We start from the raw sequence: 121,896 nt of genomic DNA on the forward strand, positions 1-121,896 counted from the left end.
AAATCCACCTCTTCATGGATTTTAAAACCACAACTTGCATCCATTAGTTGCTGATAGAGCAGTAGTTGCTGGGCAGCTTTGAGAGCCAGAGGCAGACATCTGGAAGGACAGGGAGTTGTTTCTCCTGTCACCACCATGGATGGTGCCGAGGCCTTGCAGCAGAAGTCATTTTGTTCTCCAGTGGGATAACAGACAGTTATTGCCACCTACCACTACTCGCTGCCTTGTCAAAAGCCTTGCATGTTGTGTGTGGTCCAGAGTTGGGTCATGCAACCAGCCAAAGCCCTCTAACTCCATTTCCAGTTCACATCACTCTAATAGGCCCTCAGCTGGCCCGAGAAATTCCCAAACATCCCTTTCTACAAACAAGGAATTGGGTTTCTTTTGTCTTGCAATCAGGGGATACAAATTTCCCCCTTAACCACAGCTTAATTTATTCCTTTTGGTTGTTCCTGCCTCCACCTAGTGCAGCTGTCTAGACTGGGGTGGTGGCGGTGGGGTTTTTTCCCCCCTCTTTCTTTTTAGTTTGGGATTTTTGGAAGCTGCCTTTGCTTCTTTCCGAAACAAGTTTATTTTTAGTGTCACTTTTTCCATTGGCAAGATATTATGGAAGAGAGAGCTCTCAGAGGAGCTGCTTTCAGCATGAAAATGAGAAAAGGCTGCCTGGTTGGAGGGCAGGCACAAGAGGAGGCAGCCGAGGTAACACTGAGATGGTCCCACACAAGTCAATGGAGGTGGTTGCTGGCAGCACATGCTTCCATTGGGAAGAGCAGAAGCCCTTTTCAAACCCAAACTTGCTTAACCAAGGAGGGTTATGGCATCTTCTGACACACTCTTGAACTAACCACCTCCTTGGATGGAGCTCCATGTGGGAGGATGCTGACAGGTCTTGCATCTGCCCAAGCCACGGTGCCCTGAACTCTTCTGTTGGCTTTCAACAACAAGTAAATACTTGCCAATGGGTCACCTGAGAGCTTTAAATCACAGGTAACCTTCTCTCATGAGCCTTCACCAGCACTAAACAGTTCTCAGGTGCTTCTCATGAAAGGGGGTCACAGGCACAGCTTAATTTTCCCTGCTTTGCTGTTCACCACCCTACCGCATCCCAGCTGCTGCCTTATCATGACCTTGCTTTCTGCTGCTCCTTCAGATCAGCATTTACCCCCCTCTTCCTCCTAAACACGGAGCCCCACTGATCTTCCCATGAGTTTCCTGATGTGTGTTCTCAGAAAGCTTCAGCTGAGAAAGGGACAGCAGAGTTCAGCCCCGAGTCCCCTTCTCAACTGCATAGTTCAATCCCACTGCGATGGTCATTTGCTTCATTCCCACTGGTTTGCTACCTTGCAAAGAGGAAGGGCATGAAAACCCAATGTTACTTTCGTAACAGAAGAGGAGGACTTGAAATAATTGGATAAAAATAAGCCTGGTCTCATTTCTTCAGCACCAATTCTCAGCATCCACAGCCCCCAGAGCAAAGCCTTCCCAGCTCCCTGAATCAGCACAGCTCTGGGGCGTTATACAGCCCAAATGCAGCAACACCAAGAGGGAAGAAGAGAAGAAAGTGATATATTTTAAAGCAAATCCTGCAGGGTTTTAGATTGGGAGTGGAGAGGTGGGGGAAGGCATTAAAACACACACACAAAACCCGAGAATTAAGCAAGCGAGACCATTCCAGTTGAGCTGTTTCAGCCATTGTCTTAAAACAACTTTAAACCCAATTGCTTCTTTTTAATGAGGTATTTTCTTCCTCTTAGCCACCCAAATCTAATCCACAATGTGAGTCCAACTCAGAGAACTTAAAATCAGAACACTGGGGCCTTTTTTAATCCTCTTAACTTGCCAAAGGTTTTCTGATCACACACCTCTTCCTTCCTACTTAAGGCTGGGTTTTTTCCACCACCCTTTGTCTTCTGTTTACAGCTGTGAAAAATTAGGATCCAAGCAGTAAAATCTCTACATAACAAATGAGCATTTAGAGATGGCTTGCATGTTTCATTGAAGGAAACCAGGCATATTTTCTTAATTATTTCCTCAAATCATATGTATCTAACAGTTCCCTGGCTCAGATACTCGGCGTTTCTTGAAGAACATTCTTTAATCCACATTCTTTGGTCCTACTGAATAATTGCCTTCAAAAGATAAATCCTGTCTCGTGCTATGGTCACTCTGCACCTCTCACATGATGTGGAAGGTCAATAAAGCTATTGTGGTGGGACAGGATCTCACGTGAAACGCAGGCATCCTCATCCTGCAGCCCTTACAGGTCATCCCAAGGTGAATATCAGGACTAATGGGACTTCTCGTACGAAGAAGCTGGAAAAGCTTTGATCCAGCACTGATTGATTTCAGGACTTACAAACAGAGGCACACAAATGCATCTGAGATTTATCATCCCCCTAAACTTGGATCTTGATCAGATCATGGCTAGACTAGCACAGAAGATAGATGCTGTTGGCTATCTAAAGGAAGACAAGGGAGCCAGACTGGAGTGAAAACTGTTCGTCAGGTTCTAAGAGGAACATGCTGTCCTTCATGAAGTTTAATGACCAGAGAGGGCAGCAGGTAACCTCAGTGGTTTCCCAAGCCCAGCCACTTGCAGCCGCTGGCTGAGCACTGGCTCCCGGGGTCATTCCTTACTGTAAGACTGCACTGGAGAAACCAAGCATACATTAAAAATGTTTCCTATCCCATCAGCAATACATGCTGACAGCATTAGCTGCTTTGAAGATAAACTATGTGATAGAGAGCAGGAAGGGTGCTAAGCAATGCAGGAGCCATGAGTAAGCGACCATCCAAAGGACAAACCCCATCACATCCTGGTCCAAGTTATGTTTAAAAACAGTGACATCCCTCCTGCCCCTCTCTGCATCAGTCTTCTCAGATATGGGTTTTGCTGAGTGGGCCACTGAGTTGAGATGAACTAGAAGCCAAGCAAAGGGCCTGAACCAGAACACAACCTGGCACCTATCCCAAGTTCCTTTCGAGTTTGGTTAACATTCCCCACCCATCATTTCTCATGTGCATGTGCCACATCACTTCCTGGTTCTGATTTGCCTGCTATTTGCCCCACGGGTAGGGTGTTACCCATCAAAACTCAAAACCCAACCAAGCAAACCCTCCTCCCCCTCCTCATAAACCCCACACCCATCTCTGAGGGATCCAAGCATCCCTAGCAGGAAGGAGTCCAGGAATTCTTTATGCACATAAGAATGTCCCCTTGCCACATCATAATCGTGTTTGCTACCAGTGCCACACACTGATGGTCTAGGTCAAACTCCAGATGTTAATAAACCTCAGTAACAACTGCTCAGAGAAAATGCAGATAATTGGTCTCATACCTACTATTAGAAGAAAAAAAAAACAACCAACAAAATACGTGTCAAAAGAAAATGTGCAATAAAATATTGCATCGTGGTTGCTTTTAACATTCTTTTCTACCAGCTAATTTTAGCTCTACAGCTGGAGTTTAAAGGCAGATGCACATCTGGCATAATCTGCCAACTTCCATGGGTCCGGCCCATAGCATGTCCTTCCTCCTTTGCTGAAAGTAGCCACCTCAGATGGCTTGGGGTATGAAAACACACAGGGTTAATTAATGGGGGACTCAAGATGTTTCCCTGTGCTCTTTCAGCTTTGGACATCCTTAGATGATGATGGGCTCACTGTGGTCAGGTGCTGACTGTAAAACAGCTTCCTTCTGTCTCCCCAGTGTTCAGAAGGCTCTCGGGTTGCTCTGTTACAAAACCATCACTATTTGGCTCGCTGTCACGATTTGTTTCTCCTCTTTTGCTGCTACTCCAAGTTACATAAACATGCTATCCTCAGAAGAATCCATGAGCAAAAGGCAGAAGTGTGCTCGGATGCCAGCCCTGCTATCTGTAGGTGCATTTCTTCCATTGTCGAATCACCATCATTGCCATATATGCCCTTCCAAAACAGTTTCCAGGCAGATGTTTATATTTTGCCATTGGATTGGCTGAGGTTCTGAGAGGATCAGATATGGTCAGATTCTGCTGCTAGCACAGATAATGCAAATCCCCAAGAGATAAGCGCGGTCAATTATGTGCAATAAGCCACAGGAATTACATGCCAAGCGAAGAGTTTTGCATTAGATCAGGAATCAGAGTTGTATGGGCTAAGCTCTCCATTAACCCTAGCAACCAGCAGCGTTATTGATCACTGTTATTTCCCAGGGTGTTTCAGTCTGTGCTTACTTCCAGTCACAAGTGGTTCATGTTATTACTTTGTAGGAATGTGTTGATTATCAAACTTGCTGCTTCACTGCACGTACTATATTAACAGTGCCTGCTAGCTGTTCCAGCAATGGTATGGGCTGCAGAGCACAAGTTAATGATTTTGGATGCATGTTTCTAATATGGGAATCCCAGACTGGTTTGGGTTGGAAGGGACCCTAAAGCTCACCCAGCTCCAACCCCTGCCACGGGCAGGGACCCCTTCCACTGGAGGAGCTTGCTCCAAGCCCCTGTGTCCAACCTAGCCTTGAACACTGCCAGGGATGGGGCAGCCACAGCTTCTCTGGGCACCCTGTGCCAGCGCCTCAGCACCCTCACAGGGAAGAGCTTCTGCCTAAGAGCTCAGCTCAGTGTCCCATCTTCCAGTTTTTACCATCACATTGAATACCTGAAACACAGCATCCACTCCACTACTGGTCTTGATTTCCATGGCACACACAACAACTCTGCCCAGGGACCACTTTCCGTGCAGTGGGAGCTCCACAAGGCACCTGAAGGCAAAGTGAGAAGTTCACAGCATCACCAGCTTTGGTGAGCATTCACGGTGTAAAATCCACACATGGATCCAGAATTGCCATTGGCCTTTTTGGACATACTTTTAAAGCTCTTCAGGACAGGCACCTGGGCTCTGGAGAAGGGCTGCTGCAAGTTTGTTACCTGCGTCCCTCCATGGGAGACAGGTAAGACTGAATCTGTGAAGCCTCGTATACACCCTGATGCCTTGGCAACACATCACCCAGACTCACCTCTACCTGCCACCACCTCATTCAGCAAGGTGGCATCCCTATCTCCTCCCTCCAAAAGCTATGCATCACATGGATATATATGATGAACACCCATCAGGCCATACCATGACCAATGCTACCCTCCTCATCACTTTGCTTTTCACCTGATTTCCCCTACAACAAAAAAAACCCATTCATAGATGCCCACCTTGTGCTCAATCCATCCTGCTGAACTTTCTCATTACACGTTGGGTTTTAACAGCCAAAGCTGAGAGTGGCACTCACTTATGATGCTATTTACAGGGAGGAAATGCATAAAACATGTTAAAACTTTATAAGGAGAGCAAGCCTTTCCAAAAAACTCAGGAGTGCAAACGAAGCTTCGCCAGAATTGGGTTGCTTCATGCAAGGAGCTTCATCTCTGCAGGGCTTTGTACCAGTGAGAAAGGAACAACTTGAAGATGAGGAGTGGTACTTGTCCCTAGCACACATACTTTGGCAACTGGGACTTCCTCCAAGCTTTACTTTTGATGTGGTGTCTATACACGGCCTGCTTAGGTGAAACAAGCTTACCCTGCAGAGGACAGTCAGATGCTGGAGCATGAAATAGCTTCATTTATAAGGAAGAAAGAGGCAGCTGGAGAAGAGGGGGGGAGAGAGGATGTGTGAAACCCTGAATCAGGCAGTTGTTACCCCAGCATTCTTGGAGCGATTGCCGTGGTCTGTATAATGTGGGTAGTTTGGAGCAGTTGTGCAGTAAATATTTTTCCCCAAGCACTTTCCATGCTCGAGTTTTAGGTTTTCAGAGGGATTTTTTATTTAAAGGAAAGGGAAAAAAAAGAAGTTTTGTTGAAGGAAGATCAACGACTTTAATGAAAAAAGCCTGAGATGCAAGAGCAAGGCTATCGCTTGGAGAGTGCTTCCAGATTTACATAAATAACATTCCTGCTGCATAAACATCTTGGCAAAGGCAGAGCATCTAACCCCCTCCTACTCTATTGGCCTCCACTAAATCCTGGAGAATATTAAAAACCCCTTGATGGTAACGTGTTCTCGGCCAGAAACAAATCATTAGTTTGGATGAGGGCATCAAACTGCATCTGCTTGTTCCCTGAAGTTCCAAGCGCAAGAGATTTAGTAGGGAGGGGAGAGAATTTCTTTGATAGAGGGATTTAGAAAAACAGCAATTGATGTAATTTTAAAGCAGATACAGATACGAGGGGATGCATCTTTTACAGACAAAGACACATGGGAATGGTTTGGTATAATTAAAAGTGGAGATGGGCTCAAGCTGTGGAGTTGGGAGGTGGATCTGAATGCTCGAGGTTCTCAGGTCAGAGCTTTGTTCTGCCCGCTGCACACAGCTAGGATGGTCTGTACATCAGTGCTTATCAACAGTCAGAAAGGGGTAAATCCAGGCTCATGCCTAAGCAAAAAGAAGGAAAGAAATGGAAAGAGGGAAGCTCTGAAATGCTGCAGGGACCCTGCTTGGCTGGAAGGAAGCAGCGGGGCCAGTTAAGCCCCTGGCACTGAGCTTGCACAGCCCCAAGAGCACTCCAGCATGCAGCAACACGGGGCTCTTCTGGTCCTGGCCGTTCCTGATGCTGCCAGAACTCCCTGCCTGAGCTGGCAGCGAGGAGCAGCGATGTGGATGAAGCTGTTGCCAGGTTTTCTTGCACTGAAGGTATTACATTTTGGCATTGGTTCTACTCTTCCAAGTAAGCACCACATGGGCAAAGCCACCCCGAGCAACCACTCCATGGCAATAAGAGACTGACCCGTGAGAGAAGGAAATGTCTTTTACCAGGAACAGTGATGGATGTTAGGGGACAGTTGAGGGCATCTTTTCACTCCAGTCTTTGTTCCTGACTGGCTTTCTGCTTCCTCAGAGGTTCTTCTTCAAGCCCACAAGAACATCTTGCTTGGATCTGCAGGGATAAATGATTTCTCGAAACATCCTGGTCTTAATCAGAGCTAATCTTCCATGACAGGGCAGAGCAGCCTGGACAGCGATTGGATTTAGCACAGCTACCCTGAGCAGCACTCTTATGTCAGAATTATGCAACCTAGGCTTTGATAGACTTTGGGGATTTTCTCAGTGGCTCCTTATGAGCCCGTTGGTGCCCCTTGCATTTCAATGACCACGATATGAACATTAAATGCATTTCCTTTCCCACAGCTGGATACTCTCCCATTTGTTCTGAGACAGCCAAAGTGTCAAGTAAGCCAGACGAGGCAGACCATTTTTCATGTAAATCTGTTGACTTTAGGGTTTTTTAATATATGTCTTTTTAATAACCCGCAGATTAGCTCACAGAAAACCCAGGTCACTCGCAAGAGCTCCTCCAGCAGGCCCTGGCATCGTTAGCTAACATTGCATTGGACATGAGTATTCTCAGAAGAAAGCCTGGCAAAAGGACAGAAAGGAATGCCATGCAGAGGGAAACCAATGGCTGGTTGTATCTAACAGAGCTCGGACTGGATGCTTGAAAGGGATACACATAAACCCTGAATGCTGCACCCTTGAGCCACTCTTTGTGCAGCACAGGTGGAAGGGAGGAAACCAGATCCAAAGCATTGCAGCAGTCCCAGACAGGGGGATCATAGAATAACAGAATAGTTCGGGTTGGAAAGGACCTTAAGATCACCCAGTTCCAACCCCCTGCCATGGGCAGGGACACCTCACACTAAACCGTCTCACCCAAGGCCTCGTCCAAGCTGGCCTTGAACACTGCCAGGGATGGAGCATTCACAACCTCCCTGGGCACCCATTCCAGTGCCTCAGCACCCTGACAGGAAAGAATTTCCTCCTTATATCCAATCTAAACTTCCCCTGGTTAAGTTTTAACCCATTACCCCTTGTCCTGTCACTACAGTCCCTAATGAAGAGTCCCTCCCCAGCATCCCTATAGGCCCCTTCAGATACTGGAAGGCTGCTATGAGGTCTATATATTTGGGCTCATTCCCTGGCACCTTCAGCATCCCTGGGCCCTTCTGCACCAGGGTGGGCAACCCAAGACAGCTCTTCAGATAATGTGCCTTGGGAAGCAGTAGCACACACAGAATCAAGGCTCAGAATGATTTATCCAAAGCCAAGGAAGCAGCCTGTTAAAGCAACCAATATCACAGGTAGCCAGCTCAGTAGAAGCACAGAGCTCACAACTGATTTGATTCCAAAGAAGAGCCAACCTCACGGCCTAGGACCAGCCTCTGCTCAGCAAACACTGACTCATCCCATCAGACCTCTTGCAGCAAGGTAGGGATTTGAACAAACAAAATGCCTCGTGACTATGAAACGCTGCACCACAGTGGCACAGCAGAGCCTTTCTTGCCTCTGGGGTTTCAAACGACCATTTAAATCCCCTTGCTTTTTAATGAGGTGCTCAACAATAAAACAGACTGGAAGGAGACACTGGCAAAGCATCCTGGGGTGAAAGCCAAAGATGGCAAGTGCCCTCCTGCCATATTTTATGTGATAGATTTGCCATCAGTTAGGGACTCAAGACCCCACCTGGCAGGAGAGGATGCTGCTAGGAGGAGGTTGTCCACGGTAGAACCATAGAACACCAGGTTGAAGGGGACCTCAAGGATCCAGAGGCTGGAAACCCCTGGATTTTGTGCCTCTTTCCTGGGAAAGCCTGCTCTCAATTGGCACTCAGAGCACACTTTGCCTTACCTGGGGGTTGGTGAAGGACAAAAGAGGCACTCATAGGCTATGCATGGAGTCAGCAAGCATCACATAGACCCAAGGCACTAACAGAGCTGGCCATTCCCCTTTTCCTAATGCATTTTTCCTGGGAATGGAGGGACCGTAGGTCTCTGGATACCTTGGGAGCTTTGCCACTTCCTCCAATTCCTTAAGAAATAAATAAACAAATAAATTACAGCTCATTTGCTGGAACTCTGCTTTAAATAGCTGGGTTTGTAAACCCCAACTGCGTGATGCAGAGCAGCTGACTTTATGTAAGCCTTGTTATTAGAAACAGTTCGCTGCTGAACTGGGAGCTCAGGAGATGCACCTCGTTCAGAGGGCAGGCAGAACCACCACATACATGCACAACAGCCTGGCTCACAGGCGTGGAGTTCACTGCCTTTAAGTGCCTGGGGCAGATCCTGACTCAGAGATCCTTCCATGTTATTTTCCATGGGAGGAAGCAAGAGCTGTTTTGCAGAGGGTCTGAACAGAGCAGATGCCAGCTTCTTGCTGGTAAATACCACTTCCAACCTCACTTGCAGGCTCCAACAGATGTTTCTGCTTTTCAAAGTAATGGGAATATTATGGTCCATTTTCTCCTCCTTCTCCTGTTCCCTAGGAGGGAGCAGCAGACCCAAAATGCCCTTTGAAACACAGTGGTCTCCTCCTATAAATGCACTTCAGTGTCTCCAGCGTATCAGGGAGCCAGAGTCAAACCACTCTAGGTTCATCTGCAGAACCAGACCTCACCTGCAACCAGACAACTGTGTAAAGGCTTTGCTTGTCCAACAGCTTTCACTGGAGAGCCTCAAGACGCCTAATGAAGGGTGAGCTGGTGACTCCCATGCTGGGTAGGGAGCCCAGGGGTAGGTACAGAACCAGGTTAAAGAAGATTTGGGAACTGCAGCATCATTTTTATGCCTGTTTTTTGGTTGCCATTCATCACAGCTGGAGAAACTGAGGCAGGCGAAGGCATTTGCTGGAGGACACAGTGAATCAGAGCAGAGCTGGGACTGAATCCACACACACGAGGTACTGGTGTGCTCATCATAAGACACAGTTCCCTTAGCACAAGGGGCCGAGACACAGTGTGATGGGACAGAGAGGGAAATCCTTTGCCAGTGCAGACAAATAAGGAAGAAAAGGGCCTGGTGTGCATCCTGAGCATCCACATCTTCCCTCGCCAGCCTTCCGTGTCTCCGGGCTCTCAAACACCGGCATCTCCCCAGACTGCTCAGACAAAGCGTGCGTGTTGCAATGCCCCTTAAGCAAGCAGCAAACAGCAGCTGGGGAATCCCATTGACTCACACCTGCTTTAATTATTATTTTTCTAAGGGCCCAGGACTTAGTGAATGAGAATATTATCCCGTGGGGATTGAGGACACAATGGAAACAGGAAACTTGCAGAAAGCATTTCTGTGCAGATATTATCTCACTGCTGTAGGACACGAGATTTGCTTAATGGCAGCCAAGGAAGTTTTAGATTACGCTTCGCACTGTCTGCACGAAAGTCTCACCTATCACGGGCAAGGCTCCTTACCTGGCTATTTAAGATCCCTGCCTTTCCCTGGACGTGTTAACTGGAGGGGATTTGGTGATAATGCAAGCAGGTTCAGAATACTTCAAAGCCTTAAATTAGATGCAGGGCGTCACAAGCCATGATAAAGAACATAAAATTGCTTTTCTAGCAGATGACATCCTGCTTTCTCTCAGTGAAACACAAGCCCCTATTCAATGCCTTGGAGAAGTGCGAGAGGCTAACAATCCTGTTTCTGCTTCTTTTTGTGTGCATAAATACGACCAAGACAGAGGCAATGCCTCCAGGCACCTCCCCAGCAAAATCCCTCTTAATTTTCCATGCCAATAGTCCCTAGAAGGATTCAAATCCATAAGAAGCCAAATCTCTCTTCACTTAAATCAACTTATAACAGTAAGTCTCCAATCCTTTCATGTGACACACATCATGATTTTCAAAGATGGTCTAACTCCCCATTATCTCTGCTTGATTAAGTCCACTTACTGAAAATGGCCATCCTTCTGAGTACTTCATTTTCTGGAGGGTCCCTGGTACTTGAGCCTTCAACAGTACTTGAACCTAATCCCAATCCTCGTCCTTAAAAAAGCAGTAAAAAATAAAGAAGACAAAAAAGGGGAGGAAATTGAGCAGAACACTTGGCAGTTCTATACAGCCCCCCTTTCACCCTCATCAGCATCTAAGAATTCAAGTTCCTGGTACTACAGGAGTGATGGCAACTGATTCACTGCAGGTCTGTGTCCTGTGTCCCCAGTTTTTACTCCTTACTCTTTATGTTCCTACTCCCGTTGCCACCAGCATTCTCAAACCATGGGTCTAGGTCATTGTGGCTTGCTTAGAGCTGTGTGTGAACCATCTCCACCATCCCAAGCTGATCGGTGTTTGATGGTTGAGGTGACCATTTAGGAGCACTCAAGCTCCTCAGACCTTGTCTGTGATGGAAACAGTACAGGTGGGTCCCCATCATTCGCTCCTTTGGCAGTTCTGCTGCTATCTGCTAAGGATGTAGTTAGCATCTTTGGGACCTCCCTCCCTTTCTTACTTTGTTGAACTGGGTTAGTGGGTCCAACCACATTGGGAGAGCTGATGGATAGAAACAAGTGCACACAAACTTGATTTTAGGGGAAAACTCAAGTCACCTCCTCAGTTCTGCACTGGAACAGCAGTGTGCCATGTTCTGCTTCAGCCCAGCTTCTTACCACCACCGTGAGGGCCCAAGGAAATCAGATCAACAACACGGGCATCCTGCAAGCGTCCTGGGAAGTGACTGTGGCAAACGGGAAACAATGAACAACCAGGTCTCTGCATACCAGGGACCTCTCCAGTGGACCAGGGAGATACCAGCCCTACCTCCAGCAAAGCTGTGCTGAAAGGTGCTCAAAGTAATGATCAAACCCATACATTAACCTGCCACAGTAGAAGGACTGATTCTGACACTGAAAGATATGACCTCCAGCCACTGGATCCAAGACACATCATTAACTGAACAACCCCAAACCAAGCAACTCAGCTTCCTTGGATTTCTGTTCATTTAGGAAGGATGCAAGGTTATCAAAACAGCAACAAGATGACTGCTTGAACAGCACAAGTCCTAGGTGTCCATAGGCTGTGAATTACTACGTTCTGTATACAATGGGTCAACAGATCACTAGCATAAGCTCCCCCAATCTCCAAAGCCATCATTCCTACCTCCAGACACAACAATTTAGAATTCAGACCTCAAAACCAACCAACCAAAGGCAGACCACGTTATAAGAGAGAAAGCGAAGAGATGTTTGTGTCTACTTCATTTTGAAGACAAAAGCAAAGCTTAGCATCTGCATCCAGTGAGTGCTTCTGGATCTATTACATCTGTTCTACCAGATTTCCCTGCAACTGTTCCTCTTATTTCCCCAGAACAATAAAACCCATGAACTGCATGCCAAGTGGCAAGTGTCCCGTGACCTTCTCCAGCTACTAAGTTTGAAGCTACTGAGAGGTTTCGACAGCTACTATGAAATGATGCAACCAATTATTTCCATGTGCTAACTTCCAAGGTATCAAAAGAAGAACCATTGCTCAAGTACCAGGAGAAATGTAAATAAGGATTAATTTTGCAGCCTCATCACTTCTTTCCTGGTGCTGGAATAGGCAAAATAAAGCGTTTCTACAGCTTCTTCTGTAGACTTGTGTAAACTTCGATGCCTTTGAATGTACCCTCACACCACAGTAAGGCTTTGATGCTCCCACAGAGGTCAAAGACCTTAAAATGTTGCCAGCATTATCTACCCATGGTTATCTAGAGCACTGCGGTGGCTATCCACACATCCAGCTGTGTCCAAATAGGCACCTTCCAAAGAGCCAGAGCTCTGAGCTTCCTTTCTAAAGGTGGCATCACTAAGACCACTGGTGGTTCTGCTGCTGAACAGCCCTTAAATAAACCTCCAAGCAGCCAGAGAAACATCTCACTTTTTCCCTAGGACACAGTCCCATAGGTTGACTATTGCTGAAGCTGACTTCCATTGGCATACAACTGGAGGTCCATATTTGTTTTAAGCTCATCCAGGTTCTGCCTGCTGACAGCTCAGGCCAATCTATCACCTCCTGTCCTCATGTCCTCCCTCCCTCCTGCCAGCACCAGGGCTTGAACAGTCAATCCAGAAACATCTAGCCTACTGTCTACCAGCCTTGCAGTGCCCACATGGGTTTGAGTGCTGGCAATCCATGGAAATGCATGACTGGAGTGAAGAGGGGAGGTGAAATCTTACCTTTTGGCAGCATCTTGCCTGTTTGTCAACTTGAACTGCTCACAAACACCACCTGAGGGGCTGAACTCACCGGCTGCTTCCTGCAAACCCAACCCTCTGCAAAGCTATACACACAAGAAAGGGGTTTGAGTGGAGCTGCAAGAAGCAAATTCATTCTTCCAAGCCTCAAAATAAACAAGAATTCGTTCGTCTTCCTTCACATTCCAAACCAAGCTTCAAAAAGGATCCACTTTCATCCAGGCAATCCATTCTTGTTGCTAATATGAGGAGATACATCCCACAGGAAAGGCTGCCTTCAAGTGCCATTTGCAGCCATTTTAATAATACAGGGTTGGTTTGATTTTGGTTTGTTTTCCAACTAAATCAGAAATACCTGGACATTCCTATGGTGACCTGAGCAGCTCTGCTGCAAGGCTTCCATCAGAATTCCCAGGGGTTTTAGACCAGAAAGAAAACACAAAGCTATTCTCCACGACTGCTGACTGCTATTGAACAAAGGTTACCGTCTCATTGAGCAACAAGAAAGCCAATTCTCATCTTTGCAGTGGATAAAAATCCTTTCCAGTTTCTGCTTCAGCATCATATAAGTCTTCTCTTAAAAGCCAAGGACTTGCTAGAATACTGATGATCCAAACTGTGAGAGTGACAGAGCACTGGAACAGGTTGCCCAGGGGGGTTGTGGAGTCTCCTACGTTGGAGATATTCAAAGCCCACCTGGACAAGTTCTTGTGTGATATACTCTAGGTTATCCTGCTCTTGCAGGGGGGTTGGACCAGATGATCTTCTGAGGTCCCTTCCAACCCTTGGGATTCTGTGAAACATCTCAACACTTGGGCAGACACCATCACATCTATTATTACTTGAACCCTCATTTGGAGCTACAATCAGAAACGGCAATGAAAAATGTATCAGAGCAGCTGCTTGTCTGTAAATCACAAGTATTTTTCCACTATAAATGGAGCATATTCTGCTCTGTCCCTTTCACCTTCCCCTTCCACAACCTCCCCCCCAAAAGCTCAAGCAGGGAAGAGAACAAGCCATAACGCAGAACAAAACCAAACTAAGACTGAAACCCAACAAGGCCACATTCCCAGGGAGAAGCCATGTGTGAGGCAGTTTTGTTTCATTATTTCAAGCAACGCACGGCCCCTTGGCTGTCACCAAGGTTGGCTTTGTCAGGCTGGTATCATGAAAACCCCTCGCGCAGACAATCGCGAGATACCGCAGGTATTTGAGACCCAGCCGGTGGGCTCATGTTTCACATCCTTCCTTCCAACCTTGACACTGAAACAGAGCCCTTGTACCAAGCCCTTTTTCTGCTCTTAGAGGTGTCAGAGAGATGCCCAGTGCAGAGACTGGAGACTGCCAGTCTGTGGACACACACACACACTTCCATTGCTCCTGCCACTGGTCAAAAGCAACTTTTCCCAATGCTTTTCAGTCTCATCAGGTCTATAGAAAACCCAGTATGAAATCTGATTGCAGATAAACAGTGATTGCACATTATGGCTAAAGAAATAACTCAGCAGGAGGGCATTCCAGTGCCCGGGTTTCAGCCAGTCATGCCTCAGTGCCCTGTACATCTGGGATCAGAAGACAGATGCTTTCAGCCCTAAATTATACCGGATATTGAAAAAGCACCCACTGATATTAGGAAGGGAGCTGTTTGCTTTCCAAATAGGTCATCTTTGAGCTGAACAAGGTTTTAATATCTAGAGGGAATAATGACCTGATCTTTATCTCTGTTACATAGCGGAGTACATGCAGACATTAAGTAACCTGCTGTATGATTTAACTGCTTCCATGATAGCTTCATGCTCTTCCTGTGGAGAAAGCAAAGGGAAGTTTAGTTCCAGCATGCCAGAACACTTTACTGTATAGAAAGCTCCAGATAACTTCATAAGTGCACTAGCAATAACAAAACCCCCTCGTCCCAAGTCAGAGTTTATTAATGAGCTTTAATGTTTCTAAGCAAAGCAAGTTAAAATAGTAAGGGAAGGGGAAATTGTGGCATTATTGAATAAAACAGCAAAAGAGACTTTTAAGTGGGACCATGCCATTCATGCACCTGCATTAAGAGGAAAGAGCACTTATCATTTGGTGAGTCTGGCAAGTGGCGTTGCTGAGCTGACCCTGGAAATCTGATGCTTGGGATTCAAAAGTCAAGTTAAATCATGGCTTTAGAGTTTAAAAAACCCCATTCAGGAACACGCTTGCTCTGCAGAGGATCAAACCTCCTGCAGTCAGACAGGAAGAGGGTTGCTGGGAATGGCTGCTGAAAGTTAATCCAACAAAACTGAAAGTGCCTTAAACCAAACCCCTTTGGTTTCCAGCCAGTGACCCTCCATGCAGCTGCACAAAGAGCCAGAGGGAGTAGAACAGGGTAGCTGGGGCAGAGCTCCCTCTGTCCACACTGGCACACAGGAATCACAGCATAGATTAAGTTTAGATGAGCTCTTAGGCAGAAGCTCTTCCCTGTGGGGGTGCTGAGGCGCTGGCACAGGGTGCCCAGAGAAGCTGTGGCTGCCCCATCCCTGGCAGTGCTCAAGGCCAGGTTGGACAACAGGGGCTTGGAGCAAGCTGCTCCAGTGGAAGGTGTCCCTGCCTATAGCAGGGGTTGGAGCTGGGTGAGCTTTAAAGTCCCTTCCAATCCAAGCTATTTATGATTCATCTTCACAAGCAAGGGGATTTTATCACGTATGGCAGTATCAGCACACAGATGCCAGCACAATTCTTTCTTCAGCACAACCCTACCAGGGAGCTGGGTGTGTACAACCACTCACTCGCCCTAAATAAACAGCACCGGTGACAAGAGACTTGTCCATTAACATGCACCCAGATTTATTCTGGTAAGAGCCTTACGTGACACTCCCTGATGTTTATTTCCTCGGCTCTCACGGTTTCGCTGTCATGATAACTGGCCCCAATGGCTGGGTGGAGAGGCCAGGTAGGACCTGGCTTCTAGTACATACAGAAAGAGGATAAACAAAGGCATGCTCAGCTCTTCTCATGAATAAGCAAAACCCACCAGAATAAATACTTGTTTAAACCTCATCCCATTGCAAAACGTAATTACTGGGTGACAGCTTGAGTCAGTGAAAATATGCATAAAGACTGGAAATATGGCACCTACTAAGCTGGCAAACGAAGCCATTTTTGGGGTAGAAACCTGAGCTTAAAAGGAGAATAAAAGCAATAACTTGGGTATTTTCCCCGCTCTTACAATCACTATAGACTTTACCATCCCTTTATACCTTAGAGGTAACTCTGCAGTGACATCAAAGGTGGCCTAAGTTCATGAAACTGCCTTAAGGTGCTGAAGTTCAACAGAAAGACAATAACAGTATGTCTTTACTGCTGCAGCCTTTTTGCTTTTATAGTGGTAACTCTATAGGTGCATTTCTTAGAAGGGTATGACAAACCTATAGCACAAAAAATACTTCTATTACAAAAACAAAAAGACAGAAGCAATGCCCTAATTCCATGGTGTGTTGTTCCGCTAAGGTTGATGTTAGTCCTGAGCAGCACAATACAGGGACAAATCACTTCATAGCAAATCAGGGGAAGCAAATCAAGGCAACAGCAAAGGATGGAATCCTACAAGTGAAAATGATAAACTTGAGGTGAGCACAGCAATCTGAGAGCACTTTTAGGTGGAGAAGCAACAAAGCAGAATGAAGCTTTGGATGGCACAAAGATCCATCATCAGGGAAGAGAAACCCAGAGCAAAAGGCTTATTTCAGGCAGGTCATTCTGGGGAGGAAACGTGTTGGCCAAGGGAAGCGGGGAAGTCTGCAGAGTTTACAAACAGTATGTGAAGAGGTAGCTTGTAACCGGAGCAGTGCAGAATGTCCCCGAAGGAGCGGGAGCGAGGGGGAGAAATGAAGACATTTGGTAATTTAACTTCCTGGAATCAAGCTTTTCAAATCTCTCTTAACAAGGCACAGATTATGCCTTGTAAAAAGTGAACATAATGCCTCTGACAGTAAAAGGGATACGAGTACCAAACTTGTTCTTCCTCCGAAGCACTCACTATCGCAGCCCCGCAGCAGCTGCCTGTATAGCTGCACGCACTTGAAAATGAAGCCAAACACAGCTGCCCCGGGTAAAAACTGCATCCTGTGTTGTATTTTCAAACCAAACATTTCAAGAGGTTGCAGTTTTGTAGATGTATTTCATTTCCTTTGCACCACAGTAGCAACACCGGCATTCCCAACCCCTCCAAAGAGAAAATCAGCCCAGTATCTGTGTTTTGTGATAAAAGGTGCCCCTGGTTTTAGGTAGGGGTGGGCTGTATTGCTCGTCCTACAGGATTATAGACAGATAATAAATGGGGTTTGTAGTTAACCAAAGTGAAAACCCATCTATCAACTAGCAAGACCAAAGCTTAGCAACCCAGGTGACCAATTCAGAGTTTAAGCAGCTCATTCAGCTGTGCCTGTGGAAAAGCATCCATCCTGCAGGCACAAGGTAAGACCCCACAAGCTCATGTGCAAAAGGAACATTCCCCATTACAGACTGGAAAATTCAAGATGTCCAATATTCAGTCCGTTTCCTTTCCAACATAAAGCCTAAAGTCTTCTAAACTAAGCTATCAGCTACCGGTGTCACTCATCTACTAGGAGCTGGGACAGGGATGATGATCACCGCTTTTGGGTGGTTTTAAGACTTTCATCCCTTAAGCTGGGACTTTCAAACTTCTTAAACCACCCAAATATTCCCATTAAAATATTTATCCAAGATAAAGATAGATCTATTGTTTCTTCCCCTTCTTTTAAGGTTTGAAGCAACACACACACTCTTGCCTACCGCGATGCTTTCAGCTCAAGTGGCCGTCCAGAAAGCAGACTGGACATCCAGGCACTTACGTTCTAAGTTTCACTCCTTGTTATGTGTGCTTTTTCTTGTTTATATCTTAGAAGCCAAATTTCCACCCCAGGGTACCCTTAGCTTATGAGAAACTGCTTCCATCCACATGAATGTCCTCATGGAAGTTTAAAAGAGGTCCTGCCCTCCTATGGAGCCTGCTGAACTGCCGGGGGTTAGAGATGAAATTACCCTAACCCTTCCCATTAAACTTGGGCTGAAGCAAAACAACTCCCCCCCCACTGGAACAGAGGCAACAGTGCTTGAAGGAGCAGATGGAATTCCCTGATTCTGGATATCTTAACGTAGCAACTTCAGTGGGTGCCCACATGTGATGGAGTTAAACACAAAGAGCCAGGCATCCTCATCACCACAAGAACCTGTTACCAGTGGCTGCTCATGGAAGCAGGGAAAACACCTGTATTGTTTCTGTACTTTCCATCCAAGCACACTGTTCACTGCTCACCTGAATGGCAGCTCCCTCCTGCTTCTGCCCCTTCCCTGAGGGTTGTGCCACTTGTTTCAGGCTCAAAGCACCTCCTCTATCCCACTGCTTGTTGAGAGGCTGGAAGACCCTGCTCCTCTCTGGCTGCTATTAATTCAGCAGCCCATTCCTTTAGGACTGATGTGCTCTTACCAAACTGTGTGAAGATTCATGTCTTGGCCTCTCCCACCCTTAGTCATTGAGGACAAGACATTGTGAGCAGTCCACATTCACAACTGGCTCATAAGAGAGAACACAAAAGCAATTAATCTTATTGATAGTGCAAAATCCCTCAGGATATTCAAAACTACAACTCACAATGAAGCATTGCAAAACGATACAGTAAATCTCATCTGCCTTTGTACCACAATGGTAATGCACACGGAGAAAACCCCTGATGCCAAACAGACAGCAGCGGCGATGGAATTAGCTATTGCCACCAAGAAAAGAAATCACACCATTGTCACAGTAAGACTTTAAAAGCATCAGCACAATGTTCAACAGCTGTCACAAATGCAGGAGGAACAGAGAACCCAGCAAAGTAAGTGATGGGCATGGGTGAGCTCTGTAAACCCACAGCTCACCCATGCCCTGAGGGGGGATTCTGCTCTAGAATTGCCCTCCCTACTCAGGAGCTTGTAAGAAAACCAGAAGAGTAATAAACACAGGCTGTATGCAAAGAGAACAGCATGTGAATGACAACTGGAGGAAGAGATGAAGAAACAATTGACCTTTTTTTCCCTTGTAACATGAAAAAAATAGGGAGAAACCAATGAAATAATCATTCAGAAAATGAAAGCATGTTTTCCTGCACAACAGCAATCTGACTATGGAACTCACTGTTGTGAGATGTTGGAGATGCCAGATTACAAGTGGATTCAATGGAGGAAGTAATGGCAGATGACGCAGTGAGGGCTCTTAAGACACTGGGACTGAGATGCAACAAATGATCAAGAGCCATGAGAAGGGATCAGAGATGCTGATTCACTCTCTCCTCTTATTCTCTGTAACAACCACTGGTTACAGCCAAAGTGAGATGGGTCTGTTATGAGTTAAAAGCATAAATTGAAGCAGGGGCTTCTGGGAGGAGAGCAGGATGTCCATGTTCCCTGTGCTTGATCCCAGCCAACTGCAGGTGGTGTTTGGGACCAGAAAGCTCAATGGTACTAAGGGCCTCTTATTCCTACAGCCACCCCCCACCGCCTTGCCAATGGGAAAACAACAAAAACTGCTGCCAATTCTCCAAAGCTCTCACAAGATTCAGTCTCTGCGTTGAGCTGCCACTTACAGACCCACCTTTCTTTACTAACCAACCTGCCCAGGTTTTGCTTCATTAAGTTTCAAATCAACCAACGGGCAAGTAAAATCCCTCTTGGTCTTCTGAGTTGTCTGTAATATCCGAAATCATAGAATCATGGTTAGGGTTGGAAAGGACCTGAAGATCACTCAGTTCCAACCCCCCTGCCATGGGCAGGGACAGCTCACACCAAACCATGCCAAACAAGGCTCTGTCTCTCATGACCCTCCAGCATCGATGCTGAGCCTCTCATAAGGACTCTGCCTACATGATACGACTGAAGGTAGACATCAAACTCAGCAGAAGGTACTGAACTGAGTAACCAGAAATCATATTCCCTGCAATACAAAATGCAGGAGTCACCCTTCCCAGAAGCTCAGCACTGCAGTCTTCCTCCAAACCACCTGTCAGATGTGCAAGTGGTCTGCTATTTCCTCATCTTCCCCTCCCTTATGGAATTTCAATACTTCCACGAGACTTCCTATATATAGAAAACAATGTAAAGCTACCCATTCCTGTATCTGATGGTTAACACAGCTCAGACAATGCTCTCCACTCCCAAAGTGACAAAGGTTAAACCATTCCATGACACCAGGTTGTTTTTCCCTCCTACTTGACCACTGCTCTCAGTCCCCCACTATTTCCTTGCCTGTAGAAGTTACCAGGAATCATGATCTTGAGTCATATCTTGCTGTTACTCATCCTTAATCATGTTACACCTAGGCTACTGAACTAGCTGCCTAAAATACTCCAGGAACTCCGCAGCTCACTGGGGAGCACTCTGGGTCTGGAATGCTTTGGCCAGAAACATCTCATTTTCCAGGAAACGGATGATATCATCCCATTATCTGTCAGCTGCGCTGCACTGCACTGCCCATCATCCCGAGTTCCACAGCTCTCTGCTCATTTACTCTCATCCACCCACTCGACTCCAACATTCGCAGACGCAAGAAGCAGCAACAATTCGGGTTAAATTCTGCTGGTTTCAAGTATTTAGCTAAAGCCATCAAGATGTACCCCTACAGATTATGTTTGCTTTCCTTGCAGAAGAGGATGGGTGAGTCCTGAAGGTCAGGACTCTGGAAAGGCTGCGGTCCTACACATGTTTGATAGAGGAAATCTGTTCACATCAGAATTGCACCGCAACATGAGCTTATTGCATGAATAGCTGCCAGACAGAGCTCTGCTGAGCTAACTTCGAGCACAAGGTTTGGGGAGAAAAGCAGTAAACTGGGGACTGTTGCTTCCCCTCAAGATTTAAGACAAACTAATAGGAAGAATCTCCCTACAAATCTTGCCTTGCTTCAATGCTCAGACCATCATGACTGTGCTGCACCAAACACGGTTCTTCTATAGCCAGAGACCTGGAAGATGCAGTGAAAAGGACTCGGCAAACATCTCTTGGTGGCTGCATTTTGCAAAGGCACAACTCACTTGTGAAAATCCAGTTGTAAGAAAGGCAAGGACATGGGAGCAGATCAGCGAAAGCAGGAAATGGGTTTCTAATTTCTTATCTCACAGGGTTATGGGTTTTGGGGAATAACTACATGGAGTTTACGAGTTCAGGAAAACTAAAACACAATTATTACAAGAAAGCCAAATGTTCTGGGTTTTCCTTACCTCGTAACAGCAGCAGCATCTGGATTCTTGCAAATGCACAAAATGACAGGGAATGGTGAGGAAGCCTGTGATTTCTTTTGTGGGCTTTTGATCCTTTAATCTTTTTTCCCCCCCCCCCCCCCCACAGAAGTGTGTGCGTAGACAAAAACCTGCCCTTTAATCAGGACAAGAAAGACTGCATGCTCAGGCAACAGTAGAGAACCTGCTTTTTGTTCACAGGTTAAATTAAAATACAGCAAAGTATCACTGGGACAATGATAAACGGAGCATCATCAAGCAACCAAATAGGGTCAGCAGAGCCACTGCACCTACCCCACTGCCATCTTTCCAGAGGAGGAAAACCTTGGGAAAGCACCAGAATGGGATAATCCACTCAAACCCATATGCTGTGAGCACACAGTGATCCAGCATACCCAGTTTCATCAGTCAGCAGTGCAGCCACACAGCTCAGGAACATCCCCAGCCCACAGCTACACAGAGCAATGTGGTTGTAAGAGTGTTTCCTTACACGTCCTGTTGAAGATGCCTGCACAACCACCACCACCAAAGAGCAGACCATCACTGTATCTCGTACCACACCTAAGGCTCACATTAGGACAATGAACCCAGCAGCTGTTTTAAGGAGAGTCTGTTTAAGTTGTTATTTATGGGTGTATTGCATCCTTCAGTTTTTTGTTTCACCCTCCTGGAACAAACTCCTTATTCACGCTCCTACTGTCCACAGCTTATCTGGAGAGCTCCCCTGCCACTTGAAGCCAGCTGGTGTGACTGTGAGCAAAACACAATGACTCCTATTCTGGATCAGCTTTTACAGTCCCACCCTGGAGGTCTTCCTCCTTTATCTCCAACTCGTCCTTACTTCTTTTCAACATCTGGGTAGCTCTCCTGAGGCTCCACAAATAAGTGCACGTTATACATCCTGTTCCTCCCCCTCCCCCCCATGACATATTGTAGTGAATACAGAAAACACATGCCCTAGTACAATTTGTTATCTCATGCAGAGCCATTAGCATCAGCTTCCTTCCCTAGATGGAGTCAAGTCAAGCTCATAGGCAAGTCTTCCAGGTTGCATGCCACATGTCTCCTCGCTCCTTCTTCCCCTCTCTTCCCATTAGGGGACTATCCTTCCTGCTTACCAAGCTCAAGTTAAAAGAGCCCAACTTAGGAGATCTATTGAGATACTGATCTGCCTATCCTATAATGCAAAGCAGCTTATTAGTCATTTGAACAACTCAGAAGTCATACAAACCCAACAGATTCCACTGATTCCCCCCAGCACTACAGCACCTTAGGATTTCCAGTAACAAAGAGGTAATGGCACTGATGGACCATATTGTGGAAGTTCTCCAGCCTGTCTCAGCTGAGGAATGGAGGCATTGCCCAGGGCTCTCATAGCTTACACCCATCACTGCAGGCACAAGGGGTGAAAATCACCTACTCTGCAATCTCAAGGGCTAACTTTACTGTGAATCCAACAGATTCATTTACACAAGGAAACCAAGCTTGGACACACTGGTCAACATGCTTTCTGTCCTTTTTTTGTGTGTTAGAAGCTACAAAAGCTGCTAATCTCTTCCAGCTCCAGCTAGACTGGTTGGCCCTTTCATGCAGGCAGTACACGCTTGATGTTTCCAGCTCTTGAGGTCACTAGATCAAGCCAGTGGCTGATGCAGATCACAATGCAGGAGTCTCCTAACATAGGCAATTCTTCGGCTCTTGTGAGGTGGTTTTACACACAACATAGAAAAAGCCTTCCTAATAGAGGGAAGCTGCTGGTGAAATCAGAGTGGCTGGTACCATCTTGTTTCTCTGCTGTCTCAGACCCAAGCCAGAAGCCCATCAGTGTCAATGGGAAGGCTCACTGACTTTGCCTGCCGTTGGTATAAAGCCTTGGTAAAGAGAATTGATGGGGGTCAAGTTTGGGAAGCATGGAGGTAGCTGACAGATCCCAGAACATGACAAAGCACTTAGAACATTTGCATACAAATGCTATTTTCTTATTGCTTCATTCACTGCTCGTAAGTCTTTTTAACACGCCCTTCCATTCTGCTATTACAAAAAGCGTGAATGCAAATAAGTGCCTGAAGTGAACTCAAGCAGGGAACAATCCATAGGGATAATACAGGGAAATGTGCCTATGTCAAAAAAACCCCAAACCTCAGTAAGAAATAGTGGCTTGAGGGAAAAACCCTTGGGATTCAAACAATTGTAAATACGCAGCCCTGAGTTACAGGAGCCAGAAGCAGAATTCAGAATGCAAATGTGCAAATAAAATGGACTGCTAATTAAGAGCAGGCTCCATTGTAGAGATTATACATCTTTAAAGACTCGACCAGCCCTAAACGTCTTCATCCCTGCACACAAACTAGCGAGCTACAGTAAAACACGTGCGGACTGAACCCATTCGTTTCTCACCCCTCCTCACCCCAATGGCCATTACACATCTCTTGTGTTTAGTCTGGAAAACTCAGGGTCAACCTTTGTGGGGAGCCATGAGAAAGGAGTGGCCGCAGTGGGGCCGGATGACACCGAGCCCAGTCCCTCGTGGGTGAGGACCATGCGAGATCCAGCACCGATTCCCAGGCCTCCAGTGGGGCTCCTCATTCTACTTAGTGAGAGAGCTGCAAAACCAACTCAAACCCCATGCCCAAAGTGACCTTGCTGAAGGATTATCTGCAACATCGCCCCCATTCCTTGCATTTTTGATGAAAAAGGTACTTTCAGTAGTAGAAATTACAGGGTTTTGTCCAGATAAATGAGCTAGAGAGATTGAGCGCTGAGTTCCATGGATACAGACTGGTACATCATTAGGGACAAGAAGTGCCTTGCCAGATTTTAACCCTCGAGAAGCAAACTTCAATGTAAGAAAAAGAGTATTTCTCAAGTCACAGCTTTGTCTTAGTCCCATGATTTGCCATCCTATGGCCATCTTGAGAACAGTTTAAATACAAGAAGCACATAACCAAGTGTTATATAAACCAGATAACATTATTTCTCTACTACTAAAAATGCCTCTTAAAAGCATGCAGTTAGCCCAGTGTCCTGTACTGGACTGGTTTGATTTACTACAATAACCTGACAGGCTGAACCCAAAGATTTTTCTGAACTTTGGAGAATTACCTTCCCATTGAACACTGGGTCGCAGACCTCTACAAGTCATGTCCAAAACCAGGCAGGCCTCTCTTATTGTCACATTAGGTCACTCTTTAAGACTTCTCCCTCAAGACAAAACAATGAAAAGGGAAAAAAATAAGACTTGACACATAGTCCCAAGCTGTATTACCTGAAGAAAAGCTGCTGGTATCAGCTATAGCTCAGCACAATGAGTTATGGAGAACGAAGTTTGAGTAACTTGTGTAATCCATGAAGAGTTAAGAGCTTCGCTTTACAGCTTCTCTTTGCACAGTAAGAAAAAGTACTGGTAACTGAGTGTAGACCACACAGCCTCTTCAAAGCAAGACTGTATCCATGATTTACACTAAATTCAGTTTAATGCTTGCAAATCTGATGGTAACTTAAACATTACCAGAAACCATAGCTTCTTTTGACATAAGCAGCCCAGTGATGCAATCAACAACAGTTTTATTCATACAGATGAGCCTCGTCTATATCCCTAATGTAGCTATAAAGCCACTGCTCGTTTTCAGCACGATGCACCTTTCTCACACCACGTTGAGAACAGGGAACAACCATTTTGCTCCTGAAACACATGCAGTATGGGTCTAAGACCAGACATATTTTCATCTCTGTATCTGCTGGAGACTTTTGTTCTTCTGAGTTTTGCTGTCTCCAAGACAAAAAGCAAAAGAAGTCTTTCTTCTGAGTCCATATGCTCACCATTCAACACACCACCAAAAAAGAAGACTGAATGTACAAACTGTTACTTAGAAGAACATCAGAAATTTTGTGGAGACACAAGGAAATCAGTAACCACATTGAGCTGGTTCCTTCTTCTCTCACCCCAAAGAGAACAAAGCATTATTTTTTTTCAATTAGCTAACAGTTAAGTTTCCTTTGTATGGTAGATTGTTACTATTACAGCTATGAAGGACTCTGATCACACAGCATTACCCCCAAGAATGAGTAATGGTCTCATTTTCCATCTCCAATATGTTGTACGAGCCAAGGGCAAGCCACTGACACTACAGTACTTGGACTTTCAGTTTTGCCTTCTGCTCCTGTCAAAGGCCCACTGTTGAAAGCCTCCAAACAGGACTTTATAAAAGTGCCTTTACAAGGTTCAATAGAAATTCAAATGAACTTATTTCCTTTGTGATGGATTGCTGAGTCATGTCTTCTAAGGGAGGGGAGAGGAAATATAATCAGAAAAAGGGATTATTCCTATTCTAAAAGAGAGAGCAGATCTACACTAGTCATCCTTTATCTTGTCATCTTCCCGACCACAGTATTGTGAAAAGCCCACAAGCAGAAACAGCAAGAAACATCAGTGAAATACTGTGCTCTTTATATCATTAAATCCTGCAGTGAGGAGGAAGGGGAACTATAGTACCTTTCAACCCTGTCTTTGTTACACCACACCTTCTGGAAGGGATGGTACACAAAGCATTATGCAAAACCAAGTAATTCCTGGTAGCGCAGGAAGATGCATTCATCAAGTAGCAGAGAACTATCATTTCAGTGGGTCCTTCTTGACTGAGATGGCAAAACCTGAAAGAATCTGCAACGAGAGCACAGCTGTCCTATGGTGGGACATCAAACAGTCCTGCTACCCCCTCCCATAAATGTCTTCATTGTGCTACACCATAGCTCCCAAGGCAAGGAATTGGAATACATGAGGAGATGGGTGGTGGGGTTGAAGGAAGATTGTACCTCCAGGCTCCTACCAACATGCCAACAGGCATGCAGCTTGGGTGGTCACAACTTCCAAAACTCATTGGTACACCTCTGCAACAAGTGGTGATGCTGCTCTGCACCGAAACGGGGGTTATGATTTTATCTTCATGGCTTTTGAACTCTTTCCTTCAAAAAATGCTTTCTGGGAATGTGCTTATCTGGGAGCTGGCTGTCAGCACACCAGATACTGGAAAAGTACAGCTCTTCCTAGTAAAAGTTTAAAAAATCCCACCTACAACCAAATCCCTTTTTCTCAGTAACTGAAAGGAAGGCTGATCTGGACGTCTAATCTGCACATTTGCTTTCCATTGATAAGAAAGAGTATTTAGATGCAGGGGTGTCAAGCAGTATGAATCATCTTTAAAGCATTCAGTTTAATTAGACAAGGCCAAAAAGGTTTAAACAATGTCACTGAAACCTAATTCTCTGTATTAACCTCTGTCATAAAGCAGAGGAGTGAAATCAGTAAAAGTGAAAAAGTGATGGTTTAGTTAAGCTTATTTGGTACAGCCACTGCTCTTGAACAAAGTGATTTCTATGGCCATAAATCTCCGTACCAGAAGTCAAGGTCACAATAGCAATACATCATTCCAGGGGAAGAACTGTACTGTAACCTCCCCTCCGTGCACTGCAGGAATAAAAGGCAGCTGTGACTACCTACTTGGAGAATCAATGTTACTTAAAACATGATGTCTCTATGGTGCAGTACGTTCTGGTAAGGCAGATGAGTCAAGGGAACTTCGCCGAGCATCAGCTCATCTCTTGTCTTTAGGAGAAATCACTACACAGAGATCAAGAGCAAGTGGTGGAGCTGTACCCAGACTTCATTTATACTTTCTAGTGCACCCCAAGGTTTTATAATAGGACACAAAACAGATATTCAGGATTTCAGTTCGAAGTACATCTTTTTTCTTGCAGAATAATTGATTTTTGCTGATGTTATATTTAGGAAAAAAGAGATGGGAGAGGACATGGATGAAGACAGGAAACAAACGAGATGAGGCTTTAAAAACAACTTGTGTATTTACTTCCACGTGGACAAAAAAGAACAGCACTTAAATGCTGTTTCAATTCACCATCAGGACAACTTTATGCATCAGTGAGAGTGTTTCTTCCACCACCAGCTCTGAGTATGGCTCTTATGCAAGGAGAATTTTTAGGGGTGAGCAATCAGAGCAACCTCCACAGTTTCTGCCTTCGGGGCACTTTTGCTTGGAGTGCTTGATGTTCTCTTGACCTAGAAGATAGGTGGGAGGGAAAGAACCCCAAACAATCACCCAAACCCAAAGTCCATAGATTTTTAGTGTTCTTCTCTGGGCAACCAAGGGCATTGCTTCTTCAATACTTCATACACAAGAGAATCCTCCAAAGAAGGTTTGGTTTCATAGTGCCTTGTCAGAATCAAACAGCCTCAGTGAAGAACTGGTGGGTCTATACCATGCAAATGCCTGATAAAGACACGGCATAAGAGATGACAGCCATAAAAACAACGGGGGGAGTGAGAGACATGAACTCTGTAAACCTGATTTTAAAGAGGAAGTCTGAACAGTAATCGTTCACTACCCCCTGATTATACAAGAAAATGATATCATCAGCAAGATGAAAGACTGTACAGAGAGACAGCAACATTCATTACTTCCCAGCTGAAATCAGAAAGACTCAACCTGGAAACAAAAGCTCCTCTGCGGTAGGGTAATTAAACACAGAAGCGACTGAACAGAAAAGGCTTTTGATTTGCCATCATATGGACCTTAAAGGTGCATTCAAACTTCTCTCCTGAAGATAAACTTTCACCCAGTTACTGGAATAAAGCATTTGGTGCAAGTAGATGGAAGTGGGAATTTCCCTTCTGGTCTCCCACTACCCACTGAGGAAATGGGACCTGTCCACACTGAGGTCAATACTTATGGCTGTCTGTAAGAGGCAAGGTCATACCACCTTTGGAGCTTTAGAGCAGCATTCTTGTCTGTACAACACCTTTGCCCACAGCAAAGGCCATGGGATGTTAAACATGACACTTCTGCTAGAGGAAAGAGCTATTCCTACTTGCTGGCAAGGTACGTTTCTCACTCTTAGCCACAGGCAAAGAGTCTTTGTAGTGCAAAGCACAAAGTATTATACAGTCCAGATGGAGCTCATAACAATGACAACCAAATCCTCACTGGAGGGATACAGTTTTGCATGGCATAATTCACTACAAGTGAAAACTAGGCAAGCCAAGAGAAAGATATAATCTAATTAGTGCTTGTTTCTCAGGACTGAAGGTGAGGGGGGGGAATTTAAAGGCAAACAATGCTGTGTTGCTCAATACGGAATGCTGCAATGTAGAGGGGTGAAAATCACAGTGCTGCAAGAAACATGTCAATTTTCAATAGATATGGCACTGACATATATTAATACTCCTGACAAGCCAAGAATGTCAGATTTCTAAGCACAATATGAATCACATTTGAATTAAGAACAGCTGAGCCTGCACAACAGATATGTGTATTTATGAAGCACAGGAAATACTAAAAGCCAGCAAGTTCAGCTGTATATATGAATATAACTAAGAACTGTTATACCACATGTATCTGGTAAAAAGCCACTTTATTGACAAGATAACTATAAATTAACAGAGAGACAAGATACTGAACATCTGGGCAAGATGTAGGGGGCCATTAAAAATGCCCTATAAAACAAGGGGTCTGCACTCATGAAAAGCTGCTCTCTCACTAAGACAGAAGGAAGGCCAATGGATTGCAAAAGCAATTCAAGATCAGCAAAGCTTTTCCTTGCTCAAAAATGGTAATTTCAAGAGTTGTGGCAACACATCTTGAGGGCAAAACCAACCAGTGTTGTACTGCAGCTTGGGGAGAAGGAAACACAAAGCACAAGAACGGCTCAATTAGCAGCAGAGGTTATCTGAAGCTATTTAACAGGTAAGCCTGAAATGGCCCATACCTGGATCACCTTTCAAAGAAGTCTGATTTAGAAGTGTTTAAAGTGTTTTCTCATATTGGCTGATAACAACTGATGAGACTCTTCAAGAAAGCAATTCATACAATTCACTTGGACATCAACAAATTAAAAGCAGTTACAGGATGTAGTATTAATAATGCAGAGATGTCAGTGTAAGATTCTGTTGTGCCCTTGGTTGTTTCGATTCACTAAAATAGTGACTGAGAAAGATGTTTGCTAAGCATTTTTGAGTCTTAACACCACGAGATAAATCAGTGAAACACTGGAATGAAACATTGGAACTGAAGGAAATGACAATGCAGGGGAAGATATTTTGGATTTATAAAGAAGTATTGATTCCTTAAGCCGAGCAAGTGGATGAAAATAAAACAAAGAGGAGTGCTCAGCTGTATCACAAACACTAACACCACCTTAGATTTCTCACTTCTATTAACAACCGATCAAAAGCAAACTCAACTACACTGCTCAAAGGTGTCTTCTCTCCCCCAACCACCACTCAAGGCACACATTATAATTATCACTGCCACCTTGATTACTATATCCCCTCATCTCCTCCTCCTCCTCACTGTTTTGGTTTTCAAGCTACTCTGCCTTCCTATGGTAAGGAAATGGTACAGAAGAGGCTGACACTGTGCCAGCTACTAGAAGGAAAATTAACTTAATCCCAAACCAGGACAAAACTAATGCCCCTGTGCCAGGCAAAGGATAGAAGGCACAGCATGAAGACTGACACAGAACATCCACAATAACCCCAAATAACAGCGATGGCACATCCCTCTGATGAAAGAACAGGACATTTAAACTGCCAAACACTTCGAAATGACAGCAGTGAACGTATTTTGGACCATGTCCTACCTCAGTCCTGCTCTATACAACTCAATTAACATTTGCTTGGTAACTGCTTTCACAGCATCCCATTTTTTTAACTATGCACTCTTAGGTCCATGCTACTGGATGTCAGCTCAGCTGGCACCCACTCATATATTCAACATGTATTGCATTCTTTACATGTATTTCATTCTTTTCAGACTCTGCCTAAATATCTTTCCATACACTTCACCCAGGCTTCTTCCTTCTTTTAGATGCCTTACAGATAAGCAAGGACAAAAAAAACCCCACAAGCATCAGTTGTTTGCTAACACATGCAAGAAACAGAAGGGTGAGCTCCATCCAGCCAAGTACCTGCTTTGAAGGTCAACCTCAGAGATTGTGTAACAGTTCTGTTATGCTCACTCTCCCTGGCACAGCTTTACAAACCTGTAATCACAGCACTACATGAGTGCAAATCCCCATCTTTAATTGCTTTGCCTGGTTCAGAGTGGGAACTTTAATTCAAGTCTTCCTCTCCTCAGGAGGGTGCCTGAACCATCAGAAAACACAGTGATTTTTTTCTGGCTCACTAACCATTAAATAGCTCACACAAAGCAGAAAAGGAACTGACTCAAATAGTCATGCAGATTATTTTATATTAAATACATTCAAACTTCTGAGCCCAACAACCCACGTACCAAGCATTTCTCCAAGATCAAAAGCCCCGTTTTCTGCTCTCTCACACACAATCCCACATCTCAACTCCAGCCTCCTACCAAACATCCTGGGCACTTTATTTTCAGACTGAGTGCTCTCTAAAAACTACTTGGTTTTGCTTCCTACCAGCTACATTAAAACCCATTATGAGATAAGTAATAAACACATAGCTGGGGGATGGATCTCAAGTAGAGCTGCTCGAGACAGGCATAGCTTGGAAGTTTCAATGACCCATGTCCTGCAGCTGGGCACTCTCTTGAGGTCTGAAAAAAATCAAGCTTCTTGGGCTGAAGCTGAATCTAAATTTCTATTAATCCCATGCAAATCCTACAGTCAATTTGTAACAGATGAGAACCTAAAAATCACACAGAACGGGCTTATAGCTGAACAACACATACACAAGTAGCTATTCCCAGCCTCACTTTATGCTCAGACACATCAGTGACCAGGGCAGCTCTAACTGCTTCAGCCACCAAGATACTACTCAAATCCTGAACCTTGTACTTCCACATAGTGAATGCAGACTGCTGGCTGCAAGCAAGCATTCAGCAATAGACCATAAAGACCTGCTGTTACACTGCCTTACATAAAATTTAATCTGCAATGGCCTTATAATTCAGTCTTTAAAGCAAAATGACTTCACATTTCATTGCAGATCTACTTGAATCTGCCATATTAGAGAACAGGCAGATACCTTAAGGAAACCTAATGGATCTTATCTTCCTCAGGGTATAAAATGGACAATTAAACTGAATTGCCTCCCACCAACTCAGGAGGAGGTATCAAAGCATTTGAGCAATTCAGGACATGTTTTTAGGGGTGAAAAAAAAAAAAAGGTCTATTGGTTACTTATAAACTTGGCCCCAAGTACAGAATCCCTGTTAGTAACTCCCTCACAAAGTGTTTAGCAGATCTGTTCCAAAAATACTCTCCTCATTAGGCCATGAAGCAAGGAACAGGACTGCAAGCTGGCCATCCAAATCAATTATTTGCTCTTTCACACTAGATTAAATGTTGAGTAACCACCACCTTCAGTGGAGCTACAATTAAGTCGGAAATGAGGACTGAATTTAGCACAAGACTTCCATTAACTCTTGTTTACTTGTGAGAGAACAGGAGGAGATGATCTTCTGATACAGTTGGAGAATACTAAGACTGCGAACAAACTACTTTTGCAAGTCAGGAGAGAAGGATCATGGCCAATGTAGTGGTCTTTAACAAAGAATAGATGCTCTTTGCTGTGCCTCAGTTATTTAGACTTCAATTTTCTCTTAAAAGCATTCACCCTTGTATAATCTACTGCCCACAAGCTTGCTATTCATGCATCCTTCCTGCAAGCATGAAGGCAAGCCTCAACAACATTCAAAACTTACCTGAGACCTCACAAACAGCAGACTGCAGCACTAGAGATCCCAGATGTGGAGGAAACAGCTGGAGTTCTGACTTCTTCATGAGACAGCTGGAGATTTCCCAATAAAAGTCAATGCAGCTTTCCATCCCAACTTTTCCCTGTTCCAGCTGCATGTTGTAGGTCCCTGGGGAATGCACTGGCTGAGGTATTCCTAGTAGCATGGTTTCCTGAAGTAATGTATATATCTGGTTTGTTTCTTATTGTCATGGGACTAAATCACATGCTGAGCTTTACTTTGGCTAGTAACATAAGGAGTAAAATCATACAGAGGAGATTTAATATGCCAGTGATAGAGGAAAAGAACAAATTTTAGCCTTTCAATACTATTCTAGTTTGGAAGAACAATATAAAAGCTTCGACATGGTGGCAGCCCCAACCAAAGCTGAGGGGAAGAGACCAGAGCAAAGAGAATTTAAATGCTTCAGTTCAGGCTGTTTTGGGTGAGACATGGCAGAGCCTCTTCTTCGCTCATTTTCATCAGCTCCAAACAAAGGTTTTGTCATAGGCTATGATAAAACAAATTGTTTTTCCATATAAAATAACTATGCTTCCTTATTGCACACTTACACCAATATATGGAAAGACTGAACATTCTAAACAGGTCAGTTGTCAACAGCTTGTAAATCAGGGGGTTTTTAAAGCAGCATTAGTCATGAATTGTTTTAAACTTAACAAGTGAAGACTCAGGCAGGAAATATGATGCATAAACAGGAACAAAGTCTTTAACACAGCATTCAGTAAATACACCAGTCGAAGACTAGCCAATCTGTTAGTAACCATCATCAACAGTTCTAAACACAACTGCTGGTTGTACAGTGTATGCACTCCCAGTGATGTCTGTGTAGTTTGCTACTGAGAAATGAAAACCATTTTTTCTCTCTACTACTCTTCAGCAGTCATGCTTTTAAATATAGCTTCCTTCCTCTCCAAATTTTTATGGTCCAAAACCTTACTGCAACTTTTGATTGTACATTCCTTATGACTGAAAACAAATGCTACCAGTTCCCATTTATGTGCTGGGAATACGCATATACATCCCCCTCGTTCAACTTTTATTAGTAGTAAAATAGTCACTGAAGAGATTCAACTGCAAAATACGGCCTCCAAATTTGGTACATATTAGCACATGAACTTGAGGAGAGGTGAACCTTTCAGAACCCTGAAATGGCTGCACTGAAATCTCAGTGGGGAAACCCCAACTACTCATAGCAAAAGACCAGTTTGCTCCCCCTTAAGAAATCCAGCTCTAGAGTTACCTTTATGCTTATATTTACTGGTAAAAATCACATGAGCATCTCAACTCCTATTTGCAGGGGCAAATTTGAGTACCAAATGCATTCTCAGAATTGTGCACTGGAAAAGGGAGTAGATGGGACAAACACTGAGAGAAAAATGTGTAAAGTGGTATTATGTTATTAAAACCTTACATTAGAAACAAACAGAAAATAAAATAAAAAAGAAGTTTTAACCAGGTTTAACTTTGCTTTTTTCTTCTTTAAATTCAAACTGACCCAAAGCAAAAACTTCCATTGCAAAAGAAGAACAAAATGCAGTGTGACACTGGTAACACAGTGTTGCATGGAAGCTAAGACTTGTGGCCAGGTCACAAGCTGCTCTTGTCACAACGTCACTGCGGCATCTTGACAGATTTAACTGAGAAAGTTAGGATCCAATGTTTCCACCTAGCCCAGGTCCACCCTGGTTAAACACTACATATTCTCTTTTGCCTCGGGGTATTTATCCAATGAGTTTGTCCAGATGTGTTCTCCTATGATTGCCAACTAAGAGCCAGAAAACTGACTTTTCCACGCTATCCCAAAGAAGCCGGAGTTATTCCAAGCATGAGTGATAACGAATTTGAAAACCAAACAAACCCCAAAGAAAAGAACAAAAAGAAAACCACTCAAGAGTTGTTCAAACTAACAAGTATTGTCTATAATGTAAATAGTTTAGAAATATGGTAATTAAATAATCTAAAAAACACTCTTAACTCTGCTGTACATTTATAAACATCAATATTTACAAAAACTTTCTGCTTTGTTTCAAAGGATGAGGTTTGCAGTTTGTTAATGATCAGAGTCTTTTACTCAGATTGATTCTTTGGTGTCTTTGCCAATTTCTTAAGGTTTAATAAAAGTGTCCAAACTGTGAATTTTAAGGTAATGGAACCAGGCTACATAAGGAGTCTGTATTATGCACTTCTTCCACATTCTAGTTCGAATGAAAAGCAACGTTCAGCGTGTTCTTCGAAGTATTTGTGCACAATATTTAAAAGAATAAAAGACCAAATTCCCCATTATTGAACTTTGGAGAGGATTTTCAATGAATAATCACACTTCACTCGCACTCCAGCACGTGTAGAACCTCAGATAGTGAATGGGACCATCAGAAGGTTCAGGCATACACATGTGCTGCTGTGCTTTGTGGAATCAAGGTCAGAGAAACCAGCTACAAGAGATGGCTTAGCATTGTAAGTAAGGGCGAGGGCTCCCCTCCACCTTGGGGACGGAGGAGAGGATGAACATTAATTTAAAAGAAAGGCTTTTACTGGCCTGAAATATGGGTGTTCCCTTTAGATGTCAGTTACTTAAAAGAAATAACCAAAAAACAAACCTCAAACAATAAATAATGGAATTACACATTTCTTCATTAAATAGCATTCTTGTTACCAACAAAGTCTTCCATAATTTTCTTCAGTCACAGCAACAGACAAAACAAATAATTTGCCTTAATATAGATTGCAACTAAAATATACTCTAGATTACCTTAGAAAATATTACTGTAAAAATTCAGTGGGGAAGGACATTGGTTTAAACCAACTTACAAATGTAGCGAACAATGATACTTTCTTTTTTTAAGAACAAAGCAATTTTAAGGTCCTGATCTCACAAAACTGAAAATCCATGCTTAAAACCTGCCACTCAATTCTTGATTTCTGTGCTGTCTCAGTACTGGAGAGCTTAAAGACCATGATCTGATCCTTCTTCCTTCAATGGGAGCTGGTAAGACACCATCACGCACCCACTCTCATGCACACCCATCCTCTTGGGTTGCCCCTGCTACTGTGCCACCACCATTACATACAACGTGGAGGAAGCACTATGAAGCTCTACTGCCTGGAGGTGACCACCACACACACTGCGTGGTGTTAAGGTTGGACATCCTTCTTCAATCATGCTGCTGAGACATGGACTTTTGGTCACTGCTCAAGCAGGCTGGACTTGAACCGATATAAGCTGGTGACAAAAAGGTTCAACACCCCATTACCAATCCTCTGAGCCGTGAAACTCAGAAATCACTTATTGTTTGGAAACCTGATGCGATGTCAGGCACAATAGGGAGAGATAATCCTCCCTGCTTGCCATAGTTCCGGTGCATCCATTAGCAGTGGTACAGTTTGTGCTCAAGGAACTGCAGTCCAGGGTTATAAGATATTAAAAGGAATTAGCACAGTTAAATAATATGAGTATACCTGCTTCACCTGCTTTTCGTATTTTTAATATTAAATATTTTGAAAGTGACAGTGTTAAACTGAAAAGCCACCACCGTTCCTTTCATCTCCCCATTTCCATTGGTATCACTGATACAAAAGTACTCCTGATATTAGAGAGGCTCTTTTGGAGCAAAAAGCAAGTAGAGGACACTAGCAAGAACCTTACGATGACTCTATAATTCCTTGAAAATAAAGAGAGTGAAGCAACTGCACATTTTGGCCCCATCTTTTTTTGACAGCAAGAACTTTTCTTTTTATAATCAGAAAAACTGTTTGATAGATTATTGGTTTTATACCTAGCTTGTAAACCACATTCAGTAGCTGAATTTCAGTGTTCCTTTCATTTGCTGCTTTAAGACTAATTGCAAAGTTTGAACTTGCAATATGAATGGGGTTTTTCTTGTTTGTACACATTTAAAATGCATTGTCATAACTTATGTGCACTTCCCTCTCTCTAACCTGAAGCAAACTGAATTTCAGAGCAAGCGAGAAAAATCTATCACTGCTTTTGATACAAAAGGGTTTGGGCCAATTTCTTTCCTTTTGTTTTTCTGAGTGGACCCAATTCGGCTGAGAACCCGTAGCTAAAATTCCAACTGAAAGTGAAATAAAGCAGGTTATACATTCATGACATTTCGGGAGTAATAATGAACAGCAACTGCAGCATCACTTCTGTAATGTCACATCGACACTACAGCGAGGCAGCACTTCCTGTTCTCACAAATAATGCACTGAGACTAAATGAGGAATAGTGGGGAGGAGGAAATCACACATAAAGGGAAAATACGTCAGAAAGATTATTGCACAGGAGGCACTGTATGAGAAACAGAATACATTGGCGTCAAAAAAAAATAATCTAAATTTGTATACTTTTAAGTTAATGTAAAAAACCACAGAGGCTATGCCTCTTTGTAGTGTACTGTCACTGTTAGAAACAGACTTACAAACAGCCGCCCATTTAATAGGGAATGTCAGGAAAGAAGAGGGCCTGAATTTTATGGGCATCCCAACCAACTACAGTAATTAGAAAAAGAATAAGATAAGAAGAGCCAATGTATAGACCCTCAAATTAAATAGGGTAACCGCATTTTTTCCTTTAATTTCCAAATCATACTCGTACAGTACCCTAGGACACGTTGATTATCAACACTTCCCTCTGCCCTGCAAAACCACACACCCTGGCAGACACGAGACTCCAAAACACACAGCAGGGCTCTGAAGGTCTTTCTATTGGTATCTTTCTGCAGGACCGGTGCCTTGATTTCCAGACTTTGTTTGCTTGAATAGTTGCTCAGCATGCCAATTCAAACCAACCACTTCCCTTGAGAGGCTTCCTTCCATCTCCACTGCAAGTCTGCACGCTTAATGTGAAAACAAACAAACAAAAAAGAAACCCAACAGCAATCTTTAAAATGTAATATTGTATAGAAAGCTTGGACCTTGTAAACTTGGACCAAGAAACCAAAAATTAAGACCTTCTAGCGTGTGGTATAAAAACCCCAAGGAATTGTATACCTGCCTTCTGACTTCACAGAAAAATCAGAATTTGCATAGGATATACTTTGTGCAAGGCAACAAGCCTCTTCAGTATCTGGAATATAACTAATCTTGCTCAGAGTTCTTCTCTTCATGGATATCAGATATCATCAAATTTGTGTTTTAAGTAGTCTTTCATGACCTTGGCAATGGGTAGTTCATCAAGTAGTTTTAGGTTTTGAAGGCCTATACACTGACGGATTTTAATTCGGCATAGATCTTGCAAGTTCCTGGGCTGTCCTGAAAAGACAAAAGGAACACATAAAAGTAAAATGATCACATTTTAAACATACCTTAAGAGATCATTTTTACTCAGTAAAATCACAGATGTTTGCTGCATTCTAAGAGGCAAATGGAAGGGAAAAGTTACAAGAGAAAAAGGGTGGAAGTTAACACCTTTCTGATGAACAAGAATAATTCAGTGAAATCAAGGGATGAATCCTAAAACTATTTTTGCCTGTACATAATTCTACTGATGCCAATGCAAAGTGACATTACCCACATGAAGATTCCCGTGAGGTGGCAAAACACACTTAAGCACTGTAAGAAACACCGTTAACGCCTTCATTTAACTTTCTGGGGCCTTTTTCCTATCACTGTAACCTGGGGGTGGGGAAAAAGCCCTCAGTCTCAATCCTTTTCAAACATTAAGACAAAGACTCCTACATTCAACTATAACAGCACTAGGCAGCTTCCTTAGAGACTGAGGCTTTACAAAGTTATTCCAGGATCGCGTGGCAGAGTTAAAGATTGGTTTTAGCCCTTCTAATGGGAAGACAAAGCCTTTAGGCTTTGGATGCAGCCACAACTCCATCAAACAGAAAGAGATGAAAATCCGAGTTAACCACTGTCCAGAGAGGAAAAACTTTACTGACAGCACACAAACTGCAGAATTTCTGATGAGGATTTGCCAAAATAATCAGTTCTTTTTCAAACTTCTTCTTAACAGGAAACTCCTCAAACTCAAGCACCTTGAAAAACTGTTCCCCCCCATGCACAATAATGTAAGAAAGGATAATCTGCATCTGAACATAGCCAGCCATGAATCCCAATGAAGAAAGAAAAAAGAGCAAAGCAACAAGACATTGAGAAAGCCTGTCCCAATATACCCTTCTAGCTTTCAGCACTGGGGCCTTTGGGCTTTCCTAAACCAGAGACTGCACACAGATCCATGTCTTTAATAGCTGTGAATGGCCTATCCTCTGCAAATCTGTCTTATGCTTTTTGAACCCATTCATACTTTCAGTACCCAAAACATCCTGTGGCAACAAATTTCACAATATAATTAGGCGTTGGCTGGAAAACTACAAAGTGCTGTTATTTATTTTAGATCTGCTTCCTGATGGCCTCGTGCCTGCTGACCATTCTTGGAGTGACAAAAAACCCCCACGTAATTGTTCTCATGCCAGTCATGATTTTACATACCTTTATATTAATCTCCATCCTCCACTCACGCTTGGTACCTCTTTCCAAAGCTGAAGACTTTATTTAATAACCTCCCACCATGGAAACCACTCCAAAGCTCTGACCTAACCAGCTGCCTGCCTGGGTGCTTCTTCCTCATTCTGCTATATCCTTTTGGAAATGATCCCAAGAGCACATTGAAGCTGTGCTAATCAATATTTTGATCATTTCCTTAACTGTGTCATGGCTAAAGAAACAAAACCAGAGGTTTACACAGTTATGGCACCTGATGGCTGTCTGAGTCAAAACACTCCATGAACAACATAGGTGCTTATGCTGGTCCCAAGATAATCTGTTGCTATAATCTGTATAATTGATAATGGTAAGAGACAGTGCTTGCTGTTGCAGAGAAAGACATGGTGATTTTACTGAGCTGCCTGCTTGAGTCAATCATTTCTTTCAAAATCAACACAAAACAACAAAAGCAACTTGAAATAACTTAGATGGACATTTCCAATTAGCTTTCCTGAGCTGCCACCCATTAAGCAGGATGTTTTTGAAAGAGGAAATGCCTTCCGTACAGGGCTCAAAGGTGGCTTTACAGTGGTCAGTAGGATGCTGTCAGCTCAAGGGGCACCAGCCTGTGAGGAGGAGACCGGAGGGTTTTTCTCTCTGGAGCCAGCCCCAGCGCTGGCTTCAGAGCCAGTCCCTTCTTCCATCCCCCTCCTAGCTCAGCAATAAACCTTCTATCAGCTAAATAGACATTGACATTATGAGTTTATTAGGCTTCCATGGTAAGCACAAAGACATTACGAAACTATTTCCTGTTTTCTACTTTGGGCATTCTGTACATGGTTTCAGTTACCCTTTTAGTGAGTTCCTCCTCTCCCCCCCCCCCCTGCACATGGGTTTTTCTATAGAAATGGGCTGACAGACAGGTACACATTGGGATTTACCTTCAGCACCAAAATTATCTGAGGTAAGCTAGCAGAAGTAATGCATGAAAATAGTCCCAGCCTGTTTTTAAAGAAATTAGATTTGAAATTAAGAACATGAAAATTTGAGTTTCTTTGATATAAGTTTAAAATACTTTTATTATACTTATCACCACAATATCTAAATGTAAACTGAGTTTTAATTATATCCTTCAGCCGTGACTTAGAATACACATCATGTGTTACTTTGCCCACTGGTGGTTTCTTCGTAGCAATTTATTTTATCCCACCTGAAGGAACGAATGTATACAACTTGGACAGCAGCTGAATGCTCAAGCTTCGGGGAAAGAAAAGTTACTTTTGGAAAGAAACCAAACAGAAGAATCTTCATGGTGATAAAGAAATAGCTCTAATGCTTGAAATGCAAATGCAAACAAGGCTCAGAAAGGATGCACCATTTCTAAAGTTAATTGCAAAAAGCAGCCTTAGAGGATATAGAGGACTTCAGAGCTCTGTGTATTTTCTGTAGTAGAGTACAATAATACAGCAATGAGACACTGATTTCTGGTTTCAGAAATTAATGCATTTTAATTAACATCCTACGGGGTTTTTTGAGATAAAAATGGAACAGACAACTTAAAACACCCAGAAGAAATTGGTCATCAGCTAATTCAAAAAGACCCGATCGCCAAATGTATGACATTTTCCCCCCATAAGCCTAAAAATATTTCCTGGGAATGTGTTAACAATGGACATTTCCAGTGTTCAGCACCAGTTGCTACATCTAGTGGCTGTTAGTGTCTTAGGTCACGCCTTGCAAATTCCAGGGTTATTAATGCATTTGTGATTTATTAGAAACGGTGTCTGGAACACTTACTCATTCTTGGTTGCATCTGAATGAAAAAGGGAAAAAAAAATAAAGGATTACGGAGCAATGTCAGTGAACCTTGGTTTGGCAAATGAAAAATGTTATTAGTAATTTGGCAAAGTAAGACAAGTTAAATGATGAATAAAGTTCTGCTTAAAAACGATTAGGAATTAGCAGCTTTGCTTATACCCTGCATCACAAGTTCAGAAAGTTATTTAAGCAAATAAGCTAGAAAGGAAGAGAATTAAAGATAAAAGAAAGAGAACCCCCCCAATAAATATAAAGGTAAGATTGACACCATTACCACCATCATGCAAAACAGTCACATAAAACTACTCATCACCTTAAAAAAAGCCCCAACACATCCTTGATCCTGTCTCAAAAGGGACACCTCTGAAGTAGCCAGGTTATTGTTGGGCTGTTACATAGCCCCAGTTACCATTAGGGCAGCAAATACCTGCTGCTGTTGTATTTTGCAAGCTTTAGAGTGATAATCAGATAAATTAAAGGTATTAATTATAGGGGAAAAAAGAGAGCCGTACAGTTCATCTTTTGTCTTCCACAGCTCGTGCTATGTGCTGTAAAGTAGAAATTCCCACCAATGCACCTCTTGTGTGTGTTTTCCTGAACATGACAGAAAAGTTTCTTTCAAAGAGAAGAAATGTAAAACATCAGGATACAAAAGAAAGAAGAATTGCCTTCTGATTTTTTCTCTCTCGAGGCAGCAGACTTCAGTACATATAAAACTGAGGCATTTTCCTAGCTCAGCTCTCCAACTGCTAACAAAGTTCCTGAGCTGCTTTTTTTTTTTTCTCCTTAAATAACTAATAATTATTTTTAAAGCCTCAGTTCATTATTTAAGTAAATTATGATTAATATATTGGCCTTGTCTGATAAAGCAATGTTTTCACAACATTTAACATGCCTTTTAAAATGCATGTTTTAACAGCAAGAAATTATTACAATTAACCCTGATTTCCCACTCAATACTCCATTCCTTTCCTTTTTAGAGTTTCAAGTGTTTCTGTTATTCTATCTGGCAGTTTGCTCTTCTATCCCAGAGGCAGACAAAACTTACATCTAAGATTTACTACCTATACAAAGAAGCGTATGTCATCATTACAACTGCCCCGCAGCATAGGCACTTAGACTGTGACTGCCTGTTTTTCCTATGCAGACCATGCCCCCCAAGAAATAAAACACTAACTCACTTAATAGGTCTCTAAAGATCATACAGACAAAATGTTAGACTTCATACCTCTGACAACACTGATTTTTAGAAACTCTCGCCCAGTTTTAAGCAAAAGCATTGTAAAGGTGTAAAGAGAGAATCCCTACCAGTGCTCTCCACTGAAGATACAGAGCACCCGCACAAAGCAAAACCCATGAACTGATCTATTCTGTTACCCAAGATAAAACCTAGGAATAACTGAAATTAATCTACTTGTAGGCTGCAAAAAGATCCTCTCTGATGTACTGTTCCACCTACTAAACAAACCAAAAAGTACTTTAAAAGCAAACAATCAGTGCCATTTGAAGCAGACAGGCAGTTTCTAAAGAAGTCAAAAGATGAAACAAAACACTAGGGATGTATTTCAGAAGCTGCCCATAGTTTTCTCTAAAATATTAATGCACTGCTCTTCAAAAAAACCCTACACAACTTAGAGTGGTGTTTCTCAAACTGAGCTTCTGCTTCCCCTGGGAATTTTTAAAGGCTGAAAGCAGCAGCAAGAAACCATTTGGTATTTTCTCTTTTGCTACAAAGGAAACTTAAAATTAAAGGTTTTGTGAAACATTAAAAACAAAGTTTAAGCCAGGCTGATGTATGGCTGGTGGCAGCTCAGTTCCTCTTGAGTATCAGAATAAATACTTACATCCACAGCTAACTATCAAACCCATCCTTTATTTCACAACTGCGAAGGAACTCTGCTAGTGCCAGCATAAATTTAGTTATGGTTTTGTTGGCTTTTTTTGGGGGTGTATATTTCAAAAATATAATTGACCTTATCAATTGGAAACTCATGTCCACCAGCCGAGAAACACACTGAAGAGGATGCGCAAACAGGATCATATGGAAAGGATGCGATCACCTAGTACATCACTGTGCTGAGCTCAACAGGAATTTGTTGGAATAGGAGTAGGTCTAACAGTTTAGCAAATGCATTGTCTTGTACTCTGTAAAAAAACCAGCAGGAGGATAACCAGAGAGGATATCTGGTTTTCCAGCATTCAAAGTCTCAGAGAAAGCTAGTGTCAAGAATATACAGATCTGAAATATAAGATATGCAGGGCTGAATTTAGAGACAAAGAGAATTACAGAGTGTTCACTGAGAAAGTGAACAAACTCCTTGAACAGGTATCCAGCTCAAGAGGACAAAGAGCTTTCAATTCTTTTTTACTGGATATCATATATAAGTTGTTTTAAAAGTTCTAGTTTAATTTTGTGTTCACTACGCCTCTGTTAGAACACTTGAGCTTGAAGTATGTTTGCATTGCTCTTTGAGAAATAATTCTCCACAGCAAGTTTTAGATGTCTATTAGATTTCAAAATATCTGGCACAGAAAATATGTACCAAGGAGGGGTGTATTTTGGACTGAAAATTTATATATGGAAAGACAGGATGGCAGTAAAGCTCAATGTTAAATTTAACAGGTGCTTTAACATTTAGCAATGAAATTAAGATTTGAATACACTGGGGTAAGATTATTCTCTTAACATATTTTGTCATGTTTCTATAAATTCAAACTTACTGAGATTGCTGTGGAAACTCACCTAAGGATTTAAATACCAGAACATTCACCTATCTTTAGGAGACAGTAAGTAAAGTGCTCTGAAAGCCAGGCTTAAGATGCACTGCTAGGCTATTCTTTTAAGTGTACAGCGTGTGCATGCAATTAGGACTGGAGGGTGGTTACACCTTACATGCCACACATAAAAATACGTATTTGTTTCTTTTTTTCACTTGGGCCTCTTCAAAAAACTCTTCCCAAGAGTACAACTGTATAAAGCTATAGAGGAATTCAGCTGCTTAATATAAACAGCCGAGTTAGTAGCTACATTCTTCAGTATCACACTAGGTGATTCTCAGTTGAGTTAAACAATTATTCCCTCTTTTTAGAAAGACTGGGCTATGTCTTTATAAAGGTATCAAAAATTATACTGCCCTTCAGTAAATAGGTACCTGCAATCTGCAGAAAGCAATCATGATCCAGATAGTATTTATCACTGATCCAGCTAAAATGAACACTGTAAAACAAGCCTCTTACCCTCGTTCTCTGCGTAACTCTGGACGACAAAGCAGACTGCATTCATTAGTGCAAGGCTCTTAGGAGCAACAAGGAAGCAAAGAGCCCAAGCTTGCAATTCCAGCAAAGTTGTTCTGTGTTATAACAAGCATGAAGGTACTGTTTCCTTTGTGATTATCCACATAATATGATACATAGAAATCTACTTAGCTCACTATGACATTCTGTATTCATAAAAGTTTAAACTATATAGAGACACTTTCTTAAAATGTTCTTCCACTGAAAAAAAATCCTAGTGAAAAGTTACCTTTATTTAGCAAAGGGATAGCAACAAAAATATGTAAGGATTTCCCTAGCAGGAGCTTTGTCTAAGTTTCTCTGCACATTTACAGCGCTATATAAATCTAAATACAAGGTTACACTCTCTAGTCAAAGCCAAAGATTTGCCTTTTCAGAATTTATGAAGAAAAGGAACATAAATGAAGTATTTGTAATTTCATTTGATGACCTTTAGATCCTGTTCCAGATCTGAAATTACTCTCTGATACCTGTTAACACACACGCCACATTACACTGCTGCCGCCGTATCCATTTACTTCGCTATTAGCCTCGACACAGACAAGCAATTTGCATGGCCAGTCACAGGCTCTCTGGTCTGCTATCTTATCTGAACAGTGATTAAATTAAATAAGAGCTATGGGGAGGGGGAAGTGTTCAAACTTTTTTTATGCCCCTTTTGGAGACCATAATTGAATTTCTAGTACCTGAATGTTTATTTAAAGTACTTTTCCAATATAAGCATTTTTTCCTACCTCTAGCACCCTAAATTTTAATATTCTCAGATCCCATTCCACTTCAGCATAAATCCTTCCATCCAGGACTGTCATTGTAGACATATACACTATCAAAAACCAGAAAACGTCTATATGTATCTCTATCTTCCTATATACATGCATCTCTTAATTTTTAGTGTTTTCAAAGCTTAAACCACTGACAGTCCTGAGAGGCAGGTTCAGATCTCATAAACTGAAGCGCTCCAAAACAACTCTATCAGATAACCTCAGGCATGATGGTGGTTGCCAACAGACATTTTTTGAAACAGGAAAGCATAATACAGATAAGGGAAAGGAAGGTGATTAATAACTGAGCAATTCTCATCTTCAATATTGTTTTTTTCGCAGGTAGACTTTACTGATTTTTGCACTGTAAAAGAGAGGGGGGAAAATAATACATAAGTGACTGTCTAAACTCCAAGTTAGCAGCAGACTCATGATGAAAAGCTTTGCTGCTCCTAACTTGCAGCTTCATGCTTAAATACTGAGACATGACTACAGAGTAAATTGCTTCCTCGTGGGATTATTCTAGGAGCAAAGGAATCTCTACCTGTAACCAGGAAGAACATCAAACCCTTTGGGTCAAATCCCCAAATCCAGAATCTTCTTGCAGGCTTTCAGGGCCAATATTGAGTATTTCTGAGAGGTTGGTTTCCTGGCTGCTATTCATAACCAGGGACCTGGGCTAAAGGCCGTGATTATTACTGATTTCAATACCTACCGAAACCAAAAGAAACTCACATAGGTTTCTAAGGAACTGAAACTATGCAAATATGTTTTCCAAGTATAAAAACCAAATTGCTACTTACATCTTACATGCAGATTGCTAAATAGCATCCCATTTATATGAAGCATGTGACCGCTTTCACTTGAAGACACAGATCGGTTTGATAATTCCATGGTAATTCATATATTGATCTTTAAGCTTAACAATTCAAACCTACTGCAAAGTAAAAACTAATTCCCATTTTACTATCAAATATACTTTTCAAAACTCCTGGTGCACACAGAAAACTTACAGCTACAGATTTCTACGTTAAGCACTTAGTATGATGTTCAAATAAACAAAGCAGAAATTCCCGTTAAGTCCTACAACCAAGGAAGGCACTGTCACCAACCACAAGAGGTAATTTCAGGAATACTTCCACTAAAGGAATTCTCTAAGAAGCCTGTAAGTTTTCCTTCTAGTAAATACACATTGCAATAGGCTCGGAAACAAGATTCTTCCCCGAAGCGCCACAGCGCGAGATCCCAACAATTCCTGTACACAGTCTGATCTAATTGGGAACTCCAAAATCCCAGCTTGCACTTTATCCATTGAATCTCTCCTACACCATTTCATTAAAGCGATTATTCATAAATACCATGGAAGACAGTGTTTGGATATCTATAATAAGGGCAGCAGAGTCTGTTTATAGCTGTTTGTAAACATGTAATAACTTTGCTCAGATGCACAAAGCTGAAGTGTTTTTGTCAGCACTAGCCCTCCCTGCTAGCCCAGTTCTTCTTCCATCAGCGCAAAGCTGGGAGAGTTCCAACACTGTTACATTGCCTGCAAATTTAAGCTATTTTGGCTGTAGCAGGATTTACTTTTCACTTCACATTAAACCCTTAAAAGACATGGAATCTGCAAAGCAAGTTACAGTACCAGTTTCCAACTTTCTCAATGAGTCTTTAGACATTGAGGCAACACGGAAGCATCCTAAGCCTTCACACTCACTGATGTGTCCTGAGACTGAAATATTGCAAGTCTAGATATTATATTGTCTACTAATAGTGCTACCATATAGAGAGGCTCCCAAAAAGGAAACCAGAAAGAGATGTATTTGAATGAGAAAGGGGAGAGAAATAAAAATAACATCTCTTAGTTACTTGTATTTCTTAATATCAGCTTCGACCTTTCCAAAAACTCCCTTTAGATTTCAGACAACAGCAAAAATAGCAACACAAATCATGAAGACAAAAATGAAATTCCAAATGCTTGTGTCAGCTACTGCCAGCAGATCTCAGCTGATTCACCCCCAGCCCACACTAGATTTCAGTTTCTTTACAGAGTATGTAAATTGCTTAATTCTCATAAAAAAGCATCCAAATAAAAGGAACTGTAGGGCAAAAAAAGGATATATGAAATACCTCTGTAGGGCAAAGATCAGCCTAATCGGATAATTTATCTGGCCACCTTAACATGTTTGTATTAGCAAACTCCTAATCGGTAATTCCCAAATGCTTTACTCAGTTCTGTAATTATGAAACACTATTATAGCATTCTATGCTGAATGAGAGAAAGCTTCCAGTATATAGTACACCAAAACCCAATAATCAAAAGTGACCAGAATATTAGGAGCCTAATACTCTCTTTAAATACCGGAAGTCGCGATGAGTTAAAATCTCTTTCATATTTCAAAGGCATCCACAAAAATCAAATCAAAGCTACGCAGCACAGGAAACCCCTTCCAGTTGCACCAGTGAACTAAGCCATGTCCTTGTCTGGTTTAGGAGAGGGAAGGAGAGAAGAATATGGGAGAACACAAAGCAGCAAAAGCTCTTTTCTGCCCTAGTTGTAGTGCCAGATGAAAAAAAGCCAGCAACTGCAGAGTGCTTGCACAGCAATTAAAACAAGAAAAAAAGCAAAAGACACTAAAGACCCCTAAACAAACAACAAAACAGAGCCCCAGAGCCCAAACATCTTTCTTAAGTGCTAAGACCATTCACACAATGAGATTTCACAGTTCACTTTTTTAAAGGAATGCTTCCTGTAGCTATTTAAACAAAACTAATTTAAATGAAATATACTTAACATTAGCATCTTTGCCGAGCAAGAGATTCCCAGTATCACAATCCCTTCACCTTCCCAGAAATTTCCTACTGCATTTAAATAGCATCAAGGGGCAGAGAGGAAGCATTTTTTTCTGGGGCTAAATTCAAAGGCTTTTAGAGGACCTTGTGTCCTGTGATTAACTTCTCTTACATACATACTTGTCACTTCTTGTAAGAAATCCAGACAGGGTCGGCTACTTCCAGAAATACTTATTGAAACAGCCAGTGGGGTCTGTCCTTCATAGTTCCTTGTGTTAGTGTCTGCTCCGTAATTATACAACATTTGTGCACAAAGCACATCATCTCTAAGAGCAGACAAGTGTAAGGGTGTCTGTCCATCTTCCAAGCGACCCAAGTTTGTATCCGCCCCTCTCTGAAGGAACATTCGGCAGTAAGAGTGATTGCTTTTGATCACAGCGTATCGTAACAGGAAACCATTTTGAATGTCGATGTTGGCATTGTGATCCAGAAGGATTTTCACACAGCTTGACCTCTCTCGGATAATGGCCAGCTGAAGTGGTGTAGTACCTTTATCACTGAGCGGATCAACCTCGGCCTTGAACTCCAACAGGAGCCTCACAAATGAGTCTCTGCCATAGTGGGCTGCTACATGGAGGGGAGTCCAACCATCGTTGCTCTTTGCATTAATAATGTCACTTCTATATTCAGATTCCAACATCAAGCGTGCAATCCTCGCTCGGCCATGCATGGCTGCATAATGCAGAGCAGTGAAGCCTCCAATTAAGTCCTTAACTGTGGGATCAGCTGAAGTTAAAATAAAATTAAAAAATAATTAGAAGGCATTACAGTAATCCAGTGCTGCAAGAAAAGAAATAATCAAAGGGTTGAGTGTTAAGTCTTTTCAGGCATAGCATGACAGGATTATTTTGTACTTCAAACTAATGCTTGCTTTCAGGAACATGCTATTTTTAAGGAAAATTTAAATTATATTTAAGAAAGTTGCACCAAAAAAAAAATCCTTTTTCTTTTATATACATATGTTTCCATTTGACAGATACTTCTCTGCATCTTCCTAGCACTCTTAGGCTAATTACTCAAATCTCCGTCCATCCAGTTTTCCTCCAGCTCTACAATATTACATTTCTTTCTTAACATTCAACTTTGTTTTATTTTCCCTTGTGTTGCTTCTTGGTCTTAAAAAGAAGCATGTGTAGAAACATCTGCTGTCCCAAACTGCGGATGTTTTGTGGTCTGGCAGCATTGTATTGTTTTTAGGGTGTAATACTGCATTAGGTAAAATGTGGTCTGCAGGATTTCCAAAGCATGTAAGATATATGTTATTCTAGATTGTCTCGATAAAGTCTGTTTTTACAGATGATGAATCTGTTCTGAATTTATAGTTCTACAAAAATTTCAGATTTTACAAGAATGTAAGCAAATCACGGATGGAAAGAGTCAGGGAAAAAACATCACTGCAGAACACAAGTGATTACACAGAGACTGTTACCCCCCCAGCACAAAAACTCAGTCTCATTTATGAATTTTTAAATTAAAATAATCAAATCAATTTACTTCATTTCCTCAGGACACCAAACCTTGTAAAGCAAGTGCCTATTTCATGTACCAAATTAATTACCGAAGAAAAGATGCCTGCCTCATCACCTCACCTAGAGAACAGGCCAGGCTCTGAGGTTTCTCCTTCCACCATATGCTGCCTGTTGGATGCTAAAACGTACAAACTACTGCATGGAAGTTTGAGGCACTTTCCTAAGTTTCCCAGCTGGTAAAAAGAGAGATAGTGCATGCATAAGATACTAGTCTTAAGTTGACATGTTCTCAACGTTCCTGTGTATCAATTGAAACAGCTGCTGGGGTATGTCTGTCCTTCACAGTTACCTGCATACAAAGCACACCGTCTGTAAGAGCAGACAATTGTAAGGGTGTCTGCCCACCTTCCATAAGCTTGACAGCCCCATCATTGCATCCTGGCACACAGAACTCTCTCTCATTTCCTCACCTATACATACCATGTTTAGAAGGAAAGCAGCAGTCTTGGGAGGATGGAGAGAAGAGTACCACATTGTGAGCACACATTTAAAACAAACTCAGATGAAGGTTACAAACACCCAGTGCTCACAAACACTGCTTAAGAGGAGCTCTTGCTCTCCTGTACCACGTAAAAAAGGGCAGTATTCTTCTCAGCTGCCACCATACTCAAACAGGAGGGGGAAGAGGGTGGGAGACACCAGTCTTCACCTCAAAATTCAGACCTGCTATAAGTTAAGTTCAGAATACAATGCATATTGCAAACTAGTTTAGTCTGAACACATCTGAACCCACAAAGGTGCTAACATAAAACAACAGGAATAGGCTTCTCAGTATGGACCTACTGTGACCATATCCAGATAACACACCAAGACAGACATCATATCAAAATAAAAGGACTGGCAAGAGTACAGAATACAGCTGCAAAGATAATCCAGCAACTTTAAGGGTGTTTTTTTTTTAATGTAAAGACTGAGGTGAAGAAGACAAACAGAAATCCAACGTACAAGCTAATGCAGCTTGACTATGTGGAGAAATAAAACATGAGAACTGCCTCTAGTGTATAGAACAGGAACCTAGAAATAACAACAAAAATGCTAAGGGAACTTTAGAAGCGACAGCCTTCCTCATCTTCTATAAAAAGCAGAAGTTTCAGCACCCTGTAAAGTTACCTGAGTTAAAGTAATGGAGGAAGCATCCACAGGTCGGCAGGAAAATGAAGTCAGTGACTGAATAGGTGGTTCCTAACCTGCACTCTGATGATGTCCAAAATTTAGCAGAGAATCAGTACAACCCACCAAGTTACTAAAGACAGATAATCTTTCAAAGTGGCGTTTGCTGCTCCCAGGATCTCTTTCTTCGCATTGCTCAGACTATTCTACATTATCTCCCGACAGCTGATAAAGTAAGGAGCATAAGCACGCAAAGGTATGATACATTTGGAGAGGCAGAATTAAGGAGAAAGATGGACATACTGGAAAAGAGACATTGCTTTTTACCATTAAAGTGAACCAAAAAACCCCCAACCCTAAGTCATGCAAGAGTAGTGTCTCAACAGGAATAGGAAAATAAGTCTCTGGGCAAGGAACACAAAAAACTAACCATCCAAAGTGAACCCAACAGTAAAACCTCACGATAAATATACTGTAATTCCCGTTAAGATGACAGGTTTTTAGGGAGCTAATAATACCAGTCTCCCTCTTGATTAGGGAAACAACTTTAATCGAGCAAAAAGTCTTGCTGTTCAGTCAATGTTTTGCTGCCATCTCCCGGAGAACTTTTGAACTTCACAAGGGTTATTAGAACTTGGACCTGAATTAACGTTGCATACGTGTTAGTAAAATACATGCTACAGAGGTGATGTTGCCTTAAGAACTTTAGTTGTTGTCAGGGATTTTGTTTTCTAAAAGGCTTTGGCACTGGTATCGTGGTGTGAAGTACCTTTCTCCCCCTGGAACACACCGTAGAAATAAACTGGGAATGATTCTCAGCTTATATTTCAGAATCCGCAGGGGTATAAAAAAGTTCCTGGTACAAGCATATTTAACTAGAAAGGGATGAAGAGAGCACTTGCCAACATTTCTTTATCTTGCCTCCATCCCTATTTCTTTTCAAGTTTCCCATTAATTTGGGGAAAGCAGAATCTAGAAACATAAATAACTGCATTTGGTAATTTTTAATGTTCTTAAATATAAGGCATAATACAATGACATCGTATTAGGCCTTAAGCCCAGAAGGTACTCAGAAGCACGCAGCTGCTGGCTCACTTCCCTCCTTCTTCCCCCCACCCTGCTCCTGGAGGGATGGGGAGGGGAATCAGAAGAATGTAATTCCCACAGGTTGCGATAAGAGCAGTCCAGTAATTAAAGTATAACACAAATCACTACTGCTATCACCAATAATAATAATAATGATAAGGGAAAAAACAAGGGAAGAGAATACAACCGCTCACCACCCACCAACCGATACCCAGCCCGACCTGAGCAGTGATCTAGCCCTTCTGGGTAACTGCCCAGTTTATACAGTGGGCATGACGTGCTGTGGTATGGAATACCTCTTTGGCTAGTTCAGGTCAGGTGTCCTGTCTCTGCTTCCTCCCACTTCCCCTCCTCCCTGGCAGGGCATGAGACTCACAAAGTGCTTGGTCAGAGTAAACATTACTGAGCAACAACTAAAAACATCAGTGTTATCAGTGTTGTTCTCAGGCTGAGAGTCACTGCACCAGCTACTAAGGAGAAAAATGACTGCTGCTGCTTAACCCAGGACAGGCATAAACCTTGAACTGCTTATCAAGGGTACCAAGTAACTGCTCAAGCCCACCTGAGATTGAAAATTTGCAACACTGATATCCCAATTACATTATTTCATGTTAACGTCTAGCACCTAAGCTACTCATTTAAACTCTGCTGTTAATGAAACTCTTTTCTAATACCATAGCCTAAAGGATATATACATTCTTAAACAAGAGCCTAATATTTTGGAGTTTAAACTTACAGCTCAATGGGACAGTTTCCTTACTTACTTGATGCCTTCTTTAGATCACTATCACTGCATTATCTGGGAAGTCAAGAAAGCAATGCTTCTGGCTTCATAAAGTACTTCTATTATTTCAAGCTTACTTCTCCCAACTAGGGCTTAATTCTGATCACAAGACTTAGAAACATGACTACTTACAGCTTCTGGTTTGAATTTTCTAGGACAACATTGATACAAAGACCTCCAGGAAAGCACTGCTGTTCAGACACACACACTTTATGAGCTGATTTAGGGGGATGAACATTTGGCATTCTCTAGTTTCTCCTGGATTCTGCACGACCTTCCTAAGGTTTAGATATCTCGCAGCCAAGACTAAAAACAAACAAACATGTCTGTTTGGCTACTCCTGTTACTCTTCAATTTCTAGGAGCTTTAGTGAATCATTTCTTCACTTTAATATGAGTAAACAGAGTTAATACAAGTCAAGTAACCAGCTTAATATGAGTAATTGTCCTGCTTCATTAGTATTGAGAAGACACTGCCAAGGGACAGCTAACTACACACTTTCAAGACTTTAGCTCTTTGTAATGTTAACAGTGGTGATTGGTTAGTAATAAAATACAGTTTTTGTCCAGCATGAGATCATGTGTCTCTATGTCATTTTGAAAATAAAAAGTACACTAAAGAGAAAACAGGCTTGTTTTGCAAAAATCCAACATTACTGAAAACTACACTCCTTATCTTGTGTTGCTTTCCTGGGGAGCTTTATAACTTCAGATTGTTTCTATGGATGGAAAGAGCTGGGAAGAGCAGGCTTCACAGAATCTTCACTTTATTAAAATGAGTGAAATACACAAAGAAAGCCAAATACACTATTTTTCATGAAAACAAAGTTTCTCTGTGATTCTGATCAACTTCCTCCCTTCCATCACTTGCTAAAGAATATTTATTATCTGACCTATTACCTCTGTATCTAGTTGGTATTTCTGCTGGCTTCATCCTTTAGTCTGGACTGGCTTTTTAATGCATTTTCCCCATATATATGTGTCTCCTTGCTCAGCAGATAATAAAAAGCTTCCTTCTGTTCCACCACCTCCACTCAAATCATCCAATCTGCATGCACAACACTGTCCTCTGGCTCTTTCCTTTGCTGGTGAGCAATGATGGAAGAGAATTAAAAAAGCAAAAGCAGAAGGCAGCGAGGTCATAACTCCACAAGAAGCTACCTTTTATTTCCAGGTCAGTGACCAGATTTCTTCTCAGCTTTTATTAGCCAAACTTCATCTCTGTCCCACTACCACACAAGACTACATCAGCAGTCTTACAGCATCTCAAATCAGAGGCACAGCACTCTACCCTCAGCAACAGCCCATTGTGGTTTTCTCATTCCTGTATTATGAATATATTTCCAGCTCTGTTAAGCTTCATCATCCCTCTAGACAGCCACAGCTATCACCAGTTGGTCTTTCCTTCCCACCAACATTTCAGTTCCCTCTTCCCTCCAGAACTCCATCCACTGCCTCTCACTACCTTCTTTGTCACTAATATACACAGGTAGTTCAATACTCTGCTTACCATAAGATTCACACCAGAAAACTACTTTTCCCTTCACACCAATATCATTTTGGTCCACAGGGATTAAGCACCAACATCAAAATAATCCACTTCTTGAGAAAAACGTGAAGACTGTGTGAGGAAAGGTAGACACAAACCTTTCACTAATGAGGCAAGCATGATTAACCCTGCGTTTAAGAGTCAGCTCATTTGTGACATTAGTATGTTTCAAATACTCAGTATCTTCTATGCTTCTGTTTTGAGGTAAAACAAGGCAAGGCATAAAACGGTGCCAATTTTCTGAAGCAAGGCTCAGCTACAGGAAAGCTGCTGTAGATGACTAACCCTCACACTATTTGTTACTCAACTTTCTAGTCCTTGTGATTAAATGCTAGACTCCTTCCAGAACAAGAGCTTTTCATTAGAGGCAGTTTTCAAGAGGCATCAGATTCAGTTGGTAGCTCATATAGGAAAGAGTAACAACAAAAATGAAAACAGGACACTGCACCAGCAGCTATTCAATATCACAACCTATACAATGAAAACACGTAGGAACACATGAGGGTGGGTTTGTTTCAGATCATCAAGTTTACAGAGCTAAAACCAACATATTCCTAAGCCTTACAGGCTAAGGATCTTGACTTATTAAAGAGAAGGCTTGAGATTATCCAAATATATTATATATATATATTAAAAAGTAGAATTTTAAGTTAGCTATTAGTGCTGTTTAGTAGCTTTTTCCCTCTTCAATAAAGACATGAAGGTTTGGCAATATTATGTGGTTAGAATACGTAGCAGGGTGTATCAAGAGGGCCCAGTAGCTGTATTTTACTACTGCTCTTAAAGAATATACCACTGATTGTGATTGTGCAAATAACATAGCTCATTAACGCCATTCATTTTTAAGGGTGATCCATATATCTGACAAATACTGTGACACACATAAGGAGCCCATATGTCCTCAGATATGTAAAGCATCAAAATGGGAATTTCAGTTTCCTTGAGACCAAACCCATAAGAATTCATTTGATAAGACCAGCACTGCAACAAAGGATGCTGTCCTTTAAGAGGACTCAGCAGAATCTGGAGAACATCTACTGATTTTTACTTTTCCTCTCCAGTACCACATTAAATGGTTAAAACCATCAATTTCTACAGCTTTAGGTAGCCTTGAAAGAAGATACAGCAAAAAGAAATTCTCACTGGTAATAATCATCACCCAAGCAAGCGCATCACTTCAACCAACTAAATGCTAATCAGTTCACATGGATGCTGGAAAGGTGTATACTCAACTGGGCTAGCTGACACCGAAGTCCCTGCACAGAGTACTGTTTTCATAAAGCTTAGCAGACTTTTAGAGCTTATACAGAAATTTAGTCTTTAATGGTTTGCTTGAGAATTATGAAACAAACCTCCCTAAAATCCCAATCCAAGGACCTCCTGCCCTCTAACAGAGAAGAACAGCCTCTAGACAACTTACCTCCATGCTCGAGAAAAACCCGGACACATCTCTCTTTCCCTCTTGCTGCAGAGAAATGAAGCAAAGTCCAGCCATTGGCATCTCGACCATTAGGAGAATATCCTTGCTCCAGCATCTTGCGCACGGTGTGAACATCGCCAGCAGCAACTGCAGCCTGAATCTGCAACTCTTCCTGTAGTTCAGGGTTTCTCCGACAGTGATGGTGTAACATCCTAGCTGAATCTGGCTTTTACAGAGGCGTCATGAGGTCATACTAGTCACCTTGGATCAATATAAAGCAGGAATAAATTAGGAAAGAGACCAGGAAAGAGATATCTAGTAAAAAGTCAGTGCTAAGCAGAAAACAACGCTAAGATTTACATTCTATACACAAAGTCAACTTATATATAAAATAAAAACCAAACCACCTCACTGTTGCTAGCAAAATCATAATACATGGTTCACATCACTGGCTGCAAAGGAAAAGGGCACTTATGCATTATAAATAGTAAACGTTTTCTTCAAAAATGACAGCATTAAACAAGAGTCCACAATTAAAGCTCCTGAACAAGGAGTAAAATGAAATATCACCTGAAACCAACATTCAATTAAATATCACAACATGGTTAATAACACTAACTCCAGGGACAATGGATGATCTAAACTGTGGCATGAAACAGCACTGCATTGCCAGAGCAACTGAACTATGGTATTTATTTGTTTCAAGATACATATAATCTCTAAGGTTCAGTGAAAATATTTTCATCTTACTAATATAATCTTTTCCTGTAGCACGAGTATTAGTAACACTAATGTTCAAACTGAAAACTAATTATCCCCCCCCCCCCCCCTTCTCCCTCTTTTTTAATTAGAGTGCACTGTCTGTGTTTTGGCTTGTTGACTTTTTTTAATAGTACATAAAGACTGCAAAGAGCTCCTATATCCTAGAAATCAAACATAAATACGATAATATGAGAGCTGGAAACACGTATATGCAGTTAATATCAGCCTGTCAAACACCGTGAGAACATATACCAGAACAATTCAGTTTATAATTACGTTGATATCATATATGAAAGAGCTGGGCCAACGGGCTATCCAAAATAGCCACTGTAAAAGAGCTTAGATACAAGCATACATTGGGCAAGAAAAAAGTACTATACTCCATGCTCCATTTGAGAAGTCCCCATCTGCAGCTCTACCTGCTACCCAGCTGGGGACAAGTTAAAAAATACAGGTATTTAGGAATTCTTCCACAGTACACAAAGTCTGTTAAGTGTCTACATTTTCACATATCTTATGTATGCTATCCCATTAACAGGTATTCCTAGAATGGAAAGGAGTGTCAGGAAAGAAACAGAGAATAAAGGCAAGGTATGAGAAAAGTAATGCTGAGCAATAAGAACCTCAGAAAATATTCAAATGCTGTTGCAATGGATATTAACAAGGAACTAGAAGATGACAAAGAGAAAGAAAGATGTATTTAAACTCCTGTACAGTTAAACAAGATTAAAGTACAAGGTAAAGTTCCAAAGACAAGAGTGAATTTTGAATGATCTTGTTGTATTAGGATGTCAACCCATATCATCACTTAAACCTTCTTTTACGTAAATATCACAAGGGTTTCCAGAGCCTCCTGATTCATAGGTCATCCATAAGATACTGCAATCACCTCCCCATACCCCACTGGGCACTGGCTCTCCTGCGATGCAGATATACACAGACAAGTGAAAACTGAAAACATCAATCACTGCCATCTTTCCAGATGAAGGCACAGGTATCTATTCACTCTTCTACAGCCTAGTTGTGTCCACTGCAGAGAAGTTATTTATCTGCTTCTTGGAGAGGTATAAACTTGCAATTAACAGGTAGCTACAATGACCCTAAATAGATTGCAAATATGGAAATTACATGCAGCAAATGCTTGTCTTTGACATTTATAAATGCTTCAACTTACCATGTATGGCAACAATCACTAGTTCAGCACAGGGCTATGAAGGAAGAGTTTTTAGCTCGATAGGTTATATGTGGCTTAGGAACTGGCTTTGTTTTGTTTTATACTATAAACTCCATTATCTGACACTGGAACCAAAGGGGATTAACAATCTGGCAACCGCTAACCCAACAGTTCAGCTTTCGCAGCACAGTCCAAAAATCAAACTTGGTTAATCTGATGACAATGGAAGTATTTCTATTAACTCTAATAAGCTTTTGCTAAGCTCTTTTTCTAAACTCCAATTAGCACTTCAGAACATGCTCACCTGTAAGACAGCGAGCTTGACTTCATTCTGCATCACACCACTAACAGTACTGTTAATGGATTTCCAACTACAAGAACAAGGCCTTTCTTTGGACTTAGAGGTGAAAACTGATTGAATCTAACTGGTAATAAGTCAGGGGGAGATCTTTGAAATAACAAAGTAAAAATCAGCATGCCCTTTTACCCTTACTTTCTGAATGTGTACAAAAACAAGACAGGGAAACTGATCAAAAGTTGATATAAACAAACTTTCTACTGCCATTTTTACAGTCCCTTCTGTAAAGCACTAATACTTACAAGATCTCATGTGATCCTGAAAATTAAGGTCAAACCAATTGCTCAGAATGGTACAAGGAAGAGATAGGATGACTAAACAGATGAGGCAAAAAGGGATTTCTCATTGAAGGGGCCAGCAGCATTCCCCCCTGCAACTATCTATGAAGACAGTTGGTTAAGAAAAAGCAAAGCTCTTTATATCACACTTCTCAGCTGGTGGGTATATTTGTAATGCAGTATTATAAAAAGTTGGCACTGGCCCCATATGTTGCATGTGACTAGCAGAGCTTATTCAAATTAGGTAGTACTAAAGGATGTAAGTATTAAAACATACAAAGCAGAAGACAAAGTCAGGCATAAAAGGCAGCTCCTTTTATCACCTGCACAGCTCCTGTAAATATCTACTCTTCTGTCTCACCTCTATGGCAGGCAAAGAAATTTAAATCACAGGCCTACTTAACTGTACCATTCAAGGTTTCAGGATAGCTCTAGGTACACACCAGCTTTGAAAACATTTCCACTTCTGCTCCGTGGATCATTTAAAATTCCTGTTTGCAAATCCTCATTTACAGCATCAGTCTTTGAAGGAAGACTACTGGAAGTCATTAGCCATTTAATATTTAATGTTTTGCAACTGTAATCAATCTCATTCAGAACAAGGTATGCATTTGGATTGCTACATAGTGGTTTTCTCCATGAAAGTAAAAGAATTAAGTCAAGTAGAAGGGGGTAAAAATGTACCTATACATTCCTGGTTATAATGATCGTACAGTGCCAGGAAAATGGAGGACAACAGCAACTACTTCATTGATTTTGCAAGTACAACAGGACAAATTCAACGTGCTCCTGAATTACCTTATATGAGGCTGTTACTCTTTGATGGCTGTCCCGCTCGTCATTGTCTTCACTATTCATAATCTCGTGTGCTCATGTGTGTCAAACAACCTGCTGCCCCTTAAAAGAAATGGTATTTCTTATTAGTCACAAAGAGTAAAAGTGAGAGGTTTTTACTTACTTCTACTTTGTGCCTGTGCTAGAATGTCACATTTTAATGCAGTTATGCCAAAAAAAGCCCTGAAGTGTGTTTCTTTCATCACCAAACAGTCCTTCGGAGGTTGGAGTGGGGAGAGTTTGCTTCTGCCAGATGAGAAAAAAGCTAGAGACCATTTTATGCAAGACAAGAGAAAGGAGAGGTGTGCTTCCTCTCTAGAGTAAACCTTGAGGAAAAGGTCTAAGCTCTTCTACAAGGACTATGTATATCTGCTGCTGCCATGGAACAAAAATGGATGCAAAGGTCACTGTAGGTATTTCTGCCCAACTGCTCAATGCCTCCCTGTGGGAGTCAGATGCCAGGAAAAACCTTCAGAATGCATTTAGTTCCTTCCCAACCCATTTTCGTGGGCTTTTTTCTGTTTGTTTGTGGGAGTTTTGTGGTTTGTTGGCTTTTGTTTTCTTTTTTAAACCTCCATCCATCTGTGCTTCCCTATCTAATGAATGAAATCTGATAGCATAGAGCATTGACTTCCCCATCCTTCAACTGGACTTGTAGTGCCACCGGTTCTGCCTCCCTCACGTAACAGACCAGGCTAACAGACATTCCACAAACAGGTAAAGATACCTTCACAATACAAGCAATACCACCTCAGAGATCATCGCCCTTTTCATATATAAGAACTAGAATCAAACTTTACTCAACACCAGTTACAATCCCTTACCAGTTTCCTCCTCCAGACTAGCCCTCCTTATCCCCCTTCTTCATCATCTGCAGTTAACAGGATCAGCCCCAATGCTTGACCATGTCCCACAGCATTGTCAAGAGCCCATACTCATCAATGTTACTTCAGTAATTCTTTGTACACCTCTGTCTGACCTTTTGGTCACTTTGGCTGCAAGCTTCTCTCAACAGGACCCCTTATCACATGCAAGCACTGCAACAGTATTATAAATAATAAAAGCATTAATTACTTCATTGTATAGCAGGGCACACAAGACCAGCTGTGACTTGTTTTTCCTGCAAATGAACTGCACCAGAACAATTACATGGACTGTGCAGCTTTTAGCTTAACTTCAAATTTCTGTCGCTTAATGCGACATAAAATCTTGCTTCTCCAATGACAGCTCAAAAGAGAAGGATGAAAAAAACAAGCTCTCTTCATCCCTCTTATGCACATTTTCCAAGAGCTTTGCTTCCCAAGATAAAACATACAAGGTCTGCAGATACGCTCACAGCCCTGCACAAAACTGCACTGCCATGACCTAATTTGATCACATTTCTAGCCTTGTTTTTTTGCATAGATGATCAGTCGTTAGTTCACCTTTCCCCCCCCCCCATTTTTGCATGATTTTCACTTTAAAACCCACACATTTTTTATTAGCTAATGCAAATTAGAATTGCACTGACTTCACAGACTACAGACAAGGTAACAGATTGCTCCACTAAAAAAGTAACAAGCTTTTTTCCCCCCCAAAGGAAAATTAGCTGCATATGGCAAGAGTAAGATCTGCAACTTTAATAAAACGAAGTCATATTTAGTTAAAGCTTGCTTACTCGATGACTTAAAGTTTGCTTAAAATACTAATAATTATAGTAGAAGTAGCACACTAAATAAAGAAAATAAGATAAACATCTTCATTACCTATTGATAATGTCTCATGTTGTCAAAGAGACCTTAGACTTTCCTACATCAGTGTGTCACTTCATTAAAGTCATTGCAAACATCATGTGGAAAATTAAGTCTCACAAATGTATATAGTTACTTTAAAGAAAATTCAAGGGTGGTACTAAAAGCAAGACCTTCTAATGCAGTATTTTGTGCACTCTTATGGCCTAACAGATAGATCTGATTCCTAAACCCTAGAATTACACATCTAAGAGCAGAAACAGGACCATAATTAGTACTGATGTTGGCATAACTCTGTACCACAAGGAAAGTGTACCATTACACATGACATTTAATATCCAGCATAGATCTAATCAGTGTAGGTCCTAGCTGTCTGTGGTTAAAGTATTCCAAGACATTTAAATCAAATAAAATTAAAAAAAGGATAATAACATTAGCATTCGTTATTCTCACAACCCACTTCTCCTATCCATTTCAAAACTCAATGTGTTCATACTTAAATGGCATTTTTAAAATGGTCAATATGTGTTTGACAAAACCTAAATGCAACTATCATCTTCATCTGTCACTCAACTTCCTATTTCAGGAGCTCTTCAAAGAAGAAAGTAAGGCAACAACCATTATTTGTGTTCTCATATCACAATCAAAGTTTGCAAATAACATGTGAAATATTAAACTTTCACAGAGCCTTATAATCCTGAATACATTTTCTTCTAGATGTTCTATGCTACATTCCAGACAGATATCAAGTGAGGTAACCCAAGTGGCCAGGATGAAAATCACCAACCAACGCATGCGAACTGCTGGGTCTGAAAAGCAATGAGTTAACAGTGCATGAATCCCCAACCTCACAAAGGAACTGCTACTTCTAAGAAAAGAAGCCTTCACTCTTCATAAGTGGCCATTAAAAGTTACACACTTCTCATCAGAGCTTCTGTAATTCCACCTCGTAGCTTGGACATACTACATTTAAAATAGCTAGTTAATCTACAAATCCTCCATCAACTTCAGGTGTTGGTAGCACTGTATGGTGCTACTTAGTGGTGCTATATACTCACAAGCAGCTGCTGTGTTGTTACTTTCTGCAGGGGCTCAAACTGAAGTACAGAGGTATCATTTTACCAACTATTACCTGTTTCACAGAGGGGTTCTGGGCTCTGACTTTTGGGCCTGATGGAGAAGTAGTGAAATCACCCAGCTCAAATAACTTCAGGTCTGCAAATAGGCATGCACAAGAGACCTCACCTTCAGAAAGCACCAGTACCACATCAACTATTAACTATCCTCAAGATTCCCACTGATACACTAGCAACCTTAACCACAAGCAGAGGCCAGTGAAGAAATACTGCAAATCACCCCAAATCAAGGACCTCATCAATTCTAGTGCTACAGCAAGGCCTTACAAATGTTTTTTCAGTACAGATTGCTGCATCAGTGTCACACAATCACAAGCCTCCCTCAAGACATGCACTGACAAACTGCAGGGAGCTTGTGCTCTGCAGTATGCTTGGAGATCCTCTGGTACCAAGCATCAAATACAATCTCTCTTCTAACTTACAGTGGTGCTAAGTTTTAAACAAGTAAAAGTCAGATGAAAGCTTGGCATTAAAAGTAAATAGTAATGCATAATAAGTGTTAATATATAAGATCTATGTATTTTAACATGACTTGCTAATACTAAAGAATCCACACACCAATATTTCATAGAATGACTGCAGCAGAGAACAATGGCTAGCTCAAACCACATTAAAGCAGTCACTTCAGCCCTAACACTCACAGCATAGCTGAAGAATAAAATGAGTGCCGCTTACAAAGATTGTTTCGCTCAACCACCTCTAGAGAACTTTTATTTTCCCTGTATTTCTTTTTAATACAGCCGAAAAGAATCCAAGTAGACAAAATTCATTGGATGGCTTCAGTGGATAAAGCAAGTTTTTCATTGTGATAGTATCATTCTGTAAGCAAACGCTGGAATAACAGAAAACAGCCTCTCAGACAGCACCCTTCCTTTAAGGATTTAGAATGCACAATAAGGCAAAACAAGCCTAAAATGAACATATAGCCTGAAGAGAGGGAAAAAAAAAGGATGTGCAACTTTATCTAGCAGGGTTAGCTATGCTTGCAATAAGCTGCATTTCTTACAGAACAGGTCTTCAATGTATGGTTTAACTCTATTCCTTGTTCTGACCATGTGCAACTTTCTGACAGAAGCCAATCCCCTGATTCCCATAAACTCAAGTCCAGTCCCTGCATCTGAACCAAACTTTGCTGCACTGCTATTTCATATTAAGAATGAGCTTCACAAATCCAATGAAAACTTACATTTCCCTCCGTGAATAAATCCCAAAGATCTTACGACTTAACAGTATCAAGAGTGTCCTGTTGGAGTAGCTACATTGATGCAAGGCCCAGTATTAGATGGGTTGTAAAGAGGGTGTTAGAATAAACCAACTTTGGATGAACTAATACACGTTTATCTCACCTACTAGCAAAAAATCCCCTCCTGCAATCACACTGGGCATTCCCACATGTTCCACTATGAAGTGTGGTTTCGCAGTATGCTATCAAAATAACATGGAATGTTTCTTTTCTGTACTTTCAAATATCTCAGAATTTGTTACACTTGTATTACACAGGTATTTGCTATTTAAACTTTGACATGTAGCAGCTGCTTTTTATCATATGCTAAAGACACCTGCACAAGAAAACTGATCCACCCTTGACCACGATTGCTGGCAACAGGTACTGCTTTTCCCCCACAACTAATGCTAAAAACTAATTGATTGCTGACAATGAAAAACACTCTGGTACAGTTAATGACATCTCTGAAAACACAACAGAGACCAAAGGGACCTATATAGAGCATATATTTACCAAAATAACAAACTCATCTACATTTGAAACAGATTAGAATGGATTCAAGACAGACTCCTTGTTGACAGAACATGCACAGACTCCATTATTTGGGGCACACAAACAGTAGGATGCATTAAAAGGCTGACTGACATCATTCACCCCCCCACTCTCTCCCCTTGTGAGCCCATCTCTTCATCTCACCACTTAAAGCAAACATTTCTTCCTACAAACTGCTCTCCCCCTGCAAGCGAGCCTTCCTCCTACCAGCAGGATTGTTTTCGATGACTCCTTTCCTTTTTATTCTTAAGTAGCTAACAGCATTATCTTCTCCTGTGATCTCAACCCCAAAAATAAGTCCTTGTAAACAAACACCATCCAATTAAATGGATTTCAATTTTTGCAGCTCCATTACAGTAAAAAAGAGACCCATGCAAACTCAAGTAGAACCAACATAATGCAATTACCATGACCTACTCCAATAAAGATTTTGGAATCAGAGCAGAAGCAAATCCCGTGTTGCACCCATAAATCTGTGAATAGGCCTTAAGAAAAGGCCCTTTTAACCAACAGAGTGAAGTAATTTTAAGTGACATCGTTGAGATGAGGAGACACAAAGACCCGTTAAGTAGCAATTCATAAGCAAAATAATGTTTGCAAATGAAATTTAGAAAATGACAAAGCGTTACAAGAAGAAAAAGGAACCCTACTTCAAAAGAGCTTCGGAGCTTTCAAACTGGTAAAGGTCAATAGCAAGTAGGTTTTATGAGAACAAAGAAATCCGCTACTACCTATTCAAATCCATCAAAACACTACAAGAGGCCCAAACCATGTGTCTAGGATGATTCCAAGAGTCTATAAGAATGATCACCTTTCTGTGGTGTTTTTGAATGCTGGTTCCTCACTTCTGTCTTATTTTGTTCTTTGGAGTCACAGTTTTTAATTCTCCTTTAAGGCAGTTCCAACCTAAAAACGAAAAAATAAAAAGTTGAAGTGAGCCACACAATGACATAAACGTGAGAAATGGAGAAGGAAAATGGTTAATACCAAAACAAGAGTAGGTCATAAAAGGAAGAGCCTTCAAGAAATTAGGAAGGAAAGGTTTATTCCTCTACATCAGGACCTCAACTCGACAGAAGGGCGCTCTCAGGGGTACTAAGGAATTGGAAGGACAATAACTACAGGCCCACTACCCTCTCAAGCCAGCTCCTCTGGGGAACTGGAGTAAAAGATAAGAACTGAAGAATGGGACAGGAAGTAACCCAGAAAGGAGAGCTACTGGGAAATGAAAATCGCTTCCTTGCAGGAGCTCATGCTTCAGGAGCCGTCAAGCGCGCACACACACACACACACACACACACACACAAAAAGCAGATCAAGCCCCGGCGCAGAGTCCAATGGCCCGGCAGCGGGAGGGCCCAGGGGAAGCGGGGGACGCGCTCCGAAGGAGCCCTGGGCTCCCCTCTGCCCTCACCACCAGAGAACCCCGGTCCGCGGGCAGCCCCAGGAGCACGGCGGCAGGCGGCTGGCCCGGAACCTGCCTGCCTTGCCCCCGCGGCCCGGGCGGGCAGAGCGGCGAGGAGCCGGGCACCCCCTCCACAGCGGGGGGCGGCAGACAAGCCCCTCACAGCCCGCCGAGGGGGAGCGGAGAGGAGCAGGCCGGCGGCGAGCCCCGCCGGAGGGGCTGCCTGGGGCGGCGATGGGGAGGCCCGGCGGCGGGCCATGGGGTCGCGCCCCCTTCCTTCCTCCCCCCCTCCCGTGAAGGAGGCAGCGGGCAGACGGGGCTCGCCGCCCGCGGCCGTTACCTGTGTGTCGCCGGGGGGAGCGGGCGGCGCGGCCCCGTGCGCAGCCGCCCCCCGCGCTGGTGGTGCGGCTGCGGGCGGGCGGGGGCAGCGGCGGGGCCGGCCGCGGGCGGGGGCCGAGCCGTTTGGGGACACTTTGCACCGAGCCGCCCCCCGCCGCTCGCACCGGGGTCAGCGGGCAGGGACTGACCTCCGTCGCACCCAATCCGCTGCCGCCGCGCTGGGACCGCCCACAACCGCGCGCCGCCGACATGTCTGATTGGACTCCGGGCTGACGGCGGCTCCGCCTATTGCTCTGCCCCCTTGCCGTAAAGCCGCGGGGGAAGGGGGGGGGAAAGGGTTTTGCGACAGGGGCGTGGAACTGGCTGCGGTGGTTCCGGCGCTTTGGCGGAGGAGAGTTGAGCCTTACGGCGCCCGGTCTGCGGGGGCGGGTGAGTCGCTGTGGTTGCCTAGCAGCGGTTGCTTAGCGACGGGACGGGGAAGGGGGGGCCCGTCGGCGCTGCTGCTCGGGGTGGCTAAGCGGGGCCGAGGGCTTCCAGAGGAAGGGGGGGAAACGGGCGGGGCCTCCGCGGCGGGCGGGCTGAGGGGAGCCGGGGCTGAGGGGAGCCGGGCGGGTTGAAGGAGTTCGAGTCTGTCCTGCGCTGTCGAAGGAGCGCAGGGCCGCGCCGGGTGGAGCGCAGGAGGGGCCTGGAAGCGGTACAGAGAGGCCTCGGGTGACCCTCAGGGCAGGGAGAGGGGCCTTCTGGAGGAGGGTAAAACGGGAGAGGGCCTGCAGGCCGCGGGGCGCTGTGCGCCGGTTTTGGGGCAGTGGTTACACGCATCTGTGCTCTTCCCTCTATTCCTTGTCCGGCTGAAATACCGCTTTTAGTTTTTCCCACTAGTGTCCTGTTGCTGGGGGTTCTGAAGCGCCAGTGATAGGTGCAGCTCCGGTGAGGCCGGACTGGGTCCCTCTAGTCCTGTCTCTTAAGTGGCTAAAGGTGCTCACAGAAGAGCAGGTAAAGCACCTGGCGTGCTTAGGTGTCAGTTAACAGGCAGTGGGCAGCTCGCAGCCTTTGGAAGGAAATGACACTATTTTAGAGGCGTTTACAGTATTTCAACGCTGAGCAAAAGCACATATTGAAAGGTGAGCCTACGAAGTCATTGCAGGTACAAGTAGCCCAAAGTATGTTTATTGCTTAAATGGTTCAATCACATTGTAAGGGAACCCAAAGCCTTCAGACTCCAACCGAAAAGTCATGGGCTGTGGTTTCATTTTTCTTTACCTGATCTAATTTTTTAACGAAAATAGGGTGGGTTTATTGGATAGTTTTTTTTTTCCCAGTTGCTACTCATGCAATTAACATTTAATAGTATATATAACAGGGAAAGAGTAATACAGGGACTTGACAACAGCTTTCTCAATCATGCCTCATTACTAATGTCTCTGAGTAATTATGTGTCATCATAAGCCACCTGTGTTAGTAAAATGTGATATCAACAGTGTTAGTCCATTCAAATCAATGCTTTCTAGGACTTTGTGCTAAATTAAGTACCCCATATAATAGAAATACACATATTTTATAACTTTGATTTAGGATATTCTGGATACATTTGCAACTACTTAAACTTTGCTTGGTCCTTAAACCTTAGAGGCTTCGACTGCCATTTCATTTCAGGACTTTGGTTTTGATTTTAAAGCTTAGCTGAAGTAGTCATGAAAATAATGTATAACAAAATACTTATTTGGGGTTTTATAGTTTTCCTTTCTTTCTTTTCCCTGATCAGTCTATTTATAGGGGGTTTAGGACAGTTTTTTAGTGTTCGTGCAGGAGTCTGGCACTGTGAGGTGTTATGTTAATGGGTGCTTAATGCTGTCGTGAATAATGCAAATAATACAAGTAAAGGTTGGAGTTTAACATTTCTTGTCTATGAATACCATTGCTTTTCTTTACTCTTCAGGTTTGAGCTTTCCTCTGCTTTCTGACTATATTTGAATAAACTTAGTCATTGTCTGACATTTTCCCCCTCTTTGAAGGAAATTTCTTCAAAATAAGCCCCCTCACATTTCATTTCCTTTAGTGACTTCTACTCATGAGCTGTTGTCATGTGTGAGTGAGACGTATCTTATAAATGTCTTCAAAAAGTGCTTGCAAATTAATGGCATCTTATCAATGTATTATGGTAGGATCAGAAAAACCATGACCAATATCATGTGGCCAAGGTAAAATCCCATAGTGGATGTGCTAGAGGAGTTCTAAATCTCTTCTGCCTTAGCAACCTTGCTGTGTCATATGAATTTGTGCATGGGGGATCAGTTCATTTACCACGTAGGGTAATAATTCAAGTTGATCTTGAACGCAGAAGTAAATGTATCAAGATAATTTTACTTTATTAGGTATTCATTTAAGGAGAAATAAAACTCAAAGATAGGAACAATAGCCACGTAAAAAAATCAGTGATTTCTGAAGAAATTTTATGGGGTTTCAGGTCATAAATTTCCACCTCATGCGGAATTCCAAATAGATTCTGCAAGCAAAGAAGGCATTTATTGTATGAAGTATCAGATTTATTCTTAACATCTAAAATGTGGAGTATGGGAAAGGATGGGGGAAGGGTTCTTATTTCTGCTGGGTGAGAATCATACTCCAACATTTTGGAGTTGTCTGGTCAATCACTGCTCAATGTGTCTTTAGAAATCCCACAGCAGAGTGAATTGTAGATCACTCCCTGCGGGCAGCTTCTTATTCTCTAACTTTAGATTCTCTTCTGCAGGAAATACTTCTGATGGTGGAAGAAGTGAGGAGTCTGTGTACCTTATCCTGGTCTACCCCTAATTCATTGTACCTTGGGGAAGCCATTTTGCCAGTGCATGCTCCAGTTGCACTTAAAAAAATCCAGTTGTAAAAATAAAGGTGTAATTCTCAGTATTTGATAGTGCTTTAAAAACTTGTGAAGAGTATAAACCAAAAAAGCACCTCGTATACTGAATTTTAGAGTTTCATTGTTTACTAATATTCTGCTAAACCCCAATAATAGTTTGAAACATTTGGTGTGATGATAGATGTGGGTGTAATTGATACATTGGTGGGAAGATCTTTAGAATTTCTCTGGAAGAGCTGTTTTCTTCCATTGAAAAGAAAGGGAAAATGTAACATTTAAGTAAAACCCAACTACAGAAAGACGGTTTCAGGAGTCTACCTGGCTGATTATGCCAGACTGAAAGATGGGGATCCTAAAAGCATGTTGTTTTTAAACAGTGAATTTGTAGTTTCAAAATACGTTTAATAATGGTACTGTGAACTCCAAAAATGTATGGTGTTCTTTTGTATCTTTCTATTTATCAGTTCAGTAATAGCAAAATATTCCTTTCTAGGTAACTTAAAAGAGAAATGCCTGATAGTGCTTCTGTTTCTCATATTGGATAAAAATAACCTTGAAGCTGATTTGCAGTGATGATGAATAACCAGTGAAGACATACAGCATTTTCTGAAATATTGAATGTTCTCATCATGAAGATCTCTCTTCTGCAGCAGATGTATAAAGATGTGCTGGTCGGCATTCCACTGACAAAGGAAAGCCACCATTATGCCTCTCTACTTAATCTGTGTGTTGAACAGTCAGCAGAAGGAGATGAATCATGTCATCGAATGCATCTGTCATCTACTAATGGTGGTACTGGGAGCCACCAGGACACTGAGATGCCAGGTGTGGTTGTCACTACGACGGATGATGTATCAAATAGCTTTGCAAACTTGAGCTCTTCATTTTGTCCACGAGAAATGATGCTGCTTCAGTTAACCTTGATCAAGATTATGGCTGCTAAAGCAGAGTCCCAGGAAACAGAGTTCAGTATGAGACAGAAGTACTGTGAGATCTTTGTCCTTCTTCTGAAGGAGGCAAAAATTGACTCAAAATTGGTAAGCTTTAATAAACTTCTGAAAGATTCCTGTGAAAGGAGGTAAAAACCAAAAAGGGACATGGCTTAGATACTTTCTTCTATGTGTTTGCAGGTTTTTCTGCTCGGTAGTTGTGATCAGCTGTTATCTCACATGGCTTCAAGAAGTTTAGCTTCTCTTGTGTATTTCCAGCTGAAAGAAGAGGTGAGTGTGGCATAACTTTTCACAGCTTAAAAAATGACTTAGTGGATATGTGCCTTCAAGTTATTCCATTTGACTCTAGAGCCAAATTTGGCACAAAAGCAGTAGCTGTGTGATTACTGTGAAATCTGAAAGTTATTCTAAAGAGGCTCCTTTTGTGAGCAGATCTACAGAGCAACACCAAAACTGCTTCTTTCCTCCATTTATTGCCTGCATGTCTGCTCTAACTTTGAGAGGCACACCTGCAGTCTGATGGATTCTTAGTCCCTTAAACTGCCCCACAGTTTTGTTGAAATGTGTTTCACTCCGGTATCAGGAGCAATGTGAAGGTCATAGTTTGCCCACAAAGTGCGTCGTTAGGGGCTTTGGTTTGTAAGTGGTGGATAGGAAAGAGATGGAGTAAATATTCCAAGAGACTATTTCTCTCTTGGAATATTCTCTTTAAAGTTGCAATACAGGTATTTAAAAAAAAAAACACAACAGTAATCTAGACTATCAATGTCTTTTACAGTTACTTGATATCTGTTCGGTGATACAGTAGATAAAAATAGATAATAGCCTATTGAACATTAATCAGAGATTTTCCTGTATTTTCATGTTTGACTATTCCAGTTACATTAGGGTTTTTTTCCACTTACTGTGTATTTGTTAAATATATATTGTAGCTTCTGTAGTAGCGTCTCAGAACGTATTTCTCTCAGAAATATGTGGTATTTCTTGCAAAGTTATCTGGGAATTGTGAATTCAGATATGGTCTGTCTACAGGATTACCTAATTTTGGGTAGGTCACATGACATTAAGAGGTTTGGTTTTCCCTTTTTGGAAAATATGGATTTTTCTATTGCATGTGTGGCTTCCTGCTGGTAAATAGAGGCCTTAAAATGCACTGGACAGACATATTGCATCTACCTCTGTTTTGCCTATGCCTGCGTTTGAATCTTTTTAATGTACAACTTTAAATCATTGTGTTATGATTTAATTTACTTGGCATAGCAACTGTAAAGCATGTGTGATTGGTTTTTGAACGGGTTTTCACAGAACACATTGAATGTCACCTGGCTCACCTTCAGTTTGAAGACTCTTTCAGGATTCCCTGTGAACACCCGGGTAGCACAATGTCTGTGGACCCTTACAACTGTTGTCAAGGACATACTGAAAGATAAAGCTTTACCTAAAGCAGGTACTGTCGCGATTTGTGATGTTAGCCCTGCACGAGTGCCCACTAGGGGGAGGAATGTTACTTGTAATCTCGTCTAGAGCAGCTTGTCTAAAGAACATCTACGTTCTAGAGGGTGACAAAGTACTGTTAAAATGCAGTGGTTTAAACATGCTGAAAACCTAAGACTGGTCACAGTCACTTGTTTTCTGCTAATCTGATGATTTAGCTGACTGTGTTTCACTTCACAATGTCGTTCTTATTGCTTTAGGTATTTTGAAGAAGTTGTTGGCTCCCCTTGATGCTGTGCTGGAAGGATTTTATAATTCCATTCTGTTCCATCGCTTTGACAGTCACCACTATGCTTCACCTTATTCTGAAGATACAAACACTTTGGTCAGTTTTATAGATCTACTTGAAGCACTTTTGGCTTCCAGAATTGAATTAGAACCACTCAGATGCCACAGAATATTGTTCTTGAAAGTTTCTCATATCCTGGATGTCATTAGCTCACCAGTTCACTATTTAATCAAGAAGAAGTTAATTTTGCTCCTTAAAAAATGTGTCCTTTACAAGCCTAGAGAAGATGCTAAATGTGGATCACTCTTTTTCCAAACCCCATCTTTACATGAGGATATGCTTGCACTGAGTAATGCTGTCCTGCAGGTTGTGGATTTGACTTGGCTTAATCAGATCCCACTCAGTGAAAAGGCCAGCTACTTTGGAGGCAGTGAAGCTGCTCCTGGAGATAACACTCCAGGTGGTCCTGACCAAACTGTTCTCAGAGCCTTAAGTCTGGTTGTGCTTAAAGCATTGGAATTCAAGATTCAGAACTCTGCTACAGAAGCTGAAATCAAAGGTAATAGCCTCAGCTTTGTTTATTAAGCAGCAGGAGTTTTAAAGTTTTCAGATTTTACAGTTACAGGTCATTAAGACTGTAAATAGAATTCAGCTGAATTAGTGGTGGTGGGAGGGAGGAAAGATAAGACCCACCCAGAAAACATCACTGTGTCCCACCTACTTAGTTGTCTCCTTGCATTTTATCCTATCCTTATCCCTGCGATATGGTGAGCTTGAAACAGATGTATTTGGGGTTGAAAGCTTTTCCTATTAAGAGTATGTGTTAATATTTGAAGTAGTTCAGCCAGCCTGGGAATACCAGGCTTTTCTCCAGTTGGAAGAGAGCCCATAGCACAGGCTTCTACTCTGTTTGGTGTGGGGAACTAAAAGGAACTGCAGGTAGCACTCTCCTGTTTTAAAATGTGGAGGCAGACCTTTAGAGTACTATTATGTACTTCTCTTGGTTGAAAGCACTAGTCGTTACACTCAGATGTACAATGTAATTGTCAAAACCAGCAGAAGCAGGAAAAGTAAAAATAATGAAACTATAAAGTAAAAGACAGGAAAACTATGAGACTTAGTAGAATATAGTGGTTGTGTTCTTCACCCTGACTGATAGGTCTAGTCCTTTGAATTAGTAGGTGTGAGGCATATTTCTCATACCTGCTTACTTGTGTATGTTTGTTCTACTGAATAGATGAATTAGATTAGTAGAAGAGCAGCTGTGGTGCTGCGGCTATGCCAGGAGGCAGGCAGTGGGATGGTGAGGGAATGCCGTGTAACTTGCATTTCTGATGGAAGAGAATGCATTGCTATGTCACGCTGGTAACTAGTTAGTATTCTTTTCCTATGCTGTAAAGAAGTGGTGAGGTGAGGCTTTTTTGTCTGAGAGACAAATCAGGAATCCCAAATTAGGATTGCCTGGAATCCCATCTTTCCACTTGCCTTTTTACCCCTGAGAGGCAAGCGATGCGCATCATCTGCTGCTGAGCTGTGTGAATGTGGATGTGCAAATTCTGAGATCAAAGCAGCTTGCTGTCCCAGGATAACAGGCTTTGTGGCAAAAATGGAAAGGCAGTTCTGAAGCAGTGTTTCTAGTAAAATACATGTGAGAATGAGTGTTCCTTATTGCCAGCCAGTTGATGATGTGGCAAGAAGTAGAAAATAATTTGTATTTCTTCTTAAACAAGAATGAAATTTCACAGCAGTTTAAATATATTGAGGCATTTTAGTGCAAGTTCTGGATGTAAATGTTATTTTACTTTTTATATTTCTACATTCTGTAGCAAGCATAAAATCCATTTTAATTTATCTGGCTCTGCAAAAAAGCTATGGGCTTCTGTAAGACAGTTCCTGACACTTTTCCCAGATTTTGGAAGATGATGTATTTGTGATGTCAGTTGAATTCTTAGAGTTTAAATATTTGTGGAGAATATTTTACTTATGATCCACCTTTTCAAAAATGTGTAGAAACTGAGATTGTCTAAGAATGAGCAAATAGAAGAATGTAGGTTAAATCTATTTTAGATATCTCTGAAAATTCTTTCTCAAAGAAAATATTTCCCTTTCTTTTCCAGATTCATGACACAGAAATGGGTTCTTTAATTAGATTCAAATACCCCAACTGTCAGGAGGAATTTCAAGTTGAAAGGAGTGGTGCTTCTATTTTAGTGGCATTAAATTAAGTGATTAGAACAAGCACCAAAATGCTTTAACATGGTAACTCCCCTTCTGGGAAGCTGCTTGATCTTATCTTTTTTTATTAGCATGAATTAATGTGGCTTAACTTGAATTTATTTCAATTTTGAGGGTAATTTCCAGATAGCTTTGATTTATAGGGAAGACTTCAGTCTGAATAGTAACTATTTGTAACAATGCTAATTTGCTGTTCTTATTCTTTTCTAAGAAGAAATGCAAATGTTAGTCATATATGAAGGAAAACCACATAATGATGTGGTAAGGAAAATTGGTTCCCACGTTGCAGGAAATTTCTCTCTTTTCTAAACACTGAATTTATGTTGTATTACATGAAAAACTGGTACCTGGTACCATGCTAGCTAGTACATCATTAGTATTGAAGAGGGAAATTTCTTAAGGGGCCTGTTGTATGAATACAAAGTTATTTTTATGAGTAGCTACTACATTAAGTGGCATGAATTTTGAAGTGCTTTTCTCACCCAGGAGTGAAGTGTTTAGAGTGAGGGGGAAATGAAGATTTGCAGGGAAAATACTCTTATGTTAATCATTCCAGCAAGGACTTTAGACCATCTCAAGAAGGTACCTTTATCTTAAGCCTGTATGTACTTGAAAGCATGCATCATCCATGAGGAATGCATTTTATAAAGAATATGACTATATTGCAGGCTTCATACTTCATCTTACTGTAGAAATGACAGTTTATTCCCATCAAATATAGATGACTGCAGTTAATTTCTGCAGTGAATCATACTGCGGGGGGTTTGCTCCAGTCCTAACAAAACATGCCAGTTGTGTTATTATTTCATATGGGAATAATTACCCAAGATGACATCTCAGCAAAGTGTTCATACTGAACTATTACGTCTGTGGCATTGACCTTGATTTCGGGTCAAGTCTGGTTTGTGATGTACCAATGAAGCTACTGGGGAGTTAAAGGAAAGTGTAAGTCCCTGTGGTATGGGCACAGTCACATTTTTGTGGGTTCCTGATACATGCAGGTTTTTGGAGGCGTAATGTTCTTTATTCTGCAAGTTAGGTGTGGAAGGTTTCACTCTGTTGTACCCAAAACTTCCTAGGTCACCTCTGATTATTCTTCCTTGAACTTCAAGGAAGTGAAGAATGCTGTTAGATGAATAAATTGTGTTATTAAGTTTTACCTGTCTGGGGTGCGAGGATTATACCTAATAAGTAAATTAATTTTAGGCATGCTACTTACAGTGGTTAACATTGACATCTAAACTTTGGCATGTTTAGAGTTTAATAGAGTAGCCATTCACCTTGAATTTAAGGTTGGATAACTGCATGTGGTTTTCTGCAAAATATTTCTCGATTTCTTTGGTACCAAGAATTAACCTATGCAATTTGGTGCTGTGTTGAATCAGTTGAGCAAAGCATTCATAAAAGCATTCATGAACTGTTATACATGAAAAGTGTGTGTTGTCTAGTAACAAAAAAAGTACAGCAAAATTCATGGTTACTTCTCTTTTTCAGGAGACTTCCAGAATTCCATGTCCCAGCTGTTGATGTTCTGGATGAATCATCTGAAGTCTTCTCTACAGTCTCGCCCAGTTGTACATCACTGTGAATGGCTGTCCTTGGTTTTCATAGAGCAAGATGATGATATGTGGGAAGCTGCTAAAGCTTTATTACTCATTTATTTAAAATTCGATAGGTTAGTCTACATTTTTCTTTGACAGAACTATGAAGAATTGTAATTTAGTGAGGTTATTGCAATACACATAACATTTCCATTGATTACTTTTGTATAAAGAAAACTTAATAAAGGCCAACCAAGGCCAGGTTGGACTGGCCTTGAAGCAACCTGTTCCAGTGGAAGGTGTCCCTGCCCATGGCAGGGGATTGGAACTGGATGAGCTTTAAGGTCCCTTCCAACCCAGATAATTCTGGGATTCTGTGATAATTTAAAAACCCCCAAACCTCAGGACACTGTCATAATGTGCGGTGTAAGAGCAGTTAACTTTGCTGATAATTTGAGTGAGTGCTTTGGATTAAAACGAGGGAGTTGTGCAACAGTTTCCTATTAAATACTTTATCAGATCCTGTAATTCAGAATAATTGACTTCACAGTCTAAAGCAGTGGTTAAACAGAGATAAACGGCAAGACTCTTCTTTCAACACCAGGAGTTTGACAATAATGGGATATTATAATTAAGGAGAACTCAGGGACTTCTGGCAAAGTAGCCCTCTAAGGACTGGACCCATGTTAATTCCAGCTAGTTGATAAAAACTGTTATTGCTAACCACTAAGACATGTGTTCTTCATGAATTTGTCACTGCTTCACTGTGGGTTAGATTACCATGCAAGATATTATCCTAATTTATAAAAGCTCTCTTAAGCTTCAGATAGAAGATACTGCAATTAGTAGGAGGAGTGCTGCTTAAGAAAGTCTGTGTTCAGTGCTTTGCCTTCCTAAACTGATCTCCCACCACACCTGCCTTCACTCTTTCTTTCTAATGTAAAGAATTCTGTTTTGATTTGTACTTTTTGACAAAACTGAATTTCATTACTTCCTTTTCAGGTTACGCCATGACGCTGCTCATAACTTAAACGAAAAAGAGGAGGAAATCTGGAACTTCCTTACGCATGCAAGTGGATATAATCCTCACTGTATCTTTCTATTTTTTCTTGAAAAAATTGCATTTGATTCCACAGTACTTCTAGATTTTCTGATTTCATCAGAAACTTGCTTTCTGGAGTACTTGGTAAGGTACTTAAAGCTTCTTAGGAAAGACTGGCATCAGCTTGTAGATGTCTGTAACCATTTTGACACCAAACATGGCGCTTTTCAATCAGTTTCTTCTGTCAAGCCACCCCATCAAGAAAAACAAAGCTGTAAGACTGATGAGAGTTTGCAAAATGCTTGTTGTGAACCAGAACCACAGACTCTGGTATCTTTGGCTGCTTCTCACAATTACTTTGCTCTTACAACAGAGCAAGGTGATAATGAAGTTGTAAAGTCTAACCGGTCTAACTTCTTGATAGGCACTGACAGCACATCTCTGATGGGTTCTCTTCAAAGCCTTGTTAATTATGACAGCTCAGAAGACTCTGAATTAGAATCAGATGGAAAAGACTGCTTGCTAAACATAAAGCAGGTGCCTTTAAATAATGAGGGTGAAATGGGGATAAGGGAAGCTGGTTGCAGCTACATGGATGGTGAACAGAATACACTCAAGGCTGAAGTGCTGCCTGTGAAACAAAAGGGATCTAATGCCTTATCCAGTGTGACTTGTATGGCATCTTTGGATAATGTCATTCCCCAAAGGATAATGCTTTACAAATCGACAAAATGTTTGGAAGAACTGCAGAAAGCTATCTCTAGGTTGCAAAGAAGGGATCTTTTCCCATATAATCCGTCTGCATTGTTGAAACTACTGAGCCACATTGAGCATATCAATAAGAACATGAATCCACAATAATCCAAAGATGTTTTCTAGTGGCTTTTTTACCTAGTGCACATGGAAATGTTTCCATGAGATGAATGGCTTCTGAAGCTCATGCCTCTTGAACCTGGGAGTGTATTACCCTGAAACAGGATAAACATGTTATTGGTTGACACCTTAAAAATCTGCTGTTGCAGTCAGTGCTATGACCTTAGGGTCCCAGGCTTATTCATGGTATGTATGCCAGCGTATGGTATACAAGAACTAATTGTTAGGTATTCAAAAATTGATAATAAATGACTGATGTGAAAGCTTATCAACAATAGATGATACTTAAAGTATTGTCAATTATACTTAATGTCATTCTATATGAAGTCATCGCCAGATTGGCGGTGATTCATGGACTACAATGAAACATTAATGTGACACTTGACTGCTTAGAGGTTGAGCTAAATAAAATATTTCAGCTGGGGACAGTTTTGGTGTTAATACTGTGTGTTCTATGTTGGTGCTTTGCTCTGAGTGGGGTATCTCAGTTCAGGAGTGCTATTGCAATCATAATAATCCATGCCACACTTACTGGCTGAAGTGCTTAACTGATGTCTAGGGTGCACTTTTTTTAGCTTTTAGTGTTTGGCTAATTCAATGAGCAGTGTTATCACTTCACTGAAATATGAATTTAGTTTTTCTTAATATTTTATGATATATTCTTTTAACTGAAAGGTAGATGTGAGACTATCTTGGATCATGTGTTGCCTGTTTATAGTACACTTTAATGGAATTTTGTAGCTAAAATCAAGCTTAGGTAATGCAGAAGTGAAATTCTAACAATTCCTTGCTTCCATTATGTATTTTATGTAAGTGTAGAGTATATATACTTAGTTCTTTTAAATCAAAAACAGGTAACCAGAAATTGAGTGTCTGCAGTGCAATGATGTTGAATTCTTACCCTTACATGTTTTATTAGATCTAATTTGAATAACCTGAAAAATGTCTAAGAATTTGCTTGAGGAGAGTTGGTTTGGAGCAGGATCCAAACCAGTTGAGCACACTTAGCAGGAAGCCACCTAATGATACACTTAATATGCAGCTTGTAGTGGTCTTAACAAAGGATAGTCCCTGACAACAGGGACTACTGTAAAAATCTCAGACCTCATCAAAACTGTAAGAAGCAGTTTTCCCTTTAGGATCATCTCTTGAAGGTAAGTGCTCTTATTCTGATTGAGAGCCAAGTAAGTTCTGTCTTCCTTTTAAAACCTATTCAGTGTTAAATTAGATAGTTAAGAACAGTCTCTGGAGCAGGTGACTAACTCCCAAATCTCAGTGGCCATCTTCTAGATTAGTTTTGAGCTCTGAGCTAGTGAATCTACTGGGAGGGCAAGAAAAGGAGGTGAAGCTTGTGGGATACTTTAGCTGGAAATTACAGTGCTCTCCAGAGACACTCAAATGGTATGACTTCTCAGATGGGAAGGTTTGAACCTTAGGCTTGCTCTTTCAGTATGATAGCTGTAGTCACTTGGCAGCTGCATAGGAAAGAGCGGTCCCCTTGACTGACATGTAGATGTGAATATTCTGTGTGTGTTGTGCTTTGGTTTCCTGAGAGAACTTTAGTGCATAGGAGTGGGTGAGAATATCAATGAGTGTAAACTTTTCCAGTCATGCTTATAGTTGCTTTAGTTAAAAACTAAACTCTGAGTAGTCCAGGGCAAAAGAATTCCTGTTTACTGTTCGAACTTGGTTATGCTCTGCATGCCGAGTTGCTCGTTTCTGTCACTAAAATGCCTCTGGGTGTGTTCAAAGATGCAACTCTAGACTACTTGGGAACTTTTCAGTTCAAACATGGGAAGTGCCTTTGGCAAGGCAGCTGAGCAAGAGTTTCTCAAGATAACAATTTTAAACACCGGTAGGATTTCAGTGTAATCCTTTCCCACTACCCTCACTTCTTTTCTAATCTAGGCTGTGCTGAGCAGTTTATTTTAACTGAGTAACTTCATTGTTTTCACTGAACATAATCATGTTCAACATTTCTAGGTGTATACTTTGCCAGCTGGAAGTATCTAAATTACAACAGTATTTCTCAGACACTAAGATAAGCAGGGTGGGAAAGGTAGGATGGGGAAGTAATTTCCGTTTGTTAAGTGCTGGTCTTGTTTGCCAGTGGTTATTACAACTATAAAACCTTTCTTGAAGTGAAAGTTTAGACATCTCAGAACAGTGTGTAGAATTTAGCAAAAAGTGTAGGAGCCATAACTTGATTTCTGAGCACATCAAATCCAAAGACAGCCCAACTGTATTTAATTCTTACAAGCATGAAGTTGATTGTGTGCCCGGTTGGTTATTAGAAGTGATCATTCCCACATGTTTTACTTCTCAGAAAACCATTCTTTTAATTCTCAGAAAATTTTAGTGGTAAAAATGGGTAAATGTGGTTTGTATCTGGCAACTGGATACATTAATGTGTTGATATTTACCATTTATGAACTGTAGGACCTGAGATGGACTAAAACTGATGTGAGTCAACTTTATCACACTCAAAATGAGTGTGAGCAGTGCAGGTAGCTCATAGGTCTATGGCTATATTCAAAAAGTCTAGCACAAAAAAAAAACAAAACGAAAACACCTTGCAAAAGAATTTGTGTTTTAAACCACTGATGAGTCCATAGGATGGTTTTGTTTGGTTGGTTTTTGTTGTTTTTTTTTATTTGTTTTTACTGTCTAAAAGTACAGGCAGAGCTGTAACTTCAGTTGCTAGAGCAGTTTAACTCAGCTGCAGAGCCTATTACCAATGTTAAATTAGAGCTTAAGAAGTAGGTCAGTTATTGCTAGGAGGTTGATGTGCCTTACCTTTTAATATTGATATCTAACTTTTCTTGTGTTGTTTGAAAGCAAGACACAGAACAAAGCAGGTGGCCTATCTGGAGACAGTTTTCTATCTGAGGAATTACCCTGAAACATCCACAGTCTCACTTTATGTCTGTGCAGTTGCTTTGAGGAGTTTACCTTCAACATCAATAGAATAAGTGGTTTTAAGGAGGTAAGCAGTTAGCACAAGAAGTTACATACAGGATATGCTTTTTAAAAAGGAGTATTTTTGAACTTAAATATTTGTAGAGCTTGATTGCAATTACAGCTTGATTGCAATTACTCTTTCATGCGTGTGGTTTTTCAGACTGGGTTTCCTTTAATATTTTTGACTGCTTTCCATTTTAGTTTTAAGACTTGTAATACATGTTTTGATCCTGTAATACAATAATAAGAACCAACGTGGAGAATTTCTATACTTGCGATACTCTCGTAAAGCTAATGCTTCCATCTTGCACTTGTGTTCTCCGTGAATGGGTAAAGGCTGCTGCTCTGAGAGTCTTCTGCTGGTATAATCAAGCAACATTTGCATTTGTCTTGTGTGCAAGTTTTCCAAATTGTTGAGATTCATTTTCATGCAGTTGTTAAACCAGTGCTTCCAGCCCCAAGGATCAACAAGCCATCTCTTTTTTTTAATCTTATATTATTTGAACTGTTGGAAAGGAATTAAAAAGCTTTGACTGAATTGGTTGAACTAATTGTTAAATCCCTAGTGTTGCTGCCAGAAGAGTTTGTGTATCAGTCTTATGACTATCCGAAGGTACTCATGGCACACAGGAGTGCTATTTGAGTGAATTAGCAGTGCTTATTTGGAGCGGAAAGGGTGAATTATACAAGTCAATCCTTAGATACAGTTGTTCTTGCTAAGATTTTGAGTAGCGTGCTAGTTTTAACACATTGCTTGCTATAAATGGGAGCCACCAAAGTTAGTCTTGCTAAATTTGCCTTCTCAAATGTATTAGAACATACTTAGTGAAAGTACCTTGTATAGACATGCAGTTCTATGTTAATTGCTCTAGTGTTTCTGCTTACTATAAAGGTGAGTTTGACAAATATATGTAAGTTGATGCTAAGTCAAGAGGAATCACCTAGGATAATTTAAAAACAAATCAAACTGGGATTTTTGCATAAAGAATGCTGACCAAACAGTGAATAGATGAGTTCTTCACTGCATCACATACATCTCTGTGCCTCTGGATATGTAAGCATTCTTAATTGCTGCCCTGGAGGCTTATTGATACACTGGATATTCAGTGTTTAAATAGAATGCACCTAGGAGTTTGTAACTACTTGAAAGAGAGCATTATTATGATATTTATATCCCTCAGTAGTTACTTGTGTGAGACAAATTGGTTAGAAGGCAGTCCCCAGGTAGTACCAGTGCCTTTTCCTGGAGCCGTTTTCCTAAGGCATGTTTGAAGCCTGTTAATAATCCTGTTCTCTGCATTTTAGTGAGGTGATGGCAGCTTGGGTCAGCAGTGGCAAGTGTTCCTTCACTTCTCTCCACTGCCTTGACATCCCCTTTTTGTGCAGTTGTCATCTGCCTTCTTGTTATTAAGGCCCAGATTCTCAAAGAACTGAGTTTTCTAATTCTTATTAAATTCATGAGAACCAAGTTCTGAAACAATAATTGAAAAAGACTTGAGCATTTTGAAGATTTCAGCCTATGTGTTCACATCGTGTGTTCCTGATTTAGCCCTGTGGTGACATTCATGTACAATAAATACTTGTTACCTTTATGCTTGCTCTGTTCAAACTCAGGTGTTTAATCGTCAATTATGACAGATGGCATTATTAATTAGAATGAACCTCTCCCATACAGGGGGAGATTAAGTAAGATTATGAATCAGGTCATACTTCCTAGTTGGAAAGGTATTTAGAAGAAAGCTTTTTGAGAGATTGTAAATGGACTTCATCCCTTTTATGTAGGGGAAAATTGCTGCATCAGGAGAAGACACAAAATCATGTGAAGAAGAGGACCTTAGCCCTGCAGATTGCAAGATTGAGTTGTGTATTGATGTTCTTGAACATATGACTTGGGAATGATTAATTTTCAGTTATTTTTTGATTCTTGAGGAGCAGGAAGTATAGAAATATCAAGCTTTTTTACCTTAATCTTGAAGGAATGCTGGGTGGCAAGCAATGGGTTTCACTGGTGGTGAAAAGAGAATTCAGAGTCCAAATTACATAATTATTATTAATTACTATTGCTATTATATTAAATAAAGCAAATTCCTATTTTGTATATGCATACAGCTGAGATTTGATCAATTGTCTGCCATTGAGATAGAACCATTTAGCAGAACTGACCAGGTACTCATAGACAATATTCAGAACATTTATCTGTCAGCTCCCTGGATGAATTTAATTTCATTTTATTTCACAGCAGAAAACAAACCAAACCCTTAGGTTTTGGAGGTTTCTGTTTTGTTTGTGAGGGGGAATATGAGTTGGGTTCTGTTTGGGTTTTTTTTCCCCTGCAAATGCCATTCTACGCAGCGGCTTTGATTCTGGAAGTGTTAAGGTTTAATACAGTCTTGAAGGTTTGCCAAGGGGGTTTTCTCTACCGAGAAAGTTGACTAATACTATAATCTTTCTTATGTAACTGCTTAAAACTCAAGTGAGAGCTCTTGTCCAGTGTGTAGATTCACTGTCATTTAATATATGTATTTGTCTAGAAAACGGAAGAAAGCAAATGTATGAAGTTTTCTTGGTTTGTTCTAATAGTTTTTTTCCCCACTGAAAACTTGTATGTAATTTCCAGTGATATGTGAAATAATTCTTTGCGTCAAACACATGCCTCCATTATCTAGTTGTATTTAACTGCTGATTGAGTAGGTTCTGTACTGCGTGCAAGGAGTAGTAACACTTAGATTTTTATCTCATTTTGTTTCGTAGTGAGATGTACAGACTGAGGTGCTTCTGGTTTTCTTCTCTGCAGCATTGAAATTTAAGTTCCCTGAAAGATAAAGTCCTATGAAATTGCAGCCATAATTGAAAGGTCAGTGGGCAGCTTTGATCAAGAGGGTATGGTTAGCTTAGTATTTACCATGCAATATCTTTAATCTTGTAATAGATTTCTACATTGGTGGTGAGGATACCTAATGAATGCTCCTCAAAAAGCGTGTAAAAAGATTTTTTTTCCCATCTTTTCTGTAGGAGCCCCACATTTGCTCCAGTTAAATAAATGTGCTTTTTTGTAATTTAGTGTGACAGTGAAGAAATCATGGATTGAGGCATAAGACAGGTGTTTTCTGCCAATTACCTACTACATTACTTGCCCTATTAGCCAAGTGATATATGAATCAGCTTGCTCTAGGCTTTCCTAATTGGCAGAGTATACCTAATGTTCTGCTGAGTTTGTACTGGTGGTTCAGATGTGGGAAAGCATGGAGATAATTTAAAGCAACAGCAAAGCCTTAATACTACGTTTCTGAAATAATCCTTCACGTTTAATACTGCTTTGGTGCATCAGTTTATTGAGTACCGCTCCCAGTTTTATGGAAGGACCAAAGATTTGCCATAGCTGCAAAATAGAATGCCTCAAAAAGAAAAAAAAAAAAAAAAAGGAGAAAAAATTGGTATATGAACAAATCCAAACCTTTCTCTGAATGAAGGTAAATGAGCTGGATCCAAATATTGCCTGGGTCACTTCTTTTATTGCAGTCTTTCGGGTTGTGATGAGAGGTTCAGCATACTCAAAAAGAGATCTGCGCTGGCCTTATTTTCCAGCCCTCTCCACTGTTACTTATAGAGATACCATCTATGATTTGGGAAGTCTGTGAGCCCCAAACTACTGAAGGTTGGGGGTATCATCAGTTGCTATTTTGTCTGTATTATGTTCTTGCACTCTTCTGTAGCCAACTACTATGAGCTTCCTTCAGACACAGTATGCTGGGTGAGGTGAGCCTTTGGTTCAACTTTGACATGTCTGTTCTTATTTCTTGGTTTGCTGTTTGCTGACTGCAAGCAGGAAGAATGGGCTAATAAGAGGCTCTCTGCTCTTGGCTTGTCAGTGAGGTTCTCTCCTTTCTTTTGAACAACGTCAAGGTGTGCTGCCCACCAGAATACTAAGTAATGCCCAAACTTCTGAAGGCTGTTACTATTTGAAACTGGGGAGAGCTGCTGAGGAATGACTTACAGCATTACTCCTTAGCCACTGGAATTACAATAACTAAAAAAGCACGAAGGGTTAAGGAAAATAGATGTGTTTGTGTGGCATTTCTAACCAAACATGCACTTAGTGTATATTTCCCTCTGCTTTAGGACTTTTTTTTAAATTCCACTTTCAATCTTCTGAGGAACTGAAACACTTTCTGTAAAACATTTAGATGATTGAGACTGGAAGTGTTCCTGAGGCTGGCCAATAGAAGCAGAAACCTTTCTCTACCTTTATTTGAAAACCCATACTGCATTTAATAATACATCTAAAAATGTCAGTGTCAATTGATGCATTTGGCCTTTCCTGTTGTGCACCATCAGCAGGCGCAGCATCCTCCTGTGTGTGGAGAGCAATAGGAGTTGAGATGAATTCTCATCATACAACCAAGTACCATGTGACCTCAAACGTTTCTTCATCTGCTGTGTTGAAACAAGCAGAGGGAAGGCGCTTGGCGTTGCTACTCCCGAGTTTCACCAGGTAGATCCATATGACATCAGGATTGCCTTCAGTCAGAAATCTTGAAGTGCAGCTTTGCTGGGTGGGTCTCTGAAGAATTTGAAAGAGTTTTGTAGATAGGGCGTGTTTACCTTTGTCAAAGTAGTGAGTGTAATGCCTCTTCCCTGCTAATGTGCTTATGTTCTCTTGGACTGCAACATCATAAAGGTAAGAATGCCTTTTTCTTTCCTTTTTTTTCTGTTCTGGGGTGGTGTTTTTTTTTCCCCCTCCGCCCTACATCTCATTTATGTTTGGCAGCGTTAGCATGTGCTGATCTAACACTGCCTGTTCTGTAAGGGAAGATTAGAAGCGGCTATTGTGATAGTCTTCAGATAAAGAGTGGAATAGGTGCTAATGAGATTTTATATGTTGTGGCTAAGTATTCCAACCTTTGAGAACTGCTTTTTATTTTAGAGAAAAGTAGTACAGGTTACAGTAGTAGTTTTGCTCTTCTTCTTGTATCATTATTCTGTTAAGTGCTTGTAAAAGCACTGCTTTCTGAAATGGAAGGGAGGAAAATTTATTAACAGGAGAAATAAAGTTAGTTAATGATGTAAATGTGATTGAAAAAACCCTCCCACTTTTGCATTTAAATAGCTTGAAAAAGCTAATTCTAATTTTGTTCTGCTAAATGCTAAGAAAAAATGTTCTGTAAGAAATTAGGTCTAGCAGGTTTTTTATAAGACTTACCTGTTGAAGATCAGAAGAAGCTAGTGCTATAAATAACACATTTAAACAAGCTGCCAGACAGAGTTCTTTCATAGTAATGTTGTAACATTCAGATGGAGGAACCCTGTTCCTGTTTTCCCCTCTTTTTTTTGTACTGTATAGCTATTTTTAGCTAGCTTCCTAGTTTGGTCATGTCTTCAGCTGGGCTGCCATTGTTGGAGAAGAGGCTATGCTGGTTCTTTAGCTGAAGTTCTCTCTCTTGCATTTGTTAGGACATGAAAAGGCTGTCAAACAGTAGCTGAAATAATGAAATACCAGTTCTGTTCTGGCTCCTCCTGTGGTTGGCTTTGTGGGTGGAGGATGTCTGGGCAGGTTAAACTGCAAAAGAGGGGATAACCAACAGGAGGAGAACTAAGAACAGTGGAGCACAACAGACTTGGTTGGATGGCTGGTTCAGGGTGGTGGAGAGATCATTAATGTACAAGCTTGAGCCACTGTATATACATGAGCTGAAGACTCTGTTTTGAGAAGCTTCAGAAAGGACAGTTTTCCAGAGTACAAATGCACCAGCCCCATCCCTTTCATTGCCTCCCAAGGGCCAATTTAAAAACCTTGAGTCATGTGCAGGTGGAGAAGCCAAAAACCTTTGCCTCTGCATCTTCAGGTCCTCCGTCTAGTTCCTTACTATTCTGCTGTCTTCCTGTGGTTTGTGGTAGTTGTACTTCTCATAATGTGCTTATCCTGGTCACTGTGTACCCAAATGCTGCTCTGTTCTTCTCTACCCTTAACACTTGTCTTAAATAAGTGACCAAGAAGGCTCGCAACTCTGGTAAAATCTCTATTAAATAACTTAGCATTTTAAGTTAGACTTTAGGTTTTTATTTAAAAATTTAGGTAAGCTACAGAAATGAGCATTTTTGCATCTTTTCCCAGTAGTAATAATTTGAAGAAAAAAATCATACTTAAATTCTGACAAGTGTTACTAATAAGTTCCTGAAGCAACTGGTGGTGTCCTTCTAGGTCTTTTCAAATGATTTACTAATGTAAGCTTCTCTTAAGAACTTGTATTTTGGATGGGGCTTTTTTTTCTCTTTTCCCCAAAGAACTATTTTTTTTACCTCAAAATTAGTGCAGATATTTGAGTTATTTCATAGCTTCTTATCCACCTCTCTCAATGTCACAGATTTTTAAAGCTTAAAAGCACTGTAACTGTACCATGTGAGAACTGTATTTCACTTTCCTTAGCTGCCTGCGATCAGCTAAAACCATTTTAGCTGCTCAAAAATGATTTACCTTTAAGTAGAGAGAGCATGGTAACTTCAACCCAGAAAATGAATGATTTCAAACAGGTCTTGCTCTCTGTTTCCCCCCCAGAGAGCAGGGTAAAATATAAAACTCACTTGCCACCTTAATTGAGATTTATTCAAAGTGCTATTTCAGCCTGCTACAATATAGGACCCAAGTTACAAGGTAATGTGATAGAATAGTAAAAGAAGTAAAATACTCTAATTGCCCTATAACCAGGCACTTAAACTATTTACAGTTGAGATTTGCACAAGCTGGGGAGTAAATCTGAAGTTAAAGGTCTCAAAGCAATCTTAATTCAGCTGGTTTATGTGTATGGAGTATTTCAGTGTTTCATCATAAGAATGTCTACGTTCAACAGCTCTTTTATTCCATGCTGCCACTGGTTGTGTGTGTAGGCTTGATAAGATGCCATTCACACTGTGGCTTGGGTTCTGCAGAATTCAGCTGAACTGTGTTCTCACTTCTGGACAGACCAGATGCAACAAGATAGTAGCATCAATCCAATATTCTTCACTCAGTTTACTTTTCCTCCACAAACCGTGGTTCAAACCCATTGTGCCAGTTAGGTGCAAAACACTGCTTGGTCAAATACAAAAAGCAGTGCATAGAAGCAGGAGCAAGTGATGTTTTCAGCTGTCAGATACCTACAAATAACAACCAATGCCTGAATAAATGGGTTCGTGTGGAAGAAAACAGTGGAGAGCAGGGTTGCTCTTACTGCCTTGGGGACTAATAATTCTTCAGCATAAAAAATTCAGTGGAGAAGTTAATCTGGTGTCACATTCTGCGAGTTCCCAAACTTCTAAGTATTTCCAGAAGATGGATAAAGCAGCAGTTGCACATTGGAGAGTCTGTATGACACAGTATCAGCTGTCAACACATGCACAGATACTAAACTATTCGCAAGTTGGGGTTCGTACATAGCAGGGGGAGGGAGGTGTTAGATTTTACTAAAACTCACTTTTGTGTAGTATTGGGATTTTCTTAAAGGTATCTTCTGCATAGTGCTGTTGCTATCCTCAGTAGGAAGAATGTTCTTTACCTTTAGCAATAAAATGAGGGTCCCATATTTTTCACCCGTCTCATGATGGTGATTGCAGTTGGGATTCTTTAAACAATGTGCTATTTTTAGCAGATAATGAATATCCTTTTGAAATGTGTGTGTTAGCTGTTGCATATATTGCTAAGTCTTAAGCAAAACCAAACCCTGTGATACAGTGGATCTGATCCTTATTTACTCTTTTAAACCACTTTGATTTAATGTTGATGATTAACAGCCTGGAATAGCTTTCCTATCTCTTCTGATATCTGTGAGACTTGATTTTTTTCCTAACAGTTGCTGCACCAGCTTTACCAGTTCTACCAAGTGATGAAAGAAATAGGAGTATTGTATTATTCTTGCTCTTTCCTGATTTCATTCTTTCCCTGCTACACTGGAGTCACACTGAGTAGATAGTCTAGTGAGATGCTTAGAGAAACGAAGGTTTCTTTCACTTGCATATTTGTATTAGTGGTCCACTGGGTTTTCTGATAAGGATAGGAAATCCTCCTTGACCCATCCTTCGCACCTGGATATCACCTTCTCTTAGTTCTGGTTTTGGAAATGCAGTTTTTTGCCTTTTGTGTGGAAGACACGATCGAGGCCTTGGCTCTGTTTCTTTGTATTCATCCCACAGACTGCAGCAGCCAGAAATTCCACTTCAAAGCAGCTCCTGAATTTGTTTGTCAAAATGTAACCACACGTAGCTTTTGTCAAACCAAAACTTGCCCTTTTTTGCTTAACAGCATTTGAAATATGAAATCTTGGTTTTTAATTGAATAGATCAAGGATCCAAGGACCAGAAGTTTGAAAGAAACTTCACATTGGTACTTCCCAACTGTGTAGGCTTTCGTTTAATTATAAAGGATGCAGTTCCTGAAGTAATCATTCCTGATTTTCTTGTTTTAAAGTAGCCCATTTAAAATTAGATTAGGCAACAGAGGAGATCCTTAGCAAGGAAGAGATTTCTTTACTTGAAGTATTGAATTTCCAAGATGCAGGGGATCTGTCCAGGTTTCTAAAATACCTGTATTTGATTGTTAGACTGACTTTCAGGCCCTTCAGGAAAAGAGCAATGATTCCAGTTTTGTCAGTGAAAATAATATTCTTGGTGCTGGTGAAAGGATAGGAATTTGGGAAGAAGCAGGGAGGTTTCACCCTAGGTTGAGCAAAATATGGGTCACTCAGCGGTGGTCATTTCCCATTCCTGCTTGCTTGGTGCTGTAAAGAAGGAGGTTCTGAGCTCACCACTCCTAGCACTAGGAGGTTCAGGGTGGGTAGGCTTTCAGTGTTCTTGTTAGAGTTGTTTCCAAACCAGGACAAGGTGGGCCTTTGCATCTGCTGTCCCCTATTTGGAAGTTGCGTTTGGGAAGAGAGAGTAACAGCTTCAGAGTTTATGCAAGCCAGAAAGATCAGCTGCCTTTGAAAACCAGTATCTGTAGCCTAATGCCAGCACTGGAACTGGTTATCCCCACTTGTGGTTACACTGGAACACATGCTTGCGTGTGGTAACTGGCTCCTGACAAAAGTTGGGTCATAGTTTTACATGGATCCGCTAAGGAAATGAACCTGGGTTCCAGGGGCTGCAGTTGCAGCGCATCTCAGAGGTGCCTGTTGCAAAACACTCCACTCACCCAAGTGATAAGAAACTGGTTCTCCCATTTCCCACCCAGATTTCAGGCAGTATATGAGGAAATGCCCATCTACCTCACCATCCCTGCAGTATATGAGGAAATGCCCATCTACCTCACCATCCCTGCAGTATATGAGGAAATGCCCATCTACCTCACCATCCCTGCTCATAGCCCCTGGGTGGCAGACAGGACAAGACAGACCTTTCCTCAAGAGGATGTGTGGTGGCTGCCTGCCCTTTCCCACTCACACTATGGAGGCTTCTGTTGAGTGTCAGCTTCCTTCCCATACACAAAAACATACAACGTACATGTGGGATATTTCTTAGCAAGCTGAGAGGGCCACAGCTTGTTTGTAGCATAGGAGAAGAGAGCTTTGCTTGTGTAAAATATATGTGACAAAACAGTACTTAAAGGGTTCCTATGTTTCAGGATATCCGTGATTTAAGGAGGGATTAAACTACTTAATCGCACAGCCACAGCTTCAGCCATGTAAGAGCAGAAAGAAACTGCAAAATACTCAGGTCATTGCTGCCCAGATGTGTTTGAAGTGAATTCCACAACTTGCAGGTGCTCTAGGAACCTCATGGTGAGAACTGAAGCTGAAGGGAGACAGGAGAACATCCCAACTACTTGAACAGCTGCTGTTACGAAGATGGAAATCTCTGTTACAAGATGGAAATCTCTAAGATTGCTTGGGGAATGGCCTGATTTACTGTAGTGAAAACTTAAGTTAGATGTAGGGTGAAGATCCAGTTTAAGAGTAATGAAACGTAAGAATAGGCTGCAGACATGTCAACTGATTTCTAAGAATTACTTGGACAATGTTCATCAGTGATGGTCTGATCCTTTTGTGTTCCAGGCAAGACCTGGTACAAATACAAGGGATCACAGGAGCAAGACTTTTGGAGAACCCACCCTTCTATGAGTCTCTTTGATGTTTGTCAGGATTTTTACTGAAATCTGTGGACTCAGGATCAGACCCCCAAATCCCATAATTCCTTTAAATTTTAGGGTTAAGCATGTGCTTATGATCTTGCTTTAGTAGAGATGTATTAACCAGTTTAAGACCTGAAAGGTCTTAAGGTCACTTGATATCCATGTGTGGAAGGAACACATGAATTAGCGAGATCCCAAGAATCTGATATGAAAATATGCACTACTCTTTGCTTTTAGGGTTAGGTGTTCTGGGTGCATATTCAGTTATGAATCCCTACAACATGTCTCACCCTAATTCAACTGTTAGTGTTTTTTCCACTGTGTTATATTAGACTGGCCTATTTTTATTACAGCTACAGTTTGTGATAGTTTGCAATGCACAGTTGAGTTTAAAAACACAGATATATTAGGAAGCAGAACTGTGTAATGAGTCTCTCCCCTGGTCTTCTAGGGCAGTTTGCAAGACTTTCTGTCTGACCTAAAATGTTGTATTTCAAAGCCCTGCTTCATTATCATGGCGCCTGGTAGCTGTAGTTAAGGGTCTGTTAGGAGCCCCATTATAAATCCCTACTTCCAGGAGTTTATAATTCAGCAGTAAAAACTTGCTCTAGGCTGAAACTTGGCATATAAAGTCTTAGTGCAGGAGCAATTGTGATTTCTCCCTCCTTTACTTTTGCATTTTCTTATACACATGATTCATTCAGTAGATTTTTACTGTCCCCTTTCGGCATTTTAAAAGATTAAATGGTTGGGTTATTAATAGTTCAATATGGACTACTGTGCTGGGGCAGTACATTGATTCACAGTGTCTGTTAACCCAGCTCTGATGGACATAAGTTGCTGTTTCACAGGCATGCTCCAAGGCTTCAGCTTAGTGATAGCATCCTGATGTGGATGACAGTGATTGCTCATTGAGCTGTTGATTAAAGTGGGCTTCAGAGCCAGCCCTGTCCTAGCCTGGAAGGCTATGTGAGTGCACCAAGTGTCCTGATCCAGCATGGGCAGGAGCTGCGTGTGGCTGCAGGCAAAGCTAAAGCCCTGTGGCTCCTGCTCACATACTGACCGTGAAAGGGCCTCCGCAGGATTTGATCTTATCACTTGATTGTGTACAAATATATCACTGTGAGATCTTCTCTTGGGGTGTCTGATGCTACAAGGAGACTTGGTTGAAATCCTCCCATCTCCCTTAGTTTCTTTATTGGAAACTATCTTCAGTGATACCAGTTACTTCCTCATGTTTCATGTAGTTTACAGGAAACTTTGGTACGGAAAAAGCTGTTTAATTTTATTATTCCTAGAAATTATAGAAAAAATACATATTTCAGTATTATGGAAAACATTATAGTAACTTCTATTTTTACTGCATTTTATACTTTTACAGGATATGTAACGTTTGTAGTGTAAAGTCCTTACAACTGAAGGAGGGATAACAGAAATGTATAAATACATGATGTAGATTGCAAAGGTTAAAAATAAGACCTTATAAGAATGAAATGGTTTAAGTGACTTTCTTCCCTTCAAGGACTAATTGTAGACATTTTGTTCTGATCTAGGATTTGGTCACAGTTAAATCACAGTATTTTCTGCAACCCCCCCAAAACCTTGCTGTGCATTGCAGTTTTTACACTAGGCCCTGCGTGCAGGTGTTTGCAAAAACAGATCAAGGTATATATTTACATTAGTATATTAAATAGCAGTAATTCAACAGCAAAATGTCTTCATTATTACAGAACTGAGTCATCTGCTGGACTTTCTTACTCTTTCACTCTTCTACCCACTTAATTTACAAAGGGAGCCTGGAGAAGATCAGTTCTCTGTAGTATCTTTTATGCACTGGAATAGCAGATTATAAATTATTATTGCAAAAGATTTGGCCAGGCACTAAGCAGTCAGCGTGAAGGACTCAAATGTGACAGCAGATTACCTTCCCCCTGTCAGATTTCAAAAGCCTTTTGTCCTTTTAGTCAAGGACACCTGAGCATCTTTATAGTGCCTGCATGTTCTCTGTGGAGTGCTTCAGTTGGACCTGCAATACCAGTGCAACCCGTGCAGGCCAGGCCAGCCTGTTCTTGTGGGACCCAAGCCTCATCTGCTGCTTGTACCTTATCTTAGGTAGTATCCTGCCAGCTGGGATCCACTGTTCTTCACAAGGTTCAATATGTTTTGTTTCATACATTTTCTTTCTAATACATCAGGAATAATTTTGTATCATCGCTTTCTTTGCTTAGCATGGCACACATATTGAAGACACTCAACAGCTGGTTCTGGTGGGAGAATATCTGGATGCCCATCAATGTCACGTGGGCGCATTTTGTAGACCGTGATGGACTTGTCTTTCCAAAAGCACATCAGTTATATGCCACAATTCCATATGCTTTTGTATTGCTGATTATCCGGTTCTTCAGTGAAAGGTAAGAAACATGAACATAATTGTATGCTGATGTTAATCCTTATTATGCTAAAAATATGCAAAAAATATCTTTAGATCAAGGTTCTTACGTTGTTGTAAAGGAGCATTAGTTGGTGGTTTGCTGGAAAAATCACAGGGCAGGTGAAAAATTGGGAAATATTTTCACTAAGAACATGTGGCTGTGGTCCAATTAGAAGGAAAAATGTTTCTATCTAGCTTTTGTAGAACATCTGGATAATTCAATTACCTCCTTTTGCTAGAGATACAATTAATACCGAACCGTTTGGGCTTCCTTTTGCTTTTCTCCTGTGGAGGAAGAGTAAAGGTATTTGTCCTCCTCACCAAACCTCTCCCTTCCTTTGGTCCTCCATCAGAACATTTGTGTGAGGTTGATAGATCCCAGGTGTCTAGCTGTAGCAGAACTAGGCAGGCTGGAGGGATCTCAGAGTTCCATGTGAACATTTTATGCACATCTAGTAATGCTGATTCCTTTTTTCCCTCACTTTGGCACTGAAAGATGGATTGCTTCTGCAGCTGGAATCTTATGGGACAGGCAGAGATGTGCTCCACAGAAGAAAGCTATGAATATGTTAAGATTTGTAGTGTTTTGACTTATTTATTTGTGCCTTTTTTTCTCTAAAGAATGTGATTAGTAGGTTTCTATAATTATTTCAGGATAGAATGAGGAAATTTGGAATGTCCTAAGTTGGACATACTTAAAACAGAAGCAGATAAGATCATTCATGTTAGAGATCAAAAGTAACTTGGATCATATGTTTAGAACCACTCTCAGTGTCTCCTGAGTAAAGGCTTGCCCAAGTGTGTCTCCCTGTGCTGCTGTTGAAAATGGCTTGTGTGAATAATTAGTCCACACATCTGGCCTGTAGTGAGTCTGCCCATGAATGAGGAAAACTGACCACTGCTGTGAGTAATAGAGAATCAATTGCTGATATCAGCAGGAGTGAGGGGGCTATTTTAGAGAAGCCTGCCCAAGTAGAAGAGCAAAGCTTTTGGTGTGCTCTGCAACAATTTCTGTTGGAAAATGAAAGGGGAAGAGAAGCCGTCGGTGTCTGGGGAAATTGTTGCGTGACACAAATTAGAGGCCACGAGCCAAATCCGGCACCTTGGGCAGCGGTAGCCCCATGAAGCAATGTGCTGAGTGACTATCTGCCTCTAGGAGAAAGTATCCCAGTAGCAATCTTTCAGCTCACACAGAGAGAGCATCTGTTCTTAGTTCACTCTCCTGTAACTGTTGCTTAACTCCAATATGCCTCTGGAAAACACAAGGACACAAAAATCAGGATCTTTCCTTGAGTACAGCATTTCATGATGACAAGTTTGAGTCCCTGGGTCTGCTTTTTTTTACATAACTGCTAATATGCTGTGGTTCCCTCTTGGGATTAGCTGAAGGGAGATTCCTTTCTCTCACAGTGCAGTGTTGTATCCTAGGGCAGATTAATTTGCTTCAGATTTATTTTCTTCATATCCTGGCTTGAGAATAGCTAAGGTCTTGTATCTGTGTTGTATTGTAAAAGATTTTCATGGCATGTCTTTTCAGATACATTGCTATACCTCTAGCAAAAGCCTTGGGTATAAAGAATGTAAGACGTGTGAAGCCACAGCCTAATCCTGTTTTAGAGAGTTATTTCCGGGAGTGCTCAAAACATCCATCCCAAGTAAGGATTCTCATTCTTTTAATCTAGTTTTGGTTTTGGAAAATCCCAAGTCTTACTGTTTCAATCAGCTATCAGCAGTGACATCATGGGATGAGTTCCAGCTGATTGACAGATGACTTAATTTATTTGGGTTTGTGTTGCTGTTCTGCTGACAAGGTTATATGGCATCCAAACAGAAAATATGTTGAAGATGTTTAATTTTCTGGTGTGCTGTTCTAGATTTGACTGTTAATAATATTTCCAGTGAAGATCAGTGTCCCGCCTTTAACTCATTCTGCCTGGAGAAAACATCAGCTGACATCTGTTGCTGGAAAGTGGTATCATATTTATTGCAAGCAATAATATTGGATCACTGGAATGGAAGCCTTTTGATCCATTATATTGCTGCATGCTTAATCCTGGATTATGTGAGAAAGAAAAACAATCTTTCTATTACCTTGCTGTTTGTTTTTAAACTGGAACAAGTAAAATCTAATAGCCAATGTTTACCATCCACAAAAATGAAGCAGCGTGATTGTTGATGGGAAACAGGTACTTCACTGGGAATGCAGCCTCAAAATTCACTTACCTACCTACAGTTACAAACAATTGCACACTGGTTTTGAAAATAAATATGTGCTTTCTAGTAATGAGGGATCTTGAGAATTATTGATATGTGGAACCTTGCTTTCTATCCCTAACTCTGCTATTCTCTTACTGTGACTTTTGCCTGATATCATCGGGAATAGATATATTCATCTATTCATCACATATGAGCTCTTCTCTATCTGGGCAAGTATCCCGATCTGTGTTTCATACCTTCCTGCTGCATGAGTACAGTTTGACAATCTCTGAAGGGAAACACAGCATTTTTATGCTCCTCAGTACATGGGAAAGATTCAGGCTGCCTCCTTTAGATGTCCAGCTTGGGGAGCAGCATGCCTGGGAACGCATGCAGAGGCCTGGCTGGCGACTGTCTCCACTGTCTGTCAAAATGCAGTTGGTATTCCTGCATGGCAAGTAGAGAGCTCCCCAGCCAGCAGGATGAGCAGAACACCCAGCAGGATGAGCTGAGCACCCAGGTTGTTTGCACTCCTGCTTTTCCCAGTAGCTGAGTTGCCTTTGCTTACATTCCAGAGCTTCCTTTGAGGGTAGGAGACTAACTGAACTGGACTTACCTTGATGGAGGTGGTGCTGCCACCTGCTATTTGCATACCTGTATACTTGCCAGGAAAGAACTTCCCCAGTGATGAGTTGAACACTACCTGTACTCCTACAGCAGCCCCAAGGCAGGTCAGCCCACACCTTTCACACTTGGGGACGGAGGAGAGAGAGGAAGCCCACAGGCTGCTGCACACTGAGCACCGAGATATGCAAGAGCCATACTACCTTGTGCTTAGCACGTGCTGGCATGGCTGCATGGAACAGAGCTGCTTCAGCTTCAAGAGCCCACATAAAGCAGGAACACCAGACTGTTGGACTTAGATGGCTTAGATGCATTTCCAGGCAATGCTGTAGCCCATGTTTATTTTTAGGTGTCCAAAGGAGGCAGTCTGGATTTTGCTCAGCAAGACTGACTTGCCTGTACCAGAGAAGGACGTTGGATTTGAGAACAGAGCTCAGGTCACCTTAATTTCAGGCCCACGTCTTGCCTGAGGAAATAATTTAAAAATAAAGTAATAATTATAAATAGGTACAATTAGATACAATGTCCACAGGGGTTAATACATGGCACTTCCCTCTCCCTCTTGCTTAGCTGTAAAAGTTGAGTGTTTGAAATTATCAGAAGCCATCAGAAAGATAATAGCAGAGTCTGTGGATCTGAATGTTTCATGCCTGCTTTATTTATACAAATTATGTCTGGAAAATTTGGGTTTCTGTGAGTATCACTCAAAAACTAAAGCAGGAAGCCTGCAAGTAAACCCTCATGAAGAGTTAATATTAGTCATAGTTTTAAATTAAGACCTTACAACAGTGGGAAGCTGATTTGTGACCTACGAAATAAATGAAAATGACATCGGAATGCATCTCATTGCTAACGCTGTTCCATATTTTGCAGTCAGATATTCAAGGACTTGCCAAGAAGTGCAACTGTACCGTCCACTTGGTGGAAAAGTGGTTCAGGAGACGGCGAAACCTGGAGATCCCAACGGTGCTTCGGAAATTCCAGGAAGCTTTGTAAGAAAAAACAATGCTCTTGATGATTATGGGGTTTGCATTAAGGGGGATTCATTTCCAGGAAGCTGGGGCTGTCTGACAAGGGTTTTGATTTGTGCATATGCAAACAGATTGAAAGGATCTAGTAGCGTTTCTCCAAATGATGTAACTTTAAAGGATCAGGTTAATGGTTTCTTCTTAAAAAAAAAAACTTAAAAATACTTTACAGTTTTCTTCCTTGTGTAATAATGGACTTATTTGTAGGCTCCTGCTACATGGTGCTTAATGAAAACATGCAGAGAATAGGGAAATATGTTCATGTCTGGCAGTAATCATATGGGAACAAAAATGCTTACTCCCTCTTGTTTATGTATGTACCCATGGTGTCCTCTTGAGATGCTATTATTTGCATAGAAGAGCAGAAATTGTGGCATCTGAACTAAATGATAGGTGTGAGAGCTTGAACATGGGGTGCTGTGCAAGACATGAGCTCAAATATGCTGCTGAGAGTGGACCATTGAGCAATTTTGAGTGATAATTATGAATATGTATGAAGTTTTAAACCCTCCTGCATATGATTGAAAACTGGAAAAGCATCCAAGAGTCTGATTCTTCACAAATGTGTGAGAACTCCCCCGTACCTAAACATTTTACTATTTAACTATTCCAGTGTTAGCCAAAATCTCATGCAAATTGTAAATCCCCCAGTGGGCATGGCTGGGCTTACATAGCTCATCCCTTTTGGATACTGAAATGATGTAGAATACTGGTGTAAAACACTTTCCTGATGTCCTGTGGGTTTGCATTTTGACTAGTGTAATTTTATTGGCAGAAATTCCCATCATCATCATATTTAACCTTTTAGTGTGATGAGCTTAAGGCACGAGGGTTAAAAGTACAGCTCCAAAGCTCAAAGTTGAGTACTTTATCAGTGTGAATCAATATGATAATGATTTGATGCTGTCCTTTGGTGGGCATAAATCCAGTTGGTACACATAGGTGTGTCTTTCTGAAGCCTGAGTAAACTCTTCTGGTGAACTGACATCCATGGCTTGTTTCTGCTGTTGTTCTGTGGATCAGTTAACTGTGTGTTATGAACGACAACAACATTTCCTGTTCTTGCTAAAAGCCCTAACATGCCACTGATGCATGTCTGTAGTAATACACGCTAAAGAGTGAAATTCAAACTCGCTTGGCAGCTTGAGTGAGGATGAAGCAAACAGGTTTCTCTTGCGCAATTTTGGGAACCTTCCTCTGCTCTCTGTCAGTGAATTTAAATGGATATAATTCTCAAGGCAACAAATGAGGAACAGAGTTATTCCACGCTAGTAGTCAGTGTTCTGGGCATTATGAAATTCATGAAAGCCTGCAATCTCCAGGATCATTTTTCTGAATCACAAGGAAAATCTGATGAGCCACATCTAAACCATACTTAAGCTATTAGTGCTTCCAGTTAAGCAACACTGGGGCTCGGAACGCCCTTTGCATGAAACCTTCCCTGCCTTAAAAGACTTACCAGCCTTTAACTTCACCTACTAAATCCTTCTTTTGCTAGGCTCTGTTCAAGAGAAAAGATTCCTGAAGTTAAATCAGAAAATCCTTTTGCATAGCTGTTGTTCAGTGCTCTCCCTGGTGACCAGGCTTGGAGCTTAAGAGACACTTGGGTAAAATTTGGTGAATTTGGATGAGTTCTACTTCAGGTTTTGTTCACCAAATTCATAAAGAAGCTTGGCTACATGCAAAATGAGGTAGTGCTCTGGCAGCCTTGCACACTGAGTTCATCTGAAGCACTGGGTGTTTATTACCAAGTGTGGTCAATATATATTTGTAGGGCTGGGGACTAATGGCACAGTGTTGTTAGGTGCTCTGTGCTTTGGATCTGGTTCAGAAAACCACTTTACAATCAACACAGAATCGGTCCTGCTATATCCACTGGACTACTCACACCTACATTGCTTGAAACAGGAGGCATGAGGGCAGAATCAACCCCTGTGTAAAGTGTCCCATGCCATGGTGTTGCTTTTCCTGGCATCTCTTGGTTAACTCTGAGCCAGGTATTACTTGTGGGTTCCACTCTCCCCTTCCATTTGCTCTCCTCATTTCCACCATGTACCTTTGAGTTTTTCTGTCTGTGCAGTAGGTGTTCTGAAGGGTTATTTTCAAATCACCTGAGGAAAGATGCTTCAAAGTTGGAAAGGAAACCAGTTATTTATTACCAGTGTATCAAGTGGCAATTTTAGAGTTGTTTTCTTGACTTCTTCCATGGGTGTGAGACACATGATCATGTCTGGCCTCCTCCATTCCATGGTCTCATCTTTTGTTTGTTTGTTTTTCTTGTAAAATGCTGGCTCAGTCTTTAAGCATCTCATTCTTCCACCTGGGATATCAGCCTCCAGGTAATGTAGGGCTCAGAGAGGAGGGACTGCTTTTACCAGGCAGGTTCATGTTGCCAATCTCTCATATGGCACTTCATTAATGTTTGCCAAAGACCCCAATTTCTATACATCTCAATCCGTTTCTACAGTGTTCTTGTGGCATTCTCTCTTCCTTTTTAGGCAGCTTAGGTTTTCTGGGAAGCTGGCTGCTGCTCTTCTCCAGGATATCTCTTGTTCTGTAAAACGCTCTCACTGGGTTTGAGGTCTTTGACCACGGCCTTTCTTAGCATGTGAAGTCCCACAGTGATGTCCCGCTGATCTTGAAGAGTGGCTCTGGGAAAGACCAGGCTTATTCCTGACAAGGGGAAGAGTGAAAAGGAAGAAGTTTTCCATCACCTGTAGAGGTGGGATTGGGAATGCTCCAGCTGAGTCTCTGGCCGCACCCAGTCCTGAGGACAATACCTCCCACACAGGCTCCAGGGTCATTACAACACTGATTGTGCCTCCACATCACAGCATCCTGCTCTGACATATATAAGCAACAACACTGCTCACCAAGATACACAAGAACTTTTTTCCCTTTGACTTACCAGATCAGTAGTGAAAACCTGAAGGTTTTCTCTTTCTGCATATCGATTTAAGCCACAGAGCGCTTAAATCAGGCTAAATGCTGGCAAACCTGCTCAAAGATTGAGGTTTATAGTTTATTCAGACCTCTGTTGTAAGACAGACTAAGCCAGTAGCTTTATCATAGGGCTCCCCTGTTTTCAGCAATTGGTGTTAAGAGAGACCAAAAGAAATTAACCCAGCAACTGAAACAAGACATTGTTGGGGTGTTCACAGTGCTGAATCATATTGGAATGTATGTTCCACACGGCTGAAAGCCCTTCCAGAGTCAGGGAACTGCGAGATGTTGTTCTTGGTATGGATATTGTGGAGGGATTGATGGAGCAGGAAAGTTGGTGTTATCAAACATTGATGTTTAGGGAATTTATTACATTTGCTGTGACTGTTCTCTTGATCAGCTTGTGCCTGGCTGGAAAATTACTGCTGTGACCACAGTCAAGAGATCTGTGTTGTGATAGTATAAAATAATTTACTACCTTAGCAATTAGTTAAAGCTTAATAGTTAAATATTAATCATTCAGATACATTTAATACATGTAAACCCTTAATGCAGAATGTGAGGGCACATTTATGTGAAGATTGTCTGTGATATACAATGATTTGCAGTAATTCTGGCTCAGGACTTCTATGCAAAATATAATCATTCTTCATTCTTTTTCATTTTGATTTTGCAGCTGGCGATTTTCATTCTATCTCACATCCTCCATTGCTGGATTTATATTTCTGTATGATGTAAGTTAATCATTTTAAGGATTGGTATTCTTTCAACAAAACAAGAGCTGGTTTCTAGATCTTCTGGAAGGCCACTGAATGACTCACTTGTTTCAGTGGCTCTTTGGGTTCAGCTCTTTGCTGTATGTAATCTAGATGCAATATGCACTAAGGTTTTACTGAATTCTTCAATTATCTTTTGAACTGGTATGATAAAATACTTTATGAGTAATCAGTGTTTTTAAGGCAAGTTTTAAGAAGTCCCACAGATGGTTTTACAACATGCCTTGTTAACACCTACAAATGCATCACATGGCCATGTTTTTCTCAAAGGAGGCCATAAACCTTTCTTGGCAGCACTACTGGGGGTCACAACAATGGGGTATTTATTGAGGTGTTGCTGCTGAGTCAGAAGTTGGGAATAAGAGAGAGAGTGCTGCTTGTAACTATGTGAGCACTGCCTGGGGTGTCATTAATGCTTCTCCCAAGCAGCGGAACGGTTCTCAGTGTGTCTGCATTCATCTGGCTCTTCTCCCTAAACACTATTTATCATCATGGTGTGTGTGGCTGGTAAACACAGCAAAATCTAATCACTGTGGCAACATATCTTGAGTAATTGCAGTAATAAAACACACACCCACTGCTTCGGATGATGAAATGATGAACTGGAATGTTTCAGGTGTCCTGAAAAGAAGCCAAAAGCTGGGACCAATAGAATAAACCTGAGATGCAAGATCCCTTTAGAAATTGGTGGCGAACAGTTATCAAGACTAGAGCTTCTTAGCCTGCTTCACTTGGAGAAATACTAAGTATTGAATATTTTGAGTTAAGACAAGTTATTGTGACTCAGCTGATCAGTCTCTGTCTCATCTGTCTTCCCAGAAACCGTGGTTTTACGACATCTGGCAGACGTGGGTTGGCTACCCATTTCAGGTGAGGTTTTTGGCATGGGCCATTGGCCTTAAGGCATTCCAGGTTATTTCCCCATTGGAAGGGGTAATATGCAGAAGTGCTTCTCCCTCCCAGCAGGCAGCACCTCAAGAGGTGCATCACCAAAACTCTCCTTTGGTACCTCCTGCAGGACTTGTGTGATCTGCCTGTGCTGCAGCACAGCCCTCAAGCCAGACCACTGTTGTTTCCTCCCACCCCAGGTTATCCGTTGTGTTCAGTACATGCTTTCTGTGTTACTTGTTTTGGTGCAGAAACCCCAAAGCTTCCACCAGGCCTGACAATACTTTGAGGCATTGCAGAACAGCGTCATGCAGAGGGTTATGCCAAGCAGCCTAAGTGCTGTGTGCGTGCTGGGCCCTCTTGCTCAGTGATGCTGGTGGAAGGAGTGCTGCAGTGATTTGGTCTGGCCTAACGTGAATCCCTTCTCTGGGAATCTCTGCTCAATGCTCTGCTTGTTCAAAAGGGTCACGAGGCTTTTGTTTCTTCCTAAAAGACTTTGCTAACAGTCCCATTAATAGATGATCCCAAACAAACTGCTTTCTTGCCCACCTGCCAGAGGTCCTTTTGTGCCCCCCACTCTTATTTTTATGAATTTGTGATCCATCACACACTGCCTGCTTATTCCTGTCCTAGGCAGGGGCCAAGAATAAAAAGAATCCTGAGCCCCAGTTTTCCGGCTTCTCCTACTCATGGGACCTGATAACCAAGCCTACTTCCTGCCACCTGGGGAATGTATTGAACAAGGGAACAGCCAAGCTCAGCATCTAGGCCTAAGCAGATGCCTGGGATTTTAGCATAAATAGCTGACACTTTAGTCATGGACTGTGTGAATGTTTAATATGTTAATTGTTCAGCAAAATGCAGGGCTTGGTTTACTTGCAGTTGTTTGTAATTAAATGCAGAAGCACTCTGCGTGTAGTTCTCTTACAAATGCACACACAAAAAGCATGCTGAATTCAGAGAGGGGAAGGAGGAGCTGCAGAAATTGAGAGTTTGGTCTGAGTAAAGGTTAAAATATTTGGCTCCCAGAGCATCCTTCTTAATGAAGCCCAGAACAGGGATTTAGTTTAGTTTAATTTTTTAAGCAAGACTCAGCAGTGGAGCAAAAGAAGTGAGGAAAGGAAAAACAAAATGATTTCACTTGGCATTTGCTTTCTGCTATTCTCAGTTAACTGTGATTTTCTTCCTTACAGACCCTGCTGCCATCCCAGTATTGGTACTACATGGCTGAAATTAGCTTTTACTGGTCTCTCTTATTTACCCTGGGGATTGACAACAGGAGGAAGGCAAGTGGGCATGCTTGTTTGTAGCTAGAACCTCTGTTTCTGTGAAGGGGGGGAAAAGTGTGTGTAAGGAAAAGCACTGTCCTGACACTGGATTTGGTGCAGCCACATGAGGGCAGCATCAGTCTGTCCCTGGCACACCTGCACACATCCAAGCTCTCCTACCAGGGCATCTCTGAGTGTGACACGTCCTGCTTGCCACTTCATCCGCACGCAGACCTTCGGAGGCTGTACTTGCTTGGCTTTACCTTTGTGTTTTTCTCTCCTTCCCAGGATTTTCTGGCTCATGTCGTTCATCACTTGGCAGCCATTGGGTTGATGAGTGGCTCTTGGTGCGCTAATTACGTGCGTCTGGGGACACTGGTGATGTTTGTGCACGATACTGCAGATTTCTGGCTTGAGGTAACTCTGCTCTCCATCTCTATTTTTTTGTCTTGGGTGTTTTTATTGGTGGGTTTCTGGTTGTTGCCCAGACTACATTCAATGACATTTTAATCTTTCTCCCACAAGTTTCATATGATCTCTTTCTATCCCCACAAAGACACAGCTTCACAGCTTCATGAATTGTGAGATAAAAAAGAGCTTCTGGATAATTTAAACTGATACTCTGTTCAAGAATCCCTTGTGAGAAAAGAGCACAAGAGAAGTTCTGCAGTACAGAACAGGGATTGGAAATACAGTTGCCTCCCTGGATTATTCTTGCTTCACTGTTAAAATTAGTCTAAGTTGGCTAGCCTGGGAACAGCTTGTCATGGTACCAATTCTCAAGCAAATCTAGCAGCCAAAATTTTGGCTACTTCTCCAAATTGGTTTAATTTTGTCAACATTCACACCCTTCTTTTGACCCGAGAGGTACATCTACATTAGACTTCTGGCTGGAGAGACTTAAGCTGTCCCTGAACAAGGTATCGCAGAAGAAATGTTTCTTCCCCTGGACTGAAGGGGAAACTAAATATCAATGGTTAGAAATGTTGAAGACTCAGAAGTGTCTTATTCTGCACACAGCACTGTGGTCATAGAGAGTTGCTGCTGGCTTTCTTAAAAGACAAATGCTCGCTGTTTACTTTAACAGTTATCATGACTTCATAACACCAAGGCTGAGAGCATAGCTTCATCACTTCTGGTGGCAATGCCAGTGTAAACAGTCCTTGTAGGCTGTTTTCGATCACTGTGCAGTTCTGCTGCTGATAGTCTGTCTGTTTTATTGGAACAACTAATTGTGGGGTCACGCAGTTGGGATTGGTCCTGATCAGATGTGTTCATACAGGGTTTTTTGCTTGGTTACTTTTACTCCTGCACTGCTTTGTGTTCCAGTTAACAGTGTGACCTTACAAACAGTTGAGCTGACAACTGGTAGGACAGCACTCAGCTGAAAGCTGAAGTTGGGTACCAGAATAACTTAATTCAGCCCTGCCACTCAAGTAAAAAAACTCCATCAAACTGTTGTTTGAAACCTTAGCTTGGCACCTGGATCTGTGTTCACACTTGAGAGCATCTGTTTTGTTCAGCAGTGCCCAGGATGGTTCCTAAATGAAGCATGAAGAGCTCTGCACAGTTCAGCTGGGGCATAAGCAGCAATTATAATCCTTGTTAGGGGTTAGAGACCAACAGGAGGATCTGCAGTTCACAGTAAGGAGAAAACAGAAGCTGAATTAGGCACAGAGAAGGGTCAGTAACATGCATGCACCAGAATGCCTGTGTGCAAGGGGTCACTGCCGCTCCTCAGCCTGCAGATGTGGCCAGCAGCTTCTCTTTGATTCAGCCTGTTTTGAATCTGGTACAAGAATGAGAGATCACCTCTGTTTTCATGACACTTCTATATTCTGATCCAAGAGCGATTCTTCAGGCCTTTGATACAAAGTCCTCTCCTTTAAGATGAAAGGAGAAATATAAACAAAGAATCTGTTTTGATACTGCTTTATTAGGTATCAGTAAAGTGATTGCCTTACATGTCAAACAGGGAGGACATCTTCCTCCTGCTTAGGTGGAAGATGAGTGTTTATTTATGAAAATGCAGAAAGGAACTTATTTCAGAGAATATTTGTAATGCATTTGATGGTTTCTATTCAATGCAGGCAGCCAAAATGTTTAATTACGCTCACTGGGAGAAAACCTGCAATATGCTCTTTATCATCTTTTCTGTCGTATTCTTCATCACAAGAATCATCCTGTTTCCCTTCTGGTAAGCAGTATTTGATGTAATCACAGGCTTTTATTTCATTCCCATTCCCATTGAGAGGTTAGTATTGGTTGTGATGGGAAAAGAAAAGGAATGGATTGTACTTTAGAGAGCAGGAGCAGAACTTCTATTATTGTTGGCTACTAATGGCCAGCCAGAAGAACTGACAAAACTGATTTTAAAAATCTAAGCTCAGTAAAAATAGTTTCTTAAAAGAGCTTCTTGAAAACAGCTAACCTAAATAGAGGCTCTTATGTATTATTCAAGTTATTTTTGTGAGTTGTAGTTAAGTGCTCTGAGCGCCTGCATTTTCAAGAGGATTGAGCTACTTAACTAGGAGAAATAATTTCCCCCTTTCATTCTATCCCTCCTGCTGTAAGTGCAGAGGCAGAGCCCAGTGTAATTCCTGTATAATTGTAGTTAATTTTTTGTAGAGCCTTCGTTTTGCTACCTGGTTTTGGGTAGAGCCACTCTCTCAAGCGAGGAGCATTCAGAAAAGTTAAGGTGAACCAATTAATTTATGAAGTCAACACAAGTAAATCATAGCTTGCTAAACCCTTGCATGACTTTGGAGTACTGTGATTTAGTCTGCTTTGGAGTATCCACATGGGTGCTTAGAGTGCTTAATGCTTAACATGTTTAGCTTTTAAAAGCTATTTAATGTGTTTCACATTCATGGTTTCCTTGACTTGCTCTAGTTCGCATTCATGCTTCTCCCCCAATGTGGACAAACCCTCAGAGACTCAAGCTGGTTAAATTAATAGTTCTGAATACTGATCAACAGAAGGTTTTAATTTCCTGTAGTATTTTCTTTCAGAAATGCTGATGCCTTTTGCTTTATTGTTATTTTTTTATTAACTATACAAGTGATCTCCAATCATTTTGCTTCACTGAGTTTCTTGTTCTTGAGTTCTTGAGCTTGGAAGCAAATCATTACGAGATTAAAGGCACTCAAAAAGCCCCAAAGAATATAGAAGTAGTGAAGTCTGAAGATGAACAAAACATATGTTAATTAACAAAAAGCCCTGTTGTAAAGCCTGTAGGATTTTCTCTGGAGTGTGGATTTCAGATTAGAAAGACTTTGTATTAAAAATAAGGCATAGGAAAGCTCTCAGTTGCATAGTATCTAGACCACACAGAGATCAAGAGCTGGAAAAATAGGATTGTTTTCTAACCTTGTTTAGAATACTTTTGTGCAAGACTCCAATTTCTCACCTTCTGAAGTCTGTGTTTCAAAAGAGATGCATAATCTAGTTCAATAGAGATGCATAATCTAGTTAAGACAGAGCTTGTTAATGAATGTCATCTCTGCAGAGCTTTTTCATATTTGTGGAAATAATTAATCAGTTTGGAATGTGAAATTATAAATAGCTGTAAACAGCACAGAGATGAAATCTTGCACCCTAATGCTGACCTTTATTTCTCAGGATTCTTCGTGCCACGTTGTATCAGCCCACGTTCTACTCCACAACTCCTGTCATAGCATATTTTCTGTTCAATGGGCAGCTGTTGATCCTACAAGGCTTGCATTTATACTGGGGTTACTTAATTCTCAAGATTTTGAAAAGGTTCATTTTCTTAAAGGTAAGCAGTTTACTCCTGCAGAAAAAACATGTGAAGTATCAAAGGTGCCAATACCTCCAAGACATTTACTTGGAATTTCTTACTGTTTTCCTGAGCTTTCATGCCATCATTTTTGACAGGGATCTTCAAGGTATAGAGCTGTTCAAATGTACTTTCTACCTACACCTAAAGTTGTGGATCAGAATATCAAAGCTTCTGCTAAAACTGTTTTTTGCCTGTATCTGATGTTTTGCTCTGATTGTAAATGAGAAATGATCGCTCCCAAAAACTGAAGCCCTGAGATGGTGCAGAACTCTTTAGAAGTTCTTGTGTTCTGAGTGAAAGCAATCTTTTGTCACTGGACTTTGTAGGAACATACCAAAAGAGGAGAGGCTTAAGCATTGACGGCTATGTTTTGCTAGTAAAGGGGAAACCTAAGTTGTGCTATTGAAAAATGGCATTTCTTTTGAGGCTCAAGATGCAAAGCCTTAATTGAGCCAACTCTGTCCTTTTATCTGAGGCAGTTAATGCTGTGAAGCATCTTAAGGAAATAGAAATGTTCCTTCTGACACACATTTAATTGTTGTTTGACTGGTAACAGAAACCATCCTGTAATTACTGGATTTCTTCAAATCTGATGGAAACAGACAGCTGGATATCATAGGGAGCCCCAATGTCTTGCCTAGAAGAAAACTGCAGTTACAAACTCTACCCCTGTTAGACAGCAAACAGCTGTACATAAGGGACAAATCTGCAGAAGAAATGGATTGTGTTGTTCTGCTCCTATAACATGCTTCTGTGTTCCCTTAGCTACTGGGAAGCTTGTATTTCTTGTGTGTTACTTACCTCTGTTAGATTAATTACACAGTTATTTCTGGCCTGCTTTATTAAGTGTTAAAATGTTTTACTTCTCATTTTCTTCTTTCTGGCCTTGTCTCTGTGCTGTTCTCACACAACTCTCCTGATGAAATCAAGAGGGACATCCCACTGCCTTGAAGCAGAGGAAGAGAAAGGCTTTCCCATAACTCTCCATTCACTTAGTTGAGGTTATGAGAGTACAGTGCAAGGTCTTCAGATGCAGTGGGGAAGAGGATGTTACTTGACCAACTATATAAGGCCATTCTGCCCTGCCTGCTTAGATGCCTTTGTAAGGGGCAGAAATGTTTTATTTTGAGATAACAACTTTTTTGTGTTAGTCATTGCTAAAAAATGGGCAAGCACCGAGCCTGCATCCCTACCATGGATTTTTGATTCCTTATAGAGCTCTGGGAGAAGACTGTTTCCAAATAACATTTTACAGTGGTAGCAGCAGCAGCCCTAGCCCTTTTCAGTCCCTATGACTTCAGCTGGCTTGCATGTGCAGCCTGTTTTCCATAGCGGTGGCAAACTTGGCTGTGAAAGCAGCCAGTGCCTCCAAAGCTGTAAAGGCAACGTTGCAAAGAATGGTGTTTGCAAGGCGGCGTTTTTATACCAACATATTTGTTATAGACAGACTCCACACAAAGAGCGTTGCTATTTCAGTGAAATACCAGTAAACCATCATCCTTGTACTAGAAGGGGTTTGTTTCTCTGCCCAAGACTTTTAAAGTTTTCATTCAGAAAACGGGCAATTTTGGACATTTTTCTTGAAGCAGCAGTTAGCTACTTCAGATGGAAAAATGAAGTCATGATGTAACTGGGAACAGGGATTGATGTTGTTGTTGAGCTGAAGGAAGCTCTGAGCATAGCAAGGGTGTAAGGAATGTTTTTAGTGCCCTCTGTGCCTTGAGCCACTCTGGGTTGATGGGGTCACAACTGAAAACTACTGTAGTGCAGTAGTAAACAGCTCCTAACATCCATCCAGCAGCAGGTGTCTCCCATGATTGTATCCTTCTGGACCATGTCATTGCACTGTTTGAAAGTCAGTGGCCTCGAATGTATTTATTCTCAGCAGGAAATGCTGTTGTCCCCTGTCAAAAGGCAGGTTAAAGGGCTTGTCTGGGTCAGAAATGAAAGGTGGGAATCTGTAGGGAATGTAAACAGGAGGGCCTAAGTCTTCAGGATGTCACGCACCCCCTAGGTCCTCTTTGGTGTTATTTGAAGGGTCACACAGAGCTATGTCACCTCTTACTTAGAGCTGTGGGTCTAGATTCAATACTCTGATCTCTAGGCTGTGGCAGAGGCTTTATTAAAGGCAGGAGTTAATACAGAAATGCCATCAAGTACTGCAGCCTCCTGAGTTAGTAGCTTCTTCCATGCTTTATTCTTCCCTCTTGGGAAAAGATGGCTTTTGCCTGAGATTGGCTGGTCAGCAGCTCTTTATCTCAGATGTCACCTCCCCTCTGCACTAATAAAGGGGACAGTTATCATTCCTCAGGGGTCACTGCTCGGCTGGCTGACTTGCTTCAGCAAAAAAGAACTTGGACTAAAACTCTTGCTATTTCCCTCCTCCCAAATGCTGCAGCCAGAGATGAATAAAACTGAGGAAGAAAGAAAGGAAGGAGGAGAGATGATCTTGTTCTGTTCCTCTATGCCCTATTTTCTCAGGCATGGGAGTCTGGCACCAGAGCTGGTAGCACAGAGCATCACTGGTCTCCAGGCTCATGGGATCTGTGCCACCTTTCCCTGGGCCCAATCCTCCAGAAATGCCCCAGTGAGGGGGCATTCTGCATGAACAAGCAAAGTTGTACTCAGCTACTTTGCATTAAAAAGCTTCTTATTTTGTCTGGGGATAGGAGAGGACAGGAGTATTGGACTACAAGGATGCTGGAGGGGGACTCTTCATCAGGTACTGTAGTGATAGGACAAGGGGTAATGGGTTTGAAGTGAAAGAGGGGAAGTTCAAGTTAGATATAAGGCAGAAGTTCTTTACTGTGAGGGTGGTGAGGCACTGGAATGGGTTGCCAAAGAAGTGGTAAATGCCACTTCCCTGGCATGTTTCAAGGCCAGGTTGGACAGAGCCTTGGGCGACATCTACTGTGAGGGGTTGGAACTGGGTTATCTTAAGGTCCAACCCAGACCAGTCTGTGATTCTATGGTCCTATTACATTTTTCAAATCAAAGATTTATTCTTACTTGTGGAAAATATAAAAATACCTCCAAAGGAACCCCAGTGTCCTTTTCCATATGACATCTTGTGACCCTGTATGCGAGCAAGGCTGTTGCTCATATATATGAACTCTCAAGTATATGAGAAAAGGCCTAAAGGTCAGACCTGTAGCCGTGTATCTTAGATAAGCCCTGCTGTGAGAGGAAGGACGTTCTTCAGTGCAATTTCTATTCAGGTTAGGTCAGGCAATCGCAATGCTCGCTGCTGCTGCCATCTTGATGTCCAAGGCCTTTTGTTGCTAGGAGACTCCGTGTGTTTTCTGTAATATTGTTCAATTACATGGTTAAATTACCCACTTGTATCGAGTTTCAAGCACCACTGAAACATGTCTAGTCATCATGTCTGCACATATGAGAATATTTTAGGAAAATTGAAAAAACATACAGAGAAGTATGTACATGTGCACTGATTTAAAAATCTCTCGCCAGGAAAATCCCATAGAGATTAAACATTTTATTTCCAAGGTCAGAAAAAGGGAGAAAGTGACAGCAGCTTAGAGCCACATTGTTATGGCAAATTAAGATGTAAAATAGATGTTAAAGCCATTACACACTGAGTTAAAGTTTTGAGACTATGGTTCTTTAAATCTTGAATAATAAGTGTAAGTTGTAGGAAATGGGCATGATGTCCACATGACTCAGGTACTTCAGGGCTGAGGCAGAGTCCAGCAGTGGCAGAAGGTAATGGCAGGTTTTTAATGGACTGTAATGTGACCAGGAATATGTTTTGTTTCTCTTTTAATTGTTTTGTCACTACCAGACTGTCCTCAAGTAAGCTTCTCACTAATGGTCACTATTAGTTAGGAGTCACCAGCTGCAGTTTCATTTGATTCACCATGGTTCTTTCCCCTTCCTGAAGCACAGAAGACTGAAGTGTTGTAGAGCAGGCTTTTGGACTTGTCACTCTAAAAAAATAAGCTGGTGGCACCTATGTATCTACAATATTCTTTAGGTATTCTGCGCTCAGTGAGCAAGCTTTTAAAGAGTTTGGTTGGGCATACCCTTATCCGTGGTTTGTTCACTCCTTACTTGGTTCAAATTCCCAAGGGAACAGAGACAAAGAATGATGGATGACAGAGTAGGGGTAGCTGAAAATGAAAAGACTATTTTGGGGTTGAAATGAGAGCTGTGCAATACTTACGGTACTTCTGCTGTTCCCAGCCATCGTTATTCTACTTCAGCGTGTTGTTCTGTCTGAGGATTGCTCAAACTGAGACATCTCTGCCAGTTCCAGTTGACTTTCTTTCCTTCATTCTTTCTTACATACTGATACTGGGATGCCAGTAGAGTTGTTGCCATGGAAAGTGGTTAGTCACATAAAGACTCCTTGAATCAGTTGCTCCCTTTTCTATACTGAAAGAAGATTTACTACTAAAACTCCATCCCTAAATGTGTGCCCATTACTAGAATGCTTGATGTGTTGTAATAGCAATGTGTAGGCAAGGCCAGAAAGTCCTTTGGAGTATAGGCATCACATGCTCTTATAAAACATGCCCTCACTACTTACACTGCGGAATAATGATTCTCTACACCTGCAGAAGTGCTGGCCTATGTTACTTTCTGTCTTTCTTGCTGTGAATTTCTCTCTTTAGAGAATTCCTATAACCCTTTGTGTCGGTTTTTAAGTGAAGTTATACAGTTCCCAAAGGCCAAACTACCTGCTCCTGACAGATGCCTTTGGCTGAGGTTAATCTGAGGCTCTTCAGAATCCCCTCAGCTTCTGCAGAACTCTCCTTGCCTGGGATCCTCCTATTATTTATCTTCTTAAGTTTTGGCATGTGATCTGTTTGCATCAGGCAGAGCTTTTATTGTTAATAGTTCATTTGAATCTCTTATTTTCTAAGCACATGTTTCCTGGGAGTGCGGAATCTCAGTGCTGAACTTGGGTGAGAATTTTCTTGTTCACAAAACACAGACCCACAGCAATGGGGTTTTTTGGTTTACAGGTCCTTAAACATTTCCCCATGGAAGTACAGATTTAAGACAATTTAAGCTCTTAGCACTTGCCTTCCTTTCCTTGGTTACATTTAGAATAAGATCTATATGCTTTAGAATTAGACCATGGATCCAAAGTGGTTAAAATCTACTGGTTTACCTTTATTAGAGAGTCACTCTTCAGCTTCCATTCACTTAGGATGTGAACACTCTACTGTCCTGGCAGCTAAGGCAGCACCAACTTTCTCATTGAACTGTGCCATAACTTGAGACAGAAAGCTTGTTTTTAAGACTACAGAGAGGAAACAAGCTCAATGCATCATGGAAGTAGAATGGCCTCTAAAGACTTTACACTTTCAATCTCTTTTGAAAGAGAACTGGATCCAGTGTTGATGTGCTTGAGCTGTGTGCTGTTTGCAGTGCACTACACACGCCATAGGTGAGCTGAGCCTGATTGCTCCCAGCTAATAAACTCTGACTTTGAACTTGAGCTGCAAAGAGTCATCATCTGACCCTGATCATGCACAAGTGCTGCGCTTCCAGATACCCTGCGATTACTGGGATGTGACAATGAAGCATGAAATGAAATGTATATTCAGTTTTGGCATACACAGCAGTTTGCTGGACTCCTAAGAAGTCACACTTTCAGAGCATGATTTTTTTCCCTTCTTTCTGAAGCAGTAAAGGAACCTATTTTCAGGACATCTGTCATTAGAAAAGGAAAATTAATGAGAATTAACACATTCAGTGAGAAGTCTAATTTCAGAAAAATAGCAGTTAAACAGGGGTTAAACAGAGGACAGGGCTTAGTTTCCTAAATGAGAAGCATGTAAGTGTTGTTTTCTTTTATGTACATGTTTTGTTAAGCCTGTACCGTGCCAATGACTATCCGGGTGCTGATAAAACAGACCAAGAGGTGTGCTTGCCTTAATACCATGTAGCCATTTTAAGAGCAGTAATATATTTTAGAGGATAACGATCATGTAGTGACTCACAGTTTCATGACTCTGTGGGACTGAAAAGCTGAGGGGAAGCTTTCCCTGGAGATTTTGAGTTTACTTTCTAGACTGGAAAGGGCCATTACACACTGATGTCCTGCTACAGAGTTTGAGTTATCTGAAGGTTTAGCACAAACGCAGTGCAGATTGAACTGGGGAATAGGCAACCTCTAAGAACCTATTTTAAAGGAAACTGGGTTATGGAGACATTGAATTTGTTGGTTCTCAACAGATAAATATATATATATATAGTTGGTTTTCTCATGAGTCTAGCTGATTAGGAGGACAAAATAGGATGAATGAACATGTTCCCCTCTCGGAGATGAAAACCAGTCTGTCCGGGAACCTTCCCAGTTGATTAGAGTTATTGCCTTTGGGACATGAGCTTTTTAATAGCCTGGAGATGGGAGCTCGCCAGCCAGGTCAGCAGCGTGGAGGCTCATGCCCTTGTAAAGGGAAATTACTTCCTGTTATGACTTTCTTTCATCTGTGTATTTCCCATTCTGCTGCAGCAGTCTAGTTAAGCCCAAAGCCTGGCTACATGTCTCACTTCAGGCTGCCAAATTCATCGGAGGGAGGAGGGGTGAGAGGCAGGCAGAAGGAATCATAAAAGTGTAAGAGGTTGGCTGGCTGGTATTTACAGTGATAGGCAAAGAGGAGAAAAGCTGTTGTGAGCACGCTGGGGAGCTCTAGAGCCCTACCCGCACTGGGGATGTGAAGTCAAGGCTGACCTCAGTAATGTATATTATCTAAGCTTGCAGCCCACCAGAGTCTGTGAAAGAGGGAACACCACTTAGAATCATAGAATCATAGAATAGTTAGGGTTGGAAAGGACCTCAAGATCATCATGCTCCAACCCCCCTGCCATGGGCAGGGACACCTCGCTCCACTTCTCTGCTGCACAAGTGTTAGGTGCCGATCCAGGAGCACTATCTGGTCTCCTTTGCCTTAACCAGTTCATTTTCCTGGCACTGAGAGTTAAAAGGTGGATTGCTATTTGAATCTTAACTTTTAATCCAGAGCGTGAATAGGGTCAGCAGCTGAGCAATGTATGTTAGACTATATTCTAAAGTACACTTCCCAGGTTTCAGAACAGCAGCAGTGATCTGTGCTGAATACTGATTTTGATTTTATTTTTTATAACGAATCTCTAGTTAGAATATCCATAATTCCACAGCAGCTTTCACTTGAGTGTTATATAGCAGTTATGTAAACCTTAGAAAACTTAAGGACTGTTGTAACCATTATGGAGGAATGAACTGAGGAGAAACTGAAAGGAATAATATCTGAGCATTTGATTGGAATAGATGGGCGTGTGAAGGTACAGTGGGGTGGGAGCATTAAAGTATAGAATCACAGAATGGTCTTGGTTGAAAGGGACCTCAGAGCTCATCCAGTTCCAAGCCACTGCCATGAGCAGGGACACCTTCCACTAGAGCAGGTTGCTCAAAGTAGCCTTCCATTGCCCTATTAAGCACACACAGGCTTTGCAAGAGCAGACTTAGTCCTCTGGCCGTAGTCCAGCAAATGGGGTGTGTGGATGCTCCCTTTGCCTCTCATGTCAGCTGTGTCATAAATGAGGCTGTGCAGGTCTCTTCTATGCTGCAATGAAGGTCTACTGCTTCAAGTTGCTGAGTTTGACTTCAAGTAGGCGCTGCAGATGACCACTGCCTCCAAGAACAGACAATCAGAACTGTATGTAATTCTGAAAGCAAATCACAGGCAAATTCTTGCCCTGGCCAGGTCAGCAGAAGCCTGCAGTGCTGATCCAGGGCCAGGTTCTCAGCTGGTATAAATGAGCATGGCTCCACTTGAAGTCAGTGGGATTGTGTTAGTTTTCACCAGCAATGGATCTACCCAAACAAGAACCCCCACCCCTCTCTCTGCATGTATGTCTGGCACAAGGCAGCTTCACTTTCAGTAAATCCCTGACCTAAATGACCTTTCTTTACTGTGAAAGTTCCTGATTCAGATAAAAGACAAACATTGGTAAAGGTTTTGCTTTAAAATCAATTGCTTTACAGAAGAGCATTTGCTGACAGTTCTTCTGGCTTCCCTTGTTAACTGCTCATATCTTTTCATTTTCTAGCAGGATATTTATGCAATGTTCCATTTGTTGCTAGTTTTATATGTATGCACCTATATAAAAACTATATATGCATAATAGTGTGCATATGTATTTATTCAGTTGCCAAAAATCAATCCACAGAGCAAATCCTAGGCCTTCCACATAACTTTTGATGCCTTCATTTACTAGTTTTAATATATGCTGCAGAGGTTTGAGTTGTGACTTTGTTATGAGGTGAGTAATTCTCATACTTTGAGGTGTTCACACAGCACTGCAGTCTGCTGAATCCATTTTAAAACCCAAAAGCGTGAAATAAATCTAGTTAGTGATAGATTAATAGCAACTGGGAAAGGAAATTGCCCTATCCTGGATTTAAAGCAAATCAGCCTAATCAAGCAGTGATGGTGTGGGGCATGTGAGGATAGCATTTGTCTTGTGTAACTTAAGCTGTGCTTAGCTCAAGTTCAGGGATCCCTCTGCAATCAGTGGAGGAACAGCAGCGTGTCCAGAATGTGTCCCATTCACTGTGTCCAGTGTTGTTATCCCAGCAGTGGTGGGGCAGGTCACCCTCTGGGGACACCAGTTTCTCATTCTGTTGGTTATTGAGCCAGCCTAGGTACAGTATCTGAGTAGATACCTGAATTCAGTGAAGTAAAACCTTCAGTGTCAAGCACACAGGTCTCAGGGACTTCTAATACTATTTAAGAAACTTTGTTCTTTAGGTACTACTTGAAATACTGTATATCTAGCCTCAACAAAAGGGTGTTTAGAAGTACTTTATTGAAAAGGGTTTAGGTATTGTGCTATGAATGTCAATTGAAAAGATGTTACTTGTAAGGTATGTGACTTGACAATTCGGTTAATGTTTAGGTGCAGAGATAACTTCAAAATACATCACAAAAGGATCAGAATGCCTCCTAACAGTGAAAATAGAGAAAAGAGCACCCTAGCATTAGACACGTTAGAGAGGAGTGCCAGCCATCTACATGGGTGTATACTTTGTGCTTTCAGGTTAGTTTAATAGTGCTAGAAGGCTTCTGTAGGAATATTCTGTAGCAGCTGTGCTGTTTCAAAGCATTAATCTCTGGTACAGCATCCTACCTCACCAGTGTGAGTGCAAGTGTCTGATCAGCTGTTTTGTAGCCAAAACAGCATATATAAGGAATAAAGGGCATGTTCTGATAAAGGCTCATACCACTGCACTCCTTGGCTTAATGCAAGTTCTGTCCTAGGGTAAAAAGAAGTTCACTATAGAGAACAGCATCAAATGCCTATTATATTGTTCTTTGTTTCTTTGCCAGCCGTGGATTTAAAATTGGAATAATTCAAGAAGCAGTGGGACATTCTGACTCACTCAATACCTCCTGGGCTTTTGACATTACCGTAAAGCCACAGACACTTGAGTGCAAGGTTTGCTGAGTGGATTTCAATAACACAGCAAGCAGACTTTATTGAAACCACCGAGCACCTGATTAACTGTAAACAAGGATTTATTTCTTCTGAACTTGAGGGTATTCCAGCTCTGGTTGCAGGTGTGGCATGCTGAGTGACAACACAAGTGAGCGCTATCTGAGGTTAAATTCATTCTTCAGTCAAAACCAGGGACGTGTTCTGATAGCAACATCTAGTTTAGGAGACTGTTCTCAATATATGTGGAATTAATGTAACTTTTAATTTGTTTTTCATGTGTCATCTTCGAGTTCCCTCTGAAAACTCCCAGTTGAAAGCTTAGGAATTGGGTATTACATAGAAGAGAGAGATTATAGAAGAGTTTTGGCCACAAGATGTCCAATACAATTAATCTAGAAAGTCTGCATCTTCATTTTAAAACTGCAGAAAGCAGAGTCCAACAGTGCATCTTCCATGGAAGATCAACATTATTTATGGTGCCCAGCATGTATGAGCTGAAAAGGGATATATATTTTCCAATAAAATCTTCCAGGCTGGAAATACAGAATAGTTTGCTTGAATCCAAATGTATATTTCTTAGTCTCCACAGGAAAGTAAAGACATATTAAGTTATATGTCAGCTGAGTTGAATTATTGATGTTGAATTAAACATGTTGAACTCAGAGATTCATCAACTTTATAGTAGTATTTGTTCGAAAAGTACCCCCTTCTATCTATTTGGATTGACTTTTTATTATCTCTCTTGTTTATTATCTCTTTTATTTGAGTCAGTGGTTGCTGACCTGACTAATAGCTTTCATCTTTGTACTGCAAGCTGTTTCCATATGTGCAGGTGCTGTGGAATTTATTGTCTGTACATTGAAAAATCAAGATCTAGGCAATATGTTTGTAGATATTTAAATGAAAATATTCTTAAGGTAGAATTAAGGTGTGAGATTTAGGCTATTTTTATTTTAATGTGATACATTTAGGAGTCAGGAAATTCTAACTAAAAGATAAGAATTAATATTTGAAAATCCCCACATCAAAATTTCACCAAATCAGGAAACACAGAATTAAAAATCCACAGTCAGCTATGAATTTCCTTTACATCCCTGTACCTGGTAGAAGACATCCAGTGGGCTGTGTGGGTGTAAATTATGCTTAACCTAAAAGATTCATTGGTGTTAGTCTTGCCCAGGCAGGGGCAAGACCAAAATCTCTTTATGCTGCTGAGTTGGTACCATACTACTGCCTTCATAGCACCAACCAACAATAGTGTGTGCTGCTCAAAAAGTGCGTGTCTCTGTCAGGGAGATGCTGCATTGAAAGCTGGGTCATGAAATAAATGTAGCAACTGAGCCCTTCACTGCAGAACCATCTTTGCTCAGTATCTCTCAGCCACTTTCCCTATCTTGCATTTTGAGACCTTGACTTGACAATCTGCTCGGAGCCACATTGACCCCATGATGTGTTTGCTAGCAAGTCCTTTCCCCTCCGGAGAAAGCAGGAGGCATGTTGCTAAGGCTTCCCACTGTTTATAGGATCAATCCATGTTGCTACAATAGATCTTTGCCTCTTTTTTTATACCACTTGGCACTGGCTTTCCCTCTGCTTTTACACTTTCCACTTTAGTTGCTGCGGAGCAGATAGGAAGCCATGGCTGCCTTGTGACACGGACAAAGATGGCATGTGCCCAGTAAAGGGAATTAGGAGAGAAGGTGGGGTCTGCCCAAGCCCACTTCTCCACCAGTGAGCTTCAGATGGCATCACCAACACACTGGAACAGGAAACCCACACTTCCATCCATCTTCCAGCCCAGCCCTTGTCCTTCTCCCAGTGCTCATATCAGCTGTAACAAGACAAGCACGGCACTAAGAGTGTGTCAAAAGGGAAGTGATTTCTGAGTGCTGTATTGAGACGGGCTTGCACAATTAGGGGTAAATTCTATTAGTTTAGATGGACAGTTGACCAATGTTCTTCTGATTACAAGAGGCTGGGAAGTGGCCTGTGAGGTTTGCTCATCTTTTAAATTCAGTAAGTCCTTTTTCCTTGGTGAAGGCTTTTGGAAGGTCCTTTACTGTTCACATAGTAAGATGTGGTGGTAATGATTTGAATGATACAAGTTTCAACAGCAGTGAAATACAAGAAGCCAAAACTACCTTAACAAATACGGTTCATTTAACTAAATGAGGCAGACTGAGCAGCAGGTGGAAGGGTTAAACAAAAGGAAAAAAGATTATAGGAGTTTGCGGCTTTGGCTTCACTACAAATGGCTCTCTTGCAGACTTTATAGCATTAGTGTTGCTTCTCATAAACCTTGAAACCATTCATCCATTTAGAAAGATTAAATTGGTTAGTCATCCAGAACATAAAATATACACATCCATTTTGTCTGTTACCCTAAACCATCTGAAGTATAATAAATGCAGCTGATGCCATTAAACTAAAGCATTGAGTATTAATGATGGCCTCAGTTGTGGTATTTACAGTTTGCCAGCTCTTGTGTTTCTGATAGTATATTCATCTGTTGTTGCTCAGGGACGGTAAGAGCAGAGTCTTTGGGTTGGAAAACACAACTATAATATACGATGTGAGGGGCTCAGAGAAAACATCTTGGTATTAAAGCGGGGAAAATCCTAGAAATGTTACATTTTCTGTTATTCTTAGAAGGTCAAAGTTAAGAGGCACAAACTTCACTTACGGTATCTTGGTATATCTGTAATGGTCTGTTACAGTCTGCAAAGACACGTTTGTTTGGTTCTCTAGTTACAGATGAAGGTACTGCTATTTAAAGTTCTGTTCTGCCACTGAAACAAGCTAGACAAAACCGGCCAGACTCTTCTAAAGCAAGAGTCTGTAGAGGCACTTGGTCAGGAAGCAGGTTAATGTTTAAAAGTATAATAGACGTCTAGATTGGATTTAGCCACAATTTTTCTTGGTTAATATCAGGATTTCAGCAGCAATGCTGTTTCCCCAAATGAAGCAAATTTGCAATGGTTGCTTCAGAATACAAAGCAATTTAATTCCTGCTGCTTTGAATTATGGAAGACATTATCTCAAATGCAGGGATTTTGCAGTGTGCTGGCAGAAACATTGACATGTTTTTTAATTACTACATATAGTGACTTTAATCAGAGCATCCAGCTTGACAGCATTAAAACTGGGAAGCAAATCCTGTCTGAGTTTCCAGTTCTATGCTGGAAATGCCAGCTCATTCCTGTAGGGATCAGGAATCAATGCTCCTCCCCTTCCACTCCCCACATTTGCAGCCTCAGCCAGAGGCTGCTCAGGAGGATGGGAGTACTTGCCATGAGCACAGCAGATTCTGCGTCAGACCCTGTGTTAGGTTTAGTTTGCATTTCATTTTCTGAAGTGTTTGTGGTGGTACAAAGAATAACAAACCTCTCCCCACACCCTCACCATTTGTCTTTTACTGCAAATACAAATTGCAAAGCTACCAGGAGTGAGAGAGGTGATCTGAAAGAGGCAGAACCTCATAAATTGTTTGTGTGGGAAAGGCTGTCTTTCTTTTCCTCTAACTGATGGCATGCCAAGTTTATCTTACAGTATTTACAGTAAGATTTGTTTGTTTTGATACCCTTTGTGTGTTGTTAGGGAAAAGGCAGAAGAAAATCTCCAGGAAGTTTTATAGTTTCTGATAAACAGAGTTTAGAGTTTAATTTTCTTTCTACTCCTATACATTTTATTAGAAGCGCAGTGTATAAAGGGATATGAGATGGCAACTGGATGAGTTATTGCTGAGCTGTCATTTCTTTTCTCTATATAAATGTGGTGTTTAAGAAAGACCTCAGACCGGCAGGCTAAGACAGTGGAATTGTTAGTTCATTCCAAGAGCAGATACAGGATGGGCAGGAACAACACCGGTTTCTCCTTCTGCGTCTCATCTCGGACCTTGGCACATCGCTCCAGGAGCAGGAAGAACGTGCAGTCTCTGCCTGTTTAGCTGAGATCCAGACGGATGACAAGGAGAACAAATTCCTCCGTGACGGAGCGATCCCCGGTGTGGCTGTACAGGCAACAGATTGTCTGCACGAGGGCTAACGTCAGAGCCTGCCAGCTCCAGCACGCAGCTCTGGAGGCAACGGACTCTGTTCTGTAGAGAAGCTTTGGGTCTCCCTCAGCAGACAGGCCTGCAGGCCGAGCACCCCTGTGTTACAGAAGGACTCCTCAGGACCTGAATGTTGACATTCTGGCTGTTAAATTTGGGTGTTCCCATTAACAGACCAGATACCTTGGTGCTAATGGGTAAATTGTCAGCGCAGTGTGAGGGCCCAAGGTTGATCCCCAGCTTCAGGGAATCATAGAATAGTTAGGGTTGGAAAGGACCTTAAGATCATCCAGTTCTAACCCCCTTCCCATGGGCAGGGACACCTCACACTAAACCATCTCACCCAAGGCCTCGTCCAACCTGGCCCTGAACACTGCCAGGGATGGAGCATTCACAACCCCCTTGGGAACCCATTCCAGTGCCTCACCACCCTAACAGGAAAGAATTTCCTCCTTATATCCAATCTAAACTTCCCCTGTTTTAAGTTTTAACCCATTACCAAACTGCTGTTTTAAAGTGAGTAAACTCATAAGATGCTGGAGAGGGAATGACTGTTGCCCATCTTTTCCAGCACAAGAAGTAGAGGGTGTCAGGTGGAATCTGTCAGGCACCTTCCAGGTACCTGGAAGACACAACCAGTGGCAGTTCCTAATCACACAGGAAACTGCTGGTGGAGGTGGGAAAAATTTCTTAGGTGCCTGTTTTGATCTCATTTCTGTTCTCAGTCACCACTTAGGCAGAAGGAAGTGCTCCCTTAATTTACAGTGTCTTTACAGTCTGCAGAGCAGGTCATCAGTTGGCCTGAAAAGTCCTTACAGGGAGTCAAGTAGAGCTTGCTGCACTGAAAGGGAAATAGAGGTGTTTGGCTTTAATGCCAAAGCCTCAGCTGTTTGAACCAAACTTCTGAACACATCGTGGGGTCTTGGGTTATGGTAGGAGTTGGGAAATAAGAGACTAAGAGTATATTTTATGTGCTGTGGCGAACAGCACAGAATTGTCTTAATCTCCCTCCGAACTTTGCTGTGAAATACTGGGTAGACACAATGTCCTTTCTCTGCCTGGTGTAAGTGTTCTTTAGGCACTGCCATGAGTGATTGGGGATGAAGCCTGATTGCCAGATGTTAGAAGCTGTTCCTATAGAGCTAGGAAGGGGTTTTCCTAAGGGCAGACTGTCTTGCTGACCCCCTTTCATCCCTGTTAATGGAGCAGCTGTCCCTTCCCTGGCAATTCCCTTAGCAGGATGATACATTCAAGATGAATGTGATAGCTGTGTAGACATGGCCTCCCCTTTGCAAAGGTCAACGTGATGTATACACCATCAAGCAAAGAGGAATATTTCATGGTCAGTAAGTCTCTTTAGGCAAACTTAATACCAGGAGATGCTGGCACAAGTAGTCACGGTTTAGTTTACACCTGTCAGAAGCAGGCAGCCTCTCAACCCCTCTGTTTGGGCAAATGTATTCATCATATTTAGCCTTTATACAATATTCTTTTCATCCTCCCTGCACTTCACAAGTCTTAACTAACCCCACAGCACCCAGAGGTTACTAGCAAGGCTTTACAAGGGAAGGTGGAAAGGAGCAAGAAGAGGTCAAATGACTGGGCCAAGGTCATGGAAGAAATTGTCTCTAAAGAACATTAGGTTCTACAAGATTAAAGTGGTGTTAACTGGTGTGTCCTTGGACGTCAGCATCTTTGGAGGGAGGGGCTGTTCCTGGGGGGTGTTTTAACATTGTCTGGCGTATTTCAAGCTCCCCTCTCATCTATGCCCTTTAGAGCTTTGGGTTTTTTTTCCTGAGGCAAATGGAAGACAGAGGAGTTTTGTCTTCAGAGGATGGTGGGGAATTTCCAAGAAGGGAGAATGTCTCATATTCTGGAACACCTATGCACCTTTTGATTTTGTAATGACAAATGGGGGCATCTGACTAATGAAACTAATGGATTATTCTTTCAAAGTCATTGCAAAGATCCAGATACCCAGTTCACTTTAAAAGTGAAAGTCTTCCTTGTCTGGCACCCATAGGCCTTTTAAAGGTCTGTAGCAATGGTGATAACAATCCCATGACTTATCTGACAGTAAACACTGCAAGTATAGAATACGCTCACAGTGCTTTCTTCTCCCTAGGACTTGAAAGATGATCGAAGTGATGAAGAGGAGGAAGATTCTGTTACAGATAATGAAGAGGAGCCCATAAAGAATGGCAACAAGAACAGCTGTGGGTCAAGCAAACATCTCCTAAGCAGCAGTCACCACTAGCCCCTTTCTGCCTCACCTCCTGCAGTGATTTCTGCTCTGGTTTTAACTCAACCTACAGGATAGAATTTAAGTCAAAATTCTTATGAGAGACTGTGATTGATTTATTGTTGGCTACTGGACCTGGAAAAAAGCCCAGTCTAGAGGGAAGGGAAAAATTGTGTAGCATGACAAAACGTGTTAATGACCCGCTTTGAGAATCATTGTGAAGTGTTTGGAAAGACGTTTGGACACACTGAGTGACAGTGCTCCACAAGGTCAAAGCTCAAGAGCGTCAGATCATTTAGTGTCCCAATTCTAACACTGTTTTTCAATCTGGTATAAGATCTGTTTCACCAAATGGTTTAATTCACAGATGTTTTGTGGTAGGTAAGTAGTGTGAATTCCATTAGGAACCAAAATTACTCAATGTGGGGAAAATTTGACAGTGGTATACAGTGCATTTTAGTCTTTACTTTTCTATTTAAACCCTCATCAGAATAGCTATTTTTGGGGTTAGATTTCATTTCCTGGAGGCCAGTGGAAGCTAACACAAAGGAAGACAAATTACTTGCCTCTGAAGAGCTGGCTTCACTGCAGAAATATAGTCTTTCTCCAAAATATGCTGTATGATAGATGGCTCAAAAATTGTGTTCTAAGACTTACCTGTCAAGGAAATCACTGTTAAAATAGCAAAACTCAGCCTCAGTTCTCCACTGGGCTCTGGGTTTCATAGAATCATAGAATAGTTAGGGTTGGAAAGGACCTTAAGATCATCAAGTTCCAACCCCCCTGCTATGGGCAGGGACACCTCGCACTAAACCATATCTGTCATTCTGCCCTTGTCTTAGGAGCAAGTCCACTAAGTTCTGTTTTGCGGTTCCTGTGTGTTCAGTGCATGTATCTGGGCTCTGGGGGAGCATAGGACTAACACGGAATGTCATGTTGTCAGTCCTATGAATTCATTTGACACCAGGATCTGTATTTCTATCTCTGCTCTTTCTGAAAGTCAGGAATCACATTGGCTAGAGCCAAACTTGGATGCGTGTGACTTAGGCCACATACCGTTGTTTGTGCTGTAAGAAGTTGTCATGATTGAAGGAACAGTGGATGTTTCATCAGCTTCTCTTTACCAAAAGTGCCTCTGTTCTATGTTTGCACTTTTGTTTTAAGGCTAGTGCAGAGTGCAGCAGCTTTTTTAGTCCTGGGGCTTTCCAAGGAGAGCCTTTGGGTCTTTTAAATAGGGTGGTGCCAGTCTCATTTCCAGATGCATTAGCTCACAAAGTTGTAAGTGATTTGTGTCATGAGTTTTAGAGGTGAGAGGCTCTCTATGTGGCTCTACAGTAGCTGAGATCATCTGGTGAACTAAATCCAGTAGCTTGATAGAGATCAGGGGACCACTGCTATAACAGCCTTAGTGCTGAGCTTTTGGTTTGGAAAGGTTCTTTTCCCCTTACGGCTGCTCAGGCAGGAGCTTGGTGATCTATGGGACTGACTTGTTTTCTCAAGAT

General features: G+C 41.6%; 3 protein-coding genes across 9 annotated transcripts; 2 read left to right on the plus strand and 1 right to left on the minus strand.

Moving 5' to 3' along the window:
• Window positions 1–33,370: 33,370 nt before the first annotated feature.
• ASB7 (ankyrin repeat and SOCS box containing 7) lies at window positions 33,371–64,437 on the minus strand. 5 transcript variants are annotated; one of them, XR_009728126.1, is made up of 7 exons: window positions 64,085–64,211; window positions 63,482–63,576; window positions 57,992–58,090; window positions 54,622–54,882; window positions 47,265–47,870; window positions 36,982–37,242; window positions 33,371–36,827 (listed from the first exon to the last, which is right to left on the minus strand). XR_009728126.1 is itself a non-coding variant. In XM_061371232.1 (6 exons), exons 4-6 carry the CDS (start codon window positions 54,830–54,832, stop codon window positions 37,103–37,105), a joined length of 957 nt encoding a protein of 318 aa, XP_061227216.1. In that variant the 5' UTR covers window positions 54,833–54,882; window positions 57,992–58,090; window positions 63,482–63,576; window positions 64,416–64,437; the 3' UTR covers window positions 33,371–37,102. The 5 variants fall into 5 exon arrangements, 4 of the variants coding, with proteins under 4 accessions (XP_061227216.1, XP_061227215.1, XP_061227217.1 ...); XM_061371232.1 differs by lacking the exon at window positions 64,085–64,211 and adding an exon at window positions 64,416–64,437 and having other exon boundaries at window positions 33,371–37,242; XM_061371231.1 differs by having other exon boundaries at window positions 33,371–37,242; window positions 64,085–64,210.
• A 2,950-nt stretch (window positions 64,438–67,387) lies between these two features.
• On the plus strand, window positions 67,388–76,058 carry LINS1 (lines homolog 1). 3 transcript variants are annotated; one of them, XM_061371238.1, is made up of 6 exons: window positions 67,388–68,308; window positions 68,402–68,491; window positions 69,527–69,668; window positions 69,916–70,503; window positions 72,666–72,761; window positions 73,674–73,761. In XM_061371238.1, exons 1-5 carry the CDS (start codon window positions 67,901–67,903, stop codon window positions 72,683–72,685), a joined length of 1,248 nt encoding a protein of 415 aa, XP_061227222.1. In that variant the 5' UTR covers window positions 67,388–67,900; the 3' UTR covers window positions 72,686–72,761; window positions 73,674–73,761. The 3 variants fall into 3 exon arrangements, with proteins under 3 accessions (XP_061227222.1, XP_061227220.1, XP_061227221.1); XM_061371236.1 differs by lacking the exon at window positions 72,666–72,761 and adding an exon at window positions 74,723–76,058 and having other exon boundaries at window positions 67,541–68,308; window positions 73,674–73,854; XM_061371237.1 differs by lacking the exons at window positions 69,916–70,503; window positions 72,666–72,761 and adding an exon at window positions 74,723–76,058 and having other exon boundaries at window positions 67,550–68,308; window positions 73,674–73,854.
• A 3,909-nt stretch (window positions 76,059–79,967) lies between these two features.
• Window positions 79,968–121,113, plus strand: CERS3 (ceramide synthase 3). The gene is made up of 12 exons (XM_061371239.1): window positions 79,968–81,450; window positions 82,932–83,088; window positions 90,921–91,103; window positions 92,661–92,778; window positions 94,817–94,935; window positions 98,591–98,648; window positions 99,510–99,560; window positions 100,772–100,864; window positions 101,135–101,263; window positions 102,937–103,043; window positions 104,468–104,624; window positions 120,278–121,113. Exons 2-12 carry the CDS (start codon window positions 82,976–82,978, stop codon window positions 120,407–120,409), a joined length of 1,260 nt encoding a protein of 419 aa, XP_061227223.1. The 5' UTR covers window positions 79,968–81,450; window positions 82,932–82,975; the 3' UTR covers window positions 120,410–121,113.
• Window positions 121,114–121,896: the final 783 nt, after the last annotated feature.

Source organism: Neopsephotus bourkii, unplaced genomic scaffold, assembly GCF_033783945.1.
Source record: "Neopsephotus bourkii isolate Nb327-2 ecotype Australia unplaced genomic scaffold, CSIRO-AGI_Nbou_v1 NB_1572, whole genome shotgun sequence".
Classification (NCBI taxonomy): Eukaryota; Metazoa; Chordata; class Aves; order Psittaciformes; family Psittacidae; genus Neopsephotus; species Neopsephotus bourkii.

Coding starts and splice junctions, on each gene's coding strand:
- ASB7 (XM_061371232.1), bottom strand. CDS start 54,832: ATGTTACACCATCACTGTCGGAGAAACCCTGAACTACAGGAAGAGTTG. Junction 47,871..54,621: donor GGTTTTTCTCGAGCATGGAG/GTAAGTTGTCTA, acceptor TTTTAACTTCAG/CTGATCCCACAGTTAAGGAC. Junction 37,243..47,264: donor TTTCTTACAAGAAGTGACAA/GTATGTATGTAA, acceptor TTGTCTTTTCAG/GACAGCCCAGGAACTTGCAA.
- LINS1 (XM_061371236.1), top strand. CDS start 67,901: ATGAAGATCTCTCTTCTGCAGCAGATGTATAAAGATGTGCTGGTCGGC. Junction 68,492..69,526: donor ATTTCCAGCTGAAAGAAGAG/GTGAGTGTGGCA, acceptor GGGTTTTCACAG/AACACATTGAATGTCACCTG. Junction 73,855..74,722: donor ATTTATTTAAAATTCGATAG/GTTAGTCTACAT, acceptor CTTCCTTTTCAG/GTTACGCCATGACGCTGCTC.
- CERS3 (XM_061371239.1), top strand. CDS start 82,976: ATGAATTCTCATCATACAACCAAGTACCATGTGACCTCAAACGTTTCT. Junction 83,089..90,920: donor CTACTCCCGAGTTTCACCAG/GTAGATCCATAT, acceptor TTCTTTGCTTAG/CATGGCACACATATTGAAGA. Junction 100,865..101,134: donor GGATTGACAACAGGAGGAAG/GCAAGTGGGCAT, acceptor TCTCCTTCCCAG/GATTTTCTGGCTCATGTCGT.